At 43.1% G+C, this 144,179-nt stretch overlaps 1 protein-coding gene and 2 long non-coding RNA genes across 6 annotated transcripts; 1 reads left to right on the forward strand and 2 right to left on the reverse strand.

Annotated features, from left to right (window-relative positions):
• Positions 1-3,196: 3,196 nt before the first annotated feature.
• LOC116557975 lies at positions 3,197-25,608 on the reverse strand. The gene is made up of 3 exons (XR_004271772.1): positions 22,127-25,608; positions 6,699-6,703; positions 3,197-3,232 (listed from the first exon to the last, which is right to left on the reverse strand). It is a non-coding gene; the product is annotated as an uncharacterized LOC116557975 (long non-coding RNA).
• A 40-nt stretch (positions 25,609-25,648) lies between these two features.
• On the reverse strand, positions 25,649-77,755 carry GPATCH2L (G-patch domain containing 2 like). 4 transcript variants are annotated; one of them, XM_032287791.1, is made up of 10 exons: positions 77,653-77,755; positions 74,703-75,374; positions 62,694-62,758; positions 56,840-57,016; positions 55,237-55,316; positions 52,205-52,272; positions 50,851-50,905; positions 47,730-47,815; positions 33,038-33,132; positions 25,649-27,095 (listed from the first exon to the last, which is right to left on the reverse strand). In XM_032287791.1, the coding sequence occupies exons 2-10, from the start codon at positions 75,362-75,364 to the stop codon at positions 26,935-26,937; spliced, it is 1,449 nt and encodes a 482-aa protein (XP_032143682.1). In that variant the 5' UTR covers positions 75,365-75,374; positions 77,653-77,755; the 3' UTR covers positions 25,649-26,934. The 4 variants fall into 4 exon arrangements, 3 of the variants coding, with proteins under 3 accessions (XP_032143682.1, XP_032143683.1, XP_032143684.1); XM_032287792.1 differs by lacking the exon at positions 50,851-50,905 and adding an exon at positions 50,961-51,000; XM_032287793.1 differs by lacking the exon at positions 25,649-27,095 and adding an exon at positions 30,631-31,310.
• On the forward strand, positions 37,117-49,155 carry LOC116557976. The gene is made up of 3 exons (XR_004271773.1): positions 37,117-37,221; positions 38,765-38,772; positions 49,144-49,155. It is a non-coding gene; the product is annotated as an uncharacterized LOC116557976 (long non-coding RNA).
• Positions 77,756-144,179: the final 66,424 nt, after the last annotated feature.

Consider the following 144,179-nt stretch of genomic DNA (forward strand, 5'->3'; position numbering starts at 1 on the left):
ATTCATTACCCTGTTGATGGGTATTGGTATCATTTTCCAGTGTTCACTGTTACATGCAGTACTGCTATGTACATACATTTTGATGCACATATGTATGTATATGTATTCTATGGGGTTTGTACTTTAGAATTTCTGGTAGATTGGGTTTGCATATGTTCAGCTTTAACGAACATTGTCAAATAACTTTCCAAAGCGGTTGTATGAATTTACTCCCTGATAGTAGTTTATGAGAGTGTTCACTGCTCCATATCCTTACTTAATAGTTGGTGTTATGTTTTTAATCTTAGACCTTCTGTTGAGTGTGTAGTAATATGGCACTGGGTTTTAATTTGCATTTCATGGGTGACTAATGATGTTTAATCACCTTTTGATGTGTCTATTGGCCATTCAGATATTCTCTTTTGTGATTTTTTCTTCAAGTCATTTGCCAGTAATTTCATGGGATCATCTGTTTGTTTTAATTGATTTGAAGTAGTTTTAAAAATAGATTCTGAATGCAAGTCCTTTGTCAAATATTTGTGTTGCAGGAATAATCTCCTATCTTATGGCTTGCTTTTTTACTAATGGAGTCTTTTGATAAATAGAATATTTTAATTTTAATATAATCCAATAACTATAGTAATCGTTTTCTTTGTCTTTCTAACTAATGCCTTTGGTGATTTTTAAAAAATGTTTACTTACTTCAAGTTAATGAGGATACTTTTTTTTTTTTAACCGTAATCTTTACTTTTTTACACTTTCATCTTTATTATGCAATCTATATGGACTTGGTTTTTTTCAAGTTGTGAAAATAGGAATCAAGGTTTGTATTACATGTGAATAGCCAACTGAGCCAGCACCATGTATGGAAAAGGTCATCCATTGCTTGCTGCACTATTTCATTACCTTTGTCCTTAGTCAAGTGACTGTGTGTGTGGATCAGCTTCTAGACTCTGTTCTGCTTCACTGTTCTATCCTTCCACTAGTATAACATGGTATTAATTACTGTAACTTTACAAGAAGTCTTGATAGCTGGCAATGTGTCTTCCAGCTTTGTTCCTTAAACACTCTCTTCTCTATTCTTGGTCTTTAATGTTTCCATATGTTTCAGAATCAGCTTAATTTCCCCCAAGAAGTCTGGTGTGCTTTTGACTGGAATTGCATTAACTCTGTAGACCAGTTTGAAAATACCTGATACCTTTACAATATCGAGGCTTTCAATTCATGAACACAGCAGATCTCTCCATTTATTTAGACCTTCTTTATTTTTTCTCTGTAATGCTTTCCATATATTTTTTCTCATCTTTCATTAGATTTATTCTCAGATATTTTGTCTTTGAAGCCATTGTAAATATTTTTAAACTTCATTTTTGAACTGTTTATTGCAGATATATAGAAATATCATTGATTTTTGTATAGTAACCTTGAATCCAGTAGCCTTGCTAAATTTACTTCTTTCTCATACATTTAATTGGCCATAGATTATTTTGGATGTTCTACATAAACAATCATATGCTTTGCAGTTTGTAACTTTTTTTCCTTGCCTTATTGCAATGGTTAAGATCTCTAATACAATGTTTAATAGAAATAGTATTAGGAAATATTCCTAATCTCAGGGAGAAAGCTTTTAATATTTTAGTATTAACTATGATATTTTCTGTAAGATTTTCACTGATATTTACCAATTTAAAGAAGTTTCCTTCTATTCCTAGTGTGTTGAGTGTTAATTATGAATAAGTATTTGATTTTATCAGATGCTTTTTCTGCATCATTCTATTGAGATATTTTTCTGCCTTATGATGCTAATTTAGTGAAATACACTAATATTTTAAAAACATAATACATATATCTTAAAATGCATCATTTTGAAGAGTGCAATTCAGTGGTTTTTAGTATATTCACAAAGTTGTGCAATAATTACCATATATAACTCTAGAACATTTCACTCCAGAAAGAAACCCTATACCTACTAGCAGTCCTTCCCCGTTCCCCCTTTCCCCTACTCCACTGTCTGTCTACAATATCTGTTTCTATGGATTTGCCTATTCTGAACATTTCATATAAGTGGAATATAGACTTTCTGTGTCTGGCATTTTTCACTTAGCACAATATCATCAAAGTTAATTCACATTGCAACATGAATCAGTACTTCAATCCTTTTATTGTACAGATATGCCACATTTTGTTTACCATTCATCAGCTGATACTTAGGTGGTTTTCACTTTTAGTCTATTGTAAATAAGGCTATAATGAACATCTGTGTACAAGTTTTTGTGGGTACATAAGTTTTCATCTCTCTTGGGTATATACCTAGGAGTGGGTGTAAAGTGGCATCTTAAAATTTTAGTATTTCTTCTGTGACTAATGATGTTGAGCATCTTTTCATGTGCTTGTTGGCTATGCATAGATCTTCGTTGGAAAAATGCTTACTTGAGTCTTTTTGCCCATTTTTAAATTGGGTGGCTTACCTTTTGGTGGTTGAGTCATAAGAGTTCTTTATATATTCTGGATATCAGACCTTTATCAGATGTATGATTTGCGAATATTTTCTCCCATTCTGTGGTTGTTTCGTTTTCTTGACAGTTTTTTTGAAGCATAAAATTTAAAATTTTGATCAAGTCTTATTTGTCTATTTTTTCTTCAGTTGTTTGCACTTGTGGTGTCATGTGTAATGAGCCATTACCACATCCAAGGTCATGAAGATTTATGCATTGGTTTTATTCTAAATGTTTTCTAGTTTTAGCCCTTACAAGTAGGTCTTTGATCTGTTTTGATTTGTTTTGCATATTGTATAAGGAAGGATCCCACTTCATTGTTTTGCATGTGGATATCCAGCAGTCCCAGCTACTTTGTTGAAAATAAATCCAGTTGAAAGGGTTGAAAACACTGATTTTGTGATGTTAAGCCAAAATCTTGCATTCCTAAATAATCAGCTGAACTTTACTTTCTTTTTTTTTTTTTTTTTTTTTTTTTGAGACGGAGTTTCACTCATGTTACCCAGGCTGGAGTGCAATGGCGCGATCTCGGCTCACCGCAACCTCCGCCTCCTGGGTTCAGGCAATTCTCCTGCCTCAGCCTCCTGAGTAGCTGGGATTACAGGCACGCGCCACGATGCCCAGCTAATTTTTTGTATTTTTAGTAGAGACGGGGTTTCACCATGTTGACCAGGATGGTCTCGATCTCTTGACCTTGTGATCCACCCGCCTCAGCCTCCCAAAGTGCTGGGATTACAGGCTTGAGCCACCGCGCCCGGCTTTGAACTTTACTTTCTAATCAACTAAACTAATACTTTATTTAATATATTTATAAGTATGTTCATTAGATATAGTGGCCTATAATTTTCCTTTCTTGTAATGAACCTGCCACCCTTTGGTATTAAAATTAAGGTAGCCTCAAAGTGAATTGTGAATTATTTTTCTTTTTCTATTATTTCAAACAGTTTGTATAAGACTAGTGTCAATTCTTTAAATGTTTAAAAGTATTTGCTGGTGAAGAAATCTGGACTAGGAATTTGTTTATGGGAAAGTTATAGTTACAGATTCAACTTTTTTTTTTTTTTTTTTAGACACAGTCTCACTCTGTCACCCAGGCTGGAGTTGCCTCACTGCAATCTTCACTTCCTAGGTTCAAGCAATTCTTGTGCCTCAGCCTCCTGAGTAGCTGGGATTACAGGCGCCTGCCACCACACCCAGCTAATTTTTGAATTTTAGTAGAGATGGGGTTTCACCATGTTGGCCAGGCTGGTCTTGAACTCCTGATCTCAAGTGATACACCCACTTCAGCCTCCCAAAGTGATGGGATTACAGGCGTGACCCACTGCTCCCAGCCCAGATTCAACTTCTTAGACAGATATAAACCATTCAAATTTTCTATTTATTCTTTTGGGTTTTTTGTTATTGTTGTTGTTACAGGGTCTCGCTCCAGTTGCCCAGGCTGGAGTGCAGTGGTGCCATTTCAGCTCATGGCCACCTTGATGTCCCGGGCTCAGGTGATTGTCCCACCTCAGCCTCCTGAGTAGCTTGGGATTACAGGTTCCGGCCACCACGCCCAGCTAACTTTTTATATTTTTAGTACAGACAGGCTTTCACATGTTAGCCAGGCTGGTCTTGAACTCCTAGATTCAAGTGATCCACCCATCTTGGCCTCCCAAAGTGCTGGGATTACAGGTGTGGGCCACCATGCCCAGGCTTCTATTTACTCTTGAGTTAGTAAATTGTATTTTCCTAGAAATTCCATTTCATGTGGATTTTCTGATTTACTGACATAAAGTTCTTTATATTATATTCTTATATTGGTAATTTGTGCATTTTATCTATTTTTAAAATAGATTTTAGAGTAGTTTTAGGTTCACAGCTAAATTAAGCAGAAGGGACAGAGTTCCCATATACCTTCTTCCCCCATACAAGCACAGCTTTCCTCGCCAGAGTGATACATTTGTTACTATGAATACATTGTCATAACATAGTGACACATCTTTATCACCCAAAGTCCATAGTTGATACACCAACGTTCACTCTTGGTATTGTACATTCTATGGGTTTTAATAAATGTATAATGGCATTTATTCATCTTTATAGTAACATATAGAGTATTTTCACTGCCCTAAAAATCTTCTGTGCTCTGCCTATTCATCTCTCCTTCCCCTCTAACCCTTGGCAACAATTCATCTTTTTACTGCCCCCATAATTTTGCCTTTTCATGTAGAGGAAATCATACTGTATATAGTTTTTTTCAAATTGGCTTCTTTCACTTAGCATTATGCATTTACATTTCCTCTGTGTCTTTTCATGGCTTGATAGATCATTTCTTTTTAGAGTTAAATAATATTCCATTGTCTGTTTGTACCAGTTTGTTTATCCATTTACCTGCTGAAAGACATCTTGGGCAATTACAAATAAATCTGCTATAAACATCTTTGTGCAATCATTCTGAGGACATAAGTTTTCAGCTCATTTGGATAAATACCAGGAAGCAGAATTGCTAGATTACATGGTAAGCATATGCTTAGTTTTGCAAGAAACTGCCAAACTATCTTTCATCATAGCTGTACCATTTTTCATACCCATTAGCTAATTCCCATTAGCATTCCTGTTGCTCCACATGCTCACCAGCATTTGGTGTGGTCAGTGTTTTGGAAAATCACCATTGTAATAGGTATGTTATGGTATCACATTATTATTTTATTGCAGTTCCCTAGTGACATATGATGAGCATCTTTTCATATGCTTATTTTCCATCTGTATATCTTCTTTGGTGAGGTGTCTGTTGAGAGCTTTGGTCTACTTTTTAATTGATTTTTTTTTTCTTATTGCTGAGCTGTAAGAGTTCTTTTTACAGTTAGGTAACAGTCCTTTATCAGATGTGTCTTTTGTAAACATTTTATCCCAGTTTGGGGCTTATGTCCTCATTTTTTTACCTTTCTTTTTTTCTAAATCAGTCTTGCTAGGGGTTTATCAATATTATTAGTCTTTTCAAAGAACCAGTCTCTGGATTTGTGGCTATCCATTTTCTACTTTTTTGAGATGTATACTTAGACTGGTTTTTAGCCTTTTTTATTCAAGTTTTGATGTCATTTAAAAATTGCCATATAGTTCAAAATACTGTCAAAATCTATTATAATTCGTTTTGAACTATCAGTTATTTAGAAGTATAATGCTTAATTTCTAAATATTTCAGACTTCCCTGGAGTTTTTAAAAATTGGTTTTTAGAGTAATTTCACTTTGGTCAGAGAACATATTTTAGATGATTTACCCTTTGGAATTCGTTGAGATTTCCTTTAAGGACCAGCATATGATAAAATTTGGTAAAAATTCAATGGATACTTGAAAAGAATACCTCTTCTGACACTGCTGGTTATAGAGTTCCACAGATATCAATTAGATTAAATTCATTATTCATCTTGTTGTATTTGTCCATATTATTGACTACTTGTACTATCAGGTACTTCAAGGTCTATAATTTTGTTTTATGTATTTTGAAGCTGTATTATTAGGTACATTAAAATACAAACTATATCTTCCTAGATTTATCCTTTTATCTCTATGAAATGTTCCTCTGTGTCCTTAGAAACGCTTCTTGACTCACATCTCTCTCAACTGATATTTGCATAGCTCTATTAATCTTTTTCGGTTGGTGTGTTTTTTATTTATCCTTTACTTTCGATCTTTCTCTTAACACTCAAAATATGCCTCTTGAAAGCCAGATGTAGTTAGGGTTTTAAAATATTTACCCATGTGGCAGGCAGCCTCTTTAAGATGACCTCAAATGACCAACCTCCCAGTATTAAAGTCTTGTATAATTCCTTTCCTTGTGTGAGGACTGAACCTGACTAACCTCTAGTGAATTCTAGTAGTCTTGCTCATGTGGAAGTTGTCAGATTCAAAATGGAGTCACTTGTGTCAAACCCTGACAAAATGGAGCCAGGGAAGTCTATGAAAGGAGGGCTTTCATGTATGCTTTACCTGATAATAGAAATAAATTGAAGCTTACCACTTAAATCACACAAGGACAGCAGGACAGCTGATCACTTTCTAAGAATACTTGGCCTGACACACTGACTCATATGCAAGGCCAATTGAACAAAACATAAGGTTACAAATTTTACCCAACAACTGCCCTCACTCACAAATCAGAGCTTGTCAGCTCCCAAAAGACACTATCCCCACCAATTACTTTCTTTCAAAACAACTTGTATAACCTCCTCTTTCCCCAATAAAACCCTACCTTTTCCTTTTCACTGGACATACTGGAGGACACTGTGGTCTGTATGTATGACCTGGATTGCAATCCCATGTCTTGTGTATTATTCCCCAATAAAACCTTTTAACTTACAGATTAATTTTTCTCTATATTTTTATGATGACGCAAATTACTTCACATGTATAAATACAATTGTATCTGTAGGACAAATTCCTAGGATTGCTGGCTTAAAAAATGTAATGTACCACTGTAATTTTGATAAGATACGGCCACCCCTTTATAGTTTGCACTAGTTTATACAATGTATGACAGTGTCTATTTAACTACACACTTGCCATTGCCATTACAGTGTGTTAACAAACTTTTATTATTTTTGATAGGTGAAAAAGTTCTATTATTAACATTTTCGTATGCTTCCAAGTCATTTGTATTTTCTCTTCTATTAAATGTCTCTGTTAATCTTCTTTGCCCATTTTTGTACTGGATTGCTAATCTGGTTTTATTATTATTATTATTGACAGGGACTCTTTCCATTTTAGATAAATTAAGCCCTCATCTTGGTAGAGTTACACATTTCTTGTCCAAGTCCTCATTTGCATTTGCTTATGGTGCTACTGTCATGATGAAATTTTTTTTATCTCTGTGAAGTCTAATCTAACAATCTTTTATGGCTTCTGGGTTTTGTGGCATACTTAGAAAGGTCTTCCCCACTCTTAGGTTATAAAATAACTTTCCTTTTCTTTTCTAGTACTTTTAGGAAAAGTATTGTTTTCAGGCCAATATCCATGATGAAGATGGATGCAAAAATCTTCAATAAAATGCAAACCGATTGCAACAGCACATCAAAAAGCTTATCCACCATGATCAAGTAGGCTTCATCCCGGGGATGCAAGGCTGGTTCAACATATGCAACTCTACAAATGTAATTCACCACATAAACAGAACCAAAGACAAAAACCACTTGATTATCTCAATAGATGCAGAGAAGGCCTTCAACAAAATTCAACAGCCCTTTATGCTAAAAACTCTCAATAAACCAGGTATTGACAGAACGTATCTCAAAAGAGTAAAAGCTATTTATGACAAACCCACAGCCAACATCACACTAAATGGGCAAAAACTGGAAGTATTCCCTTTGAAATCTGGCACTAGACAAGGATGCCCTCTCTCACCACTCTTATTCAATATAGTATTGGAAGTTCTAGCCAGAGCAATCAGGCAAGAAAAAGAAAAAGAAATAAAGGGTATTCAATTAGAAAAGGAGGAAGGCGAACTGTCTCTATCTGCAGATGACATGATTGTATATTAGAAGACCCCATCATCTCAGCCCCAAATCTCCTGAAACTGATAAGCAACTTCAGCAAAGTCTCAGGATACAAAATCAATGTGCAAAAATCACAAAGCCTTCCTATACACCAATAACAGACTTAAAGAGAGCCAAATCAAGAACAAACCACCATTCACAATTGCTACAAAGAGAATAAAATACGTAGGAATACAACTAACAAAGGATGTAAAGGACCTCTTCAAGGAGAACTACAAACAACTGCTCAACGAAATAAGAGAGGACACAAACAAATGGATAAACATTCCATGCTCATGATTAGGAAGAATCAAGATTGTGAAAATGGCCATACTGCCCAAAGTAATTTACAGATTCAATGCTATCCCCATCAAGCTACCAATGACCTTCTTCACAGAACTGGAAAAAACTACCTTAAACTTCATATGGAACCAAAAGAGAGCCCGCATAGCCAAGTCAATTCTAAGCAAAAAGAACAAAGCTAGAGGCATCGCACTACCTGACTTCAAACTATACTACAAGGCTACAGTAATCAAAACAGCATGGTACTGGTACCAAAGCAGAGATATAGAACAATGGAACAGAACAGAGGCCTCGGAGGCAATGCCACACATCTACAACCATCTGATCTTTGACAAACCTCACAAAAACAAGCAATGGGGAAAGGATTCCCTGTTTAATAAATGGTGTTGGGAAAACTGGCTAGCCATGTGCAGAAAGCAGAAACTGGACCCCCCTTCCTGACACCTTACACTAAAATTAACTCCAGATGGATTAAAGACTTAAACATAAGCCCTAACACCATAAAAACCCTAGAAGAAAATCTAGGCAAAACCATTCAGGACATAAGCATAAGGCAAGGACTTCATGACTAAAACACCAAAAGCATTGGCAACAAAAGCCAAAACAGACAAATGGGACCCAATCAAACTCCAGAGCTTCTGCACAGCAAAAGAAACAGTCATTAGAGTGAACCAGCAACCAACAGAATGGGAAAAAAAATTTGCAATCTACCCATCTGACAAAGGGCTAATATCCAGAATCTACAAAGAACTAAAACAGATTTACAAGAAAAAAACAAACAAGCCCATTCAAAAGTGGGCGAAGGATACGAACAGACACTTTACAAAAGAAGACATATATGAGGCCAACAAACATATGAAAAAAATGCTCATCATCACTGGTCATTAGAGAAATGCAAATCAAAACTACATTGAGATACCATCTCACGCCAGTTAAAATGGCGATCATTAAAAAATCTGGAGACAACAGATGCTGGAGAGGATGTGGAGAAATAGGAACACTTTTACACTGTTGGTGGGAGTGTAAATTAGTTCAACCATTGTGGAAGACAGTGTGGCGATTCCTCAAGGACCTAGAAATAGAAATTCCATTTGACCCAGCAATCCCATTACTGGGTATATATCCAAAGGATTATAAATCGTTCTATTATAAGGACACATGCACACGAATGTTCATTGCAGCACTGTTTACAACAGCAAAGACTTGGAACCAACCCAAATGCCCATCAATGATAGAGAGGGAAAATGTGGCACATATATACCATGGAATACTATGCAGTCATAAAAAACGATGAGTTCGTGTCCTTTGTAGGGACATGGATGAATCTGGAAACCATCATTCTCAGCAAACTGACACAAGAACAGAAAATCAAACACTGCATGTTCTCACTCATAGGCAGGTGTTGAACAATGAGAACACATGGACACAGGGAGGGGAGCATCACACACTGGGGTCTGTTGCGGGGAACTAGGGGAGGGATAGCAGAGGGTGGGGAGTTGGGGAGGGATAACATGGGGAGAAATGCCAGATATAGGTGATGGAGAGGAAGGCAGCAAACAACACTGCTATGTGTGTACCTATGCAACAATCTTGCATGTTCTTCACATGTACCCCAAAACCTAAAATGCAATTATATATATATATATATAAAAGAAAGAGAAAGTATTGTTTTTTATGTTTAAATCTTTTGACTGTCATTTGTCCTGGTATAAGAGGTGAAGAATAGATCCAACTTAATTTTTTTCTCCAGAGCTCTACCCAATAATTCCCACCCCATTTGCTGATTGAATGAATTGCTAATCTTTTTTCCACTGATTGAAAAGCCACCTTTATCATATTCTCAATTCTCACAAAATTTAGATATATTTCCGAACTGTTCTGTTCCACTCATCTGTGTGATTACTCACAAATTGTTACCACACAGTTTTAACTGCAGTACATGTGTAAATTTTGATATCCAGTAGTCTCCCTCTATCACTATTTTTAATATAAACTTTAGAATCAGTTTATGTAATTTTTTTTCAATTCTATTGGTATTTTTTACTGAAGATCACATTAGATTTATGAGAAGTGATATTTTTATGATGCTGCATATTTCTTTTTTTTTTTTTTTTTGAGACAGAGTTTTTCTCTGTTGCCCATGCTAGAGTGCAGTGGCGTCTCAGCTTCTTGCAACCTCTTCTTCCCCCGTTCAAGCGATTCTCCTGCCTCAACTTCCTGGTTGGCTGGCTACCAAGGGCCATGCCCCCACGCTCGATAATTTTTTGTATTTTTAGTAGAGATGGGGTTTCACCGTGTCAACAAGGATGGTCTTAATCTCCTGACCTTGGGGTCCACCCACCTTGGTCTCCCAAAGTGCTGGAATTACAAGCGTGAGCCACTGCACCAGGCCTGATGCTGCCTAATTCTATCCAGGGAACGTGATGTATCTTTCTATTTGTTTGGGTCTTGTTTTATCTCTCATTAGCATTTTAACATTTCCTACAAATAATATTTGTGTTTATTCCTAAGTATGTTATCATTTATGTTTTGTGCGGTTATTATGAGTCTTTTCTTCCCTTATAGCTTGAAATTAGACATTGTATATATAAAAGCTATTGATTTCTGAAAATTAATTTATTAAATTCTTATTTTGTAAGGTCTGGTTAGTCTTCCTTAGTTCCTAAGTAAAAAACTCAGTATCATCTGAAAATTTTAATTTTCTGTATCTTTAATTTCTTAAAGATCATTTCTGTATCTTTAATTTCTTTCACTTGTCTAATTGTTTCACCTAAGTCCTATAGAACATTTTCAAATAATAAGGATAATTAGTGGACATCTTTTTCTTGTTCCTGACTTTAATGAAATTGCTTCTGTTATTCACAATTAAGCACAATGCAGGCTTTGAATTGAGATAAATATATTTTATCATATTAAGGAAACACCCAGCTATTCCTAATATTAAATGATCCTTGCATTCCTGAAATAAGCCTCATTTAGTCATGGTAAATTACTCTTTCATCTAGACCCAGCCTGACTGGGTTCAAATCCTGGTACCATTACTTCTTAGGTTTTTGTGTTCAGACATCATACTTCACATCTTTATGACTCATCTTCCTTGCCTCTTAAATGGGGATAATAAGAATATCTACTCATTAGGTTGCTGTGAAAATCAACTGACTATATGGAAAGTTGAGTGTCATTTCATTTGTTTGAGAGACACCTGCATTTTCTCCGTGAACTGTCTGCTCATATCTCTTCCACACTGGTCTACAGGAAATTCCTTTTATGTTATTTATAAATTAGGACTATTAGCCCATAATCTGTGATGTAAGTTGCGACCATGTTTCTGGGTTATCACTTCTATTTTAGTTTGCTTACTGTACATATGCATGCAAGATTTTTAAAAAACATAGTCAAATATATCTCTTATTGCATCTAAATTTTTAGTAGTATTTAGTGTGGAAAAGTACATTATTGGTACCAAAACTTTTCCATTTCCTATATCCCCATCCTTTACCATATGGATTTACATTCCCTTCTACCAAAGGAGTGGAGTATATTTTTGAACTGATCCAAGGAGATAAGAGACACTAAGAGCAGAGGTCGCCCCACTGAGTCCAGTGGCATTACTATGCAATAGCTAACCCAGGTTACAAAGCAAGGGTTCACAGTCTTTTTTAAATACGAGTTCAGATAGTAAATATTTTAGAGTTTGCAACCACATAAAATCTCTTTTCCATGGTCTCCTCTTTTTTTATCGAACAATTTAAAGATGGAAAAAACAACGAAACAAAACACCATTCTTAGCTTGCAGCAGCCCAAAATAGGCCGTGGTCAGTCAGATTTGGGCTATAGGCCATGTGGCTTGCTGACCCCTGCCGCAGAGGAATTTTTTTTTTCTAGTACTTCCATAGTTTAAATTGTACAATTAAATCTCTCATCAATTTGAAAATTATCCTGGCATTGTGTGAGAAACAGATCCATTATTTCCTGTAGGGCTATATATTTATATTTAGCCATATAACTATATCCAGTTAACTCCACACTATTCATTTTTATAATCCATCTTTTCCCCCACTGACGTAGGGCACCACCTTCATTGTATCCTGAATTTTCATATGCAATTGGGTTTGTTTCTGAATTTTCTTTTTTTTTTTTTGAGACAGAGTTTCGCTCTTGTTACCCAGGCTGGAGTGCAATGGCGTGATCTCGGCTCACCGCAACCTCCACCTCCTGGGTTCAGGCAATTCTCCTGCCTCAGCCTCCTGAGTAGCTGGGATTACAGGCACGTGCCACCATGCCCAGCTAATGTTTTGTATTTTTAGTAGAGACGGGGTTTCACCATGTTGACCAGGATGGTCTCGATCTCTTGACCTCGTGATCCACCCGCCTCGGCCTCCCTAAGTGCTGGGATTACAGGCGTGAACCACCACGCCCGGCTGTTTCTGAATTTTCTATGTTGATCTATGCCATGCACCCATACCACACTTTCAGAGTTGAGGCTTTATGTTTTAATATGTAGTAGGAGCAGCCCTCCTCTTACCAAGCGCTCTCTTTCAGGGTTTCCTTGGGCTGGTCTTGTTCATTTGTTCTTCCAAATGAACTTTGCAATCAATGTGTCAAGCTTCAGAAGAAAAACTGACAGCATTTTGGGGATCACATAAAATCTTACCGCAAAGAGTACACAGTCCCAGATTTTAAACTACTTACCAGATTTGTTTAATGTTAAGGACTAATCAAACTTTCTATTTCTCCTGATTGGGTTTTCATAAACTATTTTCTCTAGGAATTTTGTCTAAACTTTCAAATTTATTGGCTAAAGTTGTTCATATTCATAACTTTTTCTGTGAGAGTTGATACCTGGATTGAAGGTTCATTCCTCCAGAGAGAATCTGTGGTTGCTTCTAGTAGTTATCTGGGGTTACAACTGACTTGGGTCTATTGTAAATTAAATTTCCTTGTGTAGTATTTTGCACCATACAAATAGTATAAATCTGAGCCACAACCCTCTATAAGAGACAACTTGTTGAACATTTTTAGGTTGGTGGGGGAGGAACATCTTTTCCTCCACCCAGGGCCAAGGTCAAGAGAGGCAAGTTTCCTTGCTGTTATTTCTGCTTGTTGGCTTGTTTACTTTTACATAGTAAGGGTAGCACTTAAAGGGTAGCCACTTTGTGGGAAATCTCAGATTAAACTTCCTGCCTTGAGCAGGCCCTGCTTTACCTCCTGCACCCATCTCAGTCAGCACAACAGAGGCTCAGGGTAACTAGGGCTTAGTAGATATCTTCGAGGTAAAAGATGAGTTTTGTCTTACTTGCTTTCCCAGGTTTAAGCTTTCATGTAGTTTTTTACTTCTAGATTTTTTTCATATCTTGTCATTCTTCTGGGCATTTAGAAAGAATTTTTTTTTTAAATTCTAGAGGAGCAATAATAAAACTAACTCCAAAAGTAAAAGAATTCTGTAAGGATGCTCAGTACCTGGGTGACAGGTCATTCATACTCCAAACCTCAGCATCTCGCAATATATCCAGGTAACGAACCTGCACATGTACCCCTCAAATCTAAAATAAAAGTTGAAAAAGAAAATGGAAACAAACAAACAAACAAACCTTTCCCATGCATTTCAAGGCTTTAGGGTTTAGATTATACTAAGCTAAGAAGATAAAGATTGAGTGACCTTTAGCTGCAAAACAAAAAGAGTTTGTTACTGACTGCTATGGTAAAATGTTTGTGTCCCCCCAAACAGGTGGAAATCCTAACCCCCAAAGTGATGGTATTGGAGACAGGGCCTTTGGGAGGTCATTAGATTAGGTGGGTGGAGTCCTGGTGATTGGGACTTATACCCTTATAAAAGAAGCTCCAGAGAGCTAGCTAGTCCCCTTCACCATGTGAGGACATAATTAGAAGGTGCCATCTATGCACCAGAAGGCAAGCCCACACCAGACACTGAATCTGCCAGCATCTTGATCTTGGACTTCCCAGGCTGTGGAACCATAAGAAATAAATTTCTGTTGTTTATTTTTTTTTAAAAATTCAGTAAGGTAGCAAGATATATTAGCTTACAAAATCAGTAGCTTTTATATAGAGAGCAATAACCAGTTAGAAGACATAATGGCAGAGGAAATCTCATTTACTAGCAAATAAATACTTAGGGATAAGCTTAGCAAGAAATGCACAAAACCTATACAAGAATAATCTTAAAACACTGCTGCAAAGACACAAAAATAGACTTGAATAAATGGAAGTACAGCCCCTGTTCTTGGATAGGATGACTTCACATTTTAAAGATGTTAGTTCTCCCTAAACCAGTTAATGTCATATAATATCAATAAAATACCAATGTACCTTCAAAATGAATTTAGACAAGTTGATATTAAAGTTCATAGGGAAAAACAAACATGTATGAATAGCCAGGAGCACAATGAATAGGAAAAATTATAAGGGGACTAGCCTTGCCAGTGATTAAAACATACTATAAAGTCTCTGTAATTAAAACAGTGTGGTACCATGCACAAGTAGACCAGTGGAACAGAAGAGAAAACCCAGAAAAACCCAAGTACATACGCATCCTTGATTGAATACTGAATCAGAAAAACATTACTGGGAAAACTGCTATGATTCAAATAAAGTATGTAGTTAATAGAATTATACCAATGTTAATTTTCTAGTTTCAATAATTGTACCATTGGTATGTAAGTTAACATTAGAAGAAGCTGAGAGAAGGGCACACAGGAAATCTATTTTTGCAGCTTTTGTTAAGTCTAATGTAAAATTATTTTTTAAAGGTTTTTGATCAAAAGCCCCTGACAATGTGGAGAGGGGGTTCTGTGTCACACTAACATGGAACACCAGAGGGAATAAATTACCACTGGTCACATTCCCTGAGCTGGCCTCACTTTATCTCTGGCTGATTGGCTGTTGCTTGGATTCTATAAAATATATGTCTTTACAATAAATTCCATTCCATGCTTTAAAAAGTACAATAAAAAATTAGTATTACAAAAAAGTTTTTTGTTGATCTTCCAAATGCATTTCATTGCTTTCATTGGTAAGGTCTTTTAAGGTATTTAGTCTGTCACGCTAATTGAAATAGCACTTACTTCGTTTCTTCTATGACAATTGTTATATTAGATTTCTTTCTTTTGAAGTCATTTTTTGGCAAATTATATCTTCCTAGAAAATTATCCATTTAGTCCAAGATTTTAAATTCTTTGCATAGAGTCCAGCAAAGTATATTTTATGGCTTTTATTTGTTCAGTATCTGGTAATTCTTATTTTGTGTTTGCCTTCTCGTCATGATGTTAGCTAAAATGTTATATATTTTATTACATATTTTTAAAATTAGCTCTTTGTTTCCCTATTTTTCTAACTTTTTATTCTTTTAGTCTGCTTTTAAAATATTCCTTTTCCTAATATTTTGAGTTATACAATATTTATGTTATTTTTTAGTACACAAATTTTAGGGCTATGAATTTTCCTCTGAGCACTGCTTTATTTGTATCTCAGAGGAATAAGTTTATATTTTAGGTATGAAATAATGCTTTTTCAATGCTTTGCATTTCCTAATCAACCCAAGAATAGCTGAAGAGCTTAAAGACATTTTGGATTGCAGATGAGTAGTGTTTTCTGGCTTTAATTTATTGCATTTTTACCAGCAAATGCCATCTGTTGTTTTTTTCTCTTTTCTGAAACTTATGTTTTCTTTATGTTCTAACATACACTCAAATGGGGAAATGTTTCATGGATACTTTAAAGTATAGTTACCATTTTTAGGGTAAAGTCTAAGATGTATCAACTAGATCTTCCGTATCTTATTTAAATCATCCCATGTTCTAGTTTTTTATCTACTTGATCTGTCATGAACTGATAGAATTGAATTAAAATATCCAACTAACATTGTATTTCTGTTTCTTCTTGTGTCTCCTATGGTTTCCAATACATAAACTGTTTTCCATTATTTGGTACACAGATATCTAGAAACATTATATCTCGTGAGTCACACCCTTTAGCATTATGTCGTGTTTTTTTTCTTTCAATTCTTCTCCCTAAGTTCAACCTTGCCTGATATGCAGACTACAACTCATTTTCTTGTTTGTGTTTGCCTGGTTTACTTTTGCTCAACCTCTCTGAATCTTATAACATGCAATTAGTGTTTGCTGACATTTTGGCCTTTTATTTACAGGTAAGTATACTTTTATTAATATGACAGGTATGTTTATTTCTATTCCATGGTTTTAGAAATCTTTCATTTTTGTGATTTGTTTGGTTGTGTATACATGTTTTTTCTCATAATTAGCAGTCTGAATTTTTCTTCTAGTAATAATCTCTTTAATCACATTTTCATATGATCACCATAATCCTTTATTTCTTCATAAGTCAATATATCTTAATTCTCTACTATGAGCAATGAAAAATTCATTGCTCATAGTAGAGAATTAAGATATATTGACTTATGAAGAAATAAAGGATTATGTCCTCCCTATACTATTTTAATAATGGGACATAAAAGTCAGTTTCTTATTTCTATGTACAAAAGCTAGACTATATCACCTAATTTAAAATGCTGATCAGTCAGTCAGAGACTGTTCAGGAAAAATGTTGGCCCAAACACACAATCATTTCATATTTATGCAGTTTCAAAAGGTTTAGCTAACTTTATTTACAGCACAGTATTAATGAGACCAAAATCATGGGATCAGAACTTAGTGTGAGCCAGTGGATGGGTTTCATCCCATGGGCACTTTCTGCAGGCTTAAAATATCAAAGATTGCCAAGGTGTTCAGTCAAAAAGGTGTACATAGATCAACACAAATTTATTGTCACTACTGAGAAAGCCCAAAAAACTTAACTGGTAGTTGAACAACTTTGTTACTGAAAAACAGTACAAGGAACTAAGACCATCACATTATGCATTAAACTCTACTAAGTTGGTGGTTCAAGGGGAATAACCTCAGACTGGTATCATGCTAGAACATGTAACACAATCAGTCATGATTCCAAATAAATTGTTACTTCCAATTCAGTTTAACCTAGTTTTAACATGTCAGTAGCTCCTACCAAAAGGTGGGCCTAGCTGTATTTCCCAGGGAAGGTGATCAAGGCAATGCAAACCTGTTCACATCTCAGTTCCATCTTTGTAGGCACAATGGGCCAGTTGCAGCAGGGTTTCCATGAACGCAGGCTGAGCTTAGCAGGGGAGGAATACTGTAATAGCTCTCCAAATCAACAAGTAAGCCAGTGTACATGGGACCCTTCACTTCCTGTCTCCTGCCTTCCTCTCCCTGCTCCTCTATAAGCTTGACATGTGGACCACACCAAAACACTTTCAGTACTCTGAACAAACCATGCTCTTACCCTTGGAGGGCTTCATCCACTCTGCTTAACTCCTGCTCATCCTTCAGAACTTCTTTCAGTGTTTTTTGACTTCTTTCACTGCCCAGTTTGAGTTAAAGTGCCCTGCTCCTTGCTGCCAAAATACCCTTTCTTATCTCACTCTACACAGTAATGCTTTTCTTGTCTCTTCCTCAGAAGACCATGGACATCAGGAGAGCAAGAATGCCTTTCTTCTCTGTATACCCAGCTCCTAGCAGAGTGCTTGGCATAAAATGTGTTCTATACACATCTACAGATGAAGGGATATTTCTACAAGCCAAGATTGCTAAAGCAGCTTTTGCTAACAGTCAAAGAAATGTTTACCAAGATGCTGACAACAGTGTATCACTACCATTAGCATCTCTTAACATATATCCTCCTCGTTTAGGAAGCTGTTGTGCCTTGGTACACAAAGGACAAGACCTTTTTATTGCCATAGGTTTGCAAGATCTCATTGACTTTTCTCTTGCTCTGGTCACTCTCAAGAACAAAACGATTGTTTTTAGAGGATGTCACAGAAACTGGCTATCTCTATTCAATGATGTAGGCACAGAGAAGGGATGGGCCCATTCACAGTTGCCTGGTAGAGAAACAGCCCACCAGGAGAAATAATAAAGAGGTCTCATCAGACACAGCCCCAGGGCCCAGTGGCCCACAACTTACGCATACATACATGCCCTCCAACACTTCAGTTTGTAAAAAGAGGCGGCAGAGGCATTAGTTGGGAACAGACACTCTAACATCAAACAGACTTGAATCTGAACCTTGACTGACACTTAATAGTTCTGTGACTTGACCAAGTTTGTCTGTAACTGTAAGCATCTTTCATTGTTTTTAAATGGAGATAAAAGTACCTACCTTAGATCTGTTGAATAAGTGAGATTTTTTTACAAATGGCAGATCACTGAGTAAATATTTCCCATTATTGTTATTAGGGACTCTGGTCAGGGGCCTAATAGTTTCAAGGAGAGTGTATCTAAGGAGCTCATGAGCATCCTGCTTTAGGGCAGTTATCCTCTTCCCTAAGAGGTCCTTGAGGAGAACTTGGCTTAATCAGTGTTCAGTAAATGTGTAGTGAATCAGTGACTGGGGAATGGCTCTGGTGGACCTTTGTTATTCTTATTGGCTGTCCAGCATCTGAAGTACCTTCCCATGTGTGAGGAATTTATCCCTAATAGAAGCTCAGCTTTCCAGATAACCTCATTCTGACTTCCTACGGCTAGGACACAGGCATATGACTACTAATCAGATCTACCTACCCCATATTTTGAATCAGAAACTCGTGGTTCAAAGACGTCAGGAACACACAGGGTTACTTCTGATGAAAGTGGAACCCCTATATCCAGTTCCAGAGGCAGCATGCAATGATGACAGTAGACAGGGAAATCAAGTTTCACTGTATTAATTGGGCTAGTGCTCATGCCCCAATAAAAAGTTCTTTGATAAAGATCAACATGAAGCTCAAGGCCAAAAAGGGATGAGGAAGCCAAACTGAAATCTTATCAGCAGCAGAAAGCCACAGGCTGAAGACAGCATTAGGTAGAGGAGCCTCTTTTGGGCACAGGCCTCCTTTCCAGTCCAAGACCCTGAAAAGGAGAAAGCTGAAGAGGGACCACAGTCGGGGCCATCTTTTCATAAATAGCAATTCATAAATAAACAGAAGTGATCCACCTTAGAATCTCACTAATCTCATTAGCAATTCCTCCTACCTCACCGGGCTTGGAGGAGGAACAAGGGAGGTGAGAGAGGGATCAAGACCTTTAGTATGCTTTCCCAGAAGCCTGCAGTGATTAACGAATATGAATGCTTCACTCTAATCTGTGCTTTTAAATCAGTGCATTAAAGTGGTATGGCAAAGGAACTCACTGGCATACAGGTGTTCACTGAAGTAATGGAGGTAGTGGCAGAGGCCGACATCCAGTCTGTGCTAGACTGACGTACCAAACAACCTAGAGAAACTGAGAAAGAGCATAGTGGGAGAAAAATCAGAAAAGTCGGGTCAGGAAAGGGAGCATTCCAAAGGAAGTGGTTAGATAGCATCAGTATCATAAAAATCAACCTAAGGGCTAAATTTTGGCAGAAGTCACTGGTGAACCCAGCAAGAACAGCTTTAACAGTGACAAGGGTAGCAGTTTTAGAGTGGTGGTTCTCTGCCTCAGCTGTACTTTTTGAAAGGCTGAAGCCTGTCCCCACTTTCCCATGCTGATTTAATTGGTCTGTGGTCTAGTCCAGGAATTAGGACTTTTCTTTTTTTTTTTTTTTGTGATGGAGTTTTGCTCTGCCACCAGGCTGAAGTGCAGTGGCACGATCTCAGCTCACTGCAACCTCCACCTCCCAGGCTCAAGCAATTCTCCTGCCTCAGCGTCCAGAGTAGCTGGGACTACAGGTGCGTGCCACCACACCCAGCTACTTTTTGCATTTTTAGTAGAGACCAGGTTTCACCATGTTCTCCAGGATGGTCTCGATCTCTTAACCTCTCCTCCCAAAGTGCTGGGATTACAGGCGTGAGCCACTGCGCCAACCCAGGAATTAGGACTTATTAAAGCTGCCCAGGTGATCCTAATGTGTAGCAGGGTTAAAAACTACTGCTTCAGTGGATTGCACAATGGACAGAGTGCAGGTAAGGGCAGTATACTTCAGTGGTAGTCAGGCTTTCAAAGGGCTAAGGAAAGGTATTTTTGTTTGAAGCAGAAGTCTTTGAACATGTTTAAATGCAAAGCTGTATGTGAGGCTGTATCTAGATCAAGTCATCTATGAAGGGAGACGGCCTAGGGCACAGGAAAAGGGATTCGTCTTGGGCAGGACAGGCACTGGCAGGAAGGTGAGGAAGGGTATGTGTGAGGGTGTCTAAGTGGGAAGTTCTGCCTGAGGCTGTTATGTGGTGGGGGAGGGCTGAGACTAACTGCTGAGCTGGAGAGAGGTAGGGGTAGAAAGGGTTTTTAGAGCAGCCAGTTTGCAATAGCTGCTGACAACGGGAAGGAATTTAACTGAGATCAATATGGAGAGCAATTCAAATTGTTACCATGATTCTGGGGTGGCATCAGTTTGCATGGTCATGAGATTTTTTTCATGGCCCGCTTGAGGAAGCAAGGTATAGCATCTATACATAATGAAATGTGTTGATTTTCAGGCAAAGCCACAAAGGCCATTTTTAAGTTCTCTGATACTTTCTTTCCCCTTTCAAAAAAAATTTTAATAAGGGGTCAGCAAGGGTCAGAGCTTTTAGAGAAAGAAAACATTAACTTATATAATTTATATCTTAAAGCATCCTAACTTTTTAGTCTCATACCTTGATAATATCCAGTAACAATAACATTTTTGGCCAGAGATAGTTTTAACTGGTTTTCAAGATGGAAAAGAAAAATTGTATGGTGTTTTAAAAGATTGCAAACATTGAAATGAAAGCTTAACAGCCTACATACATGGGCATCTGAGGAAATGAGAACTCCTATACCTTTGCAAACACAATGAACTCTTTAGCTATGCATATTCCCTGAAAAGACAGAACATGGGTTTCCAGGCTTCGGCAACCAGTTAAATAAAATATAAAGAAAAAATGGCCACAATTTCTTTTCAAAGCCTTACGATTAGAGTACCATATTCTGAAATGCTGAATCCATGAGTCAGACAAGAACAACAAAAAAAAACGTGAGTTGCTATTGGTCTCCAACCCCTGCTGAATCGCTACCTGAAATCTAAAACAAAGACAACAGGGTGTGATTAAGTGGAATCACAGAAAATTGATTTTTACATGCTCTGAAGTACTGACATTCAGTCTTAGCAAAAGATTACCAATAACTCAACAGGTATTTATTACACATTTATGTACCCAAGGTGGTTTTTTCTTCCAGTATTATAGCCATACTTTAAATGATTCATCATTATCATGCTGAAAAATAAATGATACTTTCCCTTCAAACTAAGAGCTAATAAACAAATATGATAAATTCATACCTTACACAAATCATATTTTTACTTCCAATTGTGAAAAATGACTATCATTCATAGACTAACAATTGTTATATTTTTATCCATATTTATTTTATTATTTATTTTTTGATACAGGGTCTCGCTTTGTCACCCAGACTGGAGTGCAGTGGCCAGATCATGGCTCACTGCAGCCTCAACTTCCTGGGCTTGAGTGATCCTCCTGCCTCTGCCTCCCAAGTAGCTGGGACCACAGGCATGCGCTCACCACACCCAGCTAATTTTTAAAATTTTTTGCAGAGACAAAGACTCACTATGTTGCCTAGGCTGGTCTTCAACTTCTGCAATAAAGCAGTACTCCTGCCCTGGCTGCCCAAAGTGTTGGGATTATGGGCGTGAGTCACCAAAGCCAAGCTTTACCCATTTTCAAAAGGTTATTTCCATCCATATAAACATAGCCTTGATAGCATCCTTTGCCAATTTTTCCAAGAGATCTTTCAGGAGCTTGTAGGGGAAAAAATAGAAATAAAGACGTTAACAGTTTCTGCAAAGAATTATACAAAAAACATCTCTTTACTTATGGAGGGAATATGAGAGCACCTCAGCACTTAGGAAGAGACCAGCCCATTAAAACATCTTTTTGGCTGTGGCAAAGCCTATGGTTCTCAAACTTGAGTATGCACCAGAACCCCCGGAGGGCTTGCTGAAAGACTGCTGGGCCTTGCCCTGAGAGTTTCTGATTCAGTAGGTCTGGTGCTGATGGTGCCAACCTAGGGGCCACACTTGGAGAATTCCTGCTCTGGGCAGCTCCCTTTCTCTTCCCGCTGCTTTCCACTTCTCCACCTTGCCAAACTTGCTTCTTTGCTGAATGTCTTCAGGATATGCCTCATTCTTCAATATTTGAATAATGTTTTATTCCCTAAATCTGGCAATTTTACCAAGCATTTATGATGTCTACTTGCAGTTGTAGAAATATTTCTTCTTTTGGCCGTAAGTTTGTTTTGCTGGGCTTGTTAAAAACCTTGTAGTCCATACTCTTCAACAATACTTCTCATCTTCTTTCTTTTTGATGCTGCTATTTCCAGGCATTTGATGTTCATCTTTTGGAGATGTTAGCATGGGAGAAAGCATCTCTGTGCCACTTGCATTTAGTTTTGAGCAATGGAACTCACCATGTTCCTCACCTTTTCCCTCTGAACCAGTTTTCTTCTAATGGGGAGAAACTGTTGTCAGTGACAATCACTCTGTGACCTTTCACAACAGGAGTGGGAGATATGGAAATACTGACAGGTAAAATTGTCAGCTCAAGCACTAGCAGAGGAAGCAGCTGACAAGAGCTAACTGCTTTTACCACCCCTCCAACCATCCCACGAACCATGACGTCCTCCAAGCTATGCCTCCAACTAGACTGCATCCACAGCTGCTAGAGTAAGCCACTCTGCTCTCAGCTCAGCTCAGATAAGGTTCATAAGACATACAGGACACTGAATACAGCTTCTAACGCTGAGACTTTTACATAGTATTCTCCGCAGAGGGAAAAACCTGTGTGGCTTAGAACCACAGCAGTGAAGTCAAAATAAAATAAAGACCTGAAATGAATCATGTATCACCAGGAGCCTTCGCCTGGAGTCAAAATGGAGGACCCAACATATCAGCAATGACTGTACCAGCCCAGTTCCTTTCTCTCAACACTCTGTATCTTTTTCAATTCCAAGTGACTTTAATGATAACTCTGCAGCAACAGAACTTCCCAGGCTATATTATAGGTATTATAGGTATACAGATATAGCCACAGTGTCTCTAACTCCAAAATGCAAAAATGCAAGGCCATATCGATCTATTTGGAAGTCATAACTACTTTAGTTACTTGTCCTAGGTGTTGTGCTTTACTTAACAAAGGATGCTACAAGCATCACAGACTACATAGATTTATTTCAGATTTTGGCCATTTTGCTGCAAAAATAGCCTTGTTAGTAGCCTATTTCATAGCCCAGCAAAGCAATGTCCTTTGAAATTTTGAATCACACTTGATTTCTAAACAATTCAAGGCTAAATGTGGCCTACCTTCCAACCACATACCACTCAGTAAAAATTATACTCAGCACCCTCCAAATCTGGAACCAGGTAAACAAGCTACTAATTTCCTCTTATTAGTTCTTACCAAGAGGCAACACAAGGTTGGGCATGGTGGCTCACACCTATTACAACACTTGGGGAGGCCAAGGCAGGAAGATTGCTTGAGGTTAGGAATTCAAGACCAGCATAGGCAACTGAGCAAGACTCCATCTCTACAAAAACTTAAAAAATTAGCCAGGCGTGGTGGCACACATCTGTAGTCCTCACAACTCAGGAGGTTGTGGCAGGAGGATGGCTTAGGCCTACAAGTTCAAGGTTAGAGTGAGCTATGAACACACCACTGTACTCTAGCCCGAGTGAGAAACCAAGAGCCTGTGTCCAGCAAACAAAAATAACAACAAAAGGCAACACCAGAGTTTTGTTCCTTTAAAATACTGCATCTCAAAAATAACCTAAACTTCCCTTAAACTCATAATTAAAACTAACTTTTTATTAATGATCCTTACAGAAGCAGATGTTTTGACTTCTGCCCATCGTAGAAAACACACAAGATTAGGATTCAGACAGGCCATTTGTATAGCCAGCTGGGATAAATCAGAACCCTGAAATAAATAAAAACTGTTTAACTCAGCTTTAGTTATTACTTTTGAGCAGATCAAATACATAAGCTCAAGGATCATCCTCAAAGCAAGTCATATTTCAGAGTTTTTTCAACACTGATTACAAAACCTGATTTTTGAAACTATGTAACTTCTTTGAAAGATTATAGATTTTTCTTAAATGACATTATACACTGTGCCACATATAAGAAACTTTAAGTTTTAAGATTCAAAATACACTCAATTCTAAGGCTATCCTCTGGAACTGGTTAATACAGAAAGCAAGCAGAATACATTAATAATTCCTTAAACATGCACATACAGCACCTTAAAATGAGGAGTGCAATTTACAACCCTGTGTTGGAAAGTATTTGTGTGCTTAATATTCTATTCTCTCAGGCAACTAATTTTCTCCCCATCTATTACAGGTAGATGTTGCATTCTTGGGTAATCCCTGTTGAAAGTATGCAAAATGTGTAGAAAAGCATGCTTGAGAAAGATAATAAATATTCATAGTATACTGTTTCATAAATAAGCATCTCAGACTGAATCAGATCTATCACTGTTAAACAAGAGATTATAACCCAGGGCAGAGAAACTCTGAAAGTCTGGGGTTCTAGTCCTGGCTTAGTTACGTGATTTGGAACAAGTCACTCAACTCTGTGACAGCTTTCATCTCCTTAAAATGGCATGACTTCATAGAGATGTTTGAAATGTAACTAATGTTGTATATAAAAATTATTTTTAATCATAGGCAGAAAAGAGGACTATTAGGCAACAAGTTACATAAAAAAGATGTGGGAACACCTTGGCCATCTGACCTCTGGAGGTTTTCACTAATAGGCCATGACCATGGGACCAACTGCTGCATGAGTTATAGAGCTTGACACAAGAAAAAATTATGTCCATAGATTTCTCTCAACCCCAACCAAGTATGCTAAAAATATATGCCATGGGTCACTATGGTGACAATGCACATGACAATAAAACCTAACCTCATCACTAAAACAATTCAGTGGTACCATTTTATATTCAACAGACATTCTATTTTCTATGCCCTGTGGGGTGCGGCCCACAGGGAAGGGAAGCACACTGCTGCATGAGAACCAGGGGCAACTTAGAGGCATGCGGGGCTGGCTTCAGCACTCTCCCACCCCATCATCTCCACCTGCACCTCCCTCTACCACATTCCTGATTATGAACAATTGACATGTTCTCAGTCTTACATAAAGTGCCATGGAAACTTAGCTTCAAGTCCCTTTTTCCAACTAGATTCCTCCCACCCACCTCCCTACTTCATCAATAAAGAAATGTGGAGTTTCCATTGATAAGAACTATCATTTTAAAAGGGAACATGATAAAGCAACCTATGATTACACTTTGTATGGGAAACAGGGGCAATCACACTTCAGGGGAAGGAGGCGCTGCCCCATTCAGCACTATTTAAGACAGAAAATAAGCAGGTATATAAGTGGGAGTCCCTCTACAATGTGACCAGAGCAGGGAGCACTTCGTGAAGGGCTTCCATGCATTTCAGAGTAAACACACTCATTAGTATAAAAAAAGAGCCCTTCTGTCATCCAGGCCCCTGAATGAATGACAGACACGCTTGACAATACTTTTCAGAAAGCATGGCTTCTCTCCAGCAGCTCCAGGCCATCACTTATTTCTCACTTTGACAACGTAGCATCCAACTTCAGGCACAACTGTATATATAACTCCACATGCAGCTGAGCCATCATAAACATGCCAAGTATAAAGGCATGTCAAAAAGACATTTTACCTCCCCAAAGCATGGCCCCAAGAAGCCATTATTATAATAGAGTGTGAATTTCTACTGCAGGTTATTAACCTATAATGCTAACAATAAAGTCCTGCTTAGGACATAAAGGCTTACACTGGGACATGAAGTAGTAAGACACAATCCACTGACTATTTTAAATTTGCTATACACCTAAACCATCTTCTCCATTAAACCAATTTGCGTGTGTGTGCATGTGTGTATACACACATCCTCTTTCAGTAGAACATAAACTCTGAAGATGAGGTAAAATACAATACAGCTGCTGCTGCTGATGAGCTGTCTGAGTATCTGCAGACCATCTGCAGAAAAATGGACGTTCTCAAGGCCCAGTTGCTGGTGTCTCTTTTGAGGCTCCAAACTGAGAACTTGGTTGATTTATCTTATTGGCACTCTGCGTGAATCAAGAGTAGGCTCAAAGGCAAGCCTTATCTCCTCCAAACACAATTCCATACAGGCCTCAACTCCGTAGTTAAATTTGTTTGGAACTGACTACAAGTTTGGAACTTCCTCAAATGACATTAAAAGCTCTACACAAAAGGTATGCAAAAGCAGTAACTGGTTTTTCAAGAACAAAGACAACTGCGAAAAAGCAACAGCTCTGTCAATGGAGCTGTAGTAAATGTTGAGACAGCAATAACAAGGTAACAAATAGAGCAGAGGATGACCTTTTTGTAAAAAATTGCTGCCTCAATACTTCACTAATTAAAAAAAAGATTCCCACAACGTGATCTTCTGAGAGAAAGAGTCCACTGCTGCGTTTGAAGAGGAGTTGGTTCTGGTGGGGAAAGGACTAGGAATGTCGATTAAGATATGAAAGACTATCTAACACGAAGTCCACCATTTGCTTCAGCAACGTCCAGTCAGCTCCTGGAGGGTGAAGTCTTGCTCTCTAGCTGTATCCAGGGCTCTTTTCTTGTGGCATTTTAAAAAATGTAGCAGTAGTTGGGTCTGTGGCTTTCTCTGCTGCAGGGGTCCTGACCAACCACTCAGAGCTGGGTGATTTCGGGGCTTGTGGCGCTGGTGTGGCTGGCTCCATTGCATCCATGTGAACTAGTAAGGTTACAATAAAGAGGAGCAAGAAAATCAAGGGGAGAGAAATTAGAATAAGACAAATTAGGGATACTTAGAAACAAAATTTTCTTAATCCTTATACTTCATGTCCTAGTAATCCAAGTGGCCACATAAGGTATTTCTTTTCTCTCTACAAAAAAGTGAAGACGAGATTTAAATAAGATGGTATTTCCTAATCTGAGAAAATGGGTCCAGTTGAACAAATAAATTCAGTGGCACGCATTCATAATGTAGTAAAAATCACTTATTAAATATTTATGTGCCTATTGCTTAAATAATGAATACTCATGATTTTATTTGTTAATGCAAACGCTTACTAGTAGTCACCTCTACTTTCTAGATCAGGGAACTGAGGTACAGAGAGATCAGATAAATTGTTCAGGGATAAATAAAACAGAGCTGCTTAAATATCAAGATTCAAACACAGGTACTGGACTCTAAACCCTACACTCTTCCTGCCACAACCCGTGCCTCCGATGGGGCAGTGTTACCACTATCGAAAATGGTAGAAAGAGCACAGTCAGGCCCAGTATTTTTCAATGAGATCACTAACGACATTCTGGACGGGGACATGGCTTGTGCAGGGCTGTCCTGTGTACTTCAGAACACTTACCATTCTGGATCCTATCTGCTGAATACCAGGAACATTCCCCAATCATTGTGACAAACCAACATTTACTTCACATTTCCAAATGCCCCTGAGAAGAGTGGCACAAACCACCATCATCACTACCCACTCTGCTGAGAACAAACATATACTAAAATACGGCAAAATCTAGGTAAGTCTGAATTTTACCCTGACACCCAATAATTCCACTCCCAGGAATGTAACCTAGAACAGTAATTTTCAAATTGTGGGTCACAAAATCAATTTAGTGGGTCATGACCATTACTTTTTTTCTCAATGAAAAAAATAGAAAATATCAGAGTGCACCCAAGACTTATTTCAGATTTACATGTACAACCAACACACATATTTAAACATGAATTTCTTATTGTGGGTTAATGTAAAATATTTTGAAAGCTATTACACTATAGTGTGTGTATATCTAGCTAGCTTTGTGTGTGTGTGTGTGTGTGTGTGTGTGTGTGTGTTTCTTGAGGGTCTTACAACATGGTCACCAAACCTCAGTAAAAAAAGCCCCACCCTAAAAAAACTTTTTTCTTTTTTTTGCTATTTTTGCATTACAGTTAAATATACATAAAATTTGCTATTTTGCCCATTTTTAAGTGCACAGTTCAGTGGCATTAAGTACATTCACACTGTTGTAAAACTATCACCACTATTTATCACCAGGACTTTTTCATCATCTCAAATGGAAACTCTGTACCCATTAAACAATAACTTCCCCCAATTTCCCTCTTACCCTAGCCCCTGGCAACCACCATTTTACTCTCTGTTTCTATAAATTTGACTCTTCTAGCTAGCTTATAAAAGTGGAATCACACAATATTTCTCCTTTTGTGTCTGACTTATTTCACTTAGCAAACGTCTTCATCCATGTTGTAGCACATGGCAATTTCACTCTGAATAAGAAAGGCTTTCCAGCTACATAATATTTCATTGCACGTATATAGCACTTTTGTTCATCTATTCATCCAGCAATGGACATGTGAGTTGTTGCTACCTTGACAACTGCAAATAACATTGCTGTAAACAGAGGTGTACACACATCTATTTTGAGTCTCTGCTTTTAATTCTTTTGGGTACATGCACAGAAAGAGAATTGCTGGATCATATGGTAGTCTTATGTTTAATTTTTTAAGGAACTGTTTTTTCACATACTGTTTTCCATAGCAATGCATGATTTTACCTTCCCACAAGCACTGCTCAAGGGTTCCAATTTCTCCACATCCTCATCAATACCTGATGTTCTCTGTTTTTTGATACAACCATCCTAATGAGTATGAAGTGGCCTGGAAGAATGTTTGCACTTGTTCTCCCAGAGAACAGTACAGTATTTTCCATAATAGCATAAAACCGGAATACAATCCAAATGTCCATCAAGAACATTTAATTATAGTATATTAATCACATTCATACAATGGAATACCATATACATGGCAGTTAAAAAATAGATTTTGGCAGGACAAAACAGGAATGAAACTCAAGAATAGAACTGGGTGAAAGTTGTAACATAAAATATGACATAGTTTGATTCCACATATACAAGATTCAAAAACACAAAACTAGACAATTTATTGCTTAAAGATACATAGGTCTCCTAAAACTACTTGAAAAAAACAAAATAATGGCCAACAATAAACAAAAAACAATCAGAATAACTTTTACCTCTGAAGAGAACAGGGAGAAGATTTTTAAAGAAGATTTTAACTTTTTAAACTTTTTAAAAAAGAAAATTTTAACTTTTTCTTAAAGTGAATGGTAGGTACATGGATATTTGCTGTACTGTTTTTCTTTACTCCTTACATATCTGCTATAAATGTTCTTTTATACCCATTCAATATTTACTAAGAAACATGTTTAATTTTTAAAAACCTTTAAGCTTTAAAAAGACACAGTGGGCAATAAGAATTTGTCCTATGACTCCTGAGAAAAGGGACATCCTAAATGGAACTACTGAATCCAACCATGTGGTTAGAATATATCAGAAATTATTCTGTTTCAACTTTAAGATTCTATAAATTTATTCCTACAACAAATAACTAGTGGGTTTGTTCTCTGGGCGAGGTATTCATTGAGATGTTAGGGGTACAGTAGTGAGCAAAATAGATAAACAGTCCTGCTCTTGTGAATGCATCTGATAATACATTTGACAATTCAAATCTCCTCTCTCTGTGTGTCTCTCTCTTATATCACTGACCTAGTATTTGAAAACTGATGTAACTAATTAACAATCATTAACTATTAGGTACCCTTCTGAATGATATTCTAAGCACACATATCCTATCCCAGAAAGAGAAAGGTCAGAAAAAGCTTTTGGGATAGCTAAAATATATTCACACAAATAGCTGGGTTCTCAACAGAATTTCCGGTCTCCTCAATTCCCCTTTATCAAAAGCCATGTGTTTACTTTTTTAAGGATTGGAATCTGCATGCCAGTGGCTCTGATCTACCATTCTGATGAAGAAAATCATTTCAAGAAAACAAAGTCTGGTTTTCATCTGGGTTTATTATGTTTTTTACAGCTACTTAGTCTCAAATTTTGGAGAAGATAATCCATTTTTTCTTCTTCTCTAAGTACATTCTTTTTTTTTTTTTTTTTTTTGAGATGGAGTCTCACTTTGTTGCCCAGGCTGGAGTGCAATGGCGTGCTCTCAGCTCACCGCAACCTCCACCTCCGGAGTTCAAGCAATTCTCCTGCCTCAGCCTCCCAAGTAGCTAGGATTACAGGTGCGCGCTACAATGCCCGGCTAATTTTTGTATTTTTTAAGCAGATATGGGGTTTCACCATGTTGGTCAGGCTGGTCTTGAACCCCTGACCTCGTGATCCGCCTACCTCAGCCTCCCAAAGTGCTGGGATTACAGGCATAAGCCACCACGCACAGCTTCTGAGTACATTCTTTAAGAGCATATTCAGCTAGTTCACTAGAGCATGAGGGAGACACTTGCCGGGAAATCCTGTTCTGGCGTACCAAGTCTTAGAAGCGGGTTAGCATGCTTGCTCACTAAAATCCAGTGTGTGGTTCTGTACACTAGACACCTGCATGCTATAAAGCCATAAAGGAGAGGAGAATGAAGATAAAAAGAAAATGAAAGGTGCTGTACTTTTAAGATGGGTCTATTTAAGAACTCTGTGGTCATTTACAGTCATTTTCCTTGGCCTTTTGTTACTATTAGTACAAAAAGACAAGGAAGACACGGTGTTTCTTCCTGTTCTTCACCTCTCTAGCCTTATTAATATCTTTAAATTCAGTCAATTTCAACTCAAAACTTTCTGCCAGTGGGGGAGGGGAAAAAGGGAAAAGATTTGTGGCTGCATGTTTAAGAAAGAAGCTGAATTCATCACAGTGACAGGGGAGAGTGTTGGCAGAGATCTGAGCTATTTATTCTTTTAGGAAAATCCTATAAAGAATGACACAAGGAAGCCTCTATCTGCAGTCTTGTTCATCACACTGGTGAAGAGTCCGATAACAGATGTATGCAGTAGCGTGATTTAGTGCCAGGAGCTGGCCCCTGATGTGTATTAATACAGCGGCAAAGCGGAACGCACCTCTCTTCATCACTCATTCCTATAAAAGAGGTGGAATCCGAGATGGCCCGATGTTAGGCAGAGCAAGCCCATTTGTTCTCCTGACTGATGGCACAGGCTCAGGCTATGTCCTTCACCTCCATGGGGCACTCAGGTTGTGGGTGGAAAGAAAGAAAATGCTCAGTGAAGCAGGGCTTAGTCAACAAGTGAGAGGAGAGGAGCTGGGCTCAGGAGGGGAAATGTTTAATGCTCAAGTCTTGTTTAATGCCCACCCCACACAAATACATTTCCCAACCTGAATATGAAATAAGGATTTTAAACTCTTCCCAAGGGTTCCTCTCTTATAAATAATTAAAAGCTAAAAGTAGAAGCAAGATATTAGGGAGAAAAAAAGAACAAAAAGATAAAAGAGGGGTGGTTTTCTTTTAATGCTTCCAATGCTATAGACTGAATGAGGATCTGAGTGTTGATGCGGGGTCATGGTTTGGACTCAAGCCTGTTGTATGTAAAAAGTAGAACACCTGAAGTGTTCGCAAGAACAGCTCTAGAGTCACAGGGAAACTGGTCTGATCTTGGCTCTGCAATTTATCAACCATGTGGCCTTAGGGAAGTGATTTAAGCCTTGGTTTTCACATGTGTAAACTGGGAATAAAAACAGCATCTACCTTTTAAGGCTGTTGCAAAGATTAGGTGAAATAATGTTTGCAAAGTGTTCGGCTCTGGGCCTGGCCACTGAGCTGGCACTAAAAAAAAAAAAAAAATGTACTACAATCATCAGACCTGTGATGAAGATTGTCCAATATGAACCACCATCAAACAGACACCCCAAACAGAAGCTCAAGGAGGACAATTTCAGAGTTCACCAAAACTTACTAAGTCAAGGCAGAGGACAGGGCTCCCTCCCCATCTGTCTGCGGTTTCTCTCTATTCAGCTATCAACTGCTCTGATCTATATAATAGGTAGTATTTTCTACTAAAGAAAATAAAATATTTGATGATATATTCAGTATCCAGTTTTGTCACTGATATATTAATAAATACATAACTATCCGCTTTTGTTCATTGAAGGATAACATACACACAGTGAAGGACATCAATCCTAAGTGTACAGCTCCAGACTCCACATACCTAAGCAGCCATACATCCCCACCAAGTTCACCATATGGCACACTGCCAACAGTCCAGAGGGCTTCTTTGTGCCCTCTCTTGGTTACTAACCCCGACCAAAGAGAACCACTATTTTCACTTCTACTGATTAGTGTTAGTTTTGTTTTTTTTAAAAAAAAAAAAAAAAAAACTGAAAAGTTTTAGCCTAAAAAATTGCTTTTAATTAGGAATGTCATGACCAGTAAAATATTAGCATTCTACTTATACATAAAAGCAGTAAGAATGTACTGTATTGTCTGCAAAAGAAGAAAGTAAATAACCCCATGTGACTGCTTGACTGCTGACTGAACTGCCACCTCACCTGGACTTTCATTAACATGGACCTGTCTGTGATAGAACAAAAGCTCAGATGACTACAGACTGCTGACAGTGGAATATAGCGTTTCAAACTCTGGAAAGTCACGTAACAGTGAAAACGCGTAGATTTCAGAGTCAGTGAGAACTAGGCTAATTATTTCTTATAGTCTCAGTTTTCCCATGTAAAATGGGAATAAAATGACCTACACCATCACAAAGATTACATGAAAAGGTATACAAAACACATAATTTAGTGCCTGACACATGGTACATGCTCAGTAAATGATAACTGCATGTAATCACCTGCACTGGGGCTAGACAAAGATGCTGTGGCCACTGGTTTCCGCTTCCTCTTTATGTCACGTGAACATGGTGGTCCCCAATGTACATTTGCCTGTCTGCAGATATAAGAAGAGAAAAAATGGTTTGAACTTTTTAATTCTAAGACATTACGTGTACCCCAGATTAAATCCTTGAACCATTACAGACATAAACAAAATGGGCACCATCTTTTCCCATTAAGTATTGGGACAATATTATTCAGAATTAATAATAACTCACTCTTTATCCACAATACACACCCATTATAAACATTTTACCTAATTTCAGTGTAGCAGACATTCAAGATTAATTTCAATGAATATGTGTTTCATTATGTGCTTATTTTTATACAATTATTTTTTATAAAACTATAACCACAATTGTTCTAAACTCACTAATGAAATACTTACTCCCAAGAGGTTATACATTGAAAAGTTTAATGCTGCATGAACACAGATATTTGCATATAATTTTAATAGGATGTTTAACCTCTTGTCATGTAAATCTGAATTTTTAATACTGTCTATATCACAAGTTAAGTAAATTTGGTTTCTATGACTTTTAAAAATATTAATTATGTTTTTTATTTTACAGGCAAAAAAAGAAAATAAAAATATTAATTATGTGACAAGAATATGTTCCCTCATCTGAATATTCAGCTTACTTTAAAAGCAAAGGATTCTGTAAAAGACAATGGGCTTAACACTGAAATAGCTGGTATGGTATTTTAGTTCACCACTGTTCCCCAAAAATGCATTGTATTGTACCCAAAATAAGAAGTAAATAAAAATCTTTACATATGTTAAGATTTTGTCCCTCTCAAACCAGACAGATCCTGTCCCTGATTAAAGACCAAAATGAGTCTCACCTTTACACAAAGCTTTCCTTGAACATTTGGGCCTCATCTACCATAAAGCAATGTTTACCTGGTGTGCATATATCTTGCTTCTCCAATGAAACAAGAATGCTCAACCTCTTTGAGAGTAAGAATAGGGATCTTGAGAACAGAAACTTTATTTACACTTCTTTGATAATTTTCCAATGATCAATGATCTACCAACCCTAGCTCAGGCCATACTGGTGATCCTCACTAGTTGTTGATTAGAAATGCTATAAATGAATAAAAGTTGTAAAAATCAAATGGCCAACTAAACACTTAAAAGTGGTTAAAAGAGTAAATTTTATACGACGTACATTTTACCACAGTTCTAAAAAAACTAGTCAAATAACATATAAAATTATATCAGATAAACGCCTAATCAATAGCCCCAGCTGAGGATCAAGACTCTTAGTAGTCTGAAAACTGGAACCTCAGACAAACCTTTTGAAAATCTGGTTAGCAAGGCAACAAGACAGCTGTTGAATGGACAAATTTTTTGACTCAGAAAGTTCCCAAAATGAGAACTTCCACAGTTGAAAGGGGTGCATGCATGTGCATGTGTGTGCACACACGGGCGCACACACACACATTCTTTCACTTCTCTAAACAGCAAAAGCTTAAGAGTCAACTCAATTTATAAATAGGAAAATACAAGAATTTGATTAAATCCTAAGAAACTTTTTAGGAATGCAAAAATGTTACAGGCTGAGATTTACAATACAAAGCCAGTGGTTTGGAAAATTCCATCCAAAGCACCTCTTATTGATCACTCTGTCATGTACAGAAAATTAAGTCAAATACCTCATGAATAATTAATTCTGAAAGCCCAAACAGTTAATTCTAAATAGCTAATTATGAATGTGTAAAGTAGGGAAAACATTTCCCTTTTCATACCTTGCATAAAGCCTGGGAATAAGTCTAAGCTGCATGCTGATTTAATAACAAATTAACATCGATGACAACATCAAAGGTAGACAGGACTTCATTCTGAATGGAGTGGTGGCAATTCCCTTTGAAGTCCGGATGCAAACAGAAAATAAAGTGACACTACAAAATTGTGCTTATCCTCAAAACACAGAAATGCAGAACAAATAGAGCATCCATCTTTTCCAAAAACATGGGACTTGAGACCCAAACTGAGACTGTCCAAGCACTCTGATCTCATTCAATCATCCTTATCCACAGGCATGATTCAGAAGGAGAAACAAAGTCAAACAAAGGCCATAGTGTATAGTCATGCTTCTTTCCTCTTTATCTGAAGCTCATTAAAGAAACCACCAAAACGTTACAGAAAAAATGTTAACACCACTGCTTCCAGCTAAACCATGCTACTGTTAGACATCAGGATGGCGGTGCTCTACCGCAGCGGTGAGGGAAGGACAGGAAGAGAAAGAGGCACAGAGAGCTTTGGGGGTTCTTTCTCGTAATGCTCTTTTTCTTGATCTGGATGCTTCTACTCTTCCCTGTATGTTTATCCTTCAATAAAAAGTTAATTAAAAACATTGCTTCTTCAAGATCACAGTTTACAATATGCTGTGCTTCATGAGACAGATGCAAAATGAGAAGCAAAAGTACCCAAGAAGTGTACTAAGATATTAATTCTTGGAGTATCAACCTGGGCTGAACTACACAAATACTGCCTTTTATTTGTCCCTCCTCCAACATTTTCAACATTTTGCATGTCTGATATATGTCAGTAACATGGGTAACGGCTCATATTATCAACTCTTTTACGGATCTAGTCAGTACTACTTATCTCGCACTTTCAAGGAATGATAAGTGTCATTTTGGAATTTAAAAAAAAACTAAGCACTACAATGTTTAAGTTTTTAATAATTTTTAATGGAAACGCTTGTTTACTTTAGCAAACAGAGTAAGTATTACTTACCTATTATTATACATGCAGGATATTATACTGCAATGTCTTAGGGTGCTAGTGTGGGTTCAATGGCTCAGGTGGTCCTTCCTCCTCTAGGCAATATTGTTAAGCCTTCAAGTCAATTGTCTCTACATTAAGTGACCCTTGACTGCTATGCCTCCAGCATATAACTTCTCTCTGCAGTGAATGGCCTACTTCTACCATCCCATTCCTACTTCGAACTGTTGTCTTGAATATCCTAAATGCTTCAGATTTTGTAAATTCCTCTGGTTATAACTTAGGAAAGAGCTAAAGATTTTCTAAGGAAATCAAGTAATGAAGCTTGTCAATTATTTTATTGTAAAAGTACGTACTTTTGTGAACTATTTCCTTTCTACTAAGCAGTTTTGTTGCTTCTTACATTGTTCACTAAATTTTTAGTGAGCACCTACTCTGTGCCAAGCACTATATTAAACCGTAGGGATACAGAGATAAACAAGAGACAATCTCTGCCTTGACGGATCTTGTAGCCAAGTCCTGTCTGCAGCTGCACAGCTTTTCGGGTTACAGAATATGAATAACAAAGAAACTAAGGTATCAATAAACAGAAGGTATATGTGTTTTTAAAACTCAATTTAAATAATCCTTCCCTCTTAAAACATTTCTCTTAAGACCCATTTTGAGGTTGGAGAGCTATTTCATAGGAGGCAGAATAACATCATATCTTAGCTGTCAGTATACAAGGATATTTTTCTCTATGCCCCTTCCTAGACAAGATTTGCAGAGGGAAGAAGAGAAACAATCAAACTGTTATAAAAGGACAGTAAGACATTTTGCTTCTTTCTTGATTTTAAGTGAACATTAGTACTGCTAGAGTTTACAGCTTGGGAAGATCTATTTTTCTATGTGAAGGCCTCATCTGCTTGGAAAGAACCCAAGAGGACAAAGAAGGAAGAGGACCCAGAACAGGCCTGCTACACAATGGAATACTATTCAGCCATTAAAAAAAAAGAATAAGTCCTGTCATTCACAGCAACAGGAATGGAACTAGAGGATATTAGGTTAAGTGAAAACAAGCCAGGAACAGAAAGTTAAACACCATGAGTTCTCACTCATAAGTGGAAGCTTAAAACAGTTGATCTCATAGAAGTGCTTAAAACAGTTGATCTCACAGAAGTAAAAAGTAGGACAGAGGATACTACAGGCTGGGGTAATGGAAGGGAGGGATAGAGAAGGATTAAAAGATATAAACTTACAGCTAGATAGGAGGAATAAATTCTAGCAGTCTATAGTACTGTAAGGTGACTTACAGTAAGTTAACAATTATATATTACAGTTTCAAATAGCTTGAAAGAGGATATTGAATGCTCACAACACAAATAAATGATACATGTTTGAGCAGATGGATATGCTAATGACCCTGATTTGGTCACCACATATTGTATGCACTGAAATGCCACCGTGTACCCCATAAATATGTATAAGCATTGTGTGTCAATTTTTTAAAATAAAACTTTAAAAAGAAGAAGAAAAAAGAACAAGCCTGGGAAAAATAAGAAGGAAGTGGGTACTTAGAGCAAGAGGATTTAGAGGCAGAAAACGGAAGTTGCCATGCGGCATGGCACATCCAGAATATTAGGACAGCTCTGTTCAGGAGTAAAGAATCTTACCTGTGGGGCTGGCAGGGCTGCCTGTATTATTTTGGGAAACCTTAGCATTATGGGTAAGGCAACTGCTATAGCTCTGCTTCCTATTGAAGAGGCAGTTCCAGTTTTTTATACCCAAATAATTCCAGATCATCAATTGCAGACATAAAAAAATTAAAGAAGGGAAGAAAAAATAAAGAGGTTGACCATGTCCTCAACCCCATTTTCATTTTGGGGTACTTAACCACTTGGCTCCTTTTCTTTTTAATGTGTTATTTATTTAATGTGTGTGATTTTATTTTGAAAGCATCACTGTTTACTCTCCTAATGGAAACTAAAAAAGGGACAAAAGCACAAATGCGGTAACAAAAAGGACAGATAAAGAGTCTGAGCTTCTCTTTCTCACCAACACAGAGACCCTCCCTACAAGTAGAAAGAGTAGAAGATTAACCAGGTATTTCAGAACTCTTTTTCAAGAGTAGTATATGGTTGTTCTTGTGTTGCAAACCACGTAATGTGTTAGGGAAAGTGATCTTTCAATTAGGCAGAGTGTACAAAAGGCTAAGTACAAGTTAAAGTCTCCACCAAGTTAAAACTTCTTTCTCAACTAGAGTGGCAAATGGTTATCAGAATTATATAAGGAGCTTTTACAAAATACACATATCCCTATCAAGATCCTAATTTAGTAGTCTGGGCAGGAGTGGGAGCAGAATCAGTAACAAATATATTTTGATATTTTTCCCTGGGTAATTCTGATAAGAACCTACCTACTTCGAAAATTACTGAACTGAAAAATCTACCAAATTCTCAGAGCCAACCTAGTCAATAATAGAGATCTAACTATTCAACCTAAAGAATAATAGAATGATTAAATGAATATAAATTTAGATAAAAATACTGCTCCCCATATAGATGCAGTTAGAGAAAAGACAGGCTACACTTTCTCTGTTTCATCTGATCAGGGCCTCAGGGACAATCTTCACTCAGGCCAGTAAAACCTGGGGCACGTGCTTCTTTCACAGTGTAAGCGTGGGATCAGTACTTCCCCTAAGAGTGTCACAGCTTCCCCAATTTGGTGGCATCTGCCAGGGCAGAGCTGGAAAATGAGCACTAAAAGCTAAAAATACACTCTTTTTAAAAAAATTCTTACCTCAGAAAAAGTCACAAAATTCTTACCACAAGTGTGAAGGTGAAGATTAACAATTAATGGAAAGAGGATTCTTTCTATCCACACATAAACACATTTCTATTTTCTGTTTTACTGCAGGTAATTGAAAGATCAGGTGAGTTGTTAAAACTGCAGTGTTACTTAGGAAACTGGGCAGATCACTATGTCCTTGGGGCAGGAATGTACTTTTAGGCAAAAAAAAAATACTTTGAGAAATACATGCATGTTTAATAGAACCAATGTTGGCACAAAAAAAAATAACTGAAGTGACTGCTTTACATTTGGAAAAAGGATGTTTAGAGTCACTCCTAAGGAGAGACAACAGTCTGTCTGCAAATGGCAAGCTAGTTTAAGGAATAGTTCACCTTCAAAAATCACTCATTTTTAAAGTCAATGAAAAGTTCATTTTTTTATATGGAGTAAAAATCCTCAAAAAACTGGGTATAGAAGGAACACAACTCAACATAATAAAAGCCATATACGACACGCCCACAGCTAGTGTCATACTGAATGGAGAAAAACTGAAAGCCTCTCTTCTAAGATCTGGAACCTGATAAGGATGCCCACCCTCACCACTGTTATTCAATTTAGGACTGGAAGTCCTAGCTAGAGTAATCAGACAAGAGAAAGAAATAAAGGGCTTCCAAACTGAAAAGGAAGAAGTATCCTTGTTTGGAGATCATATGAACTTATATTTGGAAAAACCTAAAGTGTCTACTACAAAACTATTAGAACTGATAAACAAGTTCAATAAAGTTGCAAGATACAAAATCAACACACAAAAATCAGCAGCATTTCTACATGCCAAGAGGAAACAATCTGAAAAGAAATAAAAAAAATTAACCCCATTTATAGTAGTCGCAAATAAAATTAAATACCTAGGAATTAAAGCAAACGATCTCTGCAATGAAAAGTATAAAACATGGATGAAAGAAATTGAAGACACCAAAAAAATGGAAAGATATTCCATGTCCATGGATTAAAAGAATCAATATTGTTAAAATGTCTATACTACCCAAACCAATCTACAGATTCAATGCATTCCCTATCAAAACCAATGACATCCTTCACAGAAATAAAAAAAAGAATCCTAAAATGTATCTGGAACCACAAGAGACCCAGATTAGCCAAAGCTATCCTAAACAAATAGAACAAAACTGGAGGGATCACATTACCTAGCTTCAAATTATACTAGAGAGCTACAGTAACCAAAATAGCATTGTACTGTCATAAAAATAGACACACAAACTAATGGAACAGAATAGAGAACCCAGAAACAAATCCATACCTGTAGAGTGAACTCATTTTCAACAAAGGTGCCAAGAACATACTCTGGGGAAAAGACAATCTCTTCAACAAATGGTGCAGGGAAAACTGGATATCCACATGCAGAAGAATAAAACTAGACCCCTATCTCTCACCATATAAAAAACTCAAATCAAAGTAGATTAAAGACTTAAATCTGAAATCTCAAACTATGAAACTACTACAAGAAAGCATTGGGAAAAATCTCCAGGACACTGGTCTGGGCAAAAATTTCTTGAGTAATACCCCACAATCACAGCAGCTAAGGCAAAAATGGACAAATGGGATCACATCAAGTTAAAAACCTTCTGCAGAGCAAAGGAAACAATCAACAAAGTGAAAAGACAACCAACAGGATAGGAGAATGTATCTGCAAACTACCCATTTGACAAAGCGTTAATAATTAAAATATATAAAGAGCTCAAACAAACCTATAGAAAAAAAAATCTAATAATCCAATCACAAAATGAGCAAAAGATTTGAACAGATATTTCTCAAAAGAAGACATGCTACTCAACATCACTGATCATCAGAGAAATGTAAATCAAAGCTACAATGAGATACCATCTCATCCCAGTTAAAATGGCTTATATCCAAAACGCAACTAATAATGCTGGTGAGGATGTGGTGAAAAGGTAACCCACATACACTGTTAGTGGGAATGTAAATCAGTACAACCACTACGGTGAACAGTTTGGAGGGTCCTCAAAAAACTAAAAATAGAGCTACGATATGATCCAGCAATCTCACTACTGGGTAAATACCCAAAAGAAAGGAAATCAGTCTATCAATGACATATCTGCACTCCCATGTTTGCTGCAGCCCTGTTCACAAGAGCCAAAATTTGGAAGCAACCTAAGTATCCATCAGCTGATGAAGGGATACAGAAAATGTGGTGCACATACGCAGTGCAGTACTATTCAGCCAAAAAAAGAATGAGATCCTGCTACTTGCAACAACATGGATGGAAATTGAGATAATTATATTAAGTAAAACAGACGAGGCACAGAAAGACAAAAATCACATGTTCTCACTTATTTGTGGGATCTAAAAATCAGAACAATTGAACTAATGGAGATAGAGAGTAGAAGGATGGTTACCAGATGCTAGGAAGGGTAGTGAGGGTGGTGGGGAATGGGGATGGTTAACATGTATGAAAAAGAGGAAAGAATGAATAAGATCTACTATTTGATAGCACAACAGGGTAGCTATAGTCAATAATAATCTAACTGTACATTTTTAAATAAAAAAGTAAAACTGGTCTGTTTGAAACACAAAGGATAAATGCTTGAGGGGATAGATACCCCATTCTCCATGATGTGATTATTATGCATTGCATGCATGTATCAAAACATTTCATGTACACCATAAATATATACACCTACTACATACCCACAAAAATTAAAAATTTAAAAGTTAATAAAATTCAATGTAAAAGGGTATTTGTGTTCTATACTTTAACACAAACAAGCCACACCAGGAAAAAATTTGATGTTTCTAGGGACCAAAGGTCATATATATCATATATTCCAATTATTCTCCTTAATTACTAATCTATTCACTCAATTATTTTTAACAACAATTTATGGAGGCCTACCCTGTGTAAAATACCATGCTGGATGTGCAGAGGGAGATACAAGATGACTGAGCTGAGGTCCTGTCCCCAGGAGCTCACAACATAGTAGGAAGGCCAATTCCTAAAGAAAGAATTAATATTCCAAGATACTGAGTTGTAATCAGAGAACAAGTAAAGTGCTAGGGTAAAAAGAGAAAAAGGAGGGTTAAATCTAGGGATTTAATCCCTAGATTAAATGTGAGACTCCTTTCTCACATGCGGTTTTACCTTTAGGGTTTACTGACATTTATTAAGCAGTCAGGAGGGGAAATATTTTCACAGACTTACACCTGGGAAAAGATCTAGGCCTATGACCCTAGGGGCAGCTAGGAAGAAAAAAACCACTTCACAATTATCACAGGAAACAGAGGAGGCTTATCTAACAGGAAGCAATCCTAGCAATTCCACTAATGGTTTTCACTTACATCTAACCCTCAGTAGTCTGTGACAAACTGCTCACTGGCACCTGAAAACTCTCCCTAATCTAAGTCCCTTAGCTGGTATAACATAGGCATATCATGAAGCTGTTTCATGCCACCCATAAGGGCTGAATCATTTCACATCAGTTGGAAAGATGAGTATTTTATAATGGAAAAAGAGAAGAGAAAAAATGCTTTCAACAATCCACTTAGGCAGTAAGAAGCCAGCCAGCTGAGAGCTACTGTCAATGAGACCCTCCAACAGAGGACAAAAGATTCAGGAACTGTGTACTATACAATGGGCAGCTCCGATAGGCTCAGGCAGCCTGATAGACAATAGTACAGCAGAAACATTGCTTCACACATGGCCGAAACTGAGGCACTAAAGAGGTGAGAAAGCACCACTGTATTTCACAGCATCCTCAACAGATACAGGACTAATAAAAGGTTCTTTCCCCCAAGCCCTGAGGTAAAACCTCAGGCTGTTTATTATGGCTCCAAAGGTCAAAATTAATAGCATGAAGTGAGTCTTCTTCTTGCTCTTTGAAACTCCTTGTCAAGTGGCACAGCCAGCTGGGCACACAACTCTGATATGCAGATCATAACGTTTGTGAACAGATAAAATGAATTACAAATGAGCTCAGCCTATCCTATTTCAACTCTCTGATGGGCAGGAAGGTCTCTCTCTCTCTCTTTTTTATTTTAACCCCAACACTGTCCAAATACCTCCTCTTGTAGTTCATTTGGGGCCATTTAAGCACCTCAAGAGTCTGTATTCATCTAATTAGCAAATGACTCTGGAAGCCAACTCAGTTTTTAAAATTGCAATTATCCTAAGGACAGGGTAGGGCAGTCATTACATAACAAAAATAATATTGGTTACCAAGATGTTCATATTTACATATATTATTTCATTTTGATACCCACTCATCCAATTTAAAAAGTATTGATATTTCCATTTGAAAGATGTAGAAATTAAGTTATGGGAAGATTAAGTCACTGGCCTGGGTAAAGCCAGGATTCTCACCCAGGTTTGTCTGACACTAATATCCACGCTCTTAATCTCCTACTACCTATGCCAATGGACTATAAAGAAAGTAGAAGCTATGAGACTTCATTCATTCATTAAGAAACATGTATAATATTTGCACACCAGGCTGATATCTGTCATCCTTACTGCAACTAAAAGTAAGATTTCTCAAAGAAAAAATAGTTTATTTACAAAGGAAACTGACCTATATGAAAAGATATCGTGCTTTGCTATTTTAGAGCTTAAAGAAAAAATAAATTTAAATGGTAATGCATGACCAAATTATCTTCCAAAATAAAGGTCACTAAAAGTTGACCTTTCCTTCTGAGTTGGAGAAAATTAAAGCAATGCCATGAAAAGTTTTTGCTCTCAAAAACTGGAACTGGTGACTTACGCATCACACCGATGCAACTGACCTGCAAATAGCAACTAATAAATTCTAGCTATCATTTTCTTCGGTAATAATAGTAAGAAAAACTATCCTTCAAAATCAACAAATCTCTCATTTTGGGATAAACTGCTTGCAGCACTAGTCTTCTAATTACAAGTATGTGACTATGCCCTTAACAATACCACTGCCTCTACCGGAACACCAACCACACCATCTGCTGTTTGAGCAGCAGTAATTCTTAACACCAATATCAATTCAAGTATTACAACTTTAACAGCAAATCCCAAAACTAGCAACCAAAACAACCAAACCAAAACAGTTGGTTTATGGATTTCATCTACAAGCCCAACCAACTATCCAACTATCCATACATCCACCTGACAAAACTCTGCCCCCCACCCATTTATTAAGAACTACATGCTGGGCACTGTGCAAACACTATACTCTTCCTTACCTGCAGCAGGTTCTCCAAAGCTAAGAGAAGTCCAGACGTCTACCTATGACAAGGAACGGTGCATACTATAACAAAGTACAGAGTTCGTGCCAATTATGAAATGGGGGCCCCTATTAAGCAAATTACAAAGCACCAGTCACAAAACCTTATGCATTTAGGACAACAGTTCTTAACGCTGGCTGCATATTAATCACTAGGGAGCTTTAAAATAATGCCAACGTCTAGGCCTCGCCCCAGACCAATTAAATCAGAATCTCTGGAAGTGGGGCCCAGCATGGACATATTTTCTTAAAGCTTCTCAGGTGATTCCAACATGCAGCCAAGGTTGAAAAGCACCAAGTTAACTACTTCCAGAGCACTATTCCTGAAATCCACAAAATCTATTAGGTGGTACAAAGACCACAAAACTCTCCCTCCCATCCACTGCACCTGCCATCTGGGCTGTATTAAAACGATACATCAATAAGATGTTATTTTAAGATTATGGTCCAATTATTTATTTGTTTATAGCAATGAAATACTAAACAAGAAAGGATCCTGAGGTCATGCACCACTCTCACAATGCCTCCCCCACCCCACCTCACCAATTCCGAAAACTAGAGGTGTATATGGTTCTAGCAGGGAGGAAACTGTTGAAAAGCCCTCGCTTTTGCTTGGGAGAATGGAATTGGCAGTGTCCAGGCAAAAAACAGCCTCAGCTCAGTAACCTGACAGGAGGGAACCTTCATAGTTCAGGCATGATTATCAAACTCTTTGTGCTCTTAAAGGAGAGTAATTATAGGCATGTGAAAAAAGGGAAGCACTCCCTGAGGAACTCTTCCTCACATGCTTCCCAAGAGGCAGTAGGGCCATTAAAAATTCCATGATGAAGAGGAAAAACAGCCTGGGAACAGCCAGGAGGCAATACAGCAAATTAGTACACCAGCCCTCCTCAGGGAAAGCTGTGATAAAACAGGAAACACTTCTCTCTTTGCAAAATAAAATTATACCACTAATGATAACATAGTCGCCACACATATACACATACACACACACACACACACACACACACACACACACACAGCATGTTAATGATGCGTGTGAAATTTCCAATGCTGCCCAGATGCTTTGAAAGAAATTTTTCCCTACTACAAATAAAATGGGACAAGAAAAAGATATAATTTCCATTCAAAACAGTTTTTAGTACAGTCATTCACGTGCCTCTTCCCTGCCACCACTACTCCTTTACACTCCACCTTGGTGCCCGGCTTTTGCTAAATGATCTGTTCTCTGCAAAGCCTACTGCCTAGTTCTGAATCCAGTCTCATCAGGCTGTCACACTGGAGCAAGACAGTTCCTTCTTCACTAACCCCTCCCTGGGCAGGAAGACCACTATTCCAAAGGAGTGACCGGTTGCCCTGAGAGCTCAGTATGTCATCATTCATATTTTCTAAAAGCTGCATAGAAGTCACTTTTGCTGATCATTTCCCATGAAGCAGTGGTTGCCAAGCTTTATTGACGTGCACCCTCATGAGTAAAAAATCTGAAAAAAACATTATATATGTGGTACATATACATAAAATATAAATATGTGCTAGTAGACACATATGTATAATTTAAAACAAAAAAATTTTTGAAGGATCAGCTATAAATAAACATAAGTTTTAAAATTTTCTTCCCCTTTCCCAAAGAACCTTCATGTATGCAACCCACTTGGTATCTACTGCCTTGGGTATGACGTCTAGAAGTAAGTAATACATCAAAGATAATGTATTATTGTCCACATTCTCTCTCCTTTGCTTTTAGTAATGGTCTAATGCAATAAGAAATATTACCCTAGAACTGGGTATACCAGAAGCACAGTTGAGACCTCCATATGTTTCCAAGTTTAGCCACAAACCTGCCAGGCAAGAGAGTGAAGACAGTGATACGGATAAGGAGATACACAAAGAAACAAGAAGCTGATGCCTAGTCCAGCCACAGGATAAGGCTTTTAAAGGAAGAAAGAAACCTGACAAAAAGTATGAATACTGATCTCAGCACAGCACAGCTTTAGGTAGCAGGGGTAAAGAGAGGAGGGAAAGTAATCCACTTTCAGCATTCTGACATGATATGATGCTACTCAAATAATTTTCCCAAGTAGTATATACACAAACAAAAAGCTGAAGGACTATTTTCCTATGAATTAAAATCTTGTTGTCCTCCATGACAGCCTGAGCACAACCACCTCTAAAAAAATCTCCCTAAGCCTCAAAGTTAGGGTCCCTTCCTCTGTGCTTTTTCAAACCTTTATTGTAATTGTCAACTTCCATACCTGACTTCCCCACGAGAATGTAAGCTCCTTGAGGGCAGTATCTAAACAAAGAGGCTGGCTCACAGTAGGGTGCCAGCAAACGTTGAATGAATTAATGATGAATAAACATCATGCTACTGAAGGAAAGGCCTTACTACTAGAAGTTTATATCATTCTCCAATTTTCCATACTTTTTTTTTTTTTAAGAGAAAGGATCTCACTCTGCCACCCAGGCTGGAGTGCAGTGGCATCATCACAGCTCACCGCAGCCTTGACTTCCTGAGCTCAAGCAATCCTCCCACCTCAGCCTCCCAAGTAGCTGAGACTACAGGTGTGAATCACCAGACACAACTGATTTTTTTTTTAATTTTTTTGTAGAAACAAGGTCTCACTATGGTATAGTCCAGGCATTCTTAATAACACCATTTGTGATGGTCTCTCTTTTCAAAAGACATTCATACAGAAATACTACTTCTTCAGTAGAAAGATCTGGCAGTAGATTATGGTGCAAAATTTATTATTGTAGCCCATAGTAGAAATTTTAACTGTATCCATGGAAGAGTAACTTAGTGCAGCCTACCCCTCAACATCTATGAACATAACCATTTAAGAACTTATTAGGAATAAAAAAGAATTATCAGAACCTTGGAAAGAAATTCTTTGTGCAACCAGAAATAATAAAACTTCTGGGGTTTAGCCTATTAGCTATTCTTTTCTGCATAACAGCCCTGCAGGGGATGCTACTATTAAAACTGTATTTACTTCCCATGTCACCTAAAATAATTTATATTTGTAAGGATTCATTCATTTGACTAATATATATTAAATAAGCCTAACAAGTCTCAAATACCGTTTTAGGTGTCAAGGAGTTATCAGGGAACAGGACAACATCCCAGTCCTTTAAAGCTTATATTCTAGTGGGAGAGAGACTGGGGGATAAAGTGGAAACAAAAGAGCAAAAGAAAAACCAAACCCCACTAAAATAAACTAATAAGCAAATTCATTACAGACTGTGATAGAGCCATAAAGGAAACAAGCAAATAATGAGCAGGAAGTGCTGGAGGTGGCCCCTTAGACAAGACGGTCTGAGTGGTCCTCCTTGAGGAGGTGGCAACTTAGCTGACACAAGCAGCAGCTCAAAGACAGTTTTCCAGGCAAAGGAAAGAAGTGGAAAGGTTCAGAGGCAGCAAAGGACTGCTGCTGTTTTTGAAGAACAAAACAGAGCTCCCTGGTACCACTGGATCTTTCCCCCGCAGAGGGAGAAAATTATACGGAAGGAGGCTGTACACGTAGGGAGAAGTCAGATTATGCAGGGTTTTGCAGGTCATGCCAAGGAACATTAATAATGTTCTTTGAAGATGGGGCTTTTAGCAGCAGAAATAAAATGAAATATGAACTAGAAGACTTAGGTCAAAGTTAAGTATGAGACTTAATCCCATACTAGCCTTGTGATCACAGGAAAGATACTTCACTGCTCTGCCTCAGTTTCTACATCTATAAAACATCTATTTACCTCAAAGGATTGTTGTCAGGATCAAACTGGATACCGTACACAAACAGACTTTATAATTTGAGGTGTTATAGAAAGGAATATAGTATTGTCCAGAAGAAATAACAGCTACTAAAAGACAGTTACCTGGCAGAGCAGTGTGCTGGTGAACACCTTCGGTGAGAAGCATCGGCAAGAACATCCAGGGAGTAAAGGGGAGACAGAGGATTGAACTGCAGGAATAAAGAAGACTATTTTAGTAAGGCTTACATGAAACAGACCTGATCCTAAAGGGTAACCTACACTTTGATTACTTTTCTGCTTTGACCAACTCTTTTGTCATATCAAATGCAGACACTGTTCAGTAAAGTCACACATATTTAATAGGGTGCCTGTGAATGTACCAAACCTGATCTAGCACACTTCAAAAAAAACAGAAAACTATTCCTTGTTAAACAACAATTTTACAAAAACTTCTGATATACAATAGTCACTTAAATGGCAGAAGACCGTATTTTCCAAGTGATATAACAAGAACTTGTGCCTGATGATTATTAACTGTGTATCAGCCCTTGCTTCCAAGAAGATTACCATGAAATTACCTTTTCATTTCCTTATCCTGGCAAATGATTCCAAGAATAACTGGTTGAAACAACAGCAGCATATTATAGTGGAAAAAGAACTAGACTAAGAATTAGAACACCTTTTAGTTCCAATCTACCACTGAGATACTGAGTGTTAAAAATTATATAATCTCTGAGCTTTACTATCTGCATCTGTTAAATGAATATAACACTATCTGTCTTACCTATATATATTTTTAGAGACAGAGTAGCACTCCATCGCCCAGGCCGGAGCACAGTGGCGCGATCTTGGCTCACTACAACTTCCGCCTCCCAGGTTTAAGCAATTCTCCTGCCTCAGCCTCCCAAGTAGCTGAGATTACCGGCGCCCATCACCACGGCCAGCTAATTTTTTTTGTTTTTGTTTTTTTTTAGTAGAGACGGGGTTTCTCCATGTTGGCCAGCCTCCTCTCAAACCCCTGACCTCAGGTGATCCACCCACCTCCGCCTCCCAAAGTGCTGGGATTACAGGCGTGAGCCACCACTCCCAGCCTGTCTTACCTATTTCACAGGGTTATTATGAGGGCTAAGTGAAACACTGCTTTCAGATTATAATTTCAGTTTCTTATTTGCAAAACATCTATTTGACTTCAAAAGGAGGCTGTGAGGATCAAATGACACACCTCACTTTATGTTTGCTATTTTCTTTGGACTTTTTCCACAACAAATAGTCTTCTCCAAAAAGTTTAGAATTTAATGCCTTCTGACATACAAAGACTGGAAGAATCCGGAATGATGACTTCAAACTTATTTTATGAGAATACAAACTAAGCAACTGTCCTATCTGCCACAGAGGTTCCAATCTTGGTTCTACTAGCTGTATGACTTTGGGCAAATAGTTTGAATCTTATAGATCTCCAATTCGTCATCCGCAAATAGCACATCTGGACCAGATGACTGCCACAGGTCCCCTTCTGCCTTTAGATCCTCTAATGCAGACATGATTGGTGCTCTAGCTTAACATCCCCCAAACTGCAATCTCTCACATACCATCTTCATGACTTTCCTTACCTGCCTACAACCTGTACTACTGCTTATTATTTTTCCTCATATCAATTATTTTTGCACAGCCTTGTCCTTACTATATTTCCATGAAATAACAAGTTTGATACAATTACATGTTTTCCTAATGTACACCATAATACATAACTTAAAAACTGTGTGTCCATATGTCATCTAAAATCATCTCATACACATACACCAGTTATATCTTCTACCACTCTAGTTCATTTCAAAACAGGAAATTCATAATGAAGATTCCAAGTCTAAAATGTGTATCAATTCAATAAGCTACTAAGTCATTTAAAAAAAAAAAAAAAAACAGCTGGGCATGTGGCTCACGCCTGTAATCCTAGCACTTTGGGAGGCTGAGGCGGGCAGATTGCCTGAGCTCAGGAGTTCGAGACCAGCCTGGGCATCATGGTGAAACCCCTTCTCTACTAAAATACAAAAAATTAGCAGGGCGAGCCTGTAGTCCCAGCTACTTGGGAGGCTGAGGCAGGAGAACTGCTTGAACCTCCGAGGTGGAGGCTGCAGTGAGCCGAGGTCACACCACTACACTCCAACCTGGGCAAGAAAGCGAGTTTCTCTTTCCAAAAGAAAACTCCAACAGCAACAGATAGGAAGCCTAAAACATTTTACCTGTCAGTGTTCATCTATTTTACATCTAATCACCAAGATAAAGCAATCTTCCAAAAAAAATCACTAAACTTTACACATAAAGAAATATATCGATAACCACTGGAAGTTAATTTTTAAATTGTGAGCCCTCTACATAGGCCTAAATATGCCAAAGGCCCCCTCACGGGGGTAGCTAGGGAAAAGACTAAGACAGAAAGGCTCTAAGGCAGGGGTCCCCAACCCCAGGGCCGCACAGCAGGAGGTAAGCTGCCAGCAAGCAGCCACTCACCATTGTTGGCATTACTGTCTGAGCTCTGCCTCATGTCAGATCAGCAGCCACTGAGATTCTTACAGAGGCACAAACCCTACTGTGAACTGTACATATGAGGGATCTGGGTTGCATGCTCCTTATGAGAGACTAATGCCTGGTGACCTGTCACTGTTTCCCATCACCCCCAGATGGACTGTCTAGTTGCAGGAAAACAAGCCCAGGGCTCCCACTGATTCTACATTACGGCGAGTTGTATAATTATTTCATCACATATTACAATGTAATAATAATAGAAATAAAGGGCACAATAAATGTAATGCATTTGAATCATCCCAAAACCACCCCCCTCCCTCACCATGCCCCCGACCTGGGTGCATGGAAAAACTACCTTCCACAAAACTGGTCCCTAGTGCCATCAAGGTTGGGGACCACTGCTCTAAGGCTTTGACCCCACTTCACCCAAAGCAGCTCTACTTTCTGCTTCATGTGTTTAGGCTTCAACATAGTACTTCTCAACGCAGGAGTCTGATGTTGAACTAAATCATACGCAAATGAGATTCATTCTGCATTCATACTGCAAAGTTCAAAACTAAAATAAAAACAGGATTCCTATGAAATATATGCTACAAGAAACTAATGATCACAGTTGAACCTAAAAAAGGGAATTAGCTGCAGTGTTTACCAGTAAGTATTGGATACTCTTAGAAAACCACTCTCCAAGAAAATCAAAATAACAAGAAAGAGGAAACCTTACCTCATGTGTACAAGCAGAAATGTGAGGAAAATCAGAAGCCAACGCTTTATTCTTTCTAAAGAAAAGGAAACCAAATGATAAAATAAAGATGACAAAGAAAAAGATCTTACCTGATTTCGTTCTCTTTTCCCAGCTGATGGTAACCAGAAACTAAAGAGAGGGAGAGAATAACAGGAAAGAAAACAATAAAAGAAGTGGTAGGAAAATTACAGAAAGGAGAAGAAGATAAGATGTTGGAATAATGAAGACAAAGAGGGAATGGAGAAAAGATGTAATCAGAGGAGAAAGAGATTAAATGTATGTGAACACTTTGCTAAAAAAACAAAAAAACCTCTTCAAAGGAAAAAGGCTTGCAATGGAATGTAAAAGACTGGACAACAGAAATAAACCCAAGACTACAGTGTGACACCAATACCCTCTCAGCTGTGCCTGACAACAGGAGCCTCAACTCAACAAGGGCATAAACCACACCCACACTTGTATTTTGTATGTTAAAATTAGCCCAGGCTGGATGTGTACAGGATCGTAACTGGGTACTGAGCATGATGCATACAGGATAGATGAAAAAACCAACCATGTTAGGGGACAAGGCTGTCCCAAGAAGTGGCAGAATTATTTTCCTGTGGCTACATACAGCCTTCCTACAGCATTCACCACAGTAATTAGGACAAAAAGATATTCTACAGGTTAGGCACAGTGGCTCGCGCCTATAATTCCAACACTTCAGGAGGCCAAGGTACACAGACTGCTTGAGCCCAGGAGTTCAAGGCCAGCCTGGACAACATGGCAAAACCCTGTCTCTAAAAAAAATACAAAAACTAGCCAGGCACAGTGGCACACACTTGTATTCCCAACTACTCAGGACGCCAAAGTGGAAGGATTGCTTGAGCCTAGGAGGCAGAGGTTGCAGTGAGCCATGACAGCGCCACCATACACCAGCCTGGGTGACAGAGCCAGACCCTGTCTCAACAAAAAAAAAAGGAAAAAAGAAAAAATATTTCCCTATAAAAAGGTCTAAAAATGGGAAGAGAATATAGGAGGATAGAGGCAATCATGCATTTCAGAAAAAAAATTTAGAGACAGAGAAATTAGTCTAAAATAAACATCCTTACTGGAGGCTACTAAATGCAGCATCTGTAGGTATAAAAAAACAATACAATGAAACTAGTCTAGGAAAGAAAAGAATATCACGGTCACTGGTTTAGGATGTTGCCATCTTTAACTGTTATAAAGTACAAATCTTTAAGATCTCTTTTAGCTCTGAAACCTGGTTTCTAAGTTGCTCCATAAGACTCCCCTCTACCTCCTCCTCTAAGGAGAAACTAGGACAGCCAGTAAATACATAAACACTTACTCTTTCTGCCGAGGGTCACTAGTGATATGGTTTATCCTCTCAGTACCCAAAGTGTTTATGCTGGTCTCCTAAAAAGACAAAAGCAGACAAGAGTAACATTCAACCACAGAAACAAACATAAAGCACAATATGTCACCTAGCTCAATCTTTCCCATAACTGTGCCAACCAAGGCAATCTGAAAAGGCACATGTCAAAAGTGAATCTTAAAACAGCAACTATGTTTCTTTTTATTGGAATCTATCTTAAAAGTATTACATGTTATTCTAATTTATTATTCTCTAGTGATCCAGAAGTTTTTATAAACACCATTCACCATATTTGGTGTTTTAATATAGTAAGTAATACACCTCCTGGAACTACTGAAGTATACAGGAGTAAAAATACTGTTTTAGAAAATACAACAGTAGCCAATTTTTAACAGGCCAGCACACCAAGCTCCCTAGAGCTATGTGATTATAGTTCCAATAGTCTTCATCCTGGGACATAACCAAATCCTCACTGGTAAAACGTAAATATCTGCTGACTAAATATAAATACATCAGAGGACTTCTGTGACTTGCAAAAATTGTTACTCTGTACTTTGTCCCTCAAATGTCATCTTATGAAATAAAAATAGAAGTTTGTATAAAATTTGATTCCTAAATTCAGGGTTCTCATTATAGTGTAAAAGCTTACCCATAACACCACAAACAATTCAGAAACCAATCATTTCCAAAAAATTGGAAAATGGCCATTCCCTCTTCATTTAACTTGAGTACATTCACAGTGCTTATCTACCATGGCACCTGGGAAGGCATACCAACACACATCTCAGTAACTGTTGTGTTGAGAGAACACAAGTCACAGGCAAGAATGTCAAGAACGTCAAGGCTGTTCTTCAAACACATTTGCGTCGGGACAAATGTTATTATCTGTATTTATCTATATGTGTGGACTGTCCTAAACATCAGGCTACACATTTCAGCAGAACAACTGGCTATAGAAAAATGAATTCGAGGCCAGAGTCTGGGCAGGAGTGGAGTTAAATGAGAAGTTTTCATATACTGTATTCTTCATATTCTGCATCCCTTATGGCTATGCCTACTGATCACAGACACGGATGTGGTAGGGGGGCCAAGGGAAAAGATGGGTGAAAAATGAGCTATTTGTTACAGCAGAAAAATTATTAACTTAAAGTGCCGTAATGTTTAAATTTACAGTTTATTACTGTGTAAATTACAAGCAGTACTTTGTGTAATTAGCAGCTCGCTGGCAGGGAGCTGTGAATGAAACTCATTATTTATGATTACAATTTAGAAAAGCAGAAGAGAGATGGGGGAGGGGGAAGAAGGGGGGTAGAGCGGTGACCTCTGCTAGAAATGATAAATATCCCTTTAAGGTGATGAAGATGAATTAAACAAGTAAATATTATCCTATTCATTTGAAATCATTAGAGGCACATCCAATAGGCCTGGAGTGGCTTGCTTGCATGGAAGTAGAAGTCTCTCATTTTATAAAAGCTGAAAAAAAGTAACATAGGTGGCAGCGGGAACATTATCTGTCAAGCCTAAACAATAAAAAGTAAAACCCTCTCCTTCCTCCACCCCATGACTGCTATTCTGCTAGCTATCCTGTTAACAATAAGCTCCTGGAATCACAAAAGCAGCATTCTGTCTATAAAATGAGTAATCAGAAAGGTATCAGTCTTCCAACAATCAAATGTCTTTCTAATTCAAGATTTGAACTTGAGGCCAGGCACGGTGGCTCATGCCTGTGATCCCAGCACTTTTGGGAAGCCGAGGCCAGCAGATCGTCTGAGGTCAGGAGTTCGAGACAAGCCTGGGCAACATGGTGAAACCCCATCTCTACTAAAAATACAAAAATTAGCCAGGTGTGGTGGCGGGTGCCTGTAATCCCAGTTATTCAGTAGGCTGAGCAGGAGAATCACTTGAACCCGAGAGGCAGAGGTTACAGTGAGCCGAGATTATGCCACTACACTCCAGCCTAGGCAACAAAGTGAGATTCCGTCTCAAAAAAAAAAAAAAAAATTGGGCTTAAATTTAAAAATATGAAGAAATAAGAATTTTGAGCTTGTCTGGAAATAAACAGCCTCATTTCTTTTGCATGTCTAAAACTTGAGAAAACTCCTCCCCGATGAGACGATAAAACAGTAGCACCCTCTTAAGGGTAGCCAGACTGTGGCACACAGTGCACCACCTAGCAGGCATTCTAAGCGCTTATCAAGTGAACAAACAAAATGCTCTCAATGCCTCTCCCTTCCTTATTCTTTGGCCACCACCATCTTCTCAGATTGAGGATGAGCCCCTGTCTTAATTTCTCAAAGTGGAGTAAAAAATAAAATTAAATAAATAAAAATTTTAAAAGATAAAAGTAGATCTGGGTTCAAATCTCTTTTCTGCCACTCATATCTGGGTAACATAAGACATTGCTTAACTTCTTCGAACCTAAGTTTTCCTCACCTGCTAAAGGGGACTTGTACTTTTTCTACAAGGTTGCTGGAAGAATTAAATGAGCTGAGTGCCTAGCACCATCCCTGGCAAAGGCAGAACTGAATAAACAGCAGATAGTTCTCCCTCATGGTCAAGGAGGGGCTCTTGAAACTCAGTAACAGATTTTTTTTTTTTTTAATGAATTCTAGGATGAAAGACCAAAGTTAGGAAAGAACAATGATGCATTCATGAATTCAAGAGGAGTCATAAAGAAGCCAAGAGTATTTTAACTTACACAATAATAACATAACATTAATAAAAAGTTACAGAAGAGACAGATAAGCTTGTAGGTCTATAGGCAAAAGACACTGTAATGACAGTGTTTTCTTAGTCAGAACTTCTGTATGAATTACATTTCATATTTTATTTGTATATCCATTCACATTCTATATAATGTTCACTCTTGTAAACTCCCAACACATTCCAGTTGGCTCCATTAATGTCAGGGAGTTCTGTAGCACCTCTGATTGTTAATAGTGTACACAATTCCAACAAGGAATATTATCTCCCCACTGAGCCCAGTAAACTGTGAGAGGTATCACCTTCCCAACCAGCCTTCTTCGCCCCTTTCTGAGGCATCGAGCTGCAGCTCCAGGCAGACGATTCAAGCGAGCATGGTACCCTAAAAAAAGAAGAAAGGCTTCAGATCCTGAATGCAGAAAATCCATAAGCAATCATATGTTTCTAGTACACTGAAGGCTTTACCCCCAGGATCTTACTAGACTGACCTTTCAACTAGTATCACAGAGCTATCTGCCAAGGATTTATTATTCCTATGTCTTTGTCACCAGCAGTATGATCACAGGCATGCCATTTACCTTTGACCTAGGCATCCTCCATCTATAAGAGGGACAATCACTCAGTCCTACCTTACTGGGCTGTTTTAAAGACCCAATGAAATAGCAAGTAGAAGGGACTTTATAAACTGAAAACACCACACAAATATAAGTTACTACTAACAATGTTTAATTTTAAATTAAATGTTAGTTTCTACGCCAAAAACATTCTAATTCACGACAGCACGGGGAAAATAGCATGCATCAGATAACCCAACTTTTCTCATTGCCACATGTGTTCTACACAAGGTAAGAACAACTGGAGGAATCTACACCAAAATGTTATTAAGAACATTGTCTCTGGATATGAGATTACAGGCCATTTTAAGTTTCTTCTTACTATTTCTGCTTATTTGTGTATATTTTATGTGATCCATTAAAAACGTCTAGAAATGTTCATCAAAATGTTCAGTAAAGCAATGTGTGCCTCAGCCAGTCTTTACCAAGAACCAACTGCTGTGAGATGGCCTTTCAACCACCCAAATTCACCATGACAAAAGCCTACATAATACAAGTTTACATCTCACAGTGTGATTCTGATCACCAACAGATGTTCAACAAATTACTAGTAACTGATTAACTAGTTGATTATGGAGTTACTGGGAACCCTAAAATGATAAATTTATAGCACTAAAAGAAATGGTTTAGTCCAATGTCACATATCTTAAGTGATGGCCCTGACATCCCAAGAAAATGAAGTGACTGTCACAGAGCTTGGTAGACAGTACCAGAGTATTAACGCCACATTTTCATCTCTCTGTCCTAGGTTCTTTCCACCCACTTTGTACATCATAATTGAAGAAAAAAAGCAAAGGGAAAATGAAACATCTTTGTTTTAAAGTCCCCAATAATAGGGTCATTAAAATAAAACTACTTAAATTATTTGAAAAGCATCCATTTTTAAAACACTATTATATGTGAACACTCTTACTGAAAATAAAAATATGTACGCGGATGTTCTTATTGAAATCTGTTCTCTTCCAATATCCGAAACTCAATAACCTATCAGTTTCAAAGCAGCTGTCACATGACGCTAAGCTCCCTAAATCTGGCACAAATGGCAATGGCAAGCTGAAGGAATGTCCTGCTAATCTATGTCCCAAGAGTCTCCATGGATTCGTTTAGGAAGGAATGGAGAGAACCTTAAGCTTTGAGACTTACTCTGAATCTCCTAGAAAATCCTTGAGCTAGCTCCACAATGCAGACACTTAATGTGTGCTTGAAGGCATGAGTATGCTTGCTATGTGATGATTGCTCTGCACAAACAGAAGCATAAAAGCATGAAATTCTTGGTCTCCTCAGAACTCACCTCTTTGAGCTGGCCGAGAAGGTAAAAGGAATGTGGAATCTGAAAATTTATCCAATCCAGAATCCATTCTTTCTACTTCAGAGCAATGATCAGGAGCCCACTTGGGCAGAAGATTAGGGACAGTGAATCCTGGGACACATTCTCCTTCATAGAACCAATCACTCTGCTCATCATCACCTAAAGTAAAGAGATCATACCATAAGCTACAATTTTAAACAAGGTCTGAGAAAACAAATGGGAGGGATGATTTCTTAGTGCTATAGTTTCGATCATCCTTTTTTTTTTCCTTTTTAAGACAGGATCTTGCTCTGTCACCCAGGCTGGAATGCAGTGGAGCAATCACATGCTCAGGCAATCCTCCCACCTCGGCCTCTCAAGTGGCTGAGACCCCAGGCTCATGCCACTATGCCTGACTAATTTTTTTCATTTTTTTTTTTTTTTTGAGATGGAGTCTTGCTCTGTTGCCCATGCCAGAGTGCAGTGGTGCAATCTCCACTCACTGCAACCCCCATCTCCCCTTTCAGGTTCAAGCAATTCTCCCCGTCTCAGCTTCCTAATTAGCTGGCATTACAGGTGCCCACCACCATGCCTAGCTAATTTTTGTATTTTTTTGTAGAGATAGAGTTTCGCCATGTTGGCCAGGCTGATCTTGAACCCCTTACCTCAACTGATCCACCCGCCTTGGCCTCCCAAAGTGCTGGGATTACAGGTGTGAGCCACCACACCCAGCTTTTTTTTTTTCAATTCTTTGTAGAAACTGGGTCTCCTTACGTTGCCCACACTGGTCTTGAACTCCTGGGCTCAAGCAATCCTCCCACCTCAACCTCCCAAAGTGCTGGAATTATAGGCTGATTACACTTTTAAATAAATCAAAGCACACACACACAAAAATTGTTCTGGTCCTTCTTGACTCATATTACAATGAAAACTGAAACATAAACCTGGTTTCACATAAATATCATACTGTGTTACTCTGGACTGCTTTAATAGTAAAAAATAAATAGATGAAGCTATCACTTACTAAGCCCTTACAACCTACCAGCATCCATGCTAAAAATCTGTAAATATGTCATCTCTTCCAAGCCCTACACTAACTCCAACTTACGAACAAGGCAACTAAAGCCCAGAGAAGTCAAGGTCAATTTAGTAAACAATGAAGCCAGGATCTGAACCCAACGCCAGACTAACTCAAAAATCTGAGATCTTTACTACAAAAATAAACTGCCTCCCCTGTACCATTCTCAGTGGTATGAATAAACTTGGGGATTCAAAGTCTATAAATGTTTCTCAATTCAAAGCTAGTTATTCCTGAGGGATTTCTTACTGTATTTACCTTTCTCATAAAAGGTGAATAAACAATGTATGTCCATACTTCATTTTTTCTTGATATCTCATTAATGGGACAGAAAATCATCTTGAGACTAGCAACCCAAGCTACTGGGGAGAAAAAAAATAACCACAAAAACAAATAATATAATTCCCAGAGGCTTTTCAATAAATCATACCATTTTCCCAAATCTATATTGTTAATTAATAGCAAAGTCACAACTAGATCCATATATCCAGGCTGTTGGTACAAACTTCTTTCTACTGGCTACAACGATAGTGTCTCAGTTTCCACTAGTTTATTCCTGCCAACAAATAAGATAGATAATTTTATGTCAGCCACACCATACCCCTTTCAAAATAGCAAAGATAACGGAAATTATTACAAGAATATCTAAAGAGTTCTCTGGATTCCAGAGAAGTTGCTCAAAACATGTCAATCACACGAAGTATGAGATTCATGGGTCATTAACACCCAGGATAATAACTCTTAAATCACTGTGGTGATCTCCCAAATGGGAAATGAAAACTGCATTCTGGTAAAAGGCAGCAGATATTGCCACTAAGGAAGTTACTCAAAGTGTTTCCTTATAAAAATACATCACACATAGCTCTCTGATACAGCAGTTCTCAACTTTGAGCATGCATCAGAAGCGCCAGGAGGGCTTGTTAAAACACTGAGCGCTTCCTCCAGAGTTTCTGATTCTCGTCTGGGCAGACCAAAAATGTGTATTTCTTACAAGTTCCCTCATGATGCTAAGCTGGCCTGGGGACCACATTTTGAGAACCACAACTCTAAAAGCATCTCACGAAACCAGATACATGGACAAATTGAAGACAGTAATTAGTGTACAATAATTAGTTTCTCTGTACTTCAATATATTAATTCTTTCCTTATTCATAAGCATTCTTTAGGCCATTTATTGAAATCACATATTTAATTAGGCCATGTTTTCCGATGACAAATGGCTGAATATAATGAAATTTTTTTGGTTCTCAAGCATTAATTCAAGATTCTTTTTTTTTTTTTTTTTGAGACGGAGTTTCGCTCTTGTTACCCAGGCTGGAGTGCAATGGCGCGATCTCAGCTCACCGCAACCTCCGCCTCCTGGGTTCAGGCAATTCTCCTGCCTCAGCCTCCTGAGTACCTGGGATTACAGGCACGTGCCACCATGCCCAGCTGATTTTTTGTATTTTTAGTAGAGACGGGGTTTCACCGTGTTGACCAGGATGGTCTCGATCTCTTGACCTCGTGATCCACTCGCCTCGGCCTCCCAAAGTGCTGGGATTACAGGCTTGAGCCACCGCGCCCGGCCTAATTCAAGAGTCTTAATAATACAAAAAGGGATTCACTGAACTGGAAGGAACGTTGTAAGATCGCATAGACCAGTAATCTTCAACCTGGGTTCACTAAGATGCCTGATACAGGAGTTCCTTAAAAGAGCGCTGCCAAGAGCCGGGCACGATAGCTCATATCTGTAATCCCAGCACTTTGGGAGGCCATGGCAGGTGGATCACCAGAGGTCAGGAGTTCAAGACCAGCCTGACCAACAAGGTGAAACCATCTCCACTAAAAATACAAAAATTAGCCAGGTGTGCTGACAGGCGCCTGTAGTCCCAACTACTCGGGAGGCTAAGACAGGAAAATCGCTTGAACCCAGGTGAGCTGAAATAGTGCCACTGCACTCCACCCTGGACGACAGAGAAAGACTCTGTCTCAAAAAAAAAAAAAAAAAAAAAGTGCTGCCAGGGAATAAGCAAGAGGCTGGGTGGATCAGGCTCCTGACCTCTGGCTCCTCCAGAATTTTGCTTTAACCCAATAGGCTTAGTTGTTTTGTAATCTGAGAATCTATGTATGATTTTGTTTGGGGGGAAAAAAGGAGAGTTTTCCCTGGATTTTCAATCATTATTTATTAAGCATTCACTATATGCCAGGAACGCGCTAGATGCTATGGTTGCACATAATAAGTCCTACCATGAAAAGTTTCAAGGGAAAAGGCACGTACCTAGAAACAATAACATAATCTAGTGAGTAGTATAAAAATAGTAAGTATAATACAACGAGCTACAGAGCACAAAGGAGGAGGAAGGGCTATTGGCCAGAAACCCCTCAGCAAACACATGGCACATTTAAATGGGGTCATCATTGCAGAGATTTAATGAAGTGACTATTCACAAAGGTGGAGACAGTACTAACAAGGAACCCGACAAGGGATGGGGAAGCACATCAGGTGAACCAGTACAGCAGGAGGCCTTTACCATTCCTACACCTGGAGTGGCAAGGGAAAGAATGGTTATCAGAGCCCAAAGAACTGCGGTTAAAAGAGAAGGCTGCCAAACAAGAATGGTGGCCTTCAGCAGAGGAACACACCACTGCCAACTAGCAAGCCAACAGAAAGGGTGTCGGGGAAAGCCATAATCTAATATGGTAGACTGCAGTGGCGTTTCCAAGTCTTCCCTATAATAGAATCATTCATCCATGCCTTTTGCTCTTTGCCATTGGATTCCACAGTACCCTCCCTTTTAGGAACAGCACGCTTCCTCATCCTACTGACACTGGGCTTGGTCATAGGACCTGCTTTACATAGTAGAAAATTAACAGACATAATTCAAGCAAAGGCTTTAAATCTGTACATGTGGTCTAGCCTGGGTCACCTGGCATTTACATTCTCTGCCATAAGAAGTCCATGCTGCCTATCACCATTGCTCCTTCCGCCTAGGTTCCAAAATAAAATACACTGAATAGATGCAAACCTAACTTGAAGCCTGGAGACCAGCGAAGCCCAGGCAAGATCAATGGAACTATAGGCAACCCACAGTCTATCGTAATAAATGAGCGTGGTAAACTGTGATGAGCCACTAAAATTTGGGGGCTGTTAAGCAGCCTTACCACAATAAAACTTGACTAATATATCCAAAATCACTCACCTCCCTCCCTTGGGTCTTCTGCTGATGCCTCCTACAGGCCAACCTCAACGAGAAATTGAAACCAAGAAGACCCACTGATACAGTCCATAAATATGCCCCTACAGGGGCAAAAGGAGAACTGTGTCTTGATAGATGACCAGCCATTCAAGGAAGATGAGATATCAGGCAGAAAGACCAGCATAAACAAAGGCACAGAGGCAAGGAATCATATAGCTTTATGTTGAGAACATTAAGCAACTACGTCACCAGAATGTGTGAAGCTGAGGCAGAGAAAGAGAGGAAAGCTGGGTCTACAGAATATTCTATAATCTTTCTTAATAAACTAAGGAATCCTTATCAGTGAAAAGGCTTTCCAAAGGCCCTAAAACTTAATCTGCTGTAACAGGTCCACACTTCCTTCCACTTCTGTATAATTATGCATCATAATCTTAAGAGGTGTATTTTGATACTCTTAGCACTATAGAAAAGCAAAGAAAAAGAGCAAATATTGGTAACTCTGAAGAGCATGTATAACTCATTCATGGAAAGACACCAGACTTTCCTGGTATGAGATAATAAAATCAAAACTCTAGTTAGAGCCTACCTGTACACACACACACATAATCGCTAATGACACGTAACTCCCTCAGAACCTAAAAGACAGAAAGGTACTCACAACAGCCTCCATTATAGTAGGAAGCTCAACAACTCCAGGAGGAGTTGAACAACTCTTAAGGCATGAACAAGATGCTGTCCCCACACTCCCTCTCCAAAAATCAGGAATTGAATGCTAAGTCTCACAGTCCCAGGATCCCTTCAGTTACTGGGGAACCTATCTGGATCAACCTAGCCACCTGTCCTTTAATTGCTTAACCGATAGAGAAAAATTTTTGGATTTTGGAGCTAGAAAAGACTTTAGAAATCCTAAGTCCCTTATTTAGATTAAGAAAACCACAGTCCAAAAAGGCTACATAAAAATTTTATTGGCATGTGGCCCCACACAAGTCTAAAGGACATTTTATAAAATACCCTTATATCTAGACAAAGGTTTAAATTAGTGTTTAGGTAGTAAAAATAAAGAACTGGTAATTAACATATACCAGCCTTATTCACAGGACTCCAGGAGTTATACTCCAGGAGTTTTACTTTGAGGAAGATGATGTTCTATATAATATATTCACCTGGAACACTATAATCATTTATAAGTAAGTCTATAAAAGTGACAAAATTTTGTCTATATGAAAATAAGAATGTCTTAATATCTAAAAAAAGACAGTAACACGAGGCTATTTCTTGATTCTAATAAAAAGAAACTTCGCAACGTCCCAGGCTCGACACTGACTACCTAGACCAGTGATTCCCAATGTCTGATCTACCTGCATAAAAATCACTTCAGGTGCTTGTGAAAAATGCAGATTCCAAAGGCCAACTCTAGACCTATTTGATTTCTGGGAGCTCATGGCTCTGGGGTTTTAACAGTTCCCCAGATGGCTCTCACATGCCTTAAAGCTTGAGAACCACTGCCACAGACAGTCACCATATTCTCCAGAGTCACTCCTATGATTATTCAAATCTTTCCATAAACACAGAACCAATGTCCCAAAGCTGGGATCAACATTACCTTGTCGCCCTTCATCATTGGTAAAGAGCCCAGTGTCACTGCTGCTACACACACTGCTGGTTTCACTGTAAAAAGAGTAAAACACAAGAGAACTCATCAGTTCTAGTCAAAAACAAAGCACTGTACACTTATTTTGGTTTTCAAGCTTTCCTAATTTCACTCCAACCTGTTAGCCAATCAGATATGTAAATTTCATAGGGAAGCTACAAAGTTTTATTTTCCTCCCTCACCAAAAAAAAAAAAAAAAAGGAGAATTCTAAAATTTTCACTTATATTTTAGAGTACTAAACAAAATCTAAAGTCACTTTGTTAGTTTAGGACTAGGAAATTAGTTACTAAAGCTCCAAGAAGTTATTTCAACCTAGTTTGGTGTATTAACACAAATTTACAAGTTTACCAAACAATTTTATTTTTAAATGTTGCCAGCTATCAGTTTCAAATGAAGCTATATAACTTTAAGACAGCTAGCATCTTTCAAGTGTTTTCCTCATTTACAAAGAAGTAAACAAAAATCCATGAATAAGAAAAAAAGTGGCAAAACTTGTATTTTCCGAATTTACTATCTTCCTTCACATTGAGCAGTTACACAAAACTCATTCTGAAAAAAGAAACTGAAGTTAAAAACAATAATATTGCTCACAGTTGATTCTGTTTCTTCTGACAGTGCGCTTCTAAATTTGATTTCTCTGGTTGAAGAAAAACTTCTCAATCCTCTACAGTATTAGCTATTCCTTGATTGGAAGTATTTTCTTCCAAGACAGTCAATTTTTTTATCACCTGCTCTAGAAGATGCAAGAAACCAAAGCAAGGAAGAAGCATTTTCACCATGCTATATAAAAAACAGGCTCGGCAAAATCCCAATCTATATTCCTGGATCAAAAATCTGAAAATATTTTGTATTTTGCAACATTTCCAAACATCCTGCCAAACTAAATCTTAAGAATGCCAATTAAGAAGCAATGCTTTCCTCACTCAAGTTTGTCTCTGAATACCAGATGCAAAAGATCTGTCACAGAAATAGTAAATAAAACAAATCCTATCTCTATTTTTTAAGTTCTGGTATATGTGTGCAGAACATGCATGTTTGTTACACAGGTATACATGTGCCACGGTGGAACAAACCCTATTTCTTTATAGATTCTTTCATTTTATTTTCTTATGAATTCAGTATAAGTTGGGCCACCAACTGTACTGCCTAAGTATTACAACATTGCTAGAAAAGCAACTGAGCTACATCAACTGAAACAACAGTTAGTGTAAAGAAAGTCACCTTAACCTGCAGCTCCAAAGGCTTTTGCTCCCAATGTTTTACTGTGAAATTTTTCATCACTTAGATTGCTTTCTTTGTTTTGTTACACATCTCTGTCTAACCTTCCCAACAAAGCCTGCTTAAAAGCAGAGGTACTCTAGGTAAGCCAGATGATTGGGTGTGGCATCTACTTTCTTTTTTTTGAGACAGTTTCACACTTGTTACCCAGGCTGGAGTGCAATGGAGCTGTCTGGGCTCACTGCAACTGCCACCTCCTGGGTTCAGGCAATTCTCCTGCCTCAGCCTCCTGAGTAGCTGGGATTACAGGCACGCGCCACCATGCCCAGCTAATTTTTGTATTTTTAGTAGAGACGGGGTTTCACCATGTTGACCAGGATGGTCTCGATCTCTGACAAATATGTCATCATAGGAATTGAGCCTAATAAAACACTATGGATACCTCTTGTCCACTGTTAGCTAAACACTGTAAACTTGGTACTGACTTGAAAATGGTTTCATCTCAACTGCTTTTCTTCCAAGTTCTGTTTGCCCTTTCAAGGTACAATTAAAGGGTATTGTTTTGAAATTAGCAAAAACTCTCAGTTTTAAAGCTATAGATCAATGGTTTTTTATTCTATATTCTTATATTTTTATATTCTATATTCTATAGATCAGTGTTTTGGTTGTATTATGTTCTGTAATTTGAAACTCAAACTTACTGGTAAAAGAAGAGTCAATAAAGTAAAAACCCAATCTCAATCTCAGTACCAAAAACACCAAGAACTATGGTTCTCAACTAGAGACAATTGTGCAGCCCCCTCCCAAGGCGTCATCTGGCAATTTCCAAAAACATTTGTGGTAGTCATGACTTGAAGCAGGGAAGGAGGAGTTGTTGAACTACTGCCATTTAGTGAGGAGAGGCCAGGGATGCTGCTCAACATCCTGCAATGCGCAGCACAGCCCCAAAACAGATAATTATCTGGCCCAAAATGCCAGCAGTGCCTAAGGTGAGAACCCTGATCTACGATGATGAACAAAGCAGAGGGCTGGAGGAAGTAGGGCATTCCTTTTAGGGAAACAACTTGAGAAAAGAGGAGGCTGTGCACATTAGCTGGATACAGCAGTCAACATCCCATAGAAACAACAATACCACTTCCTTACCAGGGCTGGGCCAGCGCCTCAAATGGTCTGAAGCATCCAGATCCAGAAACAATCAGAAGGCAGCTGGACCTTCTGACAAACTGGTAGAACTGAAACTACTCAGGAGTCGCACAGTTCACCCTTCCTTGCCTAACCCAGGCAGAAAGATCCCGTCACCGTGGAAGAGAGTGATCTCGTCAGGGAAAAAAAGTATCTTGCTCATCTCAGTGTCCCCAGTGCCTAGCATAGCGCCTGGCAAATAACAGATATTCAGTAAATGTTACATAAATGGAATGAACTTGTTCTAGACACCTCTGTTGCCTGCCCTTATATGGCCTTTGTGGCATGTCATTTCAACTCTTTAGTCCTATTTTCCTACATGTAAGATGTGGATGGATTATTGAGGATGTGATAGTATGAGGCATATGACCTCACTTTCTGAACTCTAAAGCAATACACAAATGCAAAGGATGAAGGATTAGAAAGCTACTTCCAGGGCGCTGAGTCTGTGTCTAAATATTATTTTAGAGGTTAACAGTGGTAATTTCCTCACTGACAACCTTCTCATTAGAACAGCGATCTAAATTTTATGGGATGCAAACCTATTTTCACTTTAAATGGAAAAACAAAATATGGCCTATAAAATCTATTATTTTTCCTGCACTGGGTTTCATCCAAGAGAGGAGGCACTGCTCTCAACCAAGATCTACAAGTGTCTCAGGAAGGGGTTTGGTACTTGAACTGAGTTTATTCAGAAAATTATTAATACAGAAGGCTACTATTAATGATACCAAAAATATCATTCACTGAGTTCTACTTCAGGCCAGGTAATATACTAAGCACTTCATCATATTCATTATTATGCTTCTCCTACCTTCAAAATCTACATGGTAAATACATCAACCTCATGTTACAAATGGAAGGGGGTTTAGAGAAAGTACACAACTTACCCAACACCGCACAGCAAGTAAGCGTCAGAGCCAGGGCAGTGTATGCCTAAAGCCCCTGTACTCACTGAATGGCCACTACCACATGGACGGCACAGATACTCATCTCATTTACTAAAGTCAATCCTGTGGTTCTCTATTCAGAAGATACCTTTGAATTTCAGGACTTTTCATTCTCCTGAAAATGTAAACAGATTAACTAGGGAATAAGTGTTCCTTTGCTTTTAGCTACTTAAAACTTTCAGGTACAACTAAAACTGTAGCTGTGCTTTGACTACTATCCCTGATCAGCAAATAATACATCACATATGCTGAACCCTAAGAAAACTAATTATAAACTCACTTTGGAAAGAAGCTCTCCCTCTTAATTCCATATCTTGAATTTAAATAACACTCATCTTTGGCATACTGATATAAAATACACCAAAATATACTCTCAGGGACCCATACTTAACTTGCCCTTATGCTTCTTGAATGTTCTTCCTTTGAAATCAAAGTTAAAACATTATTTTAACAAGTTGAGGAGAAATACCAAAGTCTGAGAATACTTTTCCTGACTTTAGCATCACACAAGGCTAGGAAAAAGTTTTCAGAAGGCCAGTAGTCATTTGTGATAACCAGACTCCAAGATGACTCCCAATTATCCAGCCTCCCATTAACGCACACCCCAGTGTAGTACCTCTCACACTGCACCAGGGCTGGTCTATATAACTGACCGCATATGGCAGAAGCAACAGGCTGCCACTTCTGAGATTAGGTTATACAAGACTGTGGCTTTCATCTTGGGCTCTCTGTCTCTCCTCGTCCCTCAGATCACCTGCTCAAGGGGAAGCCAACTATCATGTCCTAAGGAGGCTGATGGGCATGTGGAGGGGCCCACATGAAAAGGGACTGAGATTCTAAGTCCAACAACTTTATGAGGAAATGAGCTCTGCCAACAGCCACATGAGTGAGCTTGAAAGCAAGTCCTTCAGCCCTAGTCACGCCTTGAGAGAACTGAGGCTTCCTGCCAGCAGTTAGGCCATAACCTCATAAGGAGACTCTGAACCAGAACCACCCAGCTAAGTCACTCTCAGATTCTAAGTGATAAAATGTTCATTGTTTACAGCCAGTTAAGTTTTTTATATTTTTATTTTTTGAGACAGAGTCTTGCTCTGTTGTCCAGGCTGGAGTGCAGTGACGTGATCTCGGCTCACTACAACTTCTTCCTCCCGGGTTCAAGCAATTCTCCTGTCTCAGCCCCCCAAGTAGCTGGGACTACAGGCACACACCACCATGCCCAGCTAATTTTCATATTTTTAGTAGAAACAGGGTTTCAACTTGTTGGTCAGGCTGGTTTCGGTTTCCTGACCTTAGGTGGTCCACCTGCCTCAGCCTCCCAAAGTGCTGGGATTACACCCATGAGCCACCATGCCCAGCCTCCTAGAGCTAGTAAGTTTTTTTTTTTTTTTTTTTTTTTTTTTTTTTTTTTTTTTTGAGACGGAGTTTCGCTCTTGTTACCCAGGCTGGAGTGCAATGGCATGATCTAGGCTCACCGCAACCTCCGCCTCCCAGGTTCAGGCAATTCTCCTGCCTCAGCCTCCTGAGTCGCTGGGATTACAGGCACGCGCCACCATGCCCAGCTAATTTTTTGTATTTTTAGTAGAGACGGGGTTTCACCATGTTGACCAGGATGGTCTCGATCTCTTGACCTCGTGATCCACCCGCCTCAGCCTCCCACAGTGCTGGGATTATAGGCTTGAGCCACCGCGCCCAGCCCAGAGCTAGTAAGTTTTAGAGCAACTTTTCCTGCAGCAACAGACAATACAGAATCTTTATAAACTCTTTGTTGAGATTAATTCCCTTCTTCCTAAACAGTAGCTTCTAGTTTCAACAAGACAAACCCTTCTGAATTCCCACAAATGGCATAGCACACCCTCTGACCTGAGGGCTTGCTAATTCTTTTATACTCCTAACCACAAAACACTGTCAAGTTAGAACTGAAAGAGTAATTCATACCTGTTCCAATTATAATGAGGCAGAGAATTAGTTTATCACCTATAATCACAAGTTGGTGTTAAGTTACCATCTGGGTTTGTTACTCCCCCATTTAAGAGCTTATTAACCAAGTAACTTAATAAGAGCTGTTTTTTGCATCTGATTAATAACTATCTTAAAATAAAGTTTACGGCTTGCATCGTCATTCTAAAAGTTTTTTTAGTAAATAATAATGCACTTAACAAAAATAAAAGTTGTTTCAGAATTTAGAAAAATGTGGAAAAAGGTCACTCTTATATCCACTGCCCAAAGGCATTTTTGTTCTTACTATTAATTTCCATTTTTTTCCCAGGGTACAGGTGGTACACTGGTAACCCTTTGTAATCAGACTTCTGAATATAGCAGTAAACATGACTGAGGGAGAGGTTATTCAGAGAAATATCTCACATCAGTTCCGAAATTATTCCTGTAAGTAATGAGAATACATAATAAAAGAATTTGTTTTTCAGTTTCATTCAGATGATGCCATGAAAGGCAGCAACCTCCCCAGGCTGACAGGTTAGACACTGTGACTAGTACAGTCAGGTATACTTTGCAGAGATATGATATTCCTCAGGACTCTGCTATTGAGCTGAGGGCTGTGGCTCAGAGAAGTCCACCCATCCTTTCAAGGTTTCCCTTTTCTTAGAGCTAATAGTGATTCATCTTTAGGTAGATGAAGTGTCTTCTCAGCGTAAGTTTTTAAAAAGCATGGATTCTGGAAACTTCATATCTAAGAATGTCTTTCTGCTGCTTTTCCATATGAAATATACCTTTACTGTCTATAAAATTCAGGGTGGGGTGAGTCACCTTTTCCCTCTCAAAACTCTATGGGCAAATGTAGACCTTACACTTACTACCTTAGGGATGAATGTCAGTTTTATTTTCACGCCTCACCCCCAACTTTGTTTTAAGAGACAGAGTCCCATTCTGTCGCCCAGGATCTGGAGTGTAGTGGTATAATCATAGCTCAGTGCAGTCTTGAACTCCTGGGCTCAAGGGATCCTCCTGCCTCAGCCTCCCAAAGTGTTAGGAATACAGACCCGAACCACCGCACCCAGCCTTCAACCCCTTTTAAGATTTTTCTTTCCTTAGTCCTCAGCATGTGTGGGGGGAAAAAAAAAAAACTAAGATAAAATATTTTTTGAAAAGATATGTCTCAGTAGAGGTCTCTTCCCATTAGACTTAATTTTTCAACTGAGGAAGACTTTTTTATCTTCAGTGGTATCTTTGAAATTATTTTTTTTCTCCAGCACTTTGGTTTCTCCCTTGGGAATAGTTACATACTCACACACTGGGCCTCTTTATTTAGAGCTACTATGTTCTAGGACAATTTTTTTCTGCAGCAGTAGAGAATACAGATGGTCTATTGCCAAGATTTCCTCAGACTACGAGGCTGATCGAACTGCACTCCACAATGAAATGGAGTCCCACGTTAGAAGTGCTGGGCCTGCCCTGAAGGTAGACAGCAAGCCCCTGCATCTTTTCTCCACAGTCATCTTGTGGTTCAGAAATGTAAGGCCTGTTTCAGTCAGAAAATCAGGTAGCTGCAGTTTAAGGCAGCATGTGGTTCCATCCTTCTCTTCCTACTGAGTATCTTTCAGTTTCTATTTAGCGGCTGTAACTCCCAGAGTACACTTAGATAGGGAAGCTTGGCGTTTTGTGTATATTTGTGTTTGGGGGTAGGAAGTAGTTATAGGGTATTGAGTCCTAGAAAGTATAGTCTTCAAGAATAAACATTCCAGTTGACATAGGCAGAGAAGTGCATTCTGGAGACAGTACATTCTGGAAATTGTAGTGTTTTCTACACCTTCATTTATGGCACACTCCTGGAATGGGGTCGGACTCAGGCAGTGAGAGTTGGAAGATACTATTCCAGTGCAGCATAGCTATATAAGATAAAAGCCTCCCAGCAGCACTAGGAATTGGGCTAGGGGATCTACATATCCTCTTGGCTAGCTGTAGATCTGAGAATGGCATGTTACCTATGTCCATGGGAGTATAGAAGGGGTCCAAGGGTAATCTATGCACCCTTGCTGGCAAATACCAAGAGGGCTTTGAACAAATTCTGCAAAACAAGAGAAAACACAATATCATTCTAAATGTTCAGAGAAAGAACGAATGTCTGAAGATGACCGCCAGTGGGCAATTGAGACTACTTACCAGGTAAGATATTACAAAGTGGGGAGGTAGACTATAACTGAAAAGAATCACAGAATCTCAGTGTTACAAGGGGATCTCAGAAGTCTTCAGTTCAACCTTCTTAACTCCACAACAAAGTAAGCATCATCAAGCCCATGTTTGAATCCAACTGATCTAGAAGTCATTACGCATTACAGGGTGAAACAATTCACTTCATTTTTACAGAGTCCCAATTGTTAGAATGTTATATTTTATACCGTGGCAAAGTGTAACACTCTGTGCTTTCTATCCCTGAGTCCTAGTTCTGTCCTTTGGAGTCACATGGAACAATCCCAACATTTCTTTTAAGAGGGAGACTCTTCTACCTCTTAAAAGATGGATTTTTCTTTCAAGACATAGACTTTCAAGTATAACAGGATCATATCTACCTCCTAAGCTGTGTTTTATAGTTGTTCCTAAGGATACTAACAGAACTGTGAATATATCCATATAAGCCCACTGTGTTAGCTATTCGATACTCTTACCTGCAATACTACCAATTGCAACAATGGTAAATATACTCTTGGTCAGCATCCCTACTTACAGAAAACAGAACATCCCCACCTACCATACATATTCTTTTCCACAGCTTCAGTAACCCCTGATTAATGACCTCCACTTGCAAAGGAGGCTACTTACCTTAACCATGAAATAATGAATGCTATTGATCCAACAAGCTACCGCTATAGAGTATTATTGATCACCCAATCTTTGGTTAAAATGGTCCTCATTTAGCAATTTCACTGTCACAAGCACCTGGAGCAAAGCATGCTCATAATTAAAGAGTTTGGGGGAGTTAAAGTGAGAGGTGATGGACAGAGATCTCAGCTTTCTCCCATTTATTCTTGCTTCTGAGCTATTGTTTGTGTCAGAAAGGATATTGATTTTCTATAAAAATAAGAAAACAAGAGGCACCAAGGGGCCATAGAAGGTCAGCCTGGGCTGGAGAAGGAGGGGGTAGGTTTAGCACTCTATCTCTGTCACTTGCCTTCCAAGAGAGGAGAATATTTTCTTTCCTGTGAGATCAGCCTCTAATACATCACCTTAGGAAGGCTCCTGAATGTGACTTCTGGCCATCACCCAACCAATTCACTTATGAAAGAAAAAGAAGCTAAACTATATTCAAGGGGCACAAACAAGTAATATGTTAGTAAAGAACAGAACAAAACGAGGCTACAGTCACCTAATAGCTAATAGCTATTAATAGCTGCTATACAATTTGAATAAAGATTGGTAGAAAATAATTTTAGAATAGTTGTTCTACTTCAGAATACTCATACACATATACAGAAAAAATATTAAAATAATAGTTTGATCTCTATGCAAGCAGAAAAAAACTATTTCACTATAACCATTTTATAACTCTCAGAACGTGTGAGGGATTGGTTGGTGTAATATTAAGGGAAGACCAGAAAGGGAAAAGCAAGCAAATATTGATGAAGTCTATAACTACTCCATGTTTAGTTCACAAAGAGTGAGTTTAAGGAAATTAGAAATAAGCTGATTGTGACATACATTTTTAAATCTAAAACACCTAATTCATGCTTAAAAAAAAAAAACACAACTCTACCATTGACTAGGCTAAGCTAAGCTTAACAATGAACTTCATCTTAATAATCTTACAATGTGGATCATTACTCTGACAACCATCAATACCACTGCTAAAAAGTAAAATTCTACATTTTGATTTGTATGTGAATAAACAGTGGTACAGCCAAGCAGATTTATGAAAGGGTAACCAAGAAGATTCTTGAAAGTATTTCTTTTAAAAATGTAGTGAAAAAAAAAAAAGAAAAATGTTGACAGAATCAACTCACCAAAACAGTATAACGAAATCATAAACTATTATCTACTTACACTCTAGTGCTAGCCCTGTTTAAAGGTGTGCCTAATAATCAAGGGCAGCTTGAATATGAAAAGATTTTAGTTCCACTCTCCTGTTGAGGAGGGGCTGAACACAACATGTGGTCAAAGAGTAAGAATCACTCCCTTTCTTCACAGAATGAACCTAGGAGGAAAAAATACAAAGCATTTCTGTTTGTAACTACAGATGAATTGAGACAAGTAGGAGAATTTAGAACTCCTAAATAATTAGAAGATTTTAGAGAACTTTCCTCATGCCATGTGTGTTACCACTCCACCCATTATTCCTTCACAGCTACAAGCCTACTCTGAAGTGAGGGACCAGGGTAATAGCCCAAATGGGGGAATGAGGTCTCCTCAATTTGAAAAGAGTAAGAATTTCATAAGAATTCCCATCCACTTAAGTTTATCCAGACTCTCAGATAACTAGAATTTATATTGCCACATCCTGACTAGAACGATCAATAGATGTGTCTGAAGAAAGAAGGAACAGAAAAGGGCAAAGCATCTCACTGCTAGATTATAGGCTCTACATCTGGAGCCATACTTGGGCTGTTATCTCAGAGCAGACAGAGTTAACAGTCTCTCTCTCTCACACACACAATTACGTCGTAGTTTAACAAGAAATTCTGGGGAAGAAACATACACAAGGCTATCATCCCAAAAGGCTACTTTTAAAATCACCATTCTCAACACTAAGAAGGCTTCTATTTGGTATATATGCTTAATATTAAAACAAACTTGAATGTCTTGATAGAGGGTTTCAATAGTGTGAAAGGCTACAAGTTGACTATGCATTTCTTGTTTGATTAAAAATAGTCTGAGAAAAAGTATCTTTATAATCCAAATATATTCATATAAATTGTATAAATCTTAAAGGGAATTAGGCATTAGAGGAAAATTAGGAAAGTCAAATTATGAGCTTATCTCAATATAATTTACAGTTATATAAATATATAAATATATAACTGGCAAATATAAAGTTAATAAGAAAAAGTTTAAAAGCTGGATTAAAAACCATCCATGAAAGGTACAGGCATAAAGACCTAAACAGCTTTTCCTGTTACTGACACAGCCTCACCTCAAAGTTCCTAAGATTAACGCCTTGGTTTTTAAGACACGTTTCAGGAAAGTCATATGTCCTGCAGCTGGGAAAGTTAAGTTGAGACAAAACAGCTCAAAGGGCAACACAACATGGCAGTTAAGAGTACGCTTTGGCATCAGGCTTGATTCTCAGTTTTGGCACTGGATGACCTTAGGCAAATTATCTAAGCTCTTATGACCTCGACTTCCCTTCTATAAATACAAATAGTGGTATCCACCATATAGTGGAATTGTGAACACTAAATAAGAGTATATGTTAAGTCCAACCGGGCGCAGTGGCTCACACCTGTAATCCCAGCACTTTGGGAGGATGAGGCGGGTCAGGAGTTCAGGACCAGCCTGGCCAACATGGTGAAACCCCGTCTCTACTAAAAATACAAAAATTAGCCAGGCAGGGTGACCCACACCTGTAGTTCCAGCTACTCAGGAGGCTCAAATAGGAGAATTGCTTGAACTCAGGAGGCAGAGGTTGCAGTGAGCCAAGACTGCACCTCTGCACTCCAGCCTGAGTGACAGAGCGAGACTCTGTCAAAAAAAAAACGAGACAGTATATGTTAAGTCCATAGTACAGTGTCTGGCACATAGTGCTTAACAAACGCCAACTACTATTAACAGTAATAGACTACACTGGTTGTCAAATGGGTGTACCCAACCCACCTAGGGATCACCCCAGAGGCTTCTGGGTTGATAACGGAACAGGGGATGTGAACAATGCAGAGATGCTAAATATTCTGCAATGCACCATAAAGAATTGTCCCATCCAAAACACCAATGGCAATCTCACTATTAAGAAAAAGATAATCACTATCAATGTTCCTAGGACTATCTGAGATGTAAAAAATAAAAAGTCACCAAAACTACACTTACATTTTTAAACATGCACCCATTAGAGACAAATTTTTCTGGCTTGATCACATGTGATGTAAGACTAATGGGACTCGGCACCGTTATTTTCAAAGCCCACCATGTGTTCAGACAACTTCAATGTCAGCCATAAAAAAAACAAACTCGATATTGTCAAACCACAAGTAGCAGAGAACAAAATTACAGCCAAAAAGTATCTAAAGCCATGATTCTTAATAGGGACAGGCAACTTAACAGAACATTTACAAACTCCGTATGCCTGACTCTAGCATTTTCTCTCACACACTCACATACCAGCCTCTGCTGAAACCTGAATTCTAAAGAACAATATTTATGTACAAACTACATGGCATAATAAGCAGCAAATTTTTTTTACGTAAAATTATTAGTTGTGCATTTGAGGTATGCGTTTTAAACAATTTTTAGAAACATTTGTGTTTCTATTACATACAGCCTTCCTGACAGAGGGAAATAGGCTCATGAATGGTACCTTAAAAAGCTAAACTACTGATTGATTCAAGGAAGGCTTCAAAGTCAATACTCAAGTGGCTGGTTTGAAAGAAAGTAGAGCCCACTAAGACTGTGGATGTGTACTCTGGGTAAAATTAACCAGGAAAATCTTTGACTTAGTAAGGGAGATCTCACCATTCTGACATGTTCTCATCAGAGCCCTGTTTTTGTTCATCTGTTTCACACTCCATCCTTTCTTTCCTTCCTGTTTTGCTTAGGAAAGTCCTATTTTCTGCTGATTCACACAATCCATGGCCTGATGAGGTCCAAGGAGTATTCTCCTTCCAGCGGGACAGACGTTGCTTCTTGGCAGACTTGAACCTGCAACCTCTCTCATAGCTCCAATCTGACACCTTCAGCTTCTGCTGAAGGCTGGCAGCCACCTCTGATGTCACTCGCTTCACCTTCCGCCTGCGCCTGAGTGGTCGACAAGGTGCATTTTCAGTAAAGGAGTCAGATTCATGCCAAGAATGTTGCTTACTCTTAACAATGGCATTAAGAGCTGGGTGTCGTTTGGCTACCATTGTGTCATCAGAGTCACTAAAATTGGTCACGGGGGCCACTTCTCGACAGTCCTTAGTGGCCTCATCCAGACTTGACTCAGAGGCCTCGCTGTAGCAGCAGGTATGCTCTGCCAGGTGAGTGAAGTCAGAACGACGCTTCCGACCTCGGCGTTTCCGAAGCTGCCGCCTCTGCTGCCGGGGGCTCAGGGCCATCTCCTCCCACAGCTCACCAAGCTTATTCTGCTCAGATGTCTGCTCCAAGGCTGATGCTAAGTCGTGTACCAGCTCATCCATGAGGCCACATCTGCCAAAAGGAGTTCAGGGGGGTAAAAAAAGAAAAAGAAAAAGAGAGCATGAAAAGGATCTGCTGTTTTAGAATAATTTGATAAAACAGATCATGGTAGTCCATAGTTCTGCCTGCCTAAACAAAATATGTCACCTTTCATCTGGCTACACTTAGATTCTATTCCTACCACTTCCTTCAGTCACTAAAAATAAGTTTTCTGTCCATTGTTAAATGACTGAAGTCAACATATTCTTAAGCACAAAAACCTGCTCACCAGATGACAACTGGGACAGGACCCAAAACAAATTCGGGGAATTAGACCCGTCTCTCTTTCCCCAATTAAACTTGTCACTGAATTACCTAATGATGAGATCCAGAAAGATTAGAGACTGTCTCATTAGACAGGAGTAGAAAAACACACAACTTCAAAATCACAGTAGAACTGTGGAAACACAGAGCAGGACACAGTCTCAACAAGGTATTGAGAATGAATGAAAAACTGATCTTTGGCCTGGGGTCACTGCTGACAATGGCCATGGCAGAAAGACAACTTAGTGACACTCTTTAAAGAAGACTGCAGTTTTTGTGATCCAAGAAATTGCAGTGACCCAGGTTTGAAGTCAGAAAGGAGAATAGACTAAGTTTGCACCCATTCTGGTACCAACTACCACCTGGAAGCTCATATATTTTTGAGTAATTAACAATTTTTAAGCCCCTCTCCTATCCTTCAGAAAATCAATGTTCGTCCTAGTTATATGCTTCAGTGCCACACAATCACAGAATAAAATGATACGACAGCAGCTGAAATGACAGGGATAAGTTGAAGTTTCTAAGATTTCTGGCCGAACTGCTTTCTAAAATTTCTTATTTTTCTATGCATCCTCAAACCAAACATCACATTTCAGGGGTCACTTCAGAGGCAAACATTTCAAGAAATGAGAGTAGTAGGAGCAATCTTCAAAATTCCTTCTTAAGGGGAAATGTTTAACATAATTTGTACAGCACCTAATTAAATACATATTAAATTTTTAGCACTTTTTCCGTTTTTCAAGATCAAAACTAGAGCTTAAAATTCTGTGGTGTCACTCTTCGACCATATTTCCATTCATTCAGTTTTCACTTTGCAAAGCGTTTTCTAAATACGATTTTCATGTTGTGCCTATGTCAATGAATTTAAAGGCAGGAAAACAGTCCTCTGGCTTATCTGCCACACCTTCAGGAGCAATGGTGACACCTACTTCCAAAACTGCCATACAAACAAAGCTTCTCAAAGTGTTCAAAGGCACATACACTTTAAAAAGGCCAAGTTCTTTCAAGCAATAAGAAGTGATTTACCAACGCCTGTGAAAAGAGGGGAAAAAATGGGGGGGGAGGGGTTAAAATGCCATGATTGAGGTTTGGGAGACAAGTGTCCCTAAGACCAAAATAGAGAAACAAGTGGGAACAGCATGTCTAAATCCACTTCCCTGATAAAGAATTACTGCTTTAAAAACTCAGGCAACAAAAATACAAAAAACAAAAGAACAAACAAAAACCTCAGAACAGCACAAACTTGAACATGGAACGAAGTCAGTAGTCAAATGCCTATGCAGAATCCTTTCCTGCATCAAAACCTACAACTCGAACAGTAGGCGACAGAAGGACCCTAGGGCTCCCATCTCCAGTTGCGGGTGCACACTCTCGAGAGGACCCGGGGACCAGGCATGCACCCGGGTAGAGATGAGGCTGAGTCACGCACAGGAAGGAACTGGTAGTTGTGGACAGCAAGTATGAAGAGAAGCAGGAGCAGGGTGGAAGTGAGGGGCGGAGTAGGAGGTGGGAGAGGCGGGAGGCAACTTCTCATTTGGGCTCACCAAGAACGGGGGTCGGCTCTTCTAGGGCAGAAACTGCCAAAATGGAAGTCGTGGCGACTGAGCTCCCTCCGGGATCGGGGGTCGCAACATGGCCACATATGTGAGAAACACAGTGTTTCGAAGGACTCTCCACCACGCCCCGGCCCGTCCCTGAGGGCTGGGGCGACCATAGCCCGTTTCCCAAGCCCTCTTGCTGCCGCCAGCCCCAGAGAGGCAAAAAGGAGAAAGGAGAAAAGGGGACTGTGGCCCCGGAGACGGTCCGACCCACATCCCCAGGGATAGGGACATGGGCCCTGAAAAGCAAGGCCCCACCACCCTCACCCTTCGGCCGGCTGCCGCAGCCCCAAGACGCCCTTGGCCGCTCAGCCGCGGCTTGGCGATCCGATCCCCTCTGGCACTAGCCCTCAGGACCCCAACACTCTCAACCCACTCCACCCCCTCACCAGCTGCCGCAGCCACCGCGAACGGCCGCCGCTTTTTGGGCCGACTCTCACCGCCGGGGTTTCCCTCTCTGACCTCATTTCCGGTCTGGGCCGGAGGGGTGGGGCGGCGGCGAGTGGGCGGGGCTGGCTGCGATAGCGGGCCCCTGACCCAGTGCTTCCGCCCGTGGCCACACCCACTTCCGCCCTGCGATCGGGGAGTTGTGGGGGCGGTACCGCAGGAAGCCAGGAGATGGGGCAGGGACCAAGGAAGGATGGTGAATAGGGGCTGGCCGGGAAAGGGCGCCTCAGGGGCTGAGGTGCCCATGTGGGGAACGACCCCAGCATGCTGGCCTCGTCTTCCTTAGGGGCGTCCAGAAATTGGCGCTAGGGAGGGTTGTCAGCTTCCCGCTTGCTTTCTGGCCTTTATAAAGGGTGTGTGAAGTTGAGGGGAAATGGATCTTAATGACATCTACCCTGTGAGCTGGTACAACCTTTGGGAGGGATTGTTTTGCACTGAGTTACTCAGAACATTACAAACTGCCTTGAGCAAGTGATACTGGATTGTAACTCAAAGTATAAAAGAAATATTCGTGAACTCACACCGGTATAAAAAAGTGACTGAATGAATTAAAGAATGGAGAAGCGACAAATCCCCCACAGAAGAATCTCAAAGTATGCAGACACACCATCCTGGAGCATAACTTCCACCTCCTTAAATGTGGGCTGTGCATAGTGACTTCTTTCCCAAAAGTACAACATATATAAAGGGGAAAATGAGTAATTTTACAGTGGAGATACCTGGCAAACAGTAATTCAGCCAGGTGACCACGATTATGTGCTAAATCACGTTAATAGTATGTAGAATGATATATGATGAGAATGGCACTTTATGATAGTTTCCTTCCAAATCTCATAACCCCAGTCTAATTATAAGTAAAGAAAAATCAGACAAACCTGAATTGAGGGACATTCTGCAGAGTGCATGATCAGTATTCTTCAAAATGGTTAAGGTCAGCAAATACAAGGAAAGTCTGAGAAACTCAGAGCCAGGAGGAGCCTAAGGAGACATGACAATGTAATATGGTATCCTGGCTGTGACACTGCCATTTTAAAAAGAACATTAGGTAAAAACTAAGGAAAAGTGGATAAAGTATCAACTATAATAATGTATTGGGCCAGGTGCGGTGGCTCACGCCTATAATCCCAGCACGCCTATAATCCCGAGGTGGGCAGATCAATGAGGTCGGGAGATCGAGACCAGCCTTGCCAACATGGAGAAACCCCCTCTCTACTAAAAATACAAAAAATTAGCCGGGTGTGGTGACATATGCCTGTAATCCCAGCTACTTGGGAGGCTGAGGCAGGAGAATAGCTTGAGCTGGGGAAGTGGAGGTTGCAATGAGCAGAGATAGAGCCACTGCACTCCAGCCTGGGCAACAGAGTGAGACTCCCTCAAAAAAAAAGAGTGAATAATAGGGGAAATTTTGTGGATTACACAGAAACTGTAGTATCTTCATAATTTTTCTCTATACCTAAAACTATCCTAAAATAAAAAATATATTTAAAAATATGCATATACCTTGGACCCAGAAATTTTGCCCTAAGAATTTTATTCTGAGGGAAAATTGAAAATGGGCACAAAAATGTTAAATATAGGTAAATCATCTCTGCAGCATTTTTGAGGGAGAGATGAGGAAACTAGAAAAAAACAGAAGTTCTGTAACAGGCACTAGTTAACTGAATGATGGTACATCTATGGGTGGAATACCTTGCAACTTTTTAAAATTGATGTTGCAAAAGAACATTTAATGACATGAAAAGCCACTGACTTATGATTGTGTACAATTCTGCATGACTGTTATACTTCAATAAAAAGATTAAACATGTAGAGTATTAAACACATACAAAGGAAATTAAATCTATACTTGCATAGGAGTATGACCAGAAGAATACACTATACAACATCCAAAAGTTTCGTTATCAATGATTATATCACCTGTTGTGTGTGTGTGTGTGTGTGTGTGTGTGTGTGTGTGTGGATTTCCAGAATTTTCTATAGGTGAAACATTGTGTAAAAAGTCAAGGTAGGAGACAAAGATAGCTGAGGTTTCGAGCTAGGATGACTAAGATAATGGTCAGTGCCATCTGCCCAGCTAGAGAAGTCAAGAAGATAAACAGGTTTGGTGGAAGAATGATTAATTCCATTTTGGACATGCTGAATTTGTGACTCCCACAGGAGTCACAAATATGGAAATATTCAACAGGTGTCCACAGCCATCGGGCCTGTTTTCTGCATAAATGAAAACTCTCTCCCACAAATTACCTCTGTTTTCATGGTGTTGGTTGCCTGCATCAGCACTGAAAGCTCCCAAATTTCTTGAAATCCAACTTACAGTTTCATCTTTCTACTAGATACCTCCACTTGGTTACCTCAACAGCATTTCCAGTTTAAAATGTCAAAAATAGGCCAGGCACAGTGGCTCATGCCTGTAATCCCAGCACTCTGGGAGGCTGAGGAGGGCAGATCACTCAGCCTCCCAGTCAGATTGGATTAGAGCACACCCTAACAGCCTCATTTTAAACTCAATCCCTTCTGTAAAGGCGCAGTCTCCAAATACAGTCATAACCTGAGGCACTTCGATTATGGTTTCAACAGATGAATTTAGCAGGGGGAACACTATTCAGCCCATAATATCCCACAAGTCCATTGCTAGGATAATGCTGATCTCCATCCCATCTGGAGGAGTGACCAATCCCATTGCCCGTGCAGATTGTGTCCGGAGTGCACACATGACCCAACAGTGAGCAATGAGACATGAGAGGACAGTTGTTGGGGGCACACTCTGAGATACGTTTCTCCTCTTAGCATTACAGAAAGAGACCATTTCTCTTTGTCTGGAAATTGTTATGCCTGGATGTGACATTCATAGCTGCCACAACCTCCTGGCTAGCAACCGGAGGAGGAAGCCAGCACTGAGAATGGCAGGGCAGAAATAGAAAGAATCTGGACATCTGGCTGGGTGCGGTGGATTACAGGTGTGAGCACTTTGGGAGGCTGAGCTAGGCAGATCACTTGAGACCAGGAGTTCAAGACCAGCCTGGCCAACATGGCAAAACCCTGTCTCTACTAAAAATACAAAAATTAGCTGGGTGTGGTGGCACATGCCTGTGATCCCAGCTACTTAGGAGGCTGAGGCATGAGAATCACTCGAGCCTGGGAGGCAGAGGTTAAAGTGAGCTGAGATAGCACCATTGCACTTCAGCCTTGGCAACAGAGCAAGACTCTGTCAAAAGAAAGAGAAAGAAAGGAAAAAAGAAAGGAAGGAAGAAGGAAGGAAGGAAGGAAGGAAGGAAGGAAGGAAGGAAGGAAGGAAGGAGAGAGAAAGAAAAAAGAAAGAAAGAATCTGGATCTCTGATTATATTGCTCAGCACTGGATCAACTAACCCTGAAGAATCTACTCCAGAACTATATGTTATGTGACCTACAAACTGTCCTTATTGTTTAAGCAACTCTGGGTTGCAGTTTCTGTTAATTGCAGCCACGAGTGTCCTAGCTTTTACACCTGCCATCATTCAGGCCATCCTCCCGTATCCACCACCATCTTCTTTTTCACCCACCCTCAGGGCCAAAAAACACTGCAGCCATTTACCTTGGCAAAATCTGTAGCTCCTCCACTCATGTCCCTCTTGCCATCCCTTTACAGAAATGACAGTGAAATGTGTACCCAACATTCTTCCCTTGCATGCATTAAAATTGTTCGGCCATTGAAAGCTTGGCATGGCAAATTCCTGGGGTTCTGTGTTTGGAAGAGGCAATCACAAGATGTAGGACCCATCTGGGCAGGTAATGAGAGGCTCAGGTGATTGAGCATAGCTCACCCACCCTCTCTGCTTGGTGGAGCTTGTTCTTACAAGGATCTTATTGGAAATAAAGAAAAGCAAGAGGCCTGGTGCGGTGGCTCACGCCTATAATTCCAGCATTTTGGGAGGCTGAGGTGGGTGGATCATTTGAGGTCAAGAGTTCGAGAACAGCCTGGCCAACATGGTGAAAACTCACCTCTACTAAAATACAAAAATTAGCTGGGCATAGTGGCAGGCACCTGTCATCCCAGCTACTCTGGGGGCTGAGGCAGGAGAATCACTTGAACCCAGGAGGCAGAGGTTGCAGTGAGCCCAGATCGTGCCATTGCACTGCAGCCTGGGCAACAAGAACAACACCCTGTCTCAAAAACAAAAAAAATTAGCCAGGTTTGATGGCACATGTTTGTAATCCCAGATACTTGGGAGGCTGAGGCATGAGAATTGCTTAAACCTGGGAGGCAGAGGTTGCAGTGAGCTGAGATCACACCACTGAACTTCAAAGCAGGACTCCATCTCAAAAAAAAAAAAAAAGAAAGAAAGAAAAGAAGAAAGAAAGCAAGAAAGTAAGAAAGCAAGGAAGGAAGGAAGGAAGGAAAAGCAAGAAACCAGAGTGCTCAGAGGGCTGAGCCAAGACTGTTTAAGATGTAGTTCATTGGGGAGCATGAATGGAAGCTAGAGCTGACTTTGTGGAAGGGCCAAAAAAGAAAGAAGTAAGGAAAATTAGTACTTACAGAGCACCAGGATGCCAGGGACTGTCCCAGAAATGTCCCAGAATTATTAAATTCGATGAGAATAAAATGATAGTTGTGTGATGGTTAATTTGATGTGTCAACTTGACTGGATTGAGTGATACCTAGATGGCTGGTAGAGCATGATTTCTGGACAGAGTGGCAGATGAGTCTGTGGATGGAGTGGGGAAGATCTGCCCTCAATGTGGATAGACACACAATGCAATCAACTGGGGGCCTGAATAGAACAAAAAGCCAGAGGAAAGGCAAATTCACTCTCTCTCGGAGCTGGAACTCTCTTCTTCTTCTGCCCTTGGACATCAGGACTCCAAGCTCTTCAGTCTTTGGACTCTGGAACTTGCACCAGTGGCCTCTGGGTACTGAGGCCTTCAGCCTTGGACTGAGAGTCACACCACTGGCTTCACTGGTTCTCAGCCTTCAGACTTGAACTGAGTCATGCAACTGGCTTCACTGGGTCTCCAGCTGGCAGATGGCCAGTCATGGGACCCCTCAGCCTCCATAATCACATAAGCCAGTTCCCCTAGCAAATTCCCCCTTTATCTATCATCTAATCTATCTATGTGTCTATCTTCAATCTATCTATCCTATTGGTTCTGTCTCTCTGGAGAACCCTGACTAATACAAGTAGTTAACATCTATTGAGGGGACAGTAGTTGCCAGATACTATTATAAACATTAACATGAATTAACTCAATTATCCTCATCGAAATCCTATGAAATAGATAGTGCTATTATCTCCATTTTACAGATGAAAAAACTAAGACACAGAGAGGTTAACCAACTTGCCCAGAGCTATGCAACTGGTAAGTGTGTAACCAGGAAAGTGACTTCAGAAGCCATACACTCATCCACTAAGCAATAATACCTCCAAAATGGGTGTGCGCTTAGCCCCTTGCTTGGCACATAGATATACAGACACAGATGACATATATTAACTATTAAACATGTGTTGTTATACAAAGAGACTCATGTCTCCTCTGTTTATTGATGAAAGCGTTCAATAATCCTCAAAAGAACCTTTTAATCTAAGTGCTATTGTACTTATACAGATGAGGAAACAGAAGGTCAGAGAGATTAGACAGGGTCACACAGCTGGTTTACAAAATAACTCCTTTGAGCTAGACATCTGACTCCAAAGGGCACACTTAGCAATACTCTCCCCTAACCTTTAGGGAGGTATTGGCAGGAATTGCCTGCACTAATATTCATTCATTCACTCAGTCAGGAAATATTTATTGTGTCTACCATGTTCTAGATACCAAAAACTCATCCATGAACAAAACAGACGAAGGTCCCTGCCGGCAGGATTCTTCTCTTCTAGGCAAGGGAGACAAGCAATAAAGGAATCAACACGTGAAATGGCAGGTGCGGGAAATACCCTGAAGAATCATAAAGCAGGATGGGGGAAGGAAATGCTGGCAGAGCACTTGCTGCTCTGTGTGGCAGGTATCTCCCTCATCTGAGCAGATTCCTCAAGGCAGGGAGGAGCCAGGCATGGTGACATACTGTAGTCTCAGCTACTTAGGAGGCTGAGGCAGGAGAATCAATTGAGACCAGGAGTTTGAAGCTATAGTGTACATGATTACCATATGAATAGTCGCTGCACTCCAGTCTAGGCAACATATAGCAAGACTCCGTCTCTTAAAAAAATAAAAGAAGGAGGAGGGAGGAGTGGGCCATCTAGGCATCTCAGGGGCAGTCTAGGAAGAGGGAACAGTAAGAGGAAAGGGTATGAGGTGGTATATTCGTTTCCTGGGGCTTCCATAACAAATACCACAAACTGGGTGATTTTAAACAACATAAATTTATTTTCTCACAGTTCTGGGAGCAGTAAGTCCAAAATCCAGGGTGAGCAGGGTCATGCCCCCTCCAAGGGGTCTGGGGGGGGATTCTTCCTTGCCCCCTCCTAGCTTCTGGTGGTTGCCACTCTTTGGTGTTCTGTGGCTTATAGATGCACCACTCCAAGCTCTTCCACCATCTCCACATGGCAGTCTTCCCGTCTCTGTGGCTGTTTTCCTCCTCTTGTAAGGGCACTTGCCATTGGATTAGGGCCCACCTGAATTGAGTATGACCTCACCTTAACTTGATTGCATCTGCAAAGACTCTCATTTCCAAATAAGACCAAATAAGGTCATGTTCACAGGTACCAGAGGTTAGAATTTGAACATAACTTATTGGGAGACATATGAAAAATTGAGGTCATTAATGACATCATCTTATCACAGTCCTGCCTCAGGTCACAATTATTTATGTCCCTGCCATATGCAAAATATACACACGCCATCCTTGGGCACCCAAATTTTCACCCAAGTACTGCATCAAACTGGGAATCTAAGACATTGTGATCTACAACAGGACAAAATGCAGCTCCTTAAATGCAACTCCTCTTGATCCAGAGATCTATGAATTAAATTGACAAGTTGGCTATGATCTGGTCAAGTTGGTGGCAATGGTGATGGAGATCAGGGTTGTTTAAAATATTTACATTTAATATGAGTATTGATATGGTTAGTATTAGTTTGCTCAGACTACAGTAATAAAGTGCCACAGACTGGGTGGCTTAAACAACAGAAATTTTTTTCCTTACAATTTGGAGGTTAGAAGTCTAAGGTCAAGGTGTCAGCAAGTTGGGATTCTCCTGAGGTCTCCCTCCTTGGCTTGCTATGGCTGTCTTCTCCCTGTGTCTTCACATGGTCTTTTCCTGTAACCAGTCACGTTGAATTAGGGCCCATCCCAATGAAATTATTTTAACTTAATGACCTCTTTAAAGACCCTATCTCTAAATATAGTCATATTCTGAGGGACTGGGAGTTAGGGCTTCAACATATTGATTTGGGGGTACAACTTAGCCTGTAACAGTTGTTTAAATCTGCCAGCATGCTATTTATTTTCTATTTGTCCTATCTGTTCTTTGTTACTTTTTTCCTCTTTTTTTTTCTTCTGGATTGTTTTTTAAGATTTTATTTATCTCTTTTGTTAACTTATTGTGTATATCTCTGTTTTATATTTGCAGTGGTTGCTTTAGGGTTTATAATATACATTTTGAACTTATCTTAGTCTGCCTTCAAGTAATATCATATCTCTTCATGCCTGTATAAAACTTACAACATTACATTACCATTTTCTCTCTCCCAGCCTTTGTACTATTGTTATATAGGAGAGAAAGGATTACTCAGGCCTGGTGCAGTAGCTCACGCCTGTAATCCCAGCACTTTGGGAGTCTGAGGCAGGCGGATCATGAGGTCAGGAGTTCAAGACCAGACTGACCAACATGGTGAAAACCTGTCTCTACTAAAAAATACAAAAATTAGCTGGGCTTGGTGGCTCATGACTGTAATCCCAGCTACTTGGAAGGCTGAGATAGGAGAATTGCTTGAACCGAGACTCAGGAGGCAGAGGTTGCAGTGAGCTGAGATCACGCCACTGCACTTCAGCCTGGGCTACAAAGTGAGACTCCATCTCAAAATAAAATAAAAAAAAAGAAAAGAAAGGATTACTCAGTCATTGCAAGGTATGTGGCTCTGGCACCTATAATAAAGGGTGGATTAGCAAAAGCAAAGCATACAAATTTATTTAAGATAAGCTTTACCTGACACAGGAGCATTCAGAAATGAAGACCTCAAAAAACAGGGAAAACTGGCCTGGCACAGTAATCCCAGCACTTTGGGAGGCTGAGGCAGGAGGATCACAAGGTCAGGAGTTCGAGACCAGGCTGGCCAACAAGGTGAAACCCTGTCTCTACTAAAAATACAAAAGTTAGCCAGGTGTGGTGGCACACACCTGTAATCCTAGCTACTGAGGAGGCTGAGGCAGGAGAATTGCTTGAACCCGGGAGGCGGAGGTTGCAGTGAGCTGAGATCACGCCACTGCACTCCAGCCTGAGCAATAGAGCAAGACTCCATCTCAAAAAACAAAACAAAACAAAACAGGGAAAAATGTATTTTTATAGATAGTCATTCAGATGTATGATTGGAGACAAAAGGATATGATCTAATGGTAAACTGGGGGAAACACTGTTTGTTCAGATTCTTTTTGGTGTCTTTGCATCTTTGAGGATGAGGACATTCTTTTCCTCCAGGTATAGCGAGGATGCCTCTGGAATGAGGGTCCCATGGCCTATTTTCAGAGAAGGTCAACTAGGTTTTATGGTCTACTACTGGGGAAAGGGAATGAGAGAGATTATTTCTAGTTTCTATGGCCTGTTTCTGCTATTTCTTCTCTGGCAAAAGTAGTATATTTTGGAGTAGTGTGTCCGGAACCCCATCAGTTGTCATATATTTTACTTCTACATATAGCAGAAAACCAGAAATACATTTATATTTCTTTTCTTAAACAGTCAATTATTACTGAAAGAAGTTTTTTAAAGAAAAGATATTTTATAGTTTCAAAACTACTATTTTTGGTGCTTTTCTTTCTTTTGTGTATCTCCCGATCTCTGTTTGACGTGATTTTCCTTCTGTCTGAAAATTTTTTTAACATTTCATGTAGTTTTTGTATGTTTGTGATGATTCTGTCCACTCTGGTTTCTTGTAAAGTCTTTATAATTGTCTTCATTTTTGGAAGACATCTTTGCTGGGTATAGAATTCTATGTTGACAATGTTTTGCTTTCAGGACAGTCATATGCTACATAATGACGTTTTGGTGAATGATAGACTGAATGTACAATGGTGGTTCCATAAGATTATAATACTGCATTTTTATTGTATTTTTTCTCTATTTAGGCATGGTTAGTTACACAAATACTTACCATTGTGTTATAACTGCCTACAGCATTCAATACAGTAACATATTATACAGGTTTGTAGCCTAGGAGGATAGGCTATCCTTCAATATGTTGCAGGCTATACCACCTAGGCTTGTGTTACTATATTCTATGACGCTTGTAAAACAACAAAATCACCTAATGAGACATTTCTCAGAATCTATCCCAGTTGTTAAGCAACATGTGACTGCACTTAAAAGATGTTACTCTGCTGTCCTCTGGGTCACATTGTTACAAAGATTTAGTCTGTTTTTCTTCTTATCTGTATTCCTCTATACAAAATGTCTTTATACTCTTGCTGCTGTTAAGATTTCCTCTTTGGCCAGGCACAGTGGCTCACGCCTGTAATCCCAGCACTTTGGGAGGCTGAGGTGGGTGGATCACCTGAAGTCAAAAGTTTGAGACCAGCCTGGCCAACATAGTAAAACCCCATATCTACTAAAAATATGAAAATTAGCTGGGCGTGGTGGTGCACGCCTGTAATCCCAGCTACTCGGGAGGCTGAGACAGGAGAATTGCTTGACCCAGGAGGTGGAGGTTGCAGTGAGCCAAGATTGCACCACTGCACTCCAGCCTGGGGTGACAGAGCAAGACTCTATCTCAAAAGAAAAAATAAATCTTTATCACTAGCTTCAAGGAATTTGTTTATAATGTGCGTTGGTGTCATTTTAATAATGTTTATTGTCCTTAGGAATCATTGAGCTTTTTAATCTGTGGGTTTATAGTTTTCATACTTTTGACTATTGTTATTTAAAATATTTTTCTTCTCTTACTTTTTATCTATATGCATACCTCGTTGTGCTTCACTTTTTTTTTAACCAATTGAAGGTTTGTGGCAACCCAGTATTAAGCAAGTCAATCAGCACCATTTTTCCAACAGCATGTTCTCACTTTATATCTCTGTGTCACATTTTGGTAATACTCACAATAGTGCAAATGTTTCATTATTATTATATCTGTTGTGGTGATATTTAATCAGTGATCTTCGGTGTTACTATTATAACTGTTTTGAGACACAATGAGTTGTGACCATAAAGATGGCAAACTTAATCAAAAAATGTTGTTTCTGTTCTGACTCTTCTACTGACTGGCCATTTCCCTGTCTCTCTCCCTCTTCTCAGGCTTCCTGATATGGTTGTATCTGTGTCCCCACGCAAGCTCATGTTCATTTGTAATCCTCAATGTTGAAAATGAGTCCTCGTTGGGGTGACTGGATCATGAGGGCAGTTTCTCATTGTTTAACACTATCCCCCTTGGAGCTGTTGTCGTGATAGTGAGTTTTCGTGAGATCTGGTAACTTAAAAGTGTGTAGCACCTCCTCTGCCTCTCTCTCTCTCTCTCTCTCTCTCTCTCTCTTCCTTCTGCTCCAACCATGTGAAGTGCCTCTCTCCCACTTTGTCTCCCACCATTGGAAGCTTCCTGAGGCCTCCTCAGAAGCAGAAGCCACCATGCTTTCTGCACAGCCTCCAGAATCATGAGCCAATTAAACCTCTTTTCTTTAAAAATTACCCAGTCTCAGGTATTTCTTTATAGCAATGTGAGAACTGACTAATACACCTCCCTATTCCCAGAGAGACGACAATATTAAAATTTGGCCAATTAATTATCTTACAATGGCCTCTAAGTGTTCAAGTGAAAGGAAGAGTTAAACAGCTCTCATCTTGAGTCAAAAGTTAGAAATGATGATGTTTAGTGGGGAAGACATGTCAAAAGCCAAGACAAAATGAGAGCTAGGCCTCTTGCACCAAACAGCCAGTTTTTGAATGCAAAGGAAAAGTTCTTGAAGGAAATTAAAAGTGCTACTCTGGTGAGCAAATGAATGATAAGAAGGCAAAACAGCCTTATTGCTGATAGGGAGAAAGTTTTAGCATTCTGCATAGATCAAACCAGCTGTAACATTCCTTAAAGCCAAAGTCTAATCTAGAGCAAGGCCCTGACTCTCTTCAACTCTATGAAGGCTGAGAGAGGTGAGGATGTTTCTTCCAAAAGAAAAGTTGGAAGCCAGCAGAAGTAGGTTCATGAGGTTTGGGTAAAGAAGCCATCTCTAGAATGTAAAAATGCAAGATGAAACAGTAAGTACTGACATAGAGCAGCAAGTTATTCAGAAGATCTAGCTGAAATAATTGATGAGGTGGTTCTAAACAACAGATATTCAATGTTAATAAAACAGCCTTATATTGGAAGAAGACGCAATCAAGGACTTTCATAGCTAGAGAGAAATCAATGGCTGGCTTCAAAACTTCAAAAGACAGGCTGACTGTCTAATGAGGGACTAATGCAGCTGTTGACTTTCAATGAAAGCCAATGCTCATAGACTGTTCTAAACATCCTAGGGCCCTTAAGAATTATGCTTAAATCCACAATGCATGTGTTCTACATGTGAAACAGCAAAGCCTGGATGATAGCATGGTTTATTGAATATTTTAATCCCACTGTTGAGACATACTGCTCAGAAAAAAAAAAAAAAAGATTTCCAAATATTATTGCTCTGACAATGCACCTAGTCAATCAAGAGCATTGATGGACATCTACAAGGAGATTAATGTTGTTGACAAGCCTGCTAACACAACATCTTTTCTGCAGCCTGTAGATTAAGAAGTGATTTCAAGTAACATTTAAGTCTTACTATCTAAGTAGCATATTTTGTAAGGCTATAACTGCCATAGACAGTTATAGTTCCTCTGATGGATCTGGGCAAAGTCAGTTGAAGAGCTTCTGAAAAGGATTCATCATTCTAGATACCATTAAGAACATTTATGATTCATGGGAGGAGGTAAAAATAGCAACATTAACAGGAGTTTGGAAGAATTTTATTCCGACCCTCATGGATGACTTTGAGGGGCTCAAGACTTCAGTGGAGGAAGTAATTGCAGATGTGGTGAAAACAGCGAAGGAACTAGCCTGAAGGTGTGACAGAATTGCTGCAATCTCATGATAAAACATGAATGGATGAGAAATTACTTCTTATGGATGAGCAAAGAAAGTGATTTCTTGAGACAGAATCTACTATTGGTAATGATGCTGAGAACATTTTTGAGATGACAACAAAGGGTTTAGAATATTACATAAATTTAGTTGATTAAGCAGTGGCAGGATTGAGAAGATTGACTCCAATTTTGAAAGAAGTTCTGCTGTGGGTAAAATGCTAACAACACCATCTCCTGCAGAGAAATCTTTTCTGAAAGGACAAGTTAATCAATGTGGCAAACTTCATTGTTATCTTATTTTAAGAAATTGCCACAGCCAACCCAATCTTCAGCAACCATCACCCTGATCAGTCAGCAGCCATCAACATTGAGGCAAGACTCTCCCCCAGAAAGATTACAACTTGCTGAAGGTTCAAACAATCATTAACATTTTTTTAACAGTTTTGTTTGTTTGTTTGTTTGTTTTTTCCGAGACAGGGTCTCACTATGTTATCCAGGCTGGACTCAAACTCCTGGGCTCAAGTGATTCTCCTGTCTTAGCCTCCTGAGTGGCTTGGACTGTAGGCATGCACCACCACACCCAGCAGCAATAAAATATTTTATAATTAAGGTATGTACATTGTATTTTTAAATATAATGCTATTGCAAGCTTAATAGACTACACTACAGTGTAAACAAAACTTTTTTAGCCCATGTGCCTGGCCAACAAAACAATACACACAGCCAGGCGCAGAAGGTCACACCTTTATTCCCAGCAATTTGGGAGGCTGAGGTGAGCAGATTGGGCTCAGGAGTTCGAGACCAGCCTGTGCAACATGGGGAAACCCTGCCAATACAAAACACAAAAATATTAGCCAGGCATAGTGGTGCACACCCGTGGTCTTACCTACTCAGGAGGCTGAGGTGGATCTCTTGAGCCCAGGAGGTTGAGACTGAGCTGTGGCCATGCCACTGCACTCCAGTCTGGGAGACAGAGCGAGACCCTATCTCAAAGAAACAAACAAAACAAAACAAAAACAAACAAGCAAACTTTTTTTTTTTTTTTTTTTTTTTGAGACAGAGTTTCGCTCGTGTTACCCAGGCTGGAGTGCAATGGCGCGATCTCGGCTCACCACAACCTCCGCCTCCCGGGTTCAGGCAATTCTCCTGCCCCAGCCGCCTGAGTCGCTGGGATTACAGGCACGGGCCACCATGCCCAGCTAATTTTTTTTTGTATTTTTAGTAGAGACGGGGTTTCACCATGTTGACCAGGATGGTCTCGATCTCTTGACCTCGTGATCCACCCGCCTCAGCCTCCCAAAGTGCTGGGATTACAGTCGTGAGCCACCGCGCCCGGCCACAAGCAAACTTTTATATGCACCAGGAAATCAAAAATATTATGTGACGCTACTGAAGTATTAGTTCCACTGCCGTGGCCTGGAACTTAACCCACAGTATCTCCAATGTATAGCTCTGCTTCTGGAACTCCAATTGCACATTCATTAGGTCACTTTAAGTTCTTCATCTGCCCTTCCTTCTTTCCTTTCTTTCTTCCTTCTTTCCTTTTTGTCTTTCTTTTTTTTTATTTAGCTTTTTCAGATTTTTTTCTCTGAGTGTTTCATTTTAGATAGTTTATACTGCTGTATCTTCAAAGTCACCAGCCTTTTCTTCCACAGTATCTAACCTGTTATTTATCACATCCAATACATTTTTCCATCTCAGACATTATATTCATTTAGAAGTTAGATTTGGAGTTTTTTAATATCTTCCCTGTCTCTCCTTAGTACGCTCATGGATTTTTCTACCTTGTTAAACATATAAAATATAGTTATAATTACTATAATTTAATTTTCTACAAGTTAATCATCTACTAGTAGACTACTAATCTTGATTACTAGTTCTCTCATCGATGTGATTGCCGAATCTGTTTTGTTGATTGATTTTTCTGTATATTATATTTTCCTGCTTCTCTGTGTCTCACAATTTTTATTGTTTTCCAGATATTGCTAATTTTATCTTGTAGGATGCTGGAAACTTCTGTATTCCTTTAATTGTTTAGGTGAGAGGGTAAACACAGTTCCTGTGATTCTATTAATACCTAAAGTGAAAGTCTTAGGTCTTGTAGCACACTGAGAATCTTTTGCCGGCTGGGACAGCTGGGGATAAGGACTGGGAAATTGCTCCAATTCAGCAAGTTCTGGGCTTTTTATATTCCCTCTAAGTTATGTTAACAAACTGGTCATTTTCTTCTTCAGCTCATCTTTTTCCTAGTACCTTATCAAATTCAGTTAGTAAAGAGCCATTTGATCCTTTCAGCCTTCTACCTGGAAATCTCATTGCTCAAATCCACAAGTTCATTAAGTACTTCTATCTTCCAAATTACCACAGACAACAGTTTTGCCTATTGTTTTGTTAAACATCATGAGTCACCTTCTTTTCTAACCTACTATAGTAGTTTCCTTCCTTCCTTCCTTCCTTCCTTCCTTCCTTCCTTCCTTCCTTCCTTCCTCTCTTCCACCCTCCTCCCTCCTTCCCTCTTTCTTTTCTCTTTCTTTTTTTCTTTTCTCTTCTTTCTTTCTTTTCTTTCTACAGGGTCTCACTCTGTGAGTGGCACAATCACAGTTCACTGCAGCCTTAACCTCCTGGGCTCAAGACGTCCTCCCACCTCAGCCTCCTGAGTAGAGTAGCTGGGACTACAGGTGTACATCACTGTGCCTGGCTAATTTTTTATTTCTTGTAGAGACGGGGTCTCACTATGTTGTCCAGGCTGGTCTCAAACTCCTGGGCTCAAGCAATCCCTCCACCTCAGCCTCTCAATGTGTTGGAATTACAGGCATGAGCCACTGTGCCTAGCCAGTTTCTTTATCATCTTTTCTAGTCTCTACTTGCTTTGTAATTCCAAAGCTAGCACTATATGTGTTAATTGGTTTGGGTTTTGGTTTGCTTTGGTTTATAGCAATACCTGATTTCTAGGCAACAGTTTAATGCTGCATAACAAGTCACTCTAAAATTTAGTTTCTTAAAACAGCACTCATTTATGACTTCTCATAAGTTCATATGCTAGCTGGGAAGTTCTGCCCTTCTGGCCTAGGCTTGGCTGATCTTAGCTGGGCTTGCTCCTGCATCTGCAGTCAGCTGGGGGCTGGATGTTCTAGGATGTCCTGGTCTGGGACAACTTAACTCTCTTCCTCATGTGTCCCACATGCCTGAGATAGACTGGCATAGTCGTGTTCTCATGACCAGAGGCCAGCCCTAGTATAATCTCATAATCGTAGGATTCTAAGAGAGGAGGCAGAAACACACAGCACTTCTTCAAGTCTCTGCTTGAATCAACCTTGTAACTGGCATTGGCCAAAGCAAGTCAAGTGACCAAGCCCAGAGTCAGTATGAAAAGGCAGTAGCAAGGGGCATAGATACAGGGAGGCATGAAACATCGGAGACAGCCGTGCAGTGTCTACTCCACCTGTGAAGTGGGTATTAGAATTATGATCATCACCCCCTTTTTACAGATGGGAAACTGAGGCACCGAGAAGTTAAATGTCTTGCCCAAGATCTTAGCAAGGGGGTAGCTTTGAACCCAGGTGATGTGGCGCTGGCATCCCTGTGCTTTCAAGCACAGCGCTCTACCTTCCTCTGGGGCCAGGCCCAGGGCGTTCCAGCAGCCGTCAACCCATCTGGAAAATGGGTCATCCAGCCTTCTCTGGAGCCCTCCAAGGAGGGCAAGCTCACCACCTGCCTGGCTCAGCCATTGCCCTCGAAAACAAAAGCCCAACGACCGGCAGGGTCTGGCTGCCAGCGGTCACCGGGGGAGGCCCCTGCCAGTCCCGGCCGCCCAGTCCTGAAATGCCTGTGGCCGCAAAGCGAAGCCTTTCAGGGGTTAAAGGCAAGAAAGAGAGAAACAAAAGAAGGAATAAAGTCAAGAAATGTGCCATGAAGCTTCTGGCCGCGCAAAGCAGAGAAAGTCATTTCCAACTTCTTTCATCTCGTAGATGAAGCCGCTAAATAAAGGGGCAAAGCGGCGAACACAAGGGCTTTTAATCTGTCTCATCTCCTTCATAATAACTGCAAATTTTCCCTGGGCCCCTGGGAGTGAGCCTCTTCCCTGCGCTCGGCCTTATCTCCCCCTCCACATTTCGCCGGCGCCGCGCCGCCCCCAGCGCGCGCTGCCCGGGCCGTCCCGGCGAGGCCTGGGGGAGCCTGCGCTCCCCGCCGCATTGTTCGGGCCGGCCCGGGGCGCGGAGGAGGGATGAAGGCCAGTCAAAGGGAAGCCGGCGCGCCGCGGCTTCATTAACGCCGGCCTTTCAGCCGCGCGCATATCAGAGCCAGGCCTTTTCACAGGCGCTAATTAGCAATTTGGAGCCTTCCCCCCTCTGGAGAGGCGCCTTCAATCTAACAAGTGGGAACGGCGCGGCGCTCCCTTTTTTCTTGCACTTAATATTTATTGTTTTCCATTTTCTCGCTCGCCCTCGCTTCCCCCTCCCACCCCGCCGTATTGTCCAGCTCACCGCCACCAGATAAGTCCTTGGGGAAGGGGTCCAGGGGAGGGCGCATCATTAATCACTCTTTTAATTCTCGGTTAATGATAACTTTCTCTCTTGCACTGGGAGAAGTTAATCTTTCCTGGATGTGGAGAGGAGGGGAGAGTTGGGATGGAGCGGGGGTGGCGATAATCCTTCCTCCTCCCACCCCATTCTCTAACTTTCCCCACTGATCTGTTGGCATTACAACTAGATTTTTCCTGCCCCTCTACCCAGCAGCAACTTTTCCCAAAATCCGACCTATTCATCAAAGTTCAGCTCAGCTACCACCTCCTCCGTGAAGCCAACCCTGATTGTCCTGGCTGAATCTCTCTAAAATCCCATAGCGCTCTTCACACGCTGTGATTATGGAGAATTTGCCCATGCTACGCTTCCTTATAAGCCAAGTGTAAAGGCCACCAATTTTTTTAAATGTCTGTATCCTCCCTAGGACCGGTGTACAGTAAATGTTTGTGGAATCACTAGATCAACACATTTCTGACTGCCACAAGAGTACAGACTTTTTTAAAAAGAAAAAAAAAAAAAAAAAAAAGACTCACACCTGTAATCCCAGCACTTTGGGAGGCCGAGGTGGGTGGACACAAGGTCAGGAGTTCAAGACCATCCTGGCCAAGATGGCGAAACCCTGTCTCTACTGAAACTACAAAAAAAATTAGCTGGGCACGGTGGCAGGTGCCTGTAATCCCAGCTACTCAGGAGGCTGATACAGGAGAATCGCTTGAACCCAGACAGCAGAGGTTGCAGTGAGCCGAGACAGCGACACTGCACTCCATCGAGGGTCAGAGTGAGACTCCGTCTCAAAAAGAAAGAAAGAAAAATAGATATTTGCCAAACTTTTTTTTTTTTTTTTTTTTTTTTTTGAGACGGAGTTTCGCTCTTGTTACCCAGGCTGGAGTGCAATGGCGCGATCTCGGCTCACCGCAACCTCCGCCTCCTGGGTTCAGGCAATTCTCCTGCCTCAGCCTCCCGAGTAGCCGGGACTACAGGCATGCGCCACCATGCCCAGCTAATATTTTGTATTTTTAGTAGAGACGGGGTTTCACCGTGTTGACCAGGATGGTCTCGATCTCTTGACCTCGTGATCCACCCGCCTCGGCCTCCCAAAGTGCTGGGATTACAGGCGTGAACCACCGCGCCCGGCCTTGCCAAACTTTTAAATAGCATTTGCCCTTGCCGCATGGCAGTTACTGTTCTAAACACTCACTAATATTCACTCACTAAATCCTCCTAACAACCCTGCTTAGTAGATTTGGCCCCTCTTTTGCAGATGAGGAAACCAAGACACAGACAGGGTTAGTAACTTGCCTGTGATGACAAAGCTGTGAAGCCGCAGAGCTGCCATTCAAAATCAGGCTTTCAGGCTTCCGAGTCTGTGTCCTTAAGCCCACTTTGCTGGGATACGATCTTGGCTTCCACACAGGACTCTACCTGTCTACCTGGGTGGAGGAGTGGGCTGGGAAGGAGGTCCATGCCAAGAGTGCAGGCAGGTGCAAAAGGAGTGGTAAAGATGGCAGATAAGCCAGGCCTTCACCTGGAAAGCCCACCCAACAGTCAGACCTGACCCCCAGTGTTTTGCCCTTAGCCACAAAGACAGCCTGTCAATAGTGACCTAAGCCCTGGGCCCCGACCATAGCCAAGACCTCCTGCATAACCTGATCTCCCTTCTCACCACAGGCCCACGCCATTCATTTCGAGGCAACAGGATCAAAATTCCCAACAAACTCTGGGTTCTGCTATGCAGAAGTGAGTCGAGTGGAGTGCCCTGGAGAGGGAGGGAGGGCAGGAGAGCCCCTGAAAATCCCCTCCGAATTATAAACATATCCTCTTTAAGTACATTTCTAAGGATAACATTTGTATTACTCTGTCCTGTGCCTGCAGATAGAGCCTGCTTATCTCCACATCTCGCCCCTTTCTTTCCACTCTGCTGGGAGCCGTCCCTATCTGAAGCCACGCTGGCAATCCGCTTCCCTGCAATTGTTTCGATCGAGGGGAAAAATTAATTTCTGCCTATCATTAATTGAGAGAATTGTGTGGAGGGCAAGGGAAGGGGAGGGGGGAGGAGAGGAAGGAAGGAGGCGGAGGGGAGCAATCGTGTTATTAACCGTGTCCCTTTCATAAGCAAATATTCTGATTGCCATCAGTGAGATGAGAGGCTCATTAATGCAGGAAGCAGAGAGGTGATTAGAGAACTTTCAAGAGCTATTGAGCTAAGCGGGAGGGAGGGTTGCAGGGATCTGGAGGCTGTGGGAATTTGGGAAGGACTGGGTTGGGGGAAAAGCCACTGGCCTTGTGGATGAGCTTTCCTGCCCCTCCTCAGCCCCTCTCCCCAGGACTCAGTTTCAAACAGTCCCCAACACTAGCAGCTAGAGTTGGGAAGAATGCAAACAAAGTGAATGAAAGCTTCGTTGAAGTCACTCCTCCTCCAGGTCAAATTTTCTAGCCCCCCAAATATGTTTGTCTAAAAGAGCGTATGTGTGGTTTGTAAAAATAATTAATTTTATGTATTTATTTATTAGAAATGGTGTCTCGCTGTGTTGCCTAGATTGGACTCAAAGCCTTCCTGAGCTCAAGTGAACCTCCTGCCTCAGCCTCCTGAGGACCTGGAACTACACTTGTGGGCCAACAAGTCTGGCTCAGTGTGTTTGTTTTAATTCTGTGATTGCACTCCCTGATTTACCAGTTTCCACCAGTTCCTGTTTATTGCCCCCACCCTGCCTCACTTGCTTATGTCCCTGCCTGGTCTGTGACAACCTTTGTGTGTGGAGCTCGGTCAGGCTGGGGCTGCAGAGCTCAGAACTGCTGGAGGTGGTTGGGGATTGAAAGGGTGGGGACAGTGACAGAAGATGGGCACATGGGATGATGGCAAGGGTGAATGTTGTTGGTACCCACCTCACATCCTCCCCACCCACTTCTGATTTCAGCTGTAGCTATGCTGGTCAGTGCCATGGGAACCCGTTCCAATCCAATCCACCTCAAGCAGGACCTCACATTTCTCTCAAGCTTTCTGCCCCAGGAACTTTTCCAAGGAGAAGGTGCTTAGCCCTCCAACACAGCCCCCTCCACACACACACACACCAAGCAGAAGTCTGGGTGAGTTTATGCCCCCTAAGCCAATGGGGGTCAGACCTCTGTGAATAAATATCCTGGAAGGATAATTCTGGGGCCATTCTTTGTCCAGCTCAGAGAGCCTGGCAGAGTTGAGCCCCGCTGCCTGCAGCAACTCTCTTGGGATCACACTCTTTCACTGACATCCGTATCAGTCTCACTTTCCCCACCCTCACTCCTGCTCCCTGGTGTCATCTCTCAAACTATCTGTACCCAAGTCTGCTCAGTTCTGCTGTCAAGAGAACACATACTGAGACACTGACCATATGTGTCCCCAGTATAAAGGGCAGGAGATGGTCACCATGGAGAGTGCAAGCACTACCTCAGAGAATGGCTACGGATGGCCCTAGGCAGCAGCAGGTGCGAGAGACGAAGGCGTGTGCTGGGGCAGAAGAGGGAGAACAGGGAAGCCACAGGTTGAGCTCAGGTGCCGAGACAAAACCACATGTGAGCCAAAGATGATGATGCCTGGAAACTGACACTCTGCTGGGGAAAGCTGCATCAGCGACCCTGTGGTGGCACAGCCACAGCAGCATGGTCAGCTTCCCGGGCTGTGGCCAGACCCTGCGCCTGGGTTCGGGGTGCTCCAGACGCTAAATTGCCATCTCTAGATGCTTCCAAACCTTCCTGACCTCCTCTCCCAACTGTGGACATGAGAAATTCTCCAAGACAAACAGAAACCATGCCCAGTTCTTCTTCACACCCAGCTTTTCTAGCTCCCAAATCCCAGCTTTTCTAGCTCCCAGAATGCTTCCCAAAGTCTGTTTTCAAAGTCAGATGCTCCCAGCTGGAGGCACAAGAGACAGAAGCAGAGGAGTCCGAGGGAGGAATAGCCGGTGCTGGGCTCAAGGGAAGGGGCTATGGTTATCCTGTCTCCCAAACTTCACACCCAAAGGACAGTTGGATTCTCTTCCAAGAACCAGATGTTCCCTCCCAACACACCCTGACTGCAAAAATAGAAGAGCGACCAGCAGACACCAAGACCGAAAGGAGGCCTGGGAGAAATTAGGAAAAAGGAAAAGAAAGAAATGAAGAACGTGAGAAAAGAGAGGGAGCAGCACTTGGAGATTTTCAGAACTATCTCCATTCTTTACGGTGCTTTCTGTTTAAAAAAAAATGAAAAAGGAATGATGGAGAAGGGGAGAGAGTCAGACAAGTTTAATGATGTGTGTTCAAAGCTCAGATTGGAAAAATGACAGAGAAAAGCAGCCTGTTTCGGCACTAATAAATTGTTCTCTGCCGTAAGAGGCGCCTGTCGCGGCATTAATACAGGCCCCTAATACACGGGTCAGGGTTAAGTAATTCTCTCCGGCAACTTAAGCGAATAATGAAGCTGGCAGCGGCCGGTGGTTCGGTGGGAGAGATGGTCTATGCCGCCGGCACTTTGTCTTCATTTATTATGCCAGCGGCGGCACGGACGGGAAGCCTCCGCCGAGGAGATATCGCTTCATTTCGGCAAGGTAATGAAAGCCGGGTTGGGGGGGAGGATAAACCAATTTGCCGGCTGACACTGGGAGGAGTGATTTGCAGACTCAAGAAGGGGAGAGGAGGGCCCATGCACAAGGAGGCACAAGGCTGAGCCATGGTGGGCCAAGGCTCTTCCATGAGGCAGAGGCTGGGCAGGGGCACCCAGTGGGGCAAGTGAAACAAAGCTAGGGGAAGAATGGGGCAAAGTGGAAGACCCAGGTGAGTGGAAGAGTTGACTGGGAGTAAAGGGAATGAACAGAGAACAGAGCAAAGGAAAGAAAGGTCTCAGATATATGGTGTTTGGGGGTAACAGATAGCTGAGACTGGGAAAAGGGGCATTGTGGGAAAGAAAAGAAACTGAGGCAGAAGCTGAAGGTACAGAAAAAGGCCAAGTGGGGCAGAGCAAGTTGGATGGAGATTGCAGGGAGAAAGTACAGGATGGCTGATAAAAAGCCTGAAATATTTGGAGTTGACTGTTTTTGAATGGGTAATCCGGTTTGCTGAGATCACTCCAATTGTCATACAGTTTGGCAATTATGTCCTCTGTGAACAGCTCCGGCCAGTTGGCCATCAGAACCATCTCTGGCAGCTTCTGTTATCCAGTGATGTCCTCAGGTTGCAACTTAAATGTGGGGGCACAGGGTCTGAGTTTGTATTAGTGGGGGAGTAAGTTGGAGGTGCAATTTCTTCCTTTTGGACTGATCAGAATCGCTCATGGCAGGAGGCCCCCCAGTTATACCTTAAAATTGGAAGGAAACCCTTTCCTGGGTCACCTGTCCAGGTGAGTCTCCCCTGCAGTTGAGTACCTTCCTCCAACATTCTGGCCTAATTAGTTGCCATTCTTTGTCCCATGACAAGTAACAAAAAATAAGAGCAGGACTGGTGGCTCCTGCCAATCCTCTCAGAATGTTGGTAACCACGTTGTGCATTTCAAGGTCACATCTGAACTAGATGCCACACCATAGAGGCAGACATAACCCCAGCAAACTATGTTGGGTTATGTAACTGTCCTGTTACTTTCTTTCTCCAGCACTGGGACCTTTTCTTTCTTCCCTTCAGCACCAAGACTTTTGGACAGCTCCAGCCAGAGAGCCAGCAAACTAAACAGGATTTCTACCGTTATTGTCTATCACTTTTCAAGTTCCCTAAGACCCATTCCCACCTCTTCCTCCTCAGATTAAGATGAGCAGCTCCTCAGCAGTGAATAAATGGAGAAGAATCTCAACTTCCCCTTTCCTACCTTCCCCTTGCCAAGGTACTCCACACCCATCTCTGGACACAAGTGTTTGTAAGCACATGCACACACACACACATACACACACACACACACTCAATCCCAAATAATGCTGCCACTTTTCTCCCCTGATGTGGGTTAAGGATTTCCAATAAGGACCAAGTATTTAAAGCTTAACACTGCAGTCTCTAGAGGAGCCAGGCCAATTTCACACTAATCTAACCCATGAAGGGAGAGAGCATCGGAAGCAAAAATTACATCAAAGAGAAGTTAATGCCAAGAAGCAGGCGACATAAAAAGGAGCTGCTTTCAGTTTCAAATGACTACACCAATCTGGATTAAGAGATCAGCCTACCGAATGCCTGTATCACCATTGCTATGTCCGGGCACCAGGCAGAATGAAGTCATGTCTTCAGGGGCCATTCTGAATAGGGGTCAGAGGAGAAAAATGAAGTTTCCACCCTGACCCCACATTCATTGACACTACATGCTCTGGGCTGGGGGCTTTTGAGAAAATAAGTCAAAAAGATATAGGAGAAAAGACTAGAAGGAAGCACATCACAATGCTAACTTTGTATTTAGGGGATTTTCCCCCCTCTCTATTGCTCCATATTTTCTGGAATGAAGTTTTCTTACTTTCATGGGGACAAAAATAAAATAGATGTTCAAACAGCAATGGGACCTCAATGTGCTCTCCTCAATCTGGAATTTATATCTCCAGGCATTTTCCTTGGCACAACACTTAGCACAGTTGTGTTTATAGGTGAAAAGCACTTTATAAATGGCTGTGTGGAGGGTTCTGACGGTGTGGTCAGTGATGGAAAGTGATGGGGGCAGCCGCAGGTTCATTCACTAACCCTAAGACAGTGGCAGAAGGCAACCTGAGACGTTCTTAACACCTTCATTCTCCCTTTTTTCAGGTTATGGAGGCTCAGTGCTGCTAAATCCCTAGCACTCTGCTACAGCCTGACTGAATGCCATTTGTTGAATGAGCAAATAAAAGAATGAAAGGAAAAACAACAATCTTTTCCATTTCATCTGGCCACAGATAGCATTGCTTCAAAGTAGTCTGACTCCATCCTTCCTTTTGCACAAGGCCCCACTGCCCTCTCCAAACAGATGACCTGGAGACCGGGAAAGAATTCATGTCAGGCTCCCAGACAAAGGTTGCTCAAACAGCCGATACCCCTTGCCCCAAGAGACCACCAGTCTGTCCCCATCTGCCAACTGCTGGGCTTCTTCCAACTCCTTGGGCCTGAAGTCCACTGACCTGGGGGAATGACCCACAGGACAGAGAGAGGTGGAAGCACATCAAGAGTGATGGTCCCAGCCTGTGGTGCCGCTGGGGAGGAGCCGCCTGTCATCCCATTTTAAGTGGAGCTGAAGTGAGATCGGCCTCCTGCCCACCCCTCCTCTTGCCCACCCGAGGCGGCAGCCTGACAAGTGTAAATCCCAGAATGAATGGAGGCGCCCGGCCTATGGAGCCGGTGTCTCTGCGGGCATCTCCGCGCTGATTGACTTGTCGCCTCTGCGAGGCTGACTCTATCAGCTCCTCGGCTTCTCCAATTCCAGGTGTGATTTAGTTTGGAGATGAGAGGTGACAGTTAGCATTGGTACTCGTCACTGTAGATCAGACGCAGTCACGCTGTCTTCCCCCTCCCCAGCCCCCTCCTCCCAACTCCAAGGCTCCACGGTCAGCATTCCCGCCCAGCCCACCCACTGGCAAGCGAGGCTCCTTTCCACCCTCTGCACTCCCCAGGGCATCCTCAATGTCAGCGCCTTCCTCGTCTTCCTCAGGCCTGACCCTTCCTGTTTCCCAAAAGCCTGGGCATGCTTGTCTTTCCTGGAATCCCTGGAGGGTTTTTCTTTCTCCATCTTCTCTCTCCTGGTTAGTCTAGCCTCTGAGCATCTGCAGTTTCCCCTGGCTCCCTGCACAGGATCCCCTGCAGGGGCCAGAGTGATGTTCACTGGGCTAGTGCCTTCCTCAACACTGGGGAACACTTTTTCATTGAGGTATAACCCACACAACATGCACAATTCTTATGCGTACAGTTCAGTGGTGTTTTACATATATTACCACTCTGTGGCCATCACTCAGATCAAGATGTAAAACGTTTCTAGCACCTCTAATTGCTTCCTGCATGCCAGGAGATGTTTAAGAATAAAACCTCTTCTGAAAAGGAGACCTAGACCAGATGTGAGCAAAATCCCTCAGGTCTGGAGGACCCAGAAGAATCTAGAAGGTTGTGTATGAGGAAGGGAGTGTCTCCATGCAGGATTACAGAACGCACACATCCCAGGCACTGGGCAGCCGGTGTGTTGGAGTGGCTTCTGACCCTTGTGCTCAGTAGTCACAGCCATGTCCTCTGCTTTGGAGTAGTGGAGCCCAGAAGTGGAGAAGAGCTCAAAAGGCTACTTGGTCGCCGTCATCACCAAGCAAGTCCATATCCTGAAACACACTGGCCTGGCCTGTTTCTGGAGAGTCACTCTTGTTTCAACAATGTGTGACCTTGTCTGTGGGGCAGTTTATTCTTCCTCCGAACCTACTCTTACTTGCTATTCTCTCTCTCTTTCTTTCATACAGGATTCTGCTCTGTGGCCCAAGCTTGAATGCAGTGCTGCAACCTCACTGCAGCCTAGCATTGACCTCCCAGGTTCAAATGGTCCTCTCACCTCAGCCTCCCAAATTGCTGGGATTACAGGTGTGATTCACTGCACCCAGCCTGCTAGCTACTCTTGAAGTCCATTTCACTCTTTCCACAGGCCTCTGTTCAGGGTCTGATGGACATAAGTCCCACAGTCCCATCCATGCAGGGATGCATAAAACATGGTCCTTCTTAAACAACCTCTAGTCTTGCAGGGGAAACAGACATGACCTCCTAACTCTATTCAGCTCTATTCTATTTGCTCTGTAGAGAAACAGGCAAAAAGCTGAAGTGGTTAATTCTGTCTATGCGGGGGAGGGGTGGTAAATAGAATTTCAGGTGGTAGAGACTGAAAAAAGAACCAATGTTCTCCAAATATGGCTGTGTAGTGGGGATAAGAAGCTATGTCAACCTTACAGTTCTGGGCCACCGAGGCGCCAGTGGTGGGCACCCCCATGCAGCCCAGGTCCTCAGCAGCACAAACCTAGGCATGTCAGGAGTGAGCACACCTTTAGGATGGCCCATGCTTCATTAGAATCACAGATATTCTTTTTTTCATCCAATTACTAATTATTGGATAGTGAAAGAGGCAGGTGAGGCCCCTGCTCTCGCAGAACTTAGGAAAAGAAGGCAGACAATAAATAATTTTAGGTTGCAGACATGGAACTTAGAGCCTGGAGAACCCAGATCTTTCTATTGAGTATGATGTGCATGCAGAAAAGCATGCAAATATCAGTGTACAGCTTAATGAATATTTATGTATGTACATACCCAGCAGTGTGCTGGTAAATGTTTAACTGGCTCTTCATGGGGAAGGAAGCCCCAAATGTAACATTTGCCCATTTCCATGGTATAGGTACTCCCATCATGGCTGATTTCAAACCTCAACATGGCCTCACCACACATGGGGTTGGGAAGAGATGTGAGTGGGTGGGAGCCAGGGTAAGCTGGATCCAGAGCTGCTCTGTACCTTGTAGAATCAGCTTGTGCACCCACCACTCAGATCAAGATATAGAGCAGTTCCAACACCCCAGAAGTGTCCAGTGTGCAAGGAAGGTTTTTGAGAGTCAAAATCTTGTCAGAAGAAGACCAGGTGAGACACCAGCAAAGCTTCTCGGGCCGTGAAGGACCCAGAAGAGTCTAGAAGGCTGGTGGGAAAGGAGGAGAGTTCCTTGGATAAAGAGCTACTCTTTTCTAGTCTTCTGGAAAGTGAACTGTTGAGTGAGAGGAGGGATTTTAGCCATGCCACTGTCAGAGGGTTCTCTAGAGATGCTTCAGGGGTCACTGATGAGGATCTCCAGGAGGTGGAGTGAGCAGCCTCAGTGGTTCCACCTGTGTCTGTGTCTCTGCCGGATTTCATTTGAAGGAAAAGTTCCATGGTGGAAAATAGTCTGTACTCTTCTTGTGTGCCACATGGCCTCTGCAGCACTAACACACATGGATTCTGTGACCACTGTCTCTCTCTTCAGACCCTTCTTCACTCCTTCCCACTTTCACTGAGCCCCACACTGTGCTGGGAATAGGGCTCTCACCTTCTCAACAGAGAACATTCTCTACTGCCAGCCCTCACACACTCCAATTCTGACTTCAGGGCTATCTGCCTTGGCAGCTGCTGAGAGAAACCCAAATTCCTGCCCTTTGGGTTGCCTACCACCTTGTACTGCTGGAGGGAGGGGCTGCTGGCATTTTCCTAGGCACAGGTAGAAGAACGGAGAAGGTAGGGAAGCTTGGTTAGGGTCATTCTCTTTGTTACAGTTTAAATGTGTCCCCTCCAAAATTCAGGTGTTGCCAATGTGACAGTATTAAGTTGTGGGGCCTTTAAGGAGTGATTAGGCCAGAAGGGCTCCTGCCTTGTCCATGGGATAAGCTGCCTTTATAAAGGGGCTTGGGGGAGGGAGTTGGTTTCCTTCTTGCCCCATCCACCCGCCTTCTACCATGTGAGGACACAGCAAGAAGGCCCTCAGCGGACAGATGCTGATGCCTTGATCTGGGCCTTATCCTCCAGCACTGTGAGAAATAACTGTCTGTTGTTTAAGGCACCCAGTCCGTGGCATTTTGTTACAGCAGCCCAAGCGGGCTAAAACATCAGGCTTGTCTAATTTTGAGGTCTATGCTATAAAAAACCACATTCCCTGATTGATTTTTTCCGATTTTAATATTAAAATGTAATTATAAAAGTAATAGCAAAATAATTATTTAAAAAATAAAGCATAAATGATAATGTTTGACCCATCTTTTTTTTTTTTTTTTTTGTGACGGAGTTTGGCCCTTGTTATCCAGGCTGGGGTGCAATGGCGCGATCTCGGCTCACCGCAACCTCCGTCTCCTGGGTTCAAGCAATTCTCCTGCCTCAGCCTCCCCAGTAGCTGGGACTACAGGCATGTGCCACCATGCCCAGCTAATTTTTTTTTTTTGTATTTTTAGTAGAGACGGGGTTTCACCATGTTGACCAGGATGGTCTCGATCTCTTGACCTCGTGATCCACCCGCCTCGGCCTCCCAAAGTGCTGAGATTACAAGCGTGAGCCACCGTGCCCGGCCTGACCAATCTTAAGTCTTGGTCTCCTCCTGTTCTCTCAGAGATTATCATTGTTAGAAAGTTGGTGTGTAACCTTCCAATGATTTTTCCATGTCCTTACATACATATGCGTATACCCTTCAGGAAAAGACACATTATTGTTCTACAGTGTTATTTTATTCATGCATAAATGGCTTTCTATGTGTTGTTTGGGTATTTTTTTCTTTTTGAGATGAAGTCTCGCTCTGTCGCCCAGGCTGGAGTGCATTGGCACTGCCACGTCGGCCTCCTTGGTTCAAGTGATTCTCCCTCCTCAGCTTCCCGAAGAGCTGGGATTACAGGTGCACACCGCCACACTGGGCTAATTTTTGTATTTTCAGTACAGACAGGGTTTCGCCATGTTGGTCAGGCTGGTCTCCAACTCCTTGTCTCAAGTGATCCGCCCACCTCGGCCTCCAAAGTGCTGGGATTATAGGCACGAGCCACTGCGCCCAGCCTGCAACTGACTTTCTTCACTGAGCATTCTGTTTATCACTACATGGTGTTCACTCCACGTGGGGCTAAGCCATCCCTATTAACAGACTTAGGCTGTTCCTGATTTATTGCTATCACAGTGCAGGGATAACTGTGATCACAGTAAAAATGTCTGTGTTGTCTTGCGGGCTTGTCTATCTATTCTCCAGGATAGACACCCATAAGTGACATTGTTGGATCATAGGAATACACGGTTTTAACTTTAATTGTCCTTCCAAATAATCCCTTCAAAGAGGATTTACAGTTTACAGTACCACCGGGAATGTACGAAAGTACTACTTCCTCACACTCCTGACAATGCTTGATACCATACTTTTTAAATTTTACTTACTTGATGGGTGCAACATAGTGCCGACTTTAAATTTTCTGCTTTCTTTTCTATGATTACTTACACAAAGGGGTCCCTAGTATAATTCCCGTGGAAGAAAAGTGGAGGGATAGATGGAGCAACTCCTGGAGTTTATTCAAGGACACTGAGTAAAATGATAACAGATGGCATTTACTGAGCACACCCCTGTGTAGATGTTAAGCACATGTCTGGGAGGCAGGTGTACTTGGGTTTGAATCTTGGTCTTGCCACTTTCTAACTGTGTGACATTGCATGAGTCATTAACCTTTATGAGTCTTGGGTCCCCCTCTATTAAGAGGGGATGATAATAGTAGCCACCTTATAGGATTATTGGAAGAATTAAATGAGTTAGTATTTGATATGGCTTGGCTGTGTCTTCACCCAAATCTCATCTTGAATTGTAGCTCCCATAATTCCCACATGTTGTGGAAGGTAATTGAATCATGGAGGCAGGTCTTTCCCATGCTGTTCTCATGATGGTGAGTAAGTCTCATGAAATCTGATGGTTTTATAAAGGGGAGCTCCCCTGCACACACTCTCTTGCTTGCCACTGTGTAAGACATGACTTTGCTCCTTATTCACCTTCTGCCATGATTGTGAGCCTCCCAAGCCATGTGGAACTGTGAGTCAGTTAAACCTCTTTCCTTTATAAATTACCCAGTCTCAGGTATGTTCTATTAGCAGTGTGAGAACAGACTAATACAGTATTTGTAAAGTTTGCAAGTGCCCACCTGTAGTGCTATACTAGTATTTGTAGGTAATTACAAATAAATGCCAGCATCTATGTTCTTTATGTATATTGACTCGTTTGAGTCTCCCATCAGTTTTAATTCAGTAAATACTCTTGTTAATCCCCCTTTATGGAAAAAGAAACTGGGGCAAAAAAAGATTGAAAAACTTGTTCAAGGTCACACAACCATGTGGGCAGTCCTAGGACTTGAACTCAGGTCATTCTGCACGATGTAATCACTGCACTATGCATTGTTAAAGCAGAGAATGGGGAGCCAGATTTCACATTTTGCAGTAACTGTGAAACATGGGATAAACCTCTTAGCTGCCTCAAAAAAACACTAGGAAGAGGCCATCCTAACCCCAGCCTTGCACAGTGTGTCCCAGCCTTTGGGCATACTTCCCTCCATCCTTGCTAATCTTGGACTCCAGAGTCCAAAAGCCTGTGTCAATACCCCAGCTCCGCCACTTCCTTGCTCTGTAAACTCGGGCAAACCTCCCACCCAGGATGGCCTCCCTGTCTTCCTTGGTTAACATGCAGGTAGGGTCTCTTGAAGGATTAAAAGCGACAATGCCTGCAAAAGCCCTGCATAGAATACAGGCCCCCAAAACCCTTACTGTATGTCTTGCCTTGGACTTTGGGGCCATTTTCAGATTTGACCTCTTCCCAATTCTCTATTCTCAAAGCTCATTGGTCATGAGGAAGAGCTAGGAACAGTGGTGTCCCAAGGGTGGGGCAGCGAGCACAGTCTGCCCCAGGAACTGGCAATAAGGGGGTCCATTGCCTTAAGGAGCTTAAAAAAATGATAATACCAACTGAAGGTCAGTCTGCTTTTTATTATTACCATGTGCTAGCAATTCTAAACCATGCCAGTGATAAAATTCTCCTCCCTGAAAAAAATCTTTTGTGGCTCTATGTTCTAAATGCCTGCACTCCGGGTGGGCCATTCCCCACCTCAACCTATCTTTGGTACACCCAAGGATAGGTTGGTATTCTATTATCTATCAAGGATAGGCAGGAATTCTATTTGGTACAGGTGCATCTACTCCAGTAAGTGGTCCTAGCCCTGGACCCAAACAGGAGGCAAAGAGCAGAGGAAGAAATGGGTCTAGGGACCACAAATAAGAGGAATTCATTACTGCATAGCAAACCACCCCAAAACACATGGTTTACAACAACCGCCATTTTGTTGCATATGATTCTGTGGGTTGGCAGGGCAGGGCAGGGCTCAGCTGAGTTGGCTCATCTCTGCTCCATGTGGCTTGACTGGGTTTAGTGTGTGGCTACAATTTGGGCTTGAAGATCCCCAGTGGCTTCCTTCTCATGCCTGCCCCCTTCCCTTGGGAGGGCTGGAACACTGGGACTCCTGTTTCCTCACAGTCTTTCATCCTCCAGGTCCTTACTCACTACGTGGCTTCTCCAGCAGGATGACCCAGACCTCTTTATATGGAGGCATAGAACTCCAAAAAAGAAAGCCGAAGTTATATGGCTTCTTCAGACCTAGGCACAACCTTCAGACCTTGCACAGCCTCACTTTGGCTGCAAGTCATAGGTCAGTTCAGATTCAGTATGGGAAGAAACCACACAAGAGTGTAAATTCAAAGAGGTGTGACCCATCTGCCCCACCTAGCTACCTCCTGAGCTTGCCCCATCTGTGCCTTCCCCAATAGTTTCCCTCAGAGCTAATTGATAATTAACAGTAACAGCAGTAACTTGTGCTTCCTGTGTCCCAGGCTTTGTGCAGAGGACTTTGGGGAACATCTCATTCTATGGAGGGTGCTGCTCTCCATTGAGGCCACAGGTGCTGCTAGGTCCCTTGGTGCTCTAAGTTCACCTGTGAGGCCCATTACACAAAGCCCATTCCAGCAGGTCCTCGGCACCTCTCAGCATCACTGCTTTCCTCTCTCCGGGCTGCACCCAAGTGTGTATATCTATTATAAGAAGGGGGAGAACAGCCCAGCAGTATGTCACGGGAGTGATAATTACATCCCAAACTCCCATCATGCCATCTGCTGCTGACCTCTCACCCTTCCTCTCTTTTAATCACCCCTCAGCATCATTCACTCTGACAGAGCAGCAGCACAGGCCCTGTGACCTGTCAGCCCCAAGACATGACTTATAGGGCCTCGCAGGTGGACAAAGGGAAGGGAGATAGGCCACATAAATCTCCCGAGAGAATAAAAGAGAGTAATGGAGTGCGTTCCCCAAGCCTGCGCTAGCAGATTCCCGTGGTCTTGTTATTTGGCGCAGAGTTACGGTGATGAGGAAGTGGCCCGGGCTGACATGTGGGTCCCAATCAACCTTGCCAAAGCCGGCAGCCTCTACAGGAGTTCCAATGTCATGTCCACCCCGATGTCCCTGGGGAGGGTGGAATAGGGGAGGGCAGCAGGACCACGGGTGCTGGCTCCTAGGTGGCTTTTTTGTGTCACCGAGGGGAGGGAAAGAAGGAGGAAGGAGGATCAGCCTCATGCAAAACAACCCCTGGCCGAGCCCCTCCTTGGATGGGGTTCTCTGAAGAGCTCAACCAGGAATTTCTTCCAAGTAGGAGACAGGGCAGGAGAATCAGGCTTGGGTGTGATGTCTCCTACATGGTGAGAGGCCAGCTGGACAGAGGACACTGGTGAGGATGATGTCACAGGTCGTGTGCAGCACTCACCGGGGACTTCTTTCTCTAAGCTTCACTGATTAGGATGAAGGGACCTGTCTCCACCAAGGTGCTAGAGAAAGAACAGAATGCTGTTGGCCTGGAACCCTGGCCTGGGCAGTCATATCCCCCTTCTGTTGGTGTACCCTCGAGTTGGGCTGAGTTGATTATCCCCAAACACACTCATTTGCAAGACACCAGCTGGCTTCCAAGTGCTTCTTTACCTACTCCCTGAGTCTAGCTCAGGAGGTACTAACTAGAGCTCGTAAGCCAAACACAGCCCCACAGGCATCTGTCTGTATTTGATCTGCATTGTTTTCTGTTTGTTTGTTTGTTTGTTTTGAGACAGAGTCTCACCCTGTCACCCAGGCTGGAATGCAGTGGCGCGATCTCTGCTCACCGCAACCTCCACCTCCCAGGTTCATGCAATTCTCCTGCTTCAGCCTCCCAAGTAGCTGGGATTACAGGCACATACCACCACACCTGGGTAATTTTTTATATTTTTAGTAAAGATGGGGTTTCACAACGTTGGCCACACTGATCTCCAACTCCTGACCTCATGATCTGCCTGCCGTGGCCTCCTAAAGTGCTGGGATTACAGGCTTGAACCATCGCACCTAGCCCACATTGGTTTAATCAAATTAGAATGTGCAGATCTTCAGACAGGGCATGCTTTCAGCAGTCTATGTTCCACAGACACCTGCCATCTCACCCTCCCTCCCTGCTCCAGTCATTGACATCACCCACCTCATCTCCACAAGGAATGTGACCCCAAGGAAGCCCCTGCAGCCCGGGCCTGGCCTCTGGGTGGTCCCACTCAGCCTTTCATTCTTCTTGCATCTCCCTCTCCATCTCACCCCTCCTGCCAGCCTCTTACATCTGTTTGCCCCGAGCATCAACTTTCTCAAACCATTTACATCTTTTACTGCTTTTGAGCCTCACAATAACCTCCAACAGACAGCAGTCCTCCAACCTGGGCAGATGGAACGTGTGAGCCTAAGGGTTACCTGGCTTGCTTCAGCCCATAGAGGTGGCTAGTGAAAGAAAGGACAGGACCCAGAGATTCTGATTCTAGATCTGTCTGTTTCCACCAGAACAGTCTATGAAATCGTGATCCCTACCACATGCAGCTACAAACTTACAGTTGAATCATCATATCTCAGAGTTCAAGGACCATAGGGTCCCATTCTGTACCATACGCACAAACGACCTTCATGATGACCTCAACACGGGGTGTCAGCCCCTGCTGGCGCCCTGTTCTTAGAAAACTCCTTCTCACCTCTCTGGAGTCCAGTCCATGAGGTTCCATCTCTGCTACCACCGGCTCCTGGGAGTCACACAGACAAGTCCCATCCTGTGCAAGTGACTTCACTTTTGAGAATTTGAAGCCTATTTGTCGGGCCAGACAGGCTCAGCTGCTGCAGCAGAGTCACAGGGGCCAAAAGTCAACTGGAAAGGGAACTTGGTGCTCATGAAACTGGGAAAATCCAGAGTTAGGGACTGTGGCATGCAAGGGTGTAAACAACATTTTCAGAAACCTCTCCCCTTTCTTGGCCCCCGCCTTCCTCTGCATTGACCCTATTCTCAGGCAGTCACTCCTAATGTGGTAGCCCTGGCAGACCCAGCCTAAATCCCACCAGCCCAGCAAACACAGCAGGAAGAGAGCTCCCAGTTCCCAGTAAATCCAGCGGAAGCCACAGGTAGGGCTCTCTTCAGCTTCCCTTAAGTTATGTGTCTACCTCTGAACCAGTCCCTGTGTCCAGGAAGCTGCAAGTCTCTGAGTAGTCAGGCCTGGGTCATGTGCCCATCCCCTGGGGATTGACCACACTTAGATGACATGGAAAGAGGGCTGGAGTGGATCCCCTAAGGGAAATCATGCAGCCATTTCCAGAACAGAGGGGAATGGGGATTGGGCCAAAGTGGCCACTGCCCATCGTAGTTCCTAATGTTTTGAGGCCCGTCTCATCCCGGCGATTCTCTCTGACCATTCTCTGGTGTGTTTGTCTTTCTCTGTGAAGTGTAGTTCAGATACTAGAACCCAGCACCTCATGTGTGCTATCAACAGCAAAGGCAGGGGCCTAGGTCTACCTGCTCCACCCCAAGACAGCCCATTTCATCACAGTGACAAGTGTCCCACTTGGTATGATATGCCACACTGCGGTTTTGACTCTCTGAACCCACAGGAACTAACACACCCACGCCTTCCTTCCCATGTGCTGCAGTTAGCCACTGTCTCCTTTTCTGTGTTTTACAGTAGGGTTTTTTCAACAAGGATGAATCGCTTTACGTGTAACCCTATTCAATTTCAGCTTTATGGTTTCAGCTGCCTCATTCTGGCCCACTGGAATCATCTAACACAGGACAGCTTTGGCAGTCCTAAAACTGTGGTCAAAATGCCAGATGCTTCCTATCCAAGTCTTTGATTTTATTTATTTTATTTTATTGATTTTATTTTGAGACAGAGTCTCCCTCTGTCACCCAGTCTGGAGTGCAGTGGAGCAATCTTGGCTCACTGCAACCTCTGCCTCCTGGGTTCAAGTGATTCTCCAGCCTCAGCCTCTGGAGAAGTTGGGATTACAGGCGTGCACCACCATGCCCAGCTAATTTTTATATTTTTAGTAGAGTCAGGGGTTTTACCATGTGGGCCAGGCTGGTCTCAAACTCCTGATCTCAAGTGATCCACTCACCTCAGCTTCCCAAAGTGCTGGGATTACAGGCGTGAGCCACTACTCCCAGCTCCAAGTCTTTGATTTTAAAAACGGGTTGAACATGATAGGGTTCAGAGCCGAGTCCCGTGGCTTGCCTCTAGACACTTCATCTAGACTTACATCAATCCAATGATCAGCACCCTTTGGTGAGAATAATAACAGCACCTACCGCATACGATGGACATGACGATTAAACGAGTTTGTATTTGTAAAGCTCTCAGGCCTAGCACATAGCAAGTCACATGAAAGCATTTGTTTAACAAACTGGGACTTGACAGATCAAGGGACGTAAACTGAAATTGTTATTATTTAACCCACCTTTCTGTACGAGGCCTCAAGTCCATTATGATAGGTTTTATCAAACACTCTGAAATATAAGAATGTGAAGTCTCTGACATTCCCCTCATCAATCTAATGAAACAGGAAAGTGAGGCTTGGCTGGGATGAGCAATGCAGGCCCCTTGTGACCCACATGCCTTTCTATGAGCTCCAAAGCCATCTATTTGCTAAGCACACTGTTCTGAAACTGCCTGGGAGCATCAATCTTACCGATCAAGAATATGTGGCACTACCTAGTGGGAATTTGGAAAGGCATAGTCTTAGTGGCTCTCTCTTTGGGGTCAAAGTCATGACTCAATCAAAATGAGTACATTCAGTTTTCTTAAGGCTGAAAGCAACATTCCCAGTCAGGACCCTTCCCTAGATCCCTCACCAAGCTGAGCCTTGGTCTCTAGCAGCAGATGAAGTACCTGGGGTCAGTTTACAATGCTGTGACTTACTTGCAGGCAGCAAGTGCAGGCAGCACGGACTTAGCCATCATGGCTTAACTGTAAGGATTCGTACAGCCCACAAACCAAGAAGTCCAGAGGCAGCAGGTCTTAGGATTGGTTTGGCAGTCCAAGGACATATCAAGGACCTTAGTGTTTGTTTCTGTTTTGCCATCCTAAGCAGCTGGTTTATGCCCCATAGTCACAGGCCGACTGCTGCAGCTCTAAGCCTCATGACCTTTCTTGAAGCACAAAGAGAGGGGAAAGGTCATAGCTGGTGAATTCTTCTCTCTAAACATTTCTGTTGAGAAACAAGATACCTTTTCTGGAAACCTCCAGGAGACTTGCATCATTAGCTAATTTATCATTAGCCAGGAGAAGTTCACATGACTTCCCCTAACTACTTGGGTGGCTAGAAATGAGAGTATCTAGGCCTATTTGTAAGTGGTGGTGAGGGAGAAATGGACTAGGAATGGCTGCTTGGTGGCCAACACGCAAGGCCCACCACTGCGTCCTTGGCAAGGCTGTCGACTTGGTCCGAGACCCACCAAAGGCCAGCCAAGCTCCAGGGATGAGGAAGCAGATGTGAGCCCTGGAAGTAACTTAGAATTCATCTCACCTAAGGCCCACATTTGGCCATGGTAAAACAGAGGCCCAAAGAGAAAAAGGCTTGTCCAAGGCCACACTGTTAGTTAGCGTTGAACATTGTCTTTACCTGGCAATGAGGATAATAATATGTATTAGTCAGGTGGGGGTTCTCTAGAGAAACAGAAACAATAGGAGCTATCGATATCTCTATCTATGGAGAGAGAGCGATTTCGATTGATTTTAAGGAATTGACTCAAGCAATTGTAGAGGCTGGCAAGTCTGAAATCTATAGGGCAGATTGGCAAGTTGGAATTTCAGGTAAGAGTTGATGTTGCAGTCTTGAGTCCAAATTCTGCAGGGGTTGACGCTCTCTGGTAGTCTAATGGTTAGAATTCAGCGCTCCCACCAAATTCTGCAGGGCAGCAGGCTGAAAACTCGGGCAGGATTTCCATGCAGCAGTTTTGAGAACTTCTTCTTTGGGAAACTCCAGTCTTAAGGCCTTCACCTGATTGAAGGGGGTCCATCCACATTATTGACAGCAGTCTGTGTTACTCAAAGTCCACTGATTTAAATGTTAGTCACATCTTAATAAATAGCTTCACAGCAACATCCAGACTGGTGCTTGACCAAACAATTGAGCACCATAGTGTTGCCAAGTTGACACATGAAATTAACCATTACAGAACAGTGCTTGTCTCAGGAGGTTGTTAGGGTGATCAAATGAGTTAATGCTTGTACAGCTCTCAGAACAAGGCCCGGCACAGAATCAGTACTATTAAAGTGTTTCTTAAATAAATAAATATGTCAACAAACTACAAAAAACTGGGACTAGAACCAGGTCTTCTACCACTATGGTTTCAAACTAGGTACCAAAGTGCCCCTGGGCACTGCAGAACACACACAGAGGCACCTAGAAGGTTTTCAATTTCCCAGGCAAATACAGCAATACTCACACCCATTGAACACCACAGGCACTACTAGCTCAAGGTAGTTCACAGCTTCAATATTAGATCTTGCTACATTTTTTTTAGTGATACCGTATCTTCGAGAAGGTGGGTTTTTGGTGGCTGCTGTGACAAAAATCAACGTGGAATGGGGGTGGCAGTGTCCAGTCTGAGAGGCTGCATCTCCACAGACTCACACATCCCGTTGCTATGTAATTGCAGTAAAGAATTAAATTAAATTTTTTTTTTTTTTTTGAGACGGAGTTTCCCTCTTGTTACCCAGGCTGGAGTGCAATGGCGCGATCTCGGCTCACCGCAACCTCCGCCTCCCGGGTTCAGGCAATTCTCCTGCCCCAGCCTCCTGAGTCGCTGGGATTACAGGCACGCGCCACCATGCCCAGCTAATTTTTTGTATTTTTAGTAGAGACGGGGTTTCACCATGTTGACCAGGACGGTCTCGATCTCTTGACCTCGTGATCCACCCACCTCGGCCTCCCACAGTGCTGGGATTACAGGCTTGAGCCACCGCACCCGGCCTAAATTAAAATATTTTTTTAAAAATCAGGTTCAGCTGGGCACAGCCACTCAGGCCTGTAATCCTAGCACTTTGGGAGGCCAAAGTGGGCAGATCGCTTGAGTCCAGGAGTTCAAGACCAACCTGGGCAACATGGAAAAACCCTCTTTCTGTTAAATATACAAAAATTAGCTGGATGTGGTGGCACATGACTGTAGTCCCAGCTGCTCAGAAGGCTGAGGTAGGAGGATCACTTGAGCCCGGGAGGTCGAGGTTGCAGTGAGCCGAGCTGAGATCACACCACTGTACTCCAGCCTGGGTGACAAAGTGAGACCCTGTCTCAAAAAAAAAAAAAAAAAATCAAGTCCAAACCTGGGTGGTAGGGTTCCTTCCCCTCTCTGGGGCACATGTGGATGTTGTTTTTTCAAAGGGCTAATTCATTGTTATGAATACTTAAGTTGTTTGGACCTAGTTACTTAAAAAAAAGAAAAAAAAAAAAAACAGAATGTTCAGGCATTTCTTTTATTTTTCTTTTTGAGATAGGGTCTCGCTCTGTCACCCAGGCTGGAGTTGCAGTGACATGATCATAGCTCACTGCAGTCTTGACCTCCCGGGCTCCAGCGATCCTCCCACCTTGGCCTCCCAAAGTGCTGGGATTACAGGTGTGATTACACCCAGCCAGGAGTTTCTTTAAACTTAGGACACCATGAAAAATGACCGCGATGCTAAGAACTGGGAATATTTGAGATCCTCTGTGTTTCTTCTACTCCATGACACTTGTCCTTAATGCATATCAACCCTGTCCACACCCAGACATCCCGAAAGACAACAGGAAGGGTAAGGTTGAAGGGGCTTCATTTATCCAGTGGTTGAACACAGATCTATGGAAGGCCTTTGTGCAGCAGCCCCTGTTCTCTGTGCTTGGGCAGAGTAGTGAATGAGAATGAGTGAATGAGAAGTGGCACCCTTCTTCATGGAGCTTTCCTCAGCGGGATGGGGAGATCCAACCAGCCTTGGGTCATTCTTATCCCATTACCAGCTGAAGATTCCAGCTGAAGGTTCCAGCTGGTAATGGGATGAGAATGACCCAAGGCTGGTTTGGGCAGGTGTGGTGCTACTTTAAGCTGAAACTGCAGGATCCCTAAGGCATACAGAACATTCCAGCCAGAATAAAAGTCTGACCTGCCTTTGATGACACCAGGAGGAATGGGACCAGTGGGCCCAGGGAAGTAAGCTCCAACCCCGGACTCCCTCGCCCTCTGGGGCAGCATGCTGATGCCGAGCAGAGACCCCTCCTGCATCCCTTTGTGGCCCCAACCCCCACCTCCAGCAGGGTCAGGCTCAGCCAAAGCTCCATTCTGTCTGGGAAAGGGGGTGCCATGCAGACCTAGGGTAAGAGAGGGAGAGAGACAGCCCCACCCACCCCAGACTCACCAGCTGGGCCTGTGCTTCTGCAAAGCTGCAGTGTGCAGCCTCCCTACTCTCCCCCCATCTGCCGTTTAACGATGATGGAAGTTGCTGTCAGTGCGTGGCGACAGTAATAAACACTCTTCTTAATAACACAGGGTGTACCTCTTATTAAAATGAATGGACTCCCACGGCGCAGGCTGGGGCCGCATGGCTGGCAGCCAGCCGGGGACAGCAGCCCTCAACCGGAGCAGTTTATCTGCTGTAATTACTGGCAGGACAACACAGTGGGGGGCTTCTGGGGACAGGCTGAGAACAGGTCCAGGCCCAGGGCATGCTCAGAGACGTACCCACACACCTGGAGTTGCTCACATTGCTCCCCAGAAGGACCTCAGTATCCCCCAGAAGGACCTCAGTATCCCCCAGAAGGCCTCAGTATCCCCCAGACCTCAGGCCAAGAATATGCCTGCCCATATCCAAGAGGTATACACACACCTATCCACACACACACACACACACACACACACACACACACACACACACATACACACACACACACATCTGGAATTGATGTAGGAATGTTCTGATGGGACTCATGTATGCCTGATGTGGCAAAAAAGCATCAAGAGGAACAAGGCCCCTTGTATTGCCATGCCCTCGAGGGTGGCCCAATGCCATAGGTTATGTACATAAATGCAGGCAGGTGTATGTGAGGGCAAGGGCCTAGAACTCAGAGCATGAGCAGAGGTGCACGGGAAAGCGCCAGGAACAAGGTGATGATGCACTCGACAGTACTGGAGATGTGGGAGACACGGTCCCTAGAAACCTCGTGTGCTTCTGACATCATAAAATGATGGGCAATTAGGTGCTCCCATTATATGGTCTCATGGCACCATGACATTTAACAAAATTACAATTCATCATTTTATGATTTGTTACTTAGTCTATGGAAGGAAGGTACAAACGGGTGAGTGGGTGAATTTGTGAATTCACAAAAAGTCTTGTAGGCGAACGTGATGAAGTGGGAGGGCCTTTCTGAGAAGTGTGAGATTCACACACAAACACACATACTCATGCACAGAGACATACACACACACACACACGTAGACATGCACACAGTGCATGGATATACACATGCACAGGCGCACACGCACAGACATGCACACAGACACGCAATGAGCACAGATACCTGCACAGGCACACGTGTGTCCATTGACCCACATCTGACAAACCCCTTTATCTGGCTGACTCCATCACGGTGTTAGAAACAAACACACTGTCCTCAGCTCAGGCAGGTGACCTGAGACTCAGTGTCAGAGACCTGCTTCTTAAGGCATGTTTCCTCTCTGGAAGTGAGGAAAAGGTGCTTTGTGAGGACTCAAGACAAAGGGACATGGGGGACCCATGGCCTGCTGCTTTCCTTTTTTGGCTTTGGTTCAGGCCCCTGGCTGCCCAGCCTGCCCATGACGATGTTGAGGCCTCTTCAGGCAGAGGCCCTGCCCTACCTTCCCCGAGCCCAGTGAGTGTGTCCACATGTGGAGTTTCCCTGTTTGCAGGGAGTCAGAAGCTCTTCAGGACTCTCCACAAGGCAGGGCCTCCCACAAGGCTACGGTTTCCAGCTCCTCCATGGAACCCAGAGCTTTCAAGAATTCCTGTCTGAGGAGGCAGTGTGTGTGTCTGTGCGTGCACATGTGTGTGTGTGTGTGTGCATATGTACGTGTGTGTGTCCACACGTGAGTATGCAATAGGGACAGGGCTGGGCTTCTTGCTCCCCAGTTATGCAACTCTCCTTTTCCAACCCAACATTGGAACTGTGTAAAAGAATTTATCAAAGGGCACTACCGCTTAAAAACATGTAACAATTGAAAAACACAGGCCGGGCGCGGTGGCTCAAGCCTGTAATCCCAGCACTTTGGGAGGCCGAGGCGGGTGGATCACGAGGTCAAGAGATCGAGACCATCCTGGCCAACATGGTGAAACCCCGTCTCTACTAAAAATACAAAAAATTAGCTGGGCATGGTGGCGCGTGCCTGTAATCCCAGCTACTCAGGAGGTTGAGGCAGGAGAATTTGCCTGAACCCAGGAGGCGGAGGTTGCGGTGAGCCGAGATCGCGCCATTGCACTCCAGCCTGGGTAACAAGAGGGAAACTCCGTCTCAAAAAAAAAAAAAAAAACAATTGAAAAACACCAGACTAGCTGGAGAACAACCCCAAGGCACATCTTGCTCATCTCAGTCCAAGCTGGGCAACATCAGAAGCCAGGGAGAGGAGGTTTTTCACCCATGAAATACTAATAAAATCACTGATTTCAAGCTGTCACTAAGCACTTCCTCGGTGCCAAACCTGGGCAATGTCCTTTAGAGAGGTCATGTCATCTAACGCTCACATCAGCCCTATTACAATTTCCACTTTATAAAGGAAGTCAGGCAAGTTAGGCACTTTGCCTAAGGCCACATAGACAGTCATTAATAACACCAGGATTTATACCCAGGCCATGTGACCCTAGAGCCCAGGTTCCCATCAGTATATAAAACTGTCCTTGGAGGCAGCAAATGCATGGACTTGACCTCATGAGCCCAGCCTATAACCTACAACCTGCTGAGTTCACTAGCCTGGTACTCTTGGAAATTGCTGCTTAAAATTGAAGCTGCTGAGTGGGAAGGATGCTCTCACACCGACCTCCTAGCACGTGATGAACGCAACGGCAGGAAAGCTAGTCCCAAGCCTACCCGGTCACCGGGGCTGGGCTTCTGCTTCCAGCTATGATCACCAGCTCGTATCTGGCCAACCAAGCCTCCAGGAGCAACTAGCAAAGCTGGATCTAAAACCAGAAAATATGCAACATGGATAAACCTTGAGGATATTGGGCTAATTGAAATTCGATTAGATAATACATGTATAGTAGTCAAACTTACAGAGTTTCTGTTTTGCAAGATAAAAAAGTTCTGGAGATTGGTTGCACAACAACGTGAATGTACATAATATGACTGAATTGTACACTTAAAAATGGTTAAGATGATAAATTTTATGTTGTGTGTTTTGTCAAAGTTAAACAAAGAAACAAACAAAACAAAAAGCAACACCCACTTGAAGGCAGCAGAGAGCTACTATAGCAGCAAGGACTGGAAGGACCAAGGCCCCCGAGAAACGGGAAGCACAGAGGGGCAGGCCTGACATTTGGATCTGCTCTTCCGCTAAGGCATGTGCTGATTCATAAGCAGGCTCTTTCCCGAAGAGGCTGAGTTCACCCGTTGCCCCTGCACAAGAGCAAATGGAATGACGGGGTTTGGAACAGGTAGGCCTCCTGGGAACAGGAAGTGTCCCCAGAGAGGGTTATAGAGCTGCTGGGGAGGGCGATCTGAATGACAAGGCCCTGGCATCTCTGCATCCCTGCTGTTACCACCACACACCCTCCAGCCTTACCCAGCACGCTGGGCCCTCCCCAGACACTCCATACCCGTGGACAGGTCAGCCTGCAGCAGAAGATGGAACTGCACTCGCCACTTCCCCTTGTCCCCTTCCTCTTCTCCCCTCCTTTCCCCACAATTTCTCAGAAGGGGCTCACCCTTCTCATGAGCCCCAGCTCTGGTTCCTCTGGCTTCATGTTTCTGATACACTTAACTTGACCCCAAACCACATGAAGCTCTCAGCTCTAAGTCAGCGTAGGACCAGCTCAAACATGCCATTCCATTACAGCTCAGGTGGCTGTAGCACCAGCCTTTGTGGCTTAGGTGATGAGGAGGCAGGAGACACATTGTGGAGTCACCCTAATAATCATAAAATAATGCACAGTTGGCGCACACAGTGTGAGAAGGATTTTATGTCCATTATCCCATTTTATGCTCACAACACTAGGGTGGTAGAGTGTTGCCCCACTTTACAGATGAGGAAACTGAGGCCCTGAAAGAGTTTACGAGTTGTCCAAGGTCTCAAGATGGTAACCATGAGCCATGCTGCTTCCACTGCTACTGGAGGAGCTTGCTCCCAATCCCTTAGAGTTCCCTCCCATGAGAAAATAGGAGAACTAGTGGCTTCTTTTAGGATGAGGGATAGGGGACTCGTGACCTCTGTTGTACCTTCAGGCAGCTGTGATGGATGGAGTGGAGAAGTGGCTGGGCAACACCACTGCCATCCCAGCTTCCCACATGAGAGCCCAAACAACTGGGCCCACTGGACCCTGGGTCAGCGAGAACAATGTCTGCTTCTAGAGATGTCCAATGGACAGTTTGGCCACTGTGTCAACTGTGATGGCCTCCACTTTGGGCCTCTCCAATATATGTGTTCTGGTGGCTTTAAGGGAAACCTCGAATGACACAGTTTTGAAGGAGGATATGGGCTGTGGTCAGGAAAGAGACAGCCTCACCTATGTTGCATTGACGACCATGGTAATCATAATAACCAAAGGCACTGCCTGTTGAGTACCTCGTATGAGCCAGGTACCTGCTATGATCTTCTACATTCTTTGTTGCTAAAATTGAGATTCACGGACAGCAGCATCGACATCACCTGGGAGCTCATTAGAAATGCAGGATCTCAGACTTCACCTAAGACCTGTTGAGTCAGAATCTGCATTTTAACAAGGTCCCTGTTAACTCACATGCATGGTGACGTTTGAGAAGCAAGGCTTTCCAGCTTGTTTCTATCAGTCCTTAGTGCAGCATTCCCAGGAAGTTGTTGTCTTTCCTTCAGATTTTACAGCTGACAAAACCGACCCAGAGAAGTAAAAGTGGTTATTAAAGATGACACAGGTAGGAAACAGTCGCGTCAGGAGCATTGGCAATCAAACCCAGGGAAGTATGGCTTCAAAACCAAAAGAAGCACTGACAGGCCAGGTACGGTGGCTCACACCTGTAATTCCAGCACTTTGGGAGGCCGAGGTGGGCGGATTACAAGGTCAGGAGTTCGAGACCAACCTGACCAACATGGTGAATCCCTGTCTCTAGTAAAAATACAAAAATTAGCTGGGTGTGGTGGCACACGCCTGTAATCCCAGCTTCTTGGGAGGCTGAGGCAGGAGAATCTCTCGAATCCAGGAGGCAGAGGTTGCAGTGAGCCAAGACCGCACCACTATACTCACTCCAGCCTAGGAACAGGGCAAGACTCTGTCTCAAAAAAAAAGAAAAAAAAGCAGCACTGGCAGTGTATATGAACTAAGTCTCGGTTTCTAAGCGTTTGCTTCCATTTTTTGCTGTCTCCTCCCTCAGGCTACTCCCTGGAAGACACTTGAAGTTCCCTTGGGGATTGAACAGGAATAAGGGTGGAAGGGCCCCAGCTCATCTGGACACTGCAGCCCCTTGTGGGAGATGCTAGAAAGGCAGCCTCTGAGGATTCTCCAGGAGAAGACTCTCTTGCTGCGCACTCCTGCAGCTCACCAGCCTGGCCCTCCAACAGGATCCCAGACTGCCAAGAAGCAGCAGAGAACCTGCTGGGAAAAGCCAGCTCCCACGGAGCCAGAGGCATCCACACACCTGCCCAGAGACTGGGGCAGGAATGCGTCCTGCAGCCCCTCCCTCGGGAAGCGACGATGTTGTGCTATTCTCTGCCAGCAGTATCTCTGCCCGTGGTGCTGCAGCACAAGACGTGTCTCATTCCAAACCCCTCAATCTTTCCCATTAGCTAAGATTGCAGGTTCAGAGCACAAACATCGTCGCCTGTCACTGCCGATGCACGTCAGCCATCAGCCAGGAATGGTCTCGTCTCCTTCAATCTATCACACAGGGTTTCTATCGCTCCTGCTCCAAGACCACTCTGTGAGCCCTTCCCCCAGCCCCAGGCCCAGGGGACATGCTGCATCAGGAGGTGGCAGAGATGGGGAGGCAGGTGCAGGGGGTAGCGTGCTGTGACCATCACCTGGGGTAGGGGCCTCTCAGGAGGTGAGTCCCTGAAGAGCCCAGGCGAGACCACAGAGCAGGCCTGCTGCAATATTCCAGAGGAAGCAGATGAGGAAGACGAGGGAGCCCAGGCCCCCACCCTCCCAAGGCCTGGGGTTTATGCCTGCTGCCTTTGAAGACACATTAATGTTATGGGATCTCTGGGGTGTTGATTTTTCTGGCAGGAAACCTCTGTGGCTGTTTCGTCTTTGCCCGAGTTCTTGTCCTGTGTCCAGGAAGAATGAGGTGATACTCAGTCAAGTGAAGGGTGAATAATAATAAGAAGAGCTTTATGTAGTGTTAGAACAGCTCAGAGGAGTGGGTACCTCCTCTCTGTATCCAAGTTGTCCAGTCAAGTGTTCGGCTCTTAGCAGAAAAGAGGCCCTGGAGAGGGTGGCTCCTCTCTGCAGGCAGTCATTTGGATGTCTTTCCAGGTCTCCGAAGTTCTCAACAGAGAGGGTAGGTCCTCTCTGCTGGTTTGGCTGTCCCTGCAGCTCTCTGCAGCTGGCTAACCTGTCCCGTAATCTCTCTGCCCTCTTCATCCTCTGGCCATCCTCTGTCCTACTCTGGCTGAGCCAGGGCTTTTATAGACCTCAGAGGGGAGGAAGTATGTGCCCATTGGTCCATGGGCAAACATGGGTGGGCCAGAAGAGGCACCACAAGTCCCCACTCTGGTCCACAGGACTGCAGCCTGGCCCCCAGTCTTCAGGCCCTCCCTGGCCCAAAGGTGAGGCCTTATTGGGGACCCATCCCCTCTACCTAGGAATCAGTCTGCCTCTCACTGCCATTCATGGGCCCCCAGTATGGGCCCCAACCCGTGCTCCAAGATTGGAGCAGGTGCCGAGAGTGGAGAGAGGTCAGGCATCAGGAAAAGACACCCCTGAGTTTGCAGGGATGAGGGGGTCCTTCCTGGGGCCTCCAAGGTATGCCTGGGTCCTGCACCTGGCAAGGTGGCCACAGCTAGGCCCTGGAGTTCCCACCCTGCCAACTCAGAAGGGGCAGGGCTCCCGCTTGTCCCTGGCTCCTGCCTGCTTCTGGAGCAGGAGGCCCAATGTTTGCAGCCACCACCGCTGCACCCAGGAAGGCAGATCCTGCCTGTTCCTGGCTCCCCCAAGAGCACAGGGAGGCTCGGATCCACAGCTGCAGTTCGGGCAGCTGTAGTCCCACCCAGCAGGGCGGGGCTCCTGCCTACTCCACAGAGCAGGAGGCCTGGGTCTGCAGCTGTGGTTTGGGCTGCTGCAGAAGCACAGGGACCTTCCGTCCCGTCTCTGAAAAGGGGTGGGGTTCTCACCAGCTCCATGGAGCATGTAGCCTCAGCTGAGCAGCTGGGTGTGATGGCAGCAGCCACTGCCATCATTAAGTTATTATTTTTAGAATTGGAGATCCCAGGACTTCACCCCTGGGCATGCTGACTCAGGGAAATCTGCATTGTTTGGGACTGAGTCTCGCTGTATTGCCCAGGCCGGAGTGCAGTGGTGCAGTCTCAGCTCACTACAATTGCTGCCTCCTGTGTTCAAGCAATTCTCTTGCCTCAGCCTCCTGGGTAACTGGGATTACAAGTGCCCGCAACCACGCCGGGCTAATTTTTGTATTTTCAGTAGAGACGGGGTTTCACCATGTTGGCCAGGCTGGTCTTGAACTCCTGACCTCAAATGATCAGCCCATCTCAGCCTCCCAAAGTGCTGGGATTACAGGCGTGAGCCACCATGCCTGGCCAGAATCTGCATTTTAACAAGGCTCCTCCAGGGGCTTCTGAGGCAGTTGGTTCCTGAACCCCAAAGTTGAAGAACTTTGCTGATGGAGCACTGGGTCAGTTAGGTTAGGCTAAGTGGCACTATCATAATAAACAGCCTCCAAATCTCAGTGGCTTAAAACAGTCGCATTCATTTCTTGTTCAAGCCCCAAGACCAATGCAAGGAAGATCTGTTCATTGTGGTTACTCAGAGACCCCAGCTGACAGCACTCCATCTCAACCACAAGTCTATGATGGCCAGCCATCAAGGAGCAGAGCTGGGGTGCCTCACATCAGCAAATAGACACCATCCTGGAAGCCACATGAGCACTGCTGCCCACAGCCCACTGGCTGGAATTAATCATAGGACCTGCCTAACTTCAAGGGGCTGGAGAAAGACTATATTCCCATATGCCAGGAAAGAGATAGGGATGGGATATGGGGGAACAGCTGGGATGCCTGCTGCATGCTACCGAGTACCAGCTCAGCTGTAAAGACCTTCACCCAGGTGGCGCTGAAGGAAATGAGAGGCAGACACCCAGGTAGAACAGCAAAGTGGGTCTATCCAGGGGGCCAACAGCCTTCTGAGCTGAAAGCCTCAGGGGCTGACAGCATTCCAGGCTGAAGACCCCAAGCAGATTCTGATCCACATATTTATTCTCTCTGAAAAGGTGATTATTATTAGCAAACAGGCGTCCTGTGTTTTCTCATAACTCAAAAATATACTAAGTTGGCAGGTGTGGCCCAAAAAGTGTTCTCCAAGAGGGAGCCACAGGGGCAGGGCAGAAATCTCAAAGAATTGTTTTAACTGGTGTATAATATTTATACATTGTCTCTTTCCACTTACCGTGGTGGGGTGGGGGGGACCGGCTAGGTTTTCCTTGCCATCATTCTTCCCAGCAAACAATATATTCTATCATACACTCAGCATTCATCAATATTCATAAATTTAATATTTCTCAACAGCACACACTAAGGCCACAGGCCACACTGTGCTTGGTGAAACCCGGCCCACTGGCTGCGGTAGGCAGAAACACAGTGGAGGCCCGGCCCGCTCTCCACTTCACAGCACTGGGTCATCGTCTGAGCTCATTCATATGCACTAGCTCGTTACTTGATTGCCTTGAACTTTGTGTTATCGAGCTTGGGCTGGGCTTCCCCCAGTGAGCTGGGTCCCTGTGCCCCTGGAAGTCTTGTGTCTGGTCTGTGCAGGTACAGCCTCGTGCTCTAAACCCTATGATGCTGGAGGCAGCTCAAGCGATATCTGCCTTTCTTTCTCCTCCACCTACCAGGAAAAGGGAGAGTCCATCAGTCCCCAACCCCCAGTGGTCTCGCCATCAGGACTTAGCCCGCCTCCCCGAGGCTGCAGGCAGAACACATGCCAAGATCAGTTTCAAGGGCAGCAGGGAACACAGGTGAAGCGAATGAGTGGTGAGTCTGGTCTTAAGTGGAGTTGCTGTGGGGTGTTAGGAAAGGGCGGAGGCTGGGGCTGGGCAGAGCGACTTTTCCAACCTGTGGGAGGTTAAAGGGAGAAAAGTTCATCTAAGTTGACTCTAAGCAGGGCTGAGCTAGGCAGGCTGTCCCGGGTTTGGAGTGGGGCTGCCATAGGCATGAACTGGGGCACTCACCACCCCACCTGCACAGTGAGGAGTCTGTTAGGAACACATGCAGTGGAATGATGTGGTCACTTCTGTAGCTTTCATCTTTTTTTTTTTTTTTTTTTTTTTTTTTTTTGGTGACAGTCTCAGTCTGTCACCCAGGCTGTAGTGCAATGGTGCGCACCCCACCATGCCTGGCTAATTTTTGTATTTTTAGTAGAGACTGGATTTCACCATGTTAGGCTGGTCTTGAACTCCTGACCTCATGTTCCGCCCACCTTGGCCTCCGAAAGTGCTGGGATTACAGGCGTGAGCCAAAGGCCCAGCCTGTAGTTTTCATCTTAAAAGTGGTTTCTGCCCCCAACACATGCTTTTTATTTCCTCCTAGAAAAAGGGCAATGCAGAGTCTCTGGGGGTTCCAAATCCACAGAGAGTCATGGCTGTCTCTAGCCATTCATACCCTTCAACCCCAAATGGAATTTCCCCTTTCCTGCCTTTACTGGGTACCCCCACTCCCACCTGATTGTCAAGAGTGGAAGAGGGTGAGGCTAGGCCTGCTGACCCCACACCAAGGTACTCACAGGCTGTCTGGCCCCAGGTCATGAAACTGCACAAAGACTGGACAGAGTCGGTGCTATTTGTCCTCTCCAAAGCTCAAGTTGAAATCTGACACCCACTGTTGGAGGTGTGGCTGATGGGAGGTGTTTGGTTGATGGGGCTGTATCCCTCATGAATGGATTGGTGCCAGTTCTCAGTGAGTTCTTGCCCTAGTATTTCTTGCCAGAGCTCCCCAAAGGAGAGCTGATTGTTAAAAAGAGCCTGGCATCTCTCCCTTTCTCTCTTGCTTCCTTGATCTCTGCACACACTGGCTCCCTTTCCCCTTCCACCGTGAGTGGAAGCAGCCTGAGGCCCTCACCAGAAGTAGATCCCGGCACCATGCTGCCTGTACAGCCTGCAGAACCGTGAGCCAAATAAACCTCTTTTTTTCTTTCTCTTGTCACTGCTTTAGTCAAGGAAAACCTCTTTTTGCTATAAATTACCCGGCCTCAGGTATTCCTTCATAGCAACACGAATGGACTATAACAGTGGGGTACAGATTTCTAGTCCAGAGACCTGGGGCAGCATCCCTGGTGTAGCTGTTGCCTACTTATGAAGTCATTGTAAATCTCTTATTTTCATTGATGTCCTTATCCATAAAGCAGAACAACAATAACTATTTTCTAAGACTTTTCAGTTCATTCCTCCAACAGACACGTACTGAGCACCTACTATGTGCCAGGCACGATTCTAGGGGCTGGGAGCATAAGAGGGAGGAGGACAGAGATGGCTTTCATTCTTCTGCTCACAGGGCTTTAGTAATGAGTGGACAATAGCCAGGTAAACAAAAGGGGAATTACAGTTGTGGTGGGGCCGTGAGGAGACAACCATGATGACAAAATAAAGGGTCAGGAGTTCGAGCTGGGAAGCGGCCCATTTAAACTAGGAGGTCAGAGGGTCTCTCTCTGAGGTGGCAGAGCTGTGCTCCAGGGGCAGCACATTCAGGCTGAGTGAAGTGCAAAGTCTCTGTGGCAGATAGGGCTTGGCAGGCACGGTGGGCGGTCAGTGGGAATGAGAGAAAGAATGCTGAGTGAGACCACTCCAGGAGGGAGGTGAGCCCGGTCCAACACATGTCACATAGAGTCAGCTTAGGAACTAGAGGGTGGAAATGGCGGCTCCTGCCCTCAAACCTGTCCCCCTGTCCCTGCAGCTGGCTCAGGAGGAACTTGGAAGTGTTAATAGAGCTCTTGGGATGGCCAGGCTGCCCTGGGACCACAGGAACTCTGCCACCTGCACCCAGGCAAGCTCAGATGCTTGGTCTGATGTGGCTCATAGAAAGGGAACAGCTCAGCCCCCCTGGGAAAGGGTGGTGGCTCTCACCTGAACCCCACAGGAGGAGATACCTGCGGCCCCAACACCCACTTGAGCAGCGTCATTTCTACCCTCCCAATTGATTACGCACACAGACAAAGGGTGACCTCTAATGAGGGATGCCCTGCAGAGAGCTGCCCATGGGCCTCTGCTTCAGAAATCCAAAGTGAGCAAAGCCAAAGAAAGGTGGGGCAAAGTGGCGTGGGAACTGGGAGAACTGCAGGGTGAGGGACAGCATGGTGACCCGTGCACCAAGAGGCGCGGGAAACAGCCTGGAGTCCAGGCACTGCCTCCAACAAACCGGGAGACCAGGAGAGCAGAAACTCTCTGAGCCTCAGTTTCCCTTTCTAGGCTTTTCAAGATCTCCTTGGAATCTCACACCAAGACTCTAAGATATAGATTTTGATATCTGTACCCCAATTCTCCTCTGGGAAATGAGCCCTCCCCCACTCTGAGGCTCTGCATAGAGGGCACCAACCCCAGTTCTGAGCAGGTCATCTAGGCTCGCCCACACTAACCCCAGCATCCATCACCCTGGACCCAGGGATTGGTTCTTCAATAGGCACAGGGCCTTGTAGAAGCCAATAGAACACAAGTCTATTTGTGGAAAAACTGAAAATGAGGTTCTTCCCAATGGATTTGAGGATCTAGAGCTGGAGATACTGCAGCCTCCCGGAGATGAGAAGAGGAGGGGCTACAGCTTATTAGCAAGCAATGAAATGACCGTGATGGTTCATCCCAGGAGGATCTCACCGTCCTGCCTCTGTGCATCTTGGTGCATGGGTTTGTGGGGCGGTCTTACCTCACACCCAGCCTACCTTCTTTCTTAGCCTCCTGCTCCGGATCTCTGTGGCTCCCAGCCTGGTGTCCCCTTCCCAGGTCACTCTCTTCATTACCATTCTCTGAAGCCATTTTTTCTCCCACAGTGGGCAGAAACATCAGGTCCCTTCCCTGCTCATGAGCAGAGCTTCCAGATCAAAAGCCAGCCCTGCATCTGGCCAGTCTGGGTGCCCTAACGCACAGTTGGTGGGAGCAGGTGTTTGCAATCCATGCTTTCTGGGAAAGTCTGGGAAATACTTTGTCTACAAAGGGAGTGGGGCCCTGATGAAACACAAAAGGCTGAGCATGGTCCTGGTCCCTAGGTGAGGAGGATGGTTCTGCACTTTGAAGGGCCAGCCAGCACAGGCCCAGATGCCAGCCTCCCAGATTACCATCGCCCCATCTCTTGGGGGCAAGAGAGGCAGACCAGAGAAGAGATGTGAGGTGAGGTGCAGTGGAACCTGGAGGGGGTCTTTTATGGGTAGTTCCCTTCCCTGATCCTACGGTCCTGTAGCCTGAGGAGGGTATCCTGACCTGAGGGTGACCAGGCCCTCTCCTCTGCGACTCCTGCTACTCTCCTGGGATTTCCACAGCCCTGAATGTCCTCCACAAGCTTGGCCTTGATCTCTCCCTTGCCCTAACTCTGGTTCTGATTTGTAGGGTCTTCTAGAGTGGAGACTAAATCTTATGGCACTTCTAGGTGTCTTTGGGGCCTTTCCCAGTGCACTGGAATCAGCCCATGGAGTGACAGGGAGAATTCTTTTGGGCTGGATCAAGTCAGGGGAGAGGGTGGTTGCTGTGATCGCATTTTGGGAGAGGAAGGGGGCAATTTATGAGACCTCCAACATTTCTGGGGCTTGAAAACACACACAAAAAAATGCCTTCTTAGTGATTTCTCAGTTGGAAACATCTTCCTCCCCAGCTGACAATGACCAGTACGTCAGGGAATGAGGCATATGTCAGGTCATTCCCAGGCCAGGGCTTATATCATTCATTCATGCAACAAATTTGTATCTAGCACCTACCATACGCATAGGGAGACAAGGAGATAGTGAACAGAGCAGACAAAAATCCCTTTTCTTACGAGGGTTATATTCTACTGGCGGAGTCGACTAATAAATAAAAAGGAAAAGCCAGTAACCATAGGTGTTATACACAAGTTTTTTAATGGAATGAGGTGATAGTGAGTGACTAAGTGACTATTGTAGCCTGGGTGGTCAGGGAATCTGAAGGAAAAAAAGTGGGCCTTAGGAAAGCCAAGGGAATAACATTCCAGATCAAGGAATGGGCTAGTGCAAAGGCCCTGGGGTGGAAACATGCTTGGCCTATTGGAGAAACAGACCTCAAGTAACAATGTCTTGCATTTATCAAGTGCTTATTATGTGCCAGGCAATGTTCTAACCCCTATCTGTCTTATTTAATTTTCATAACAACCCTACAGAGTAGAGGCTTTATCATCCCCATTTCATAGATGGCAAGAATGAGACAGAGCAACGTTGTCCAAGGCCACATAACTGATAAATGGCAGAGCTGGGATTCAGAGGCTGTGCTCTTGACCACAGTGTAGGGCTGCCCAAGACAAGAGCAGCCCTGCAGAAGTAGATTTGGGAGCCTTCAGAATAGATGGTACTGGAAGTGCCAGGACTGGACCAGGTGGTTCAGGCCGATGCACAGAGAGAGGAGGGAGAGGAGAGAGCTGCAGTCTGAACCCTAAGCATCCCAGCATTCAGACAGGGAGCAGAGCCTGCGAAGGAGCAGCCAAGGAGTGGGGGGGAAACCACTGCGGGGGTTGTCATGGAAACCAAGGAGGCGGCCATTTCCGGAAGAAGAGAAGGTCAGTGGTCACCTGTGTCAATGCTGCAGAGAATTAGCTGGGTGTGGCAGCACATGCCTGTGGTCCCAGCTATCTGGGAGGCTGAGGTGGGAGAATCCCTTGAGCCCAGGAGTTCAGGGCTGCAGTGAACAGAGATTGCACCACTGCACTCCAGCCTGCATGACGCAGTAAGACCGTGTCTCAAACAACAATAACAACAAATGCTACAGAGAGGCAAAATAAGGTGGAAACGGAAGTGACCATTGGACTTGACACCAAGGGGGTCACTAGTGACCTAGAGGAGAACAGTTTCCGTGGAATGGCAGGGTCAGAAACACTACTGGAATGGGCTGACAGAAGAATGTAGGAGAAGCACATGGAGACAGCAATTGCAGCTGGCTCTGAGACAGAGTGAAAGAAACACTTCCCGACTAGGAGTCCAGAGACTTCCCCATGCACTAGCTCTGCAGTCTGAGTCTCAGCTTCCTCATCTGTAAAATGGGTCTGACGATCACACCTACTTCACTGGACTACGATGAGAAATCAAGTGAATGCTAAGAAAATGCTTTGATAGTTGCAAATCCCTACAAAGACACAAGATATTTCAGGGCTCTCGAATGACTTCCTTCATGTAGGAGTCACGATTCACTCCCGTCCCTCTTCTCTGCTTTAACCATCTGTCTCTCCAATCTGAAATCTGTTCCATCTGAGCCCTAGCTGACCAGAGCCTTCCGTCTCCCTCTGTCCTGCCACAGCCTCCCCCTCCCAACCCTGGCTTGGCTCTGGGGGGCTCAGTGGAATATGCAAATGTCTCCCCAACCAGCTGGTGTCTGCCTCCCAGAAACACATGTTCCTAAGCCTCTCTGCCTCACCAGGGAGGGAGGACCAGAGCCTCTGCCCATGCCACAGCCCGGGGAGGACATATTACAGAGCAAGGAACAGCACAGCAAGCAGATGGGGAAGGACTGCTAGCCACGGGGGAGGAGGGCAGGAGAGGAGCAGGTGAGCGGGTGCGGGCAGGGCGGGCATCATGAAGGGCTGGAGCGTCAGGCAGCACCTGCGCACTACAAGGCACGCTGTCCACCAGGATGCGGTCATCTCTGCTGGCCCATCTTTGGAGCTTCTTATACAATTTTGAGACTCCTTCCCTCCGAAATCTATTAGGTTTGCAAAATTAACCTGCCCTATATCAAAAAAATATTTATATTATAAAATACTTAAGATCTATAACAAGGTGTCTAGAATAGCATGAAGGACTCTCACATTCACTGTTTAGCATACATTTCTCCTCCCACATTCAGGTAAAGGACCTTGTATGCACCTCTCCAGGTCAGTCCCCTCCCCTCCACCCAGGGGAACCACTACCCTGAATTCAGTGTTCATCATCCCTGTATATTTTTTTTCTTTTCTTTTTCCTTTTTTGAGATGGAGTCTTGCTCTGTCTCCCAGGCTAGAGTGCAGTGGCATGATGTCGGCTCACTGCAATCTCCACCTCCTGGGTTCAAGTGATTCTCCTGCCTTAGCCTTCTGAGTAGCTGGGAGTATAGGCACCTGCCACCATGCCTGGCTAATTGTTGTATTTTAGTAGAGATGGGGTTTCACTGTGTTGGCCAAACTGGTCTCAAACTTCTGACCTCAAGTGATCCACCTGCCTCAGCCTCCCAAAGTGCTGGGATTATAGGCATGAGCCACTGCACCCAGCCCATTCCCGAATATTTATTTAGACCTTTACCATACAGGAATGTATCCTAAACAGTATGGATAATTGTCTGGCATGTTTCACATTTCTATATAAACTGCCACCGCATGGCTTACCTTCTTTTGCAACTTGCTTTCTTAGCTCCCTGCTGTATTTATGGGATTCAAGCGTGTTGACAGTTCACTCATTTTCACTGCCATCTTGCCCTTATTTTTCATAGAACCTCTTTCCCCAGGCAGAGAGCACTTAGCCTGTGGCCTTGACCTTCTGATCCCACCCCCCCGACCCTCAGCCCAGACACAGATTCCAGGGGAAATTTGGCACAAAATCTCAGGCTAACACTCATGGCTTTATACATTTTTTTTTTGGCAGCTGATGGTCACATGAAGGCCCTTGGGATCTCTGTGTGGGGAGGTCCAGTGGAAATCTTTGCTTCTGGCTGGGTGCGGTGGCTCATGCCTGTAATCCTAGCACTTTAGGAGGCCGAGGTAGGCAGATCATGAGGTCAAGAGATGGAGACCATCCTGGCCAACACGGTGAAAACCCATCTCTACTAAAAATACAAAAATTAGCCTGGCCTGGTGGCGTGCACCTGTAGTCCCAGCTACTCGGGAGGCTGAGGCAGGAAAATTGCTTGATCCCGGGAGGTGGAGGTTGCAGTGAGCTGAGATCATGCCACTGCACTCCAACATGGCGCCTGGTGACGGAGCGAGACCCTGTCTTAAAAAAAAAAAAGAAAAAGAAAAAAGAAATCTTTGCTTCTACTCAGTAGGCATGGAAGCTAGCTAGAATAGGACTTTTAATAATAGTAATCATCAAGTTGGGTGCAGTGGTTCACGCCTGTAATCCCAGCACTTTGGGAGGCCAAGGCGGGCAGATCATGAGGTCGAGAGATAGAGACCATCCTGGCCAAAATGGTAAAACCCTGGCTCAACTCAAAATAAAAAAATTAGTGGGTATGGTGGTGCATGCTTGTGTCCCACTACTTGGGAGGCTGAGGTGAAGAATCACTTGAACCGGGAGGCAGAGGTTGCAGTGAGCCGAGGTTGCACCACTGCACTCCAGCCAGGTGTCAGAGTGAGACTCCTTCTCAAAAAATAAAAAAATAAAAATAATGGTAATCACCATCACCATCACCATCATGGTCATCGTCACTCATACAGCACACGCTGTGCGCCAGGTGCCACTCCAAGCACTTTACGTGCATTGACCCATTTCATGCTCACATAATCCCATGGGGTAGATGCTATTATTTTCTTCATTTTCCAAGTGAGGAAACTGAGGCACAGAATGTTGAAGTGATTCACTCAAGTCAGCAGTTACACAGAGGCCAGGACGTGAACCTGCTTTCACCAAAACAGTGTAACCTCAGGCCACACCCTCGAGTTTCCCCACGGGTCCCACTTCAATCACCCAGGTAGGGGTTACCTCTGAGCCCTGGTGTTGGTGGCTCCTGCAGGCTGCAGCCTTCCAAGCCTGAGGACATGGCTAGCCTGATGCCACAGGAGCCTCATAAGAGCCTCAGGAATGGACCACAACAGAACAAAGACAAGAGGTACAAAGTCTTTCATCCCAGCCCTGGGGCAGGCTGTCGAGAGCCTGGCTTCCTGAGAGCAGTGCAGGTTGGGGCAGAGGCTGATGGGGGTTGGGTGGGGACCCGAGGGCAGCCTTGGAATGGGGCTGTTTAAATGCAATGGGTTTGACTGCTTTTTGGGGAAATAGGTGGATAGATGGGAGGGAATTGAAATTTTCAGACTGGATGGTGCCTGAAATCTCTTACACCTCTCAATTCATGTGACCCTACAGCAGACATTGGGAAATGCTTTCTGTGAAAGACCAGAAAATACATATTTAGGTATTGAGGATTCTACAATCTCTGCCATGATTGCTCAACTCTGCCGCTGTAGTATGAAAGCCCATGGGCCAAAGGTAAACCAGTGGGTGAGGCTCTGTGCCAATAAAGCTCTGTTATGAACACAGAAACATGAATGTCATGTAATTTCACTTGTCATGAAATATGATTTTGCTTTTTATTTTTTTTCCCCAATCATTTAAAAATGTGAGCCTTTCTTAGCTCACAGGCCACATGAACATGGGCAGTGGGCCAGATTTGGCCCATGGGCTGTAGTTTGCCAGCCCCTGTTCTAGAAGGAAAGGCCTAGATGGAAAGTCTGGAAGCCCTGGGTTACAGCTCTGCCGTTTTTAAACCATGCATTTGTGAGCAAGAATTGAACCTCTCTGAACCCCATTTTCTCCTCTGTACAGTGGAGATACCACCCTCTACTTCCCCTTCCTCCCGCCCCAGCATGGAGGAGCTAAAATGAAAAGATCCGAGAGTCTATCCATCAGCCCTTGGCAGCCAGCAGAGGCAGTTCTCAGGAATGTTAGCAGGCCCTTGATTCCCCCCTCCCCCACGAAGCCCTTGCGAGCTGAAAAGTCCAGGACTCTGTTTATCCTGTTTTCATCCTTTGCTGCAGTGCTCCCTCCTCTGTCCCCAGCCCGGGGTTACCTCTGCTCCCCAGAGTCCATCCACTGACGGTCTAAGCCACCCACCTACAAGAGCCCAGGAGTAGTGTGGCCACCAGCCACGGGGGATCCTGAGCCCACAGGCCCTGCCCTGAAAGGGGTGTGTGCCCCATGCCAAGGCTTTAGGCAGGGAGGAAGTCACGCTGTGCACACCAGACATCCAGACCTTGAACAGCTCTTCATTCATGCCCCCTTTCTATAGTTCTTTGTTCAGAAATATTACTGACTGGACGGTTCCCAGATTCCAGATTGCTGCTTGTCAGGATTCTGGCTTCTGCAAGGACTGAGAGCCCCCCAGTGTCACCAAGGCAGGACACTTTTTCTAATCAATGGCGAAAGGGGAAGAGGCTTAAGAATGGAAGGATGGGATGGAAGTTGGGCATCACAGGGCTGTGAGCACCCCCATGACCAGAGCCTGGTGGTGGGCAGCCCTGGGCCTTGGAGAAAGAGCCACGGGTAAAGACTAGTATGCGAGATCCCTTCCTGGGGTCATCCGGTCTCTGGCCCCACCAGGAAGGGAAGCAGCTCGGGCTCCACTCTTTGGTTCATTTTAAGCACACGTTATGCATGTTCGAGCAAGAGAGGGAAGGGGCCTGCAGGGCAAATGGCACCCCAGGCCAGCGTCTCCTGCATCTCGTCCTCTGTACTAGTTTGCTAGGGCTGCCCTCACAAAGCGCCAAAGATGGGTCCCTTAAACAACAGAAATGTATTTTCTCACAATTCTGGAGGCTAGAGGTCCAAGATCAAGGTGTTGACAGGGCTGGTTTCTCCTGAGGCCTCTCTTGGCTTGCAGATGGCCCCCTTCTCGCCGTGTCCTCACACGGTCTTTCCTCTGCGTACACGTACCCCTCGTGTCTCTTTGGGTATGTGAATTCCCTCTTCTTATAAGGACATCAGTCAGATTGGATGAGGGCCCATCTCCATGACCTCATTTTAACCTAATTACCTCTTTAAAGGCCCTGTGTCCAAATATAGTCACAATCTGGGGAATGGGGGTTAGAGGGTCAACAATATGAATTATGAGGGGGCCTGTAACACCATCTCTCGACCTCCAAGACAGCCCCCACTCCATGATGAGGTGTCGGCATGGGGGAGCCACTGAGATCTCAGTTCCGTGGGGTCTTGCAGACAGAAAGGGGCAGCATCATAAGGGAAGGGGTGGGAATGTTTTGGGGGGCTGAGAGAGTGTGGTTCTAGGTGTGCTAAGTGTAGGGGGTGGCAGAAAATGAGGGTGTGTCTATGTAAAAGTGGCACACTCCTTAAGGACCCAAACATGAGTACTCATGATTCTGGGGAATAGCGGGTGGCAGGGCTCCCACTGAGCACCTGTGAAAGCACGCACACCCACAGCCTGGGAGCTGCAGCAACACCCTGCGGGGCAGCCCCCTCCACCCTCGCTCTATGGCTGGCATTACTAAGTAGTGACAGTATTCCAAGCTCTTGATCCAAAGAGTCTCTCTGCAGCAGGTCTGCAGTCATGGCATCTATCTCCTGGGCTCCCGCTGCCTCACTGCAGTCACCCTCAGCTCCCATGGGGTATGTGCGTGGAGCCGAGCAGCAGGTGTGCAGGGCACGAGTTGGGGGGGGGTGACGGCCCAGCATGAAGGTTTCTCACGTCACCTTCCTCTCAGCAAGCAACTTGGCCCACCCGAACCCGCACCCCCTCTCCTGCCCCTGCCATGCAAGAGAACTTTCTCCAACTTGTGTGCTTCCCCCCTCTACCCGCCCATGCTCGCCCCTGGGATGTTCCTTATTCCCTCCCCGGCAGACCCAGGGAGGGTGCGGGCAGGCTGGGAGCTGGCTCACATGCTGCCTCTCCCTTTATGCGTACCTCCTGGTATGATTATTAAACGCAAATTACAAAAGACGTGACCCAACCGATCTTTATTTCTTCTTTCAACAAGTGTTGCCTGCAGGGCCCTGATTCCAAATTCCGTTTCAATTATCTTGGCCATTTTAGACACAAAGCGGCTGGTGTTTGTAATTACCAGCGAGGAAGAAGGCAGAGAGAGGAAGTCCAGCAGACCCAGCTCAGGCTGCTTTCCTCTCTGGTCTGAACTTTCATTGGCAGCGATTAAAGGCCCCCAAAGCAAAAGATGAGACGCTCAAACATGCCCATTACCATGTTACCAGATGCCCATGGGGATGAGGTTACAGACTCGCAAACTCTGGGCTCTATGTTTCCCAAAACACAAGTCCCTGGGGCTCCCCTGGTGACAGAATGAGCTAGACAAGCCCCCTGCCCCTCTGCTTCTCCAAGGTGGGGGTACCGTGGCTGTTCCCAGAGAGGCAAAAATGCAAGAGCATGGACTTTCCCACTTCCGATTACTCGTTCTGGGGAGAAGGAGCTGCGAGTGTCTTCCCCCTTGTCCACGGGCTGTGGGGGCACAGCAGGAGCAGCTTCATGAAGTAGAGAAGGAAACCAACATCACGAGCATCTGGAGCATGGAGCTGACATCTTGCTTCCCATTGTGCCCAGCCTGCTGCCACCTGCACAGAATACGGGATGAAAAGTCCAGATTTGGCTGGACGAGGTGGCTCACTCCTGTAATCCCAGCACTTTGGGAGGCTGAGGTGGTACATTGCTTGAGTTCAGGAGTTCAAGGCCAGCCTGACCAATATGGTGAAACCCTGTCTCTACTAAAAATACAAAAATTAGCTGGCACAGTGGCACATGCCTGTAGTCCCAGCTACTCTGGAGGCTGGGGCAGAAGAATTGCTTGAACCCAGGAGGTAGAGGTTGCAATGAGCTGAGATCACACCACTGCACTCCAGACTGGGTGAGAGACCTACACTCCATCTCGAAAAGAAAAAAAAGAGAAAAGCCCAGAGGTTAGAGTCTGGGAGCTCTGCTCTAGACTCAGCCTGCCACTTACTAGTCAGATGACCTTGGTAAGTTACGTGACCTTGTTAAACCTTCCTCAGGGTTGTCATCTGTGACAGAGGAATAGTCATGGTGCCTACACCTCGCAGGCTGCCATGAGGATTAAATCACATTTACTGTGGAACCTCAGCACGGCGCCTGGCACATGGTGGTGTGCAGGAAATGCTAGCTGCTAGAGTTATGGTCTGATCAATGAAGATGTCCCAGCTGCTCCAGCCAAAGCCACAGATGCCCCTTGCCTCCCTCCCAGATGCCAGGACCCTGGGAGAGGCCTTGAGGGCTGGCCAAATGTTAGGTCTAAGGTCCGTTGCTGGCCCCCTCATCCCCATGGAGGGGCTGCTGAGCACGCCCCCGGCCATGCCGGGCCAAAGGGAGGGGCGATTTATAGCCTCACTTAGCGAGGGCCGGGCAAGCCATTTGTCACGCCGAGCCCGGGCACCTTGTTCTACCTGTGTTGAGTGTGTTTTATTGGTGTTGAGCAGAGTGAGGCCGGAGCGGAGTCAGGGATAGGAAACCCACTCAAGTGAAAAATGAGGAAAGTCAAATGGGATAGCGAAGAGTGAAAGGGGTAGCGCCGGCAGGGAAGGAGGTGAAGGGGCGGATTGTAAAACACAGGACAAATGTGTGCAGCAGCCCTGGGGTTACCGGGAAGAGGGGCTGGTGGCTGCTGCACCTGCCAGGCTCTGTCCCTGCGCCCCGCTGAGGGCTCCTGGAGGCACGTGCAGCTGTGCTGGCAGGTAGGTTGGAAAGTGTCCAGGGAGACCGGGGGAGCCCTGGTTCCTCCAGGTAGTGGGGTCAAAAGAAAAAGCATTTTAAAAAGAAAAGCAAACCCACTGCTGCCCTTCTGCTACCCTTATCTTCTTCCCCTTTTTCTCTCTCTCCCCGGCTTACGCCGGAGCAAGGACGCCAGAGGGGATCTGCTATGATTTCACAGCTTCCCTCATCATCCCTCAGTGCAGAAGTTTCAGGTCTACACTCAGACAACAAGACTGTAGCGAGGCAGATTTAGAGATCTCCCTATTACGAACAAGAAAAGAGAGAGAAGGGGGAGAAGCCGAGGAAGAGAGAGAGAGAAAGGGGGAGAGAGAGGCAGAAAGATAGACGCTAGGCTTTGTGCCGGCAACAAGCCACTAAAGGTGCATTTTTAATTAAATTTATACAAAATGTGTCAGTTTTATCTCTAGGTTTCAAACCTGACTCTTTTCTATCAAAGAGAGGTATTGATCTCCATTGCCCTGGAGCTACCTGACTGAATTAAACAGAATAAATAGGAGGAGGAGGCCTGAAAGGGCTCAGAAACAACTGCAGAGAGGCAAAATCTAATGGCTGTGCAGTCATTTGCTGCAATTAAAAAACAAAACCATTTAGAGGGCCCGTTAACACCTTGGAGTCAGAAAACTCTCGCTTGAAAAAAAAAAAAAGGCTCCAAACAGCTCCCAGGCAAAACATTTTAATTGCTATAAATCCTTCCATCTTTGGCTGGCACTTGGGTATCTGTGCATTTTCCTGCAGCACCCAGGTGCACACGCACACAGCTCCCATCCCTCGGCGCCCCCATCCCACGGCGCCCCCATCCGGGTCAGCCCAGAGCTCTCTGGTCCTTTGTACCAACACCCAGCTGAGGCAGCATCTCCCAGCTCCAGACACATGCTCGGGCCTAATGGGCTGGTTTTCTCACTCCCTAGGCAAGTTACTGTGCTCCTCTCTGCCTCCGTTTTCTCATCTGCAGAAGGGGGACAATAATACACACTTCATAGGGTTTTTGCAAGGATGAAGTGCTCTATTAAAGGGCTTTGTACAGTGTCTGGAACAGAGTAAATGTGCAGTAAATGGCAGTTTAAAGAACTAAATTTCCATTCACAGAGTCTGATTCTGTTCTCTGGAAGGTAGTTGAGTTTGTGTGAATGTTGACCATAGTACCTCTCCCTGGATGGCGCCAGCAACTTCTCTGAGGATTTTACCTATTATGTTTTCAGATTTGCAGCACTTCCGCCATAAGACTCTGAGTGATGACTTTTGGGCCCCATGACTTTCCATTTTGTCTCTTATGACATCAGAAATGGACATGCCAATGACACAAGAGATGGCAGAGTGATGGGCAGCCTGCTAAGGTGGCGGTCTGTTCTGCTGTTGCCTGAATCTCAGCCAGGGCAGACACCTGTACTTAGAAGGGCCCTGTGCTTGGCTTAACACCCTGCTGCCTATGACTTCAAATTCTTAATCATTTTTGAACAAAGTGCCTTGCATTTTCATTTTTCACTGGGCCGGGCAGATTACATAGCTTGTGCCAACCTCAGTGTATCCCTGCCTCACGCCCTTGGCCTCCCTTGGCACTTATCTCTGTCAGGCACCACCATATTTCCAGTCGCTCAAAACCATGGAGGCATCTTGACTTTCTTTCACTGCTCCTGGCCTCGCTGAGACCAAGTTGTCTATCAAAACCACATGTGGAATCCATATTCCTCCCTTCCCTTTCTAGTCCTGAGCACCCCCGGCTCAGTCCATAAAGACTGCTGTCAGTTTCCTCTTCCGAGGTCTCTTTTTTTTTTTTTTGAGACGGAGTCTTGCTCAGTCACCAGGTCACCAGGCTACCAGGCTGGAGTGCAGTGGCACGATCTTGGCTCACTGCAACCTCTGCCCCTGGGGTTCAAGCCATTCTCCTGCCTCAGTCTCCCAAGTAACTGGGATTACAGGCACATACCACCACACCCAGCTAATTTTTGTATTTTTAGTAAAGACGAGGTTTCGCCATGTTGGCCAGGATGGTCTCCAGCTATTGACCTCATGATCCTCCTGCCTTGGCCTCCCAAAGTGCTGGTATTATAGGCGTGAGTCACCGCACCTGGCTTAGGTCTCTTCTTTAATCCATTTGGAGCAATACCCCCTTTGGCCTGGCCAGTGTCCATCACTAGGCCAAGGTCGATCCACAAACGCAGTGACAATGTGGTCGTTACACCGGCTGCGCAGCCCAGCTGGGTATTTATCAGTAATATAGATTCATGGCCACTCCCAGACGGACCTACTGAATTGGAGCACTGAGGGTGAGGCCCAGCCATCTGGGTTTTCATAGGCCCTCCCAGTGATTCTGGAACTTACTGAGGTTTGAGAAGCATTGCTTTTCAATGGATACTGGCTATCAGCCACTCTTGGCTCCCCAAGCCTCTGGACCCAATGTGGCTGCTCCGGGGACCCCTGCCCACTCCCTCATGCCCCTCTGGGGAGGTGGCCATCACTCCTCTGCCTATCAGGAAAGCTGATCAGTCCCATCTCCACATGGGCTGCAGTGGACTGACCAGTGCTGCTTAATTAAATAGGGAAAAGATCAGGTCAATGCCAGATAAGCAGGCAGGATTAAAACAGGCAGAAAGAATGGACAAGGGGGAGCTGTCAGCACCCTGGCCTGTCTGGAGTGATTATTAATAATGATAAGCAGGAGAATGGGAATAATAAAGGAATAATGAGCTGGTTCTGAAAGTGACAGGAGATGAAATCTGATAAAGAGCTGAGCCCTGGGTGCCTGCTGCCTGGGGCACAGCAGGAAACTGTGGGAGAGGCTCTGACCAGGCAGAGGAAAGGGCCCTCTTCTTTCAGGGAGGCCAAAGACCCAGGGGGCCTATTTAACCAGGGCGTCAATGAACCTACATTCACTCTCTTTTCTCCAGAAGGCCAGGGGCCTCTCAGTCCCAACAGGTACATGAAAATCACCTATGTGCATCTGTGTTCAAAATGCAGATTCCCAGGCTCCACCCCAGAGATTCTAATTCCCCAGGGTGGAAGACAGGCATCTATCTGCCTTTCATAAGCTCCCCTTAGGGGATCTGGTGCAGGTGGTCTGTAAACTGCTTTGAGAAACACTGATCTCATGCCAGGGAGGGTATTCGACCTGGAACACAGGCGTATTTCATGTCCAGATCATTCAGAAAGTACATGTGGCAGCAGCTGCCAAAGGACAGACAGTAGGAGGGTGGGGAGGGGTGAACCTGTGCCTCCTAGGCGAGCTCTACAAAGAAGGGCAAAAGTGCCACCTGCACGCAGGGAGGAGGCGTGCACTAGAACTGGCCTTGCTTGTCAAGCCCTGGTCACCTGGCACGGGCGCTGAGACATGACCATTGCCATCTCCTTTGACCAGTGGTCACAAACTCAAAATGTCCACAGAAGCCACAGGAAGAGGACAGGCAGACACTGGGGGAGCTGGAGAGGCAGCCTAAGCCCTGTCCCAGGGTCTCCAGTCAATGCCGTGAGGGAAAGTAGGCTCGGCATTGGCAGAGCTTTCAATCTAGCAGAGGCCTTGTTTTTACTGTGAGCCAGCAGTCTGCAACCTCTCTGCCTTAGACAAAAGTTCTCGAATGGGGTAGGGCTTTGGGAAGACACTTATGTAAAATGTATAGGCTCAGGTAGGTCTTCCGTGCCCTAACCCAGTAGGTCGGGAGGCCCAGGAACCTGTGTGTTTAATAAGCCCTGTGGGTGCTTTGGATGCAGGTGGACCAGGGCCAAGTGGCTGCCTCTGAGAAACCATTCCTGGCAGGTGCTGCCATTTTGCCTTTAGACACAAGGGAAACACCTTAGCAGCCCACTTAAAAGTGGTCAGGAAGAAAAACTGATGTCCTCGGCGCAAGGTGGGACTCCCTGGGTTCAGTACCCCCATTATGCCGAGTCAATGGGCAGAGCTTCCAAGGGGCAGAGCCACCCAGTGTTGACCATGGACATGTGTTCCTTACTGAGGGAGACCCCAGAGGAGGGATAGAGCTTTGCTACACGTCAAGTGAGGAAGAGGATCCAGCAGATCACTGACAGAAACACAAAACAGGGATGGACACTGTTCACCTCATCTGGTGCTATGAGGATGGAATGAGAAAGTCGTGGGCTTAAGCCTCAGTTTCTCTTCTCTCTAAAATGGGCATGATTGCAGTACCCACCTCATGATTGAGAAGACTGAGTGGGATAATGTACAGAAAGCATTTTGTGCATTGCCTGGCAATTACTGTTATTATTGGAGGTCAGTAACATGAACAAAGACACAGCTAACAAGGGCACTGCGGGGACTTTACTCAGCCTTCACCACACGCAAAGCCATCTAGGTGAATAGCACCTAAACAGTGCCTGGCGACAGAACACTTCCAATACACATTAAAAACAAATGTTCAAAGGGCCCTCAGGAGATACCAACCCTGATTTGCCCTGTAAATTCAAATTGACACCCCACCCCAAACATAGACTAGCCTAGTTCTTCAAGCTGGGCCTTCTTGCTGTACCATGGGCCACTGCGTCCTCCCCAGAAGGCCTAACACCTCTGGCTCCCCCTCACCCCGCCCCCCGCCACCATTGCCCTGGAAAAACCATCCCAGAGAACGAGTGCTCCCTCTGCCATTTTCTTACCCAGCAGGTCATTAGGAAAGAGTCAAACAGCCACCTGTCCTTCCAGGGTGCTGAAAGGCTAGCTCTAAGCCTGCGCAGCGCGCTGGCCTGGGGTCTCGGCTGAGGGCCACTGCCTGAGCGGGCACTGGAGGCCCCTGGGCCTGCTGACCTAGCTCTCAGGGGCTCAGGGGATGCTGCAGTCTGGCAGAAAGAATTTAGGAGGTGAACCAGTGCTGGGTTGAAGCAAGATCCCTGCCAGGCTGTCATGAGGAGGCAGGATCCCCGGTGGAAGGAAGCAGGCTCAGTCTGAACGATCGTCCCTAGTGGGGGCTAACGAGGAAACTGTATTATGGATGGAGAATCTATGGCATCAGGTGCACCACTGAAAAGAACGAGGATAGCGGCACCAGCGGGAAAGTTCTGTAAGGTGTGCTGGTAAGAGGAAAAAGCAGGATGCAGGCCAGACTTGCAGAATGGCACCAATTACACAAAGCGCAGCTCTGGGTCTCGGTTTGTCCACCTATGTGTACATCGGAGCCCTGAATGATCTGGACGGGCTCACCCTGCTCACTTCTGGGGAGGGCTGTCTAATGGGTGGGGGCAGAGCAGAGCTAAATTGGATTTTTAATACATTCAAATAGATAGCTTTAAATTTAGTGAATATGCATTAATTGTTGAAATAAAGATGATTTTTAAAAAATAGGATTGTGTGACCTTTTAAAGAGGTATATATTTTTTAAAAGATCTGGCATCAAAAGTTCTTACATCCTCCAGGTCAAAAATACGATTGCAATGCAAAAGATGGCACATCCGCTCTCTCAAGGCAACGCACTTTTTAAACAGCCCTGGGTCCTCAAGGTTCCTTGTGTCCTCCTTACTCTGAGCACAACAAACCTTCACTTCCACAAGAATGTCAAAAACAGCTCCCAAATGCCGTGTTTTACTCCAAATTAGACCATCTGCTCTCTCCAATAGTCAAATCTGCTAGATTTTCCTTTCCAAATGTAATCATGGAAAACTGAAGATGAAATTGAAAGGCTAGCTGAGCCTGCACAGCGCCCTGGCCTGAGGTCTCGGCGGAGGGGCACTCCTTGAGGGGGCATTGGAGGCCCCTCTGCCTCCTGACCTAGCTCTCAGGGGGTTGGGGGATGCCGCAAAATGCCAGAGACAGTAGGGGACAAACAGGAGCTCCCCAGCTCACCCAACTGAGATGGTGAGGGCTGATGGGGGGAAGATCTTTTTAGTCTGATTCATTGGGGTATAATTCACATACAATAAAAATCATCCCTTTTTGGCTGTGCGTGAAAAAGTAATCCCAGTAGTTTGGGAGGCCAAGGTGGGTGGATCACTTGAGGCCAGGAGTTTGAGACCAGCC

Source organism: Sapajus apella, unplaced genomic scaffold (genome assembly GCF_009761245.1).
Source record: "Sapajus apella isolate SASKATOON/1434 unplaced genomic scaffold, GSC_monkey_1.0 scaffold20, whole genome shotgun sequence".
Taxonomy (NCBI): domain Eukaryota; kingdom Metazoa; phylum Chordata; class Mammalia; order Primates; family Cebidae; genus Sapajus; species Sapajus apella.

Excerpts from the sequence above, each read along its gene's own strand:
- GPATCH2L (XM_032287791.1), bottom strand. The coding sequence starts at position 75,364 with ATGGATGAGCTGGTACACGACTTAGCATCAGCCTTGGAGCAGACATCT. Across the intron at positions 62,759-74,702 it reads GATGAGAACATGTCAGAATG|TGAAACCAGCAGTGTGTGTA; the intron begins GTGAGATCTCCC and ends CTCTTTTTACAG. Across the intron at positions 27,096-33,037 it reads TTTGTCTAGCCCCAGTGCAG|TTCACATGGATGCAATGGAG; the intron begins GTGATTACATGC and ends TAACCTTACTAG.